Below are 144,179 nucleotides of genomic sequence, written 5' to 3' on the forward strand. Positions count from 1 at the left end.
CTCAAGCATATTTCCTAAAGCAAGTATCTGAAACAATACTTGGGCTCATGATTATGGCTGAGCGTATATTCTTGAATGCTCAGACTCAGCAGGTCCTGTTTCCCAAAAGTCAATCAGACCTGGACTGAATTATCAGCAAAGGTGGCCTCCAAGAGTTGTCACAGTATCACACAAGCAAAGCAATGAGATAAAGGAAAGAGCAGTGACCTATCAATAAGGAGCCCATAGTTCTAGTTCTGCCTCTGCCACTAGCTAGCCAGGAGTTAAACCATCTATTTAAATTGTTAGTGCTTCGATGTCCTCTTAAAAATAATGGATATAACACCCTGTTTATATCAAAGAATTTTGGAATCTAGTGAAATGTGAAAGTATTTTGGTTAAGTATGGACTATTTTTCAAGTAGAAGATGTTATAAAAATCAGTGTTTCCTGTACTGTGCTATGTAATGCCACCATTTGGTGTGGCCAATCAACAATTTAATGTTAATGAACAACTCTAGGTTGGATCCAGTTCTATCAGTGAAGTGATGGTTTGTCAGGCCCTTCTTGGTACTGTAACCCCTAGGCCTTCTTCTTTCCACTGTTGGGTTTATTTGACCCCAGAAGCTCTGCCCCATCCTGCCTCTACGATCAATCCTAAGTAAAAACAAAAGACACTAAGGGAGTTCTAGCCCCATAAGGAGGAATTCACATCATGTCACCATACTTACTTAGTCCAGCCCTGATCGGATGTCCCAGTGCTGGAAACTGGGCATCTTCTTTCTTCTCCTTCTGATAATCAGATCAAGAATTCACCTCCTCTTGGAAGCATTTTCACAGCAGATATAAATATTTGATAAAGGAATGACAAAAAGGCTTTATGCCAGTGTCCCTCTTGGTTTAGAGCTCTGCCAGGTCCTTGTCAGTACATCCTTTAATCCCTTACCTCTTCACTCCTGGCAGCCTTCCCTGATGCTGGCTGACCATTAATAGCCTATATTTGAGAGCATCAGAAGTACAAGATATCTCCCTCGATTCCTACTGCTATGTTCAACCACCTTTAGGACTTCTCCTTATTCCATTAGACTCTGTAAAGCCAACTGCTTTTCTGATCCATGCTTGGTTGCCATACCCAGTGGATACCACCTTCTATTTGCCAACCGTCCTCTCTCATGGTCTAAAACAGGTCTCTATCCTCAGGGCCTTCCTCACTTGGTTCCTGTTCCAGCTCGTGGCTTAGCCATACCACAGGACTGTCACTGGGTTAACTGGAAGGATGCTGTCGAGTCATGCCTACCCTGGCAGAACCCTGACAGCACACAAAGCAGTGCAAGTAATGCTCAGCTTCAAAAAATGTTATACTCCAAAACTATGCTTGCAAATAGATTCTCTAGCACTTGGGAATGCATATCTCTACACCAACAACTCATATACTTCAGTAGTCATTCCTTCAAAGACATTCACCAAGTATCTTCTTACTTGGCACTGTTCTTGACACAGTAGAAGAGAAAGTGAGATACAATCTCGTTCCTCCAGAAGTTCACAGAAGAACAAAGGAGATAGTGATAGAAATGATACATAGGCAAGGCAGCATGTGGAAAGATAGAGGACTATCCACAGTACAGTGAGAACAAGAAAAAAGAGGTGAGCCCTCTGCCTGGGCGGATCAGGAAGGTTCCACAAAGAGACATTCCACTGAGGCCTAAAGAATGAGGAAGTATGCACCAGGCAGATGAGTAGAGAAGGGTGTTCCTGGTATGTGGTTGTCAGGTTGCCAGACCAACACCCAAGTGTCAATTTAACCCCAACTGTAGCTCCACCAGTGCTGCAGGCTTATGTCAGAAACAGAAATGGAATAGGTTTTTGTAGGCCATCCTGGAAATACTTCTTTCTGTTGGGAGATTAGTTCTAAGACCCTCAATAAAAGAGAGTTGGCCCTGGGCTTATGCCAACACACATGTACCCACTGCCACTACCACCAATCATCACCTGGGGCAAACAAGAAAAGCAGTTAAGTGTCAGGAGGAACAATTCTTGCACTTTCACTTTCTTTCACTAGCTGATCTTGTGAATGCAAGGTCATGAGTAAGGCCTTTCGGGGACTGCACATACAAGACAGGTCCACACTCCAAGAAGCTTAACAACAGGCTATGCTAGGACAGGCGCAGTGACCCACGCTTGTAATCCCAGCACTTTGGGAGGTACAGGCAGGAGGATCACGAGGTCAGGAGTTCGAAACCAGCCTGGCCAACATGGTGAAACCCCATCTCTACTAAAAATACAAAAATTAGCCGGGTGTAGTGGTGCACGCCTGTAGTCCCAGCTACTCAGGAGGCTGAGGTGGGAGAACCGCTTGAACCCAGGAGGCAGAGGTTGCAGTGAGCTGAGACCACACCATTGCACTCCAGCCTGGGTGACAGAGTGAGACTCTGTCTCAAAAATAAATAAATAAATAAATAAAATAAAATAAAAAAACAACAACAGGCTATGCAGGCAAGACCTGTGCATATAAAATAACTGAGAGTCCAAGGCAGTAGCTGCCAAAATAATGATGCATTCTAAAAGTACTATACTCCTAGCCATCACTGCTTTATGGAGAGAATAATTCAACTTAGTTCAACAAGTATTTTACATTAAATGCCCACTAAAGATCTGTTGATTATGTAAGGCTGCATTCTGAATTTCACAAGGCAGGATCCACCAAGTTCCATAAATGCAAATAAGTTTTCCTCCCAAAAGTAACACGGTAAGTCAACTCTGGAAAGACTGTCGGGAGTTTAATTAATAGGAATTCTGGTTTACTCAATACAAGAAACACATCAAACTGAATAGGTATGAAAAAGAATTTCCCACCAGTTGAAGCTGTCTGAATTAAAATGAACCACCTTGGGAGGTAATAAGTTTCCCATGAGGCTAAATAATTACTTGGCAGTGATTTGGTAGGGGTGATGCAAGCATTCAATGACCAGTAGGCTCCCTTCCAGTCCTGTGATTGTGTGAATTTCTGCAGCTCCCCCTTAATAACACAATAAACAAACCTGGGAACCCACACTACAAGGTTGTCAATGTTGAAGATTAGCCATGGATTAGGCTTATTCAGGGTACCAGAGCTCATTCTGAATGGTGGTGAGGAAACAGAGAATGGGAAGGTCGAACTTCTACCAAGAACTTGACCAAACTCCCAGGGTGCTAGTCAGTATCTGGGAGAGCTTCAGAATGCCAAAACTCATTAGTGCTCAAAAAGGGTCATAGTTATTAGACAAGGGCCCTCCAAGATGAAGACGTAACTAAAGAACTAAAAAAACAGCTCCTTGAAGAAGAGATGTGTAGGATTCTAGAGTATTTTGAAAGGCTCTTCCGATGCTGACTCCTGAGGGGCCCTCATGAATGTTAGGACATTCAGATTCTCAGGAAGCTCCAAGCAAAGCTGTTGTCAAAGATGTGCCCAAGAAGAGTACCTCCAAAAGTAAACAAGCAGAGGGTAGACAAGACAGTTATAGAGGTCTCCTGAGTAAAGTATATAGGACTGAGATGGTGAATGCAGAAGAGGAGTAACAGCCTGGGGGCTCCCGGACAACCAAGAAACAGGTTGTTTAAAATCCTGGCATCAGGCAGTACCTCAAAGCAAATTGCAAACGATGTCATTGGCTGAGCCCTGGGTATCCTGCCTCTGAAACAATGCCACTGTGTAGGAAAAACAGCCCATGTTTGGATCCATATTCAACCAATGCTGGGCTCTGTAACTGATACAGTTTTTAAACTCCCATGGGCTTCAAAAATCAGGGGACTGAATTAAAACTTTTTCACAAAGTCCCTATAAGTCCCTTATAGATCTAACTCTAGGATCTATAATCCCTATACACAAAAGAGAACATATTATAGGAGAAGAAAACAGTTATCAGCAGGTCATTCCAAAACATGCTGGAAGAAACTAAATAAAGCAAAAAGTCTTGATTTCTGATCTTGTATCTATGACTTCTCATTTTTTTCCATTTTGGGACTAAATTGTGGTTTAAGTAGTTAAGCCAAATGAATAGAAGCGAAACCAATACACTGCACACCAGCAGCATTCTTATTTTTGTGGAGAAAGGAAACAAATATGTGCTATTTGATCGTGCAAGAAAGATAAATCTACAAAGCTTCCACAGACAAAGCCCATTAAATCAATAGAGGTTCTGCCCAGTGCCCAGGGAAACCCATCAAGAGAAGCCAAATTATTTCTTTAAAAAAAAAAAAAGCCATCAGCTTAACATTACAAATCATTTGCTGTTCTCAAGAGAATTGCCTAGTATTGCAAAACTTGATAATTACTGATTCATGACTGATTTAGGAAAAACATCGGCTTAAGTAATCAGGCCAGAGTACTGCTGCTGACCGCAAGGCTGGCAGGAAACCTAGCCTTTCTTTCATCATTTCTTTCATGAATGTTTAACATTTAACAAAATTTAGCTTTTAGCATATCACCAGTGGTTTGATTTTTTCAAAAACCTGGGAATACAGAACATACCAGTTATGTATTATCAAGCACCTAGCTTTTCTCTAACTTTTCTTCAAGTATCACTAACCAGAAATGCAGTGAATTATGAGAAAGTGATTCAGAAATCAGACTTGACATGGACTCTTTGCTATAAAATGGTAGATCTCAGGCTCTTTGAAAGAACTCTACAAACACTATAAACTGACAGTACATTCTGCATAAAATAGCAGGAAGAATTTAATTAATGTTCTGAGCCAATCCAACACGCCACAGGCTACACATGCCTACATTAGGACAATACACAAAACTCTCATGTAAGCTTTGCTAAACAGTCACTTCACGTGGCCAGCAGAAAACAAGTATATCAGAAAATGTTCATCTGTACATGCCCCTGGGAAGATATTTTCTATAAGGATACGTGAATATCGTATCTGCATAAAGAAAACTATTTCCTCTCTGTTGGAATTGTTTTTCTGCTTAAAATTAAGACATTAAGAATATTTTCTTATTCTAGAGAGGAATTACAGAGAAATGTTGTCCTACAGATTCAGAAACTGCCTCTAATACCATAACAAATTTTCTTTTCAGATCTTTTATTTTTTCTCTAAGATTCTGCTTTCAAGCAAACATGCTTTTGTTAGTAAAAGCCAGATTCTTGTCACCTTAGTTTCTACTAACAGTCTTCTCTTTCTCTCTCTCTCTCTCTCGCTACATATATATATATATATATACACACACATACACAGAATAATTTTATATATTTTGTAGTATATATCTATTTTGTAATATATAGATAGATATATATGACAAAAATATCCAAATTGTAGGTCTCTTCACTAAGAAGACCTACATCATCAATGTTCTTGCAGGAAAAAAGTCAAGTATTTAAAGAACAGAAAATTTAAGTAAGCATTTAAGGGCAGTGGTAAAACAAGTACTTATAAACTGCTGATGTGCAATTTGGTATAGAACCCTATATAAGCAAATTGACAATATATATTAAGGTGTAAAATGATTATACCCCAGATCCAAAAATTCCACTTTGAAGGAGATATTATTTTAAATACAACTACAATAGGAAAAATTTTATGCACAAAGATATTTACTGCAGCATTATTTTTAATAGAAAAACAGAGAAACAGCATTTATGTTGAACAGTAGGAAAATGATTAAGGAAAAAAATTATACAATCTCTCAAAGATTACTATGTAGCCATGAGAAATACCTATGAACACTGGTAATAACATTAAAATGCTTAAAATATTTAAAAAACAGAAAACAAGCCAATATTATAGATACACATACATATATAAAAATGTTTGCTGATAAAAATAAACAAAAGAAAACCCTTCATGTAAAAAATAGATGAAAGGAAATATTGGATGCTTTTTTTCTCCTCTTACTTTTTCCGTATTTTCTAAATTTTCTTCAATAAGCTCCTTAAGGAAACATTTTGAGTAAAACAAGAGGAATTCCAAACAGATATGGATTAGAATTGATGCTTAATATTCCTGACCAAAATTATACTAGGTCTGAGAGAGGGCAAATTTGAAGAAATTTTTGTGGCATTACTGTTTATTGAATTAATTCATAATTCATTCATTCAATGAATAGTTATATAAATTGTCTGAGGGAGAGCGGGAGGGAATCATAGAAGTCATTGTTAACCCAAGAAAATCATCTAGTCTGCATTATTCAGCAGCAGGAAGAATGAACCCTAGGGGGACTGAAATGTAATTTAAGAATTGAAATAATACAGCAGCAGAGAAGTCATACGAAAAGAAACTTCGAACAAGGCAGAGAAGATCAGAAATGTTAGTACTGCAGAGATGCACTGAGGTCAAGGAAAACAAGGAGAAACAAAAAGGGACAGGAGTTAACAAGTTAAAGACTACTTGGGAAACTAAAGCTAGAAATCAAGTCCTGGAGGGTGAGTGGTGAGGAACTGGAGGCAGTGGGTGCAGAGGGAGATGAGAAGGCAGCAGATTAGACCCAGGGTCATTTGCTTCATCCTTTGCAGAACAGGAGATATGGGCGTGAGTTTGGAATCAAGAGGGGGAAAGAGACAGAAGATTGGAGATGTGGAAACAGCCCAGAACCATCCTGTCCCCTGCACGCCCCCAACCATCAGAGGCTGCCCATGTACCATATATGGCTGTGCCTGGCACGGAAGTGCACCTCAGCTGGCTCTAAACATCTTTGAGACTTTATCTCTAAACCATGCCTCACCACAAGTCATCTCTCCTAATCAAGCCATTCTTGTGCTACTCCCCACCTGCACACACATAGCCTTCTCTAACTCTGGGAATGTTCCTCCTCTGCCCCTTTCTCACGTCCTCTTTTCCTGCTATCCTTAACTGTCAGATTCCAGGGCTCATCCGTGGTCCTTGTATTAATCTTCTAGGGCTGCCATAACAAAATACCACAACCTGGGTGGCCTAAAACAACAGACATATTCTCTCACAATTCTGGAGGCTAAAAGTCTAAAATCAAGGTATGGCAGAGCCATGCTGTCTCAGAAGGCCATAAGGAGGGTCTTTCCTTGCTTCCTCTTACCTTTTTGGAGGTCCTGGAAATCCTTTGTGTTCCTTAGTTTATACATGCATTACTTCAATCTCTGCCTCTATCTTCACATGGCTTTCTCCATTGTGTGTCTGTATCTCTGTTTTCTCTTCTCACAAGGACACTAGGCATTGGATTAGGGCCCACCCTAATGCAGTATGACCTAATTTTAACTTAACTAATTACAACCGCAGAGACCCAATTCCAAATAAGGTGACAGGATATGAGGGCGATCAGGCCGCAACATCTGTCACCCCATTGATCACCAGGGCTGATTCGGCTGATCTGCCTGGTTAGGCAGGTGTCCCCTTCCTCCCACAACTCCATGTGCATCCCTCCAGAAGCTGTGCACTCGGGGGAAGAGGACGACCATCTGGATAGAGGAGGACAGGTCTTTGGTCAAGGATATACAAGTAGCTGCATTCCCCTGCTAGAACCTCCAAACAACCCCAGATAAGGTAAGAATCTCAGGTTCTGGGTAGACATAAAATCAGGGGTTGGCGGGGGCGGAACTCTTCAACTCAGTACAGTCCTCATCCAGCCCCAGAGAATGGCCATTCCCCTGTGGTCTCATCTGCTCCCAGTCCATCTATTCTCTGCTTGTTACTATGAAATCTGAATCCCTGGCCTCGAGCTCAATGCCACTCTTTAGAGCCATGCTTCCCACTGCCCGCTGGACATAGTTGATTCAGAAATCCACAGGCCCTTTAAACAAAACAGCCACTTCCAAAAGAGAGTCCAAATCCCATCATGGCTCCTGTGTTTTCTATTTTAATTCATAACAAATCTATCTGGCCTCCCAAGTTAAGAAGCCTTGGCATTATCTTCAACTTTCTCTTCTTCCTATTCCCCTCCTACCACATCTGATCAGAAAAATAGTCCCTGTGGATTCTATCTCACGAACCTCACTCAAATTTGACCTCTTCTTTCCACTTCCATTGCTAAGGCTTTAGTTTGCTCTCAACCTTTCCTGGTTTGCTTTCCAACCTTCTAAGGAAAGGTTGCCTATATAGGCAACACAAAGGCTCAATTCAGTAAAATACAGCACACCTATGTGCTAGGTGCTGGACATACCAAGAGGAATTCAACACAATCTTGCCCTTGTGTAGCCCTCAGCCTCTTATCTGGTCTCCCTGCCACTAGGCTTAAATGTATTTTCTTGTCAGAAAACAAATCTTATAATGTCATGCTGTGGCTTCCAATTCTCTTTTCACTCTCTTTTTCCTACAAGGTGAAATGCAAATCCTTCTACAGTCATGGAAGATGTTTCACAGTCTGCTTCCCCCTGTGCCACACCCTTCTCATCCAGTACTTCATCTCTGCCATGGTGGGCTTCTTGTTCTTTCCAGATTTATTCCTGGGAGCAGTGTTTTCATTTATCCAAAGAGCCTTTTCTCCCTTCGTGCCCTGGGAAGCTCCTACCTACCTTTAAAGTGCTGCCCAAATGACCTGTCCTTTCTTACCTCTTATCAGAATCCAACAGAGTTCCTCCACACTCCGTGCCCCTATAAGACTTTGTTCAAATCCCTGTATAATCACATTTGCCAGATTGTTGAAATTTATCTTTTTCACTGTGTGTCTCCATCACTAGACCAGGAGCTCACAGAGGACCAGTACCAGGCAGCATTCATGTATCTCAGTCTGAATGAATGAAATTATGAATGCACCCTGCTCTCTGTGTCTTAATCCTACCCAAGGTTTCAGGCCTGGCTCAGTCCCAAGCCCCTTCCCTGGACTTTCTCAGTCACTCACTCCAGGTTATGAGTGTCTCCCTTCTCTGAAATGACCACAGTACTTACTCTACGTATCACCAGCTTGATGCTTACAACATGGTACTTTGTGTGACTGAATGTCCCAGTCTTCCCTTCTGATACACTTCAAAGTTTCTTTTCCAAACTTAGTCCAATAATTTGCACCATAGTAGATGCTCTGTGAATATTTGCTAATTGGTTTTTCAGTTTGGCAATAAGGGGGTAGAGTCCTAAAGAAAATGAGAAAGGGTGAGTCCCAGGACAGGTGGTAGTTTGGGCTATAGAACAGGTAGAGTATATTTTCTCCCATGAAACTAAAAGGAAGGGAAGAAAATTATAGGAAAATTATAGAGGAGAATACAAAAGTCCAAATTAGGATAGCCTTGGTCTTATTTTAAAAATAAGCATGGAAAAACAGTATGTCGATTTAAGTATGCTACATAAATCTTAAATACAGCAAAATAAAAACAAATCAACATTTACCATCTACAGCTAGAAAAAGAGAAGGCAAGAGTGTGCGTAGTTTATATAAAATGGAACACATCATGTACACACTTTATGTAAACTTGCCTCTACATGCTTATTGGAAAAGATGTGAGTAAAAGAACTGTAAAGTGTAGGCAATTCTTCCCTCCGGTCCACTGAAGGAGCATTCACTCCCCATGTGCCCCTCGTAGTCTAAGCAGCTCCTGATGCTGATAAAGCCAAGCCCACTTCTTTAGTGATCTGTGTCTATAGCAAAGGAAAAACTAACTGTACGGCACTTGCAGAGAGAGAGTGTTAGTATCTAATGTAGCACATATTTGTGATGGGATATACTAAAATTTATGAGCAGTTTAAAAAAGGATATTGACTTTGCATAATTTTCATATTGTATATTGACTTTAGTACCAAACCCCTAAGTAAGATGTGACTCCACTGTGTAAGTCAACTGGCCTCTACTGATACGTAACCCCCATTAGGAACTCTTATAGTATTTGCTATTTATACTACTCATTTTGGCATTTAGTTGTATGTTTAACTGCTGGAAGTTCAGGTGTAAATATGCTCTTGTTATCTAGACTATAAGTTCATGTTATCTAGACTGTAAGTTGGTGACTGTAACCACATCTTAAGCTTTTATATCCCACAGTGTGTATGGCACAATGCCAAAGACCAAACAAAAGTTCTTAATTACTGAAAGGCCATTTTATCAATGTCACTTTCTCTCTAATCAAACTCTGAATCTAAAAAATTACTAAACATGTCTTATATTCTCTGTTATGCTTTCTAGGGTCCATTTTTAAGGAAGAGGCCCTTGTTTAACTCAAAGTTACTCCTTAAATATTAAATAATTGGCTGTTATCATATTCAATTAGGGAGGCATGCAGAGGTTCAGTACAAAGAGTAATTTAAAAAGTTATTGTCATCAGCATTTTTCTAGAAAGATAATAAAAATCACTTGGGAAACAAGCCTGCCTTTATTGGTGGCCTGGGAAGAAACATCAAATCAAGCTAAGACCCACCCACTCCTTTAGAGAAAATATAAAACATGAGAGTAAAATCTCCATGGAATAATCAACGAAATACAGATATTTGAGAAGATGAATCAGGATTTCTTCAGGTTTAAATAAATTATCATGTATCATCTCTAATTTAAAAACAACATTTTTAAAGTAAAATGAGCCTTTCATTGCTGATTCCTAGCATACTATTTCCTTAAATCCTTTCATTTCATTAATATAACTCAGTTCACAGTGCAGTGGGGATCAGATGAAGATTGAGCAATTACTGAATGTCATGGGATTATAAAGATAAGCTATTTGGATAATTTAAGCTAAAAAAAAAAAAAAAAAAAAAACTCTCCTTTATCTCCAGGGTGGGTTTGGGAACTTTGGTTATTCACTGAATTTGGCCAGCCTACATTTTATATTACCAGAAAAAACATTCTAAATGTGCTTCCAACATTAGAAAATTATTTCTGTTTTCAACATGTTCTGTGATGAAGAGATGTAAGATTAAATATCATCCCAGTTAAAAGTAAGTTGCTGCCATTTTTACTTTATTGGTCAGCTAGCTCCTTTTAACTCTTGAGTCAAAGTTTGGGGCATTAAAACAAATAAATTCACTGTTTTTTCAAGCATAAATGATATGCAATAAGCCTCAGAGAACAGAGGTTACTCACTCTGGTTATGTTTTACTTTCTTGCAAACACATACTCATGCTCAATTGAACTGCCTCCAAGTGATTTTTAAGCATTAAAGGTGAACACAGCCCTCATTTTTCAGGGATATTTTGGGCAGCTGTTGTAAAACAAAATGCAAATCATTTTTTAAAAAAACCTGATGTTAAATTAAAAAGCACTAATCAAGAAATTACCCAAAGTTTAAGCTCACATAAAAACCACCTAAAATGAATGATGGGTAAATGCCTTGTAACATTGAACAGGAAAAACATTTAGAACTCTTGACAATGGGTTCAAATGTCCTGACCTGTTGGACAAACTCCCCTTTCCACATCTTTCCTAGATTCCATCAGATCCTGTTTTTCTCTCTATAATAAACTGTCATTTATCTAGAATGCAATCAAGCAGAAAGTTAAAATAAACAGGGTGGTGTTTTCCTATGCTCCCTTTTCCGTTAATTTGCAGGTGTTTATTGAATGCCTACTATGTTCCCAACACTGTGTTGGACACTGGGCATATGAAAAATGTTGCAACTGTTGCTTAGAATTCTAGAATTCTCAGAATTCTTAGAATTCTCTTTAATGAGGAAAGAATAACAAGCAAACAAGCTTTCAGAAATGTAGTCCATAAAGCAACTTCTAATACGTCTGTAAAAGCAATCCTGTTTCCATCCAACCTCTAACTGCCTTGTTCACCTATAATTACCAGGCTGAGCAGTAACAGTCAAAGCTCTCTGACTGTAAGTGGAAAATACTATAAAATCCAGAAGTTCCAAAGAGGGTCGAGTCTCTTCCATACAGTTTTAGTTTCAAATGTATTTCTATTTTTTGACTTTGTTAATGTGATTAATCATTCATATGTTCTATTAATAAAACTAACCTGTTCTCCCACATTATACATAAATAAGGATTGAAGTCTCTTCCTATTCAATGCAAGGCCCAGCATGGAGTTTCAAAGGATCAACAAATAATTTTTGAATGATAGAGATTATGTCCATAATGCAAAACCCACATTATTCTTACATGGATCTGTGGCAATGTAAGCTACAAGTTTCAATTAGAAGTTAAATTTTACTTCTCAGTACAGTGAATTTCTATTTTGCATGGAAATAATTCCATGGGTAAAGGGAAACTTGACAAAAAAGCACAAATTTAATCTATGAGGAAGGGCATAATAATATTCCATAGGGGTTATCCATGCACCTCTGTCTCCATCTTCATAGCCCTCATTCCTGGGAAAATAAGAAAGTCCAATTTTCCCCATCCAAATTAATACATATCTGTTTCTAATTCTCTACTAGACCACCAATAATTATGTCATATGGGTAAATTCAATATATACAAGATTCCGATTTTACGAAAACAAAAAACATGGAGTCAGCAAAAAATCTTTTGCTCTCCAGAGTCTCCTATTTTAATGTTCCATTTTATAGTATACTGGACATTTTTTAGAAAAAAAATTTTCTGTTGGAGACACTGGTGAATAAACCAAGGAATTAAAAGTCCACCCTCTTCCAAAGAATACAAAGGACATCAACACACTTTTAAAAAACACAAAATCATTCATTTTCACAATTGGTTTTCCACATTTTGCATCTAACAAGTATGCTTGTAACTTCGATTAAAACACAATCCTTTTCATTACTAGTTATACCTTTAGCCATTATCATTTTATATTTCTATTTTTTAACAAATTACCTAGATGTTGGGACAACAAGTTAACTATCTGAGAAAATAAAATAAAATTAGATTCCTACTTTTCACGTTTCATCGAGATTAACTCCAAATGAACTAAACATTTAAACACTTAAAACGTAAAACCATGCAACTACAATAGGAAAATATATGTGAACATTTGGATATTCTTGAAGTGGAGCAGGACCTCCCAAGCTTAACAATGAAAACAAAATTCATAAAAGAAAATACTGATACACCTGACTACCTCAAAATTTTAAATTTTTAGGTTTATAATTCTAACAATATGGTGTATCCCAAGGAATTTTTCTGTACAGGATACCTAAAAATTCTGAACAAAACATTTTTTAAAACCTTTTAGAAGCATAGCTTAGATGGCAAGAAAATAAAGGAATTTGCAGAAGCAAAAATGATTTAAAAGCTAGAATCCAAAAAGGTAACCAAGCACTCAACAGCACAGTTGCCTGGAGGCATTTGCAGAAATCTGTGATTTCTTACAGTTTGGAGATTTCAATTTTAATGAGGAATAGGAAACAGGACCAACCAAAAACAGAAATTAAGATCAAGACATTTCCACAAAGCTGAAATAATGAAAGGAGATATTCTCAATGGAAAAGGTAAACTAAACAAACAAAACAAAACTATCCCACTGACTCACAAAGCAAGGGCTCTGGATTCCGGTTTCTGCATAAAGGAAAAAAAGAAGAGAATTCCTAAGAGCTCACAGTCTCAGGCAAACTTTCATTTTGGTTTGGTAACAGGACTCAAATTATCTATGCAGAGGAAAATAAAAGATTACAGACTAAAGTAGCTCTTGATTTCATTTCCATTTGGCTTGCAGAAGCAAATTTAAACTCTTTCTATAGAAGGTAACTTTAACCCAGGCCTCAGATTTCCCACAGATAGAGTTCCAATGATTATGAGCTCACAAATAAAAATCACAAAACAAATAAGGAAACAAGCCACTATGAACAAGAGTTAGCAGAATAATTATGCAATTCAATCGGACTCACAAAAATTGCTGGTATTGGAATTATCAGATATTATATTTAAAAATACATGAGTTTAGTGTGTTTACAGAAAACAATACTGAAAATGATGAAGAAACAAGGGAGTATAAAAAAACAGACAGTCGTGAAAAAGACAAAACGTTCAACTGGAAACTATCGTAATATTAGAAACTTAATTGTCAAGCTAATCTTCAAGTTAGAGCTGAAGAGAGAACCCATGAGTTAGTAGATAAATCTGAGTACCCATATGCAGCAACAAGAATCAAAGATTGACATATAAAAGAGACGTCAAGAGACTTGGAGTAGAGAGTCAGAAGAGAGAGACATATTTAATAGGATAGTCAAAGATAACAAAGCAAATGAGGAGATGCAAGAGAGTAGAAAGGAATAAATCTTCAGATTCAGAATTATAACAATGCCAAAAAGGAAAAATGAAAATAAATCCACACCTAGAGACATCACGAGAAATTACAACATACCTGAGTTCAAGAGATCTTAAAAGAAGCCAGAGAGAAAAGAGAGATTATCTACAAACGAACAATTATTAATAAAATGATTGCTGACATCTTAGATCAACCATGAAAGCCAGAAGATTGTGGGGTAACACTTTCAACATGCCAAATCACAATAACTCTCAATTTGGAATCTTATATCCAACAAAAGTATCTTTCAAGATAAGCATGATGAAGACATTTTCAGACAAGCAAAAAGGGAGAGTTTACCACCCACATATCCTTTCTAAAGGAACTTCTAATGGAAACATTATAGAACAAAGAAAGATCTGAAATTCAGAAGGAAATACCAAGAGAGAATATACTAAACATGTGGATGAAGTTAATAAACATTAACTGCAAGGACAACAATGTCTAAATTGTGGGATTTTAGAAAGACAGAACAAATATAAAACAACAGTAAAGGAGATGGTTATCAAAATTAAAGTGTTCTAAGGTCCTGAAGATAGTGATGTCCTTTGAATATTTTTAAGCTAAATATGCATAATAAAAATTTTAAGATAACCACAAAATTAATAGAAACAGTAGGTACAACTAAAAACTAGAAGAGGAAAAAGTAGAATGTAAAAAACAGCATAATAACAAACCAATATGAAAGAAGGGGAAAAAAAAAGCGAAGAGAAAATGAAAATTAAGATGGTAGCAATGAATTCAAAAGCAACAGTAATCACTATAAATGAAAATGACGGAACACTCTCCTTCAAAGAATATACCAGACATGAGGGAAAAAAGACTACAAATTGGCCGGGTGCGGTGGCTGATGCCTGTAATCCCGGCACTTTGGGAGGCCAAGGCGGGCAGATCACCAGGTCAGGAGATCAAGACCATCCTGGCTAACACGGTGAAACCTCGTCTCTACTAAAAAAAATACAAAGTTAGCTGGGCATGGTGGCAGGTGCCTGTAGTCTCAGCTACTTGGGAGGCTGAGGCAGGAGAATGGCGTGAACCCAGGAGGCGGAGTTTGCAGTGAGCCGAGATCATGCCACTGCACTCCAGCATGGGCAACAGACCAAGACTCCATCTCAAAAAAGAAAAAAAAAGACTACAAATTGAGTTCAGTGTCTACTGCTCAGGTGATGGGTGCACCAAAATCTCACAAATCACCACTGAAGAACTTACTCATGTAACCACATACCACCTGTTCCCCCAAAAACCTATGGAAATAAAACATTTTTAAAAAAAAGAACATATCAGACAAATACTAACCAAAGAAAACCAAAAGAATTGAGTCATTGCTATATAATAAGAGAGACAATTGGTTTTTATACAGGAAAAAATGAAATTGGATCAATACCTGTATCAGATAACTATTGTTACAAAACAAAACCACCTCAAACTCAGTGGTTTAAAGCAGCAATGGTTTATTATCACAGAAAACTCTACAAGTGACCTGGTTTTCAGTGGAAATTGGGCTTAGCTTAGGCTGTGTGGCCGGTATAGCTCACCCCCTGGGCCTAGTGGACTAGCTCAGACATATTCTTCTCTGAGCAATGGAAGAAGCAGAAACACACAAGGCCTCTTAAGTCCTGGGCTTGGAACTCATGTCTTTCTTGTCACTCTCTTAGCCAAGAAAAGCCATGTGACTAAAGCCAAGAGCTAGGGAAGTATCATCTAACTTTACAGGAGAAATTTGAAACCATATGCCAGAGGATATGGTTACAGGGAGGGGTAACAAATCGGGATCAATAATACAACTACCACAGCATGTGAAACCATGTACAAAAATTGCAGATGTGTAACTGCAATTAAATAATACAAAATAAATAAATGTGAAAGACAAAATTTTACATCTTTCAGGAACAAACAGAAGAATATCTTTTATCCTCAGGGTGGAAAAGGCTTTAAAAAATAAATCAAAAGCACAACTCATGAAGTAAAGCTTGATAAATTAAAGAACGACATCAAAAGATATCAAAGGAAATGGAAAAAATAAGTCATAAACTGAGAGATGGCATTTTCTGTCTTTTGTGGGGTGGTGTGTGTGTGTGTGTATGAGAGAGAGAGAGAGAGAGAGAAAGAGAGAGAGAGAGAATCTTGCTCTGTTGCCCAGTCTGAAGTGCAGTGGGAGTGATCACAGCTCATTGCAGCTTCAACCTCCCAGGCTCAAGTGATTCTCTGACTTCAGCCTCTCGAGTAGCAGGGACCACACCCAGCTAATTTTTACATTTTTTGTAGAGATATTTTTATGTTGCCCAGACTGGTCTCAATCTCTTGGGCTCAAGTGATCCTCCTACTTTGGTCTCCCAAAATGCTGGGATTACAGGTATGAGCCACTACGCCTGGCCAGATGGCATTTTCACACATAAAACTGACTTAGGATTAGTGTCCAGAATTTATGAAGAATACTTTGGAATCAGAAAAGCAAAGGAAAAACAAACAACCCAATAACAAAGTGGTCCAAAGACATGAAAAGACATTTATCAGAGGACCAATAAATAGATGAAAAAGATGCTTGCCTAATCAGTAATCAGAAAAATGCAAAGTAAAACCACCATGAGCTAGCTTTACAGCCACCACTGATTTTAAAGTCCGAAAGTATCAAACATTAACAATAACGTGAAACAACAAGAACTCTTAAACACTGCTGGTGTGGGTATAAAATGATACAAGCCCTTTGGAAAACAATTTGGCTATTTTTAAAGAAGAAAATATGCATCTCTTATGAGCCAGCAATTCTAATCCAGGAATACATCTTTTGCACATATGTACAAGAAAGTTTATTGTCGCATTTTTGTAATAAAAGAAACTGGAAACAACAGAATGAAAAGTGATATGACCATAGAGCATAATAGCATGCATGCATTAAAAGGATGGATGCATCAACATGGATGATACTGAAAGGGTAATGAATTTCCAAAAGAAAAAGGAAGTCACAAAAGAATTTGTAAGATATGATTCTAATTACATATATAGTTCAAAAATGAATAAAATTAAATAAGACATTGTTTAGGAATTATCTATATGTGGTTTCTAAAACTACAAAGAAAATAAGAACAAAATCCAAAACATCCATTATCTCTGGAGAGAAGAGGAAATGCGATATAATAGGAGTTCATACAGTCTTCAAAGTTTTGAAAATGTAGTATTCCTAAACTGGAATGTGAGTATAGGGTTACTTGTGTTATTATTATTCAAAGCGTTCATGTATGTTATTTATATAGTCTTTTGTATAATTTATATATTTAATTTTAAGGTAAATGTTAAAAGTTTAAGCTGTATATAAAAATATTACAAACATTAAGACTAATGAAAAACTGAAAAATTTTTGTATGATGTCTAATAAAGAGTTGTTACTTTTTAAAATTCTACAAATAGATTCAATAGAAAAGTAGGCTAAACACTGAAAAAGATAATCCTTCACAATTACAGATATACAAATAAATATATGAAAAGGCATTCAACCTAGTAACTAATAGAAATCAGAGCAACCATGTATATGAGTATGAGTGATGAGTATGAGTGAAAATGGCTCTTGCCATTTTCAACTGTGAGAATATCTTAAAAAGAAGAGTATGGAATGAATGATCACTCATACTCAGGAGGAGGGATTATCCATGGGTGCAGTATTTCTGGGGAACAATTTGGTGAGATAGCTAACCTCCTGCCTTGGCCTCCCAAAGTGCCGAGATTACAAACGTGAGCCACCATGCCTGGCCTCCACTTTAAAAATGTATATATTTATATGGATAAATAGAAAGATATTAAAGGATGTATTTCAGAATGTTCACACTTGTTACCTCTGGATGGTGAGATTTGAGATGATTTTAACTTATATCTTTTGGCTTGTCATCATCTTTGGCATAATCATGTATAAAGAATAACTTTTATGATGTTAAATATAGTACTTAGGAAAATAACATTGTGTGTAAAAAGCACCAGAAAATACAACTTTATAAAACTTCACACTTGTCTTTATGGTGAATCTGGCACTTTTCAAAGGGAAGGCCTTCAGGCTCAAGAAGGATTGTGGAATTTCAGAATAACTACAAAATATAATGAAGGTTACCAATGAAATGATTTTTAAATGCCTTAGCATCGTATGGCCACAGATTGAATATAAAGGAGCCAAGAAGTCATAAAAATTAAAATTCACTATCAGGGAAACAATCAGAAACTCTGCAGAAATTTAGCAAATTAAGAAAAAGTTATCTAGAGTTCAATGATGGCATGTATTAAATATGAACACCCTAAATATAGAATGAGGAATAATTCTAAGTTATAAATTGGTTATGCCTTGTGCTTCCATAATGGAAGTCTGATGTATCCCTTGATAAGACACTGTTAATAGTGTAATGAGGAGAAAAACAGAAGGAACCTAAGAGGCTAGGGAGATTAGTAATAGGACCTATGGACTTTCACTACCAGTTTATTGTTTGGAATTTAGCCTAGATCAACAATGACTTAGAATTATAGCCTGCACTTCATTCCCAGCAGTTGCATGGCCCCCTGCTCAGAGAAAAAATATTCAATCCAAAGAGCTACCTACCAAGGTGGTTCTTCTACCAGTACCCCACAAACACTGTGGAAATAAAAAGGTCAATCCTGACTTTTGCCCATTCTCTAAATAACTACACATATGTGAAAAGAGGAAATGAGGACATGAAACGTTTGGTGTGGGTAGCATAAATTCCAAGCAATACAATCATCCAGTTTTAACTTTTCACACAAGTATTGGTAACTTTTCATAAAACCATTCAATGAAAATGAAACAATTTTCATTCTAAACCATGCTATAATTAGAAGACAAGCCTGGTCAGTTCAAATTCTTTTTTTAGATGTCATTTCAAATTTGATGCCCTATTATAAAAAGTCCAAGATTTATATTGCATTTAAAGCATGGCATAAACTCCCCAATCATTAACTCCCAATAAGTATTCCCACTCACATATTTTATATTTTCGTAGCAAACATTTTCCCAATTGAATTAAAAGTTTTTTTAATCAGATAATGAACAGTCATACTGCAACTTGCTAAAAAACATTCCTTAAAGTAAAAACCCAATTAGTTGAGTCCATTTGACTCATGCTGGTTTTTTATTCAGAGACTGAATTTATGTGGTTGAGACCTGTTCTTTCCTACAGATATGACTTTGAATGGTGATTGAATAATGCAAAGTACACATGGCTAGGATCCCAAAATCTGACTAATTGAGATTATTCCTTATAGAAATTTAAATTCCAGCTGAGAGCATCTCACAGTTCCCAAGGGCCATCACAAACTGTTATTTATCCATGACTAACTAAGGCAAAATTAGAAGGTAGGGCGTTAGGGGGCAGGGATGGGAGGTTATTGGAAGGATAAATCTGTCAGCTATTTAGGGTAAATAAAACATTCAGAAGCCATTATTTCAGCTATAAAATGATTTGGTAAATTTCTAACAGAAGACTTTTTTTCTGGTTATTTACCAAATACAAAGACCTAAAAAGGTATCATAGAATAAGATTATAGAGTGCCCTCAAAAATTCACTGGTTTCGGCCGGGCGCGGTGGCTCAAGCCTGTAATCCCAGCACTTTGGGAGGCCGAGACGGGCGGATCACGAGGTCAGGAGATCGAGACCATCCTGGCTAACACGGTGAAACCCCGTCTCTACTAAAAATACAAAAACTAGCTGGGCGAGGTGGCGGGCGCCTGTGGTCCCAGCTACTCGGGAGGCTGAGGCAGGAGAATGGCGTAAACCCAGGAGGCGGAGCTTGCAGTGAGCTGAGATCTGGCCACTGCACTCCAGTCCGGGCGACAGAGCGAGACTCCGCCTCAAAAAAAAAAAAAAAAAAAAAAAAAAAAAAAAAAAAATTCACTGGTTTCAAACCAATATCCTACCAAACTTCTCAAGAAAACTGTATAATCAGAAAAGAAAAGGAAAAAAGACAAAATCAACTAAACCTACTTAAAAGAAAGATGTTACTAAAACTAAGTCGATTTTGCCTGACCCCAAATGTTGACTTTTTTTTTCTCCAAAAATCAGACCTCAAATTTGAAATGTAAAAATGAACTATGCTTGGAGTATGGAGTGCTCTTTAAAAATAAAGTATTGCTGGGAGAAATTGGGAGTGGGGAGTTTAACAGTCTTGAAAAGGTCTGTAACAAACAACTAAACCCTTTCCAGTCTTCTAGAAAGCATTCTGAAGACCAGGGACCAGCCTGAAAATACAATCACCACACAAGGATTCAATTAAACATACCCTTGGTTCTATAGAATAACATGACTCCATTTGGGCAATATAAATATTTTGATGGCTAGGCAAAAAATGGGATGAGCTATTCTTCAGATACTCATGGATGGCTTTAGAATAAATGAGATTCCTACTCTGGTTATGTCTATCACAAGCCCTCCTCACACTGAGTATTTCAGTGACAAAATCAGTCTTAGGCTGTTTGTGTGACAACAGGTATCTGGGTCATATAAAAAACTACTCAAGGGGATTTTTATTGAACGTTTTGTGTTTCTTTTTCCCATTACCATAGGTAATTTGGCCCCATTTCTTTCATTTTATTTTCCCTGTACCCTTCCTTTCTTAAAAAGTTCATTTCTTGGTAATCATTCAAATCTACTAACGAGATTCTGATTATGGACAACCAGTGGATTTTGGGGTTGTCTGATGCCCTTTTGGGTAGAAAACAACAAAACCCCTCTGGTATAAAAAAGTAATCTAAAATGTGCCAATGTAATAAGTTGTCTTTCATATAAGCCAATAATGCCACAGATGGCTCACTCTTAAAGAGAAGTATGTCTGGAGTCCCTTTTCCTGTGTGGTCATGGATATGCCCTGAATCAGCCATGGCCTCTAATAGTTCCCTCTGACCAGAGGCACTTGACTTTAGGTCCATTCTCCATGAAGTTAAGTTTCTTCAGGTATCAAACAGACAACGCTGACCATTTTAACAGTGTATATTTACCATTTGAATAATATTGTACACAGCAAAGTTAAACACATTCTTAACAGGCAGGCTCAGAGTCTCAGTCTACAGGCCTCAGCTTACTTGCCTGTATAATGCAGATAGTAGAAGGCCCCACTTCATAGCATTGCTGTGATTAACTGATGCCTAGCGAACAGTGAGCCTCAAAAATTGTGGGCTCTTCCCAGATAACAAAGCTACGCAACAATAAAATAAATTAGTTGTAGGAATTTCTTCCTTTGTTGGTTTTCAAGAATATTCTCTACTGATTAGCACCTGTTGAAAACTTAAATATGTTTCTCTCTTCAGCAGTCTACGTCTGTTTTCTTAAGTTCAAAGTAGAAGCATTAAATAATTGCATAAGATTCTCTATCCAGGCATTGTCTGTTATAAAGAAATCAGGGCAGACCTAGATATTTATGGGTTTGAAGCATATGCAATTTGGAGGCCCTCTTTACAAAAAAGAATAAGAGATTATAAATACAAAATTAGGTACATACAAGTAAGGGGCCCTGAAGTTTCATTAACTTCATGGTAAATCTACCCCAAAAGCAGTTTTCACATTAGAAGCATCATCTATTAGTTGCATTTTTTTAATGCTTATAACCTGAAAAAAAGATAATTTGTATTAAAAGGTAGGCAACATAGAACCTGCAGCACAAGTAGGCTGCTTTGCATAATATTGTGAAAGTGGAATTGTTGTTAATCAAATAATTTTACATGTATAAAAGAGCCAAAGAAATTCTACAGCCAGTATCTTTTATAATGTCAAAAATTCTTGCATGAAATGAGTTGTCTACTTTCAACAATTAGATTTCTATGACTTTTTTTCTTTGTTCCTGTGTCTATAATCTACTTTTGAGTTCTCTCAATTAGTCACTATGAGACAGAACTTCACGGAAACTTATTTAATCTCATATGCATCATAATTCTTAAATAAAAGACATTAGCCTTGATCATCAAAAGATACTTGATTTTGGAAGAAACATTTTTTATCACCTAATTTTTTTAATAATGGTCTTGGAAAATAAAAGTGGCATCCACTAAGAGAGACATTTACATCTTCTTCAGAAGCGGTCCCTAAACTCTGATTCTGAGCTTATTTATTTCAGGTCAGCATCCTCCATTCTCATGCAGTTAGAAAAATGATTAAAATTAACAAATGATAATAAACTAATACAAACTATTGTGTATGATGGTAGACCTATCATTTGTTATTATAGTCAACCTGTAGTTCCATACCTAATTCTGAATATTTCATGACATACCAACCTTAAATATTTCATTAATCAAACAATTTCTGGACTTGACAACAACCACTATCTTTACTCCATCAATTTTTATTCACTTTTCAACCTGATACAGGCTTGTTTCCACTCCCAGTCCTCCATACACACAAACTGTTCTCTTCAAGGTCAATAGTGACCACTGTTTCTAAATCTAGTCTACACTTTTCAACTGAAAAAAAAATCTCCCTGAAACCCACAAGATCACCCTTTCCTGGATCTTCAACTTCATCCTCCACTATTCCCCTTACTTTGTGCCTACATTTAAACAAAACACAATACAGCACCTATACAGAACCATGCAGGCCAGCTTGCCTAGTTTAGCAAACAAGGGCCTTCATGACCAACTCCAGTTTACTTCTCTGGCCTTAATTCCCGTTTTCCCTTCCTCAATCTCTCTCCTTCTTTCATGATGAACTGCTTATGGATCTCCTGAAGGGTCTCTGCATCTTCATGAAGTCCTTTCCTCCCTTGGCCTGGTTGATGGTTAATACTGAGAGTCAACTTGATTGGATTGAAGGATGCAAAGTATTGTCTCTGGGTGTATTGGTGAGGGTGTTGCCAAAGGAGTCTGACATTTGAGTCAGTGGACTAGGAGAGGCAGACCCACCCTCAATCAGCTGCCAGCACCATCTGATCAGCTGCCATCACGGCTAGGATAAAAGCAGGCAGAGGAATGTGGAAGGACTATACTGGCTAAGTCTTCCGGTCTCCATCATTCTCCCGTGCTAGATGCTTCCTTCCCTCAAACATTGGACTCCATGTTCTTCAGGTTTTGGACTCTTGGACCTACACCAGTGGTTTGCCAGGGGCTCTTGGGCCTTCAGCCACAGACTGAAGGCTGCACTGTCAGCTTCCATACTTTTGAGGTTTTGAGACGCAAACTGGCTTGCTTGCTCCTCAGCTTGCAGAAGGCCTATTGTGGAACTTCACCTTGTGATCCTGTGAGTCAATGCTTCTTAATAAACTCCCTCTCATGTATATGTCTATCCTATTAGTCCTGTCCCTCTAGAGAACGCTGACTAATATGCCTGGATAGCTTGTCCCCTAGGACTCCTCTTAGACGTTCCTCCTTATGGGAAGCAAGCATTCCCTGGACTCCCAACGTTGAGTTGATTACCTCTTCCTTGCACTCTCTGTGTTTGCCCCATCAAATTGAGTTATAATTGCCTGCTCAGATGTTTGATAACCCCTCCAGACTGTAATATCATTAAGAACAAGGTGGTAAACCCTGTGTTTTCCAAATATCTGTAGGAAACTAAAGGCCCAATAAATTTTTAAAAAACAATTGTAAGTATAAGTAAATAACACAAATCCACACAAACAAATCATCCAGATGATTTTACACAGAAATTTGACTAAGTTTTTCTTTTTTTTTTTTTTTTTTTTGAGACGGAGTCTCACTCTGTCGCCCAGGCTGGAGTGCAGTGGCGCAATCTCAGCTCACTGCAAGCTCCGCCTCCCAGGTTCACGCCATTCTCCTGCCTCAGCCTCCCAGTAGCTGGGACTACAGGCACCTGCCACCACGCCCGGCTAATTTTTTTGTATTTTTTTATAGTAGAGATGGGATTTCACCACATTAGCCAGGATGGTCTCGATCTCCTGACCTCGTGATCCGCCTGCCTCGGCCTCCTAAAGTGCTGAGATTACAGGCGTGAGCCACCGCGCCCGGCCCTAAGTTTTAATTTCTACTCATAAAATTCAATTACAACAACCAAAATATATTTAACACTTTCAAATAAAATGCATTAGCAGTGAGCCAGCACATAATCACCTAATTAATTCCGATTATCAAATTAAAAAGTGGTATCTCTGCATAGCAGTAAAACCAATAGTTTAATCTACATGACTGCCCATAAATAGTTTGACTATTAGGTTTTCTTTTTCACAGAATTTACTGACTTAATAAGCTACTTGAAGGTCATATAGTCATTGGCTTTATAATGATTTTATAATTTAGGAACGGCCTCTTAATCAGTTTCAAATCTATAACTCAGAGCTTTCTCATGTAAACCTTATTTCCACAAATTGGAGGCTAGTCAGACTTAATGCATTACTGCTTACAAATAGTATTGGAAATACAAGTTCATTTTAGTTTGCAAAGGACTTCTGCATATGGGTGTGTCTTAAACATTCTCTGTGTTTTAAAATCTCACCATTGTCCAAATGAAATAGGGACTCAAAAGAATAAGACACATTTGGAAATATGCACTTCAAGAAATCTAACTGGAAAGACTAGGCCAGGCATGGTGGCCCACGCCTGCAATCCCAGCCTTTTGGGAGGCCAAGGTGGGCGAATCACCTGAGGTCAGGAGTTCGAGACCAGCCTGGCCAACATGGTGAAACCCCATCTCTACTAAAAATTCAAATATAAGCCAGGCATGGTGGCAGGCACCTGTAGTCCCAGCTACTTGGGAGGCTGAGGCAGGAGAATCACTTGAACCGGGGAGGCGGAGGTTGCAGTGAGCCAAGATTGTGCCACTGCACTCCAGCCTGGGCAACAAGAGTGAAACTCCATCTCAAAAAAAAAAAAAAAAAAAAAAAAAAAAAAAAAAAAATCTAATTGGAAAGACCAAAACATATACAAACTGACGCTACCACACTTCCAAGATCCATTAAGCAAGCAGTCTCTTCAGGTTTTTCAATATTTCAAAGAAAATGGTAGCAAACTGGAGTCACAAAAGGAAAATGATAAACATTTGTTAAAGTTAATTAACAAGGGAATGGGATAAAGGAAGCAGTTTGCTTGACAATATCCTCATGTTGTGCATTCTGTGAGATTCTTCAATGAAACCACAGCTTCTTAGACAAACCTAGCTAGTCACTCGATAATTCATCAAATAAATTTTTGTTGAGAACCTATTTCATGGCAATGACACAGAAGTAGACAGGACAGAAACAGCCCTTGCATTCACAGAGTTTAGATTTAGATGTAATGAATATCTGACAGCAGCTTATTACTGCAAAAATCAAACAATCTCTTGACTCTTAGTCCAATAATGTGCCTTTGTCATTTTACTCTGTTATTATAAACAATTCCTCAGGACTGGATAACTATCTTTCAAATGCATATTATGTGTCTTTTTTTTTTTTTTTTTTTTTTTTTTTGGAGACAGGGTGTCACTCTCTCACCCAGGCTGGAGTACTCACTGCAGCCTTGACATCCAAGACTCAAGTAATCCTCCTGCTTCAGCCTCCCTAGTCGCTGGGACTACAGATACACACCATCATGCTGGGCTATTTTTTTTCTTTTTATAGAGACAGAATCTCACTATGTTACCTAGGCTGATCTCAAACTCCTGAGTTCAAGTAATCCTCCCACCTCAGCCTCCCAAAGTGCTCGGATTACAGGTATGAGCCACCGCACCCAGCCTACATGTCTTAAAGCCAGTATTTTAGATCCATTTCCAGTTAGGAGAATAAACAGTCCTCAGTGCTCATGAGACTTCAATGGCTTTTCTCTCCTTCTCTTTCATTCCCAACTCTTTTTCTTCTCTGGTTCTTCCTCTAGTCTACTGGCTAATACCACCACCATCCACCTGTTCTCCTGAGAAAGAAACCCAAGAGTCATCTGAACTTTCTTCCTCTCACTATCATCATGTCCTGAACAGCCTGCTTCCTTAACATACCCCAGCTCTGATATCTTCTTTCCATCCATTATCTGAAAATTTCAGATAGGTTTCCAACTGCCTCTAACCTCACACCTCTTCTCAAGAATTCACCCACCACTCCCTCTACCAGCAATGTAATATTTATAACATTCAAGTCTGAGTTATCAATCCCCTTTCTAAACTCTTTAATGGTGCCCATCAACCACAGACAAAGTCCAAGCCATTCCTCAGGACCCACTAGTTCACCCCTTCCTGGATTTTCAACTTCATCTTCCACTATCCCCCTCTACCTTGCACCTATATTGAAACAAAACCCAAGTGTTCATGGTTCCCATAAGAATGTTCCGATGTCTTTGTGCTTTTGCACATGCTGTTTCCTCTCTCTAAAACATGCAACCCTAGAGGGTTTGTGTGGTAAAACCCTATCTTCCTGTGAAATCTGTTTCTGAATGTGTTTGAAAGAAGACTAAGTGAGAGAAACTCCGCATCGAGCATCACTTGCTCTACTAGCCTTTGACTCCTCAAACAGAATTAAGCATTGTCCATCTCCCCTTCCATATTAGGATGGGCCAGAGACTGGGCCTTCTTCGTATCCCTCACACTCAGCTGAGGGCCTGGAGCAATGCAGGTGCTCAAAAAGCCCTCAAGCATGGAGGGAGGGATGAATATTATATGAGATAAGAAGCAAGAAAATGGGATTCCTGACCCAGCTCCGCTATTACATGTGAGAGTGGGTATGTGTCTGCCTGTCTGCCTGTGTTTCAGAAATTCTATACAATGGAGGAGTGGCATTAAAGCCTTCAGATCTGAAGTCGAATCATAAAAAGAACACTAATGGCTTAGGAGGTCAAAGAATTAAAGATCTTGTGCCTGTTTAATGTCACTGGGCCTTTGATAAATATGAGAACATTGGAATAAGAGGGGTCTGAAAAATGATCCTCAGGCTGAAATATAGGAGACAGAAAACCAGCTCCTTTTACACAACTATGAAATGTTTTAGTTCACTTAAACTAATTCTTAACTTCTTCAACTCTAGTTTCAAGGTTATTTTTAGAGAAAGAAGTAAGAAAAAAGGAACAAAGATAAGCCTTATTTTCCATGACCCAGTTGTTACTTATCCCATGTAGGTGCAATGATGTCGGTTTAAGAAACCTGGCATTTAGGCCAGGTGCATTGGCTCACGCCTGTAATCCCAACACTTTGGGAGCCTGAGGCAGGTGGATCACAAGGTCAGGAGGTTGAGACCAGCCTGCCCAACATAGTGAAACCCCTACTATTTTTTAGTCTCTACCAAAAAAATATAAAAATTAGCCGGGCATGGTGGCATCTGCCTGTAATCCCAGCTACTTGGGAGGCTGAGGCAGGAGAATTGCTTGAACCCAGGAGGTGGATGTTGCAGTGAGCCAAGGTTGAGCCACTACATTCCAGCATGACAGAGCAAGACACCGTCAAATTAAAAAAAACAAAAAACAAAAACCCAGAAATCTGGCATTCCTCAACAGCTAGTAGAAAAATTAATGAGGGGATAAAAGATGTTAGGAAGGAAAGACACATAGAAGATGCTATGAAAAGAAGGAAGATATAGTGATTAGGCACGGCAAATAAGAGCCAGCATATAGCCAGAACAGCAAAACTTCTCAAAGATAATCTCAACAGAAGTCTGAAATTCACAAATATTCAAAAGATCTTCTACTCTGTGATAAAAGTTCAAAATCCTATTTTTTATCACCAACTAATAGGTCACCTTGCAGACTCAAGTATAATTTGATAGAGATAGTTAAACCATGTTTTCCATTATAATTCAGACATATATGAGTTTGAATTGAACCAGTGAGGTGGGCCTGCTACAAAGTTATTTGCATTAAGAAACTTGGAAACCTCTTAGGGAAAACCCGCGCTTGATCCAATAACAAATACAGCTGTTGGGAAGGAGGAAAAGAAGGTAGCACCATGAACTGAGTGCAGTATCATCACCCAGATTTGTTCCCCTGACCAAAGCATCACACACTGGTTCTTAAGGAAAGGTGCTTATGGACCGCTAGGTTCAAGAAGGTGTTTCTGCTATTGACTATGTAAATAGTGACATCTAGTGCAATGCCACTTTGGTGCCTATGTGACTTTGTACATAGAAATACATACATAGAATACGTATGGAGAGAGAGAGGAGAAAGCCAATGGAAACACACAGAAACTCTGCAAAGAAATACAACAATGTTAATAGTGGTTAATAGTATTAAGCCATTTTTATTATGGATTATTTTAATTTACATCTTTACACTTTTGTATGTTTTATAAAATGTCTACATTGAACATCTGTTACTTTTATAATCAGGAAAAAACAAATATTGCTAATGAGTCAATAGGAAAAAGAAAGCTACAGAATATTTAGAAACATAAGTTCATTTTTAAATGTTGGCAAACCATGGAAAATAAACTTTTAATCAAGGTGGTCATTTTTAAGTCTATTGTTACACTTGCTTAATATACTTCAGAAGAAAAAGAAGTACTATTTTGTCTAAAATATAGCTTATTCAAACATTATTTTTAATTTGGTAGTTATTAGTTATGAATTAGCTCTAACCCAGGATTTCAGGAAGTGTTTGAAAGAAGACTAAGTGATAGAAATTTACCATGTATGTATAGTACAAACTCATTTTCTTCACTGATTAGATCATCTCTTGGAGAGAAAAGAAAAGAACTCCTTAATATAGCATAAATTTATATTCAACTAAGTCTTCACAATACACAGAGGAGAAAAATACAGTTATTCATACAATTTTCCAGATATTTAAACCAGCTATCTGGAATTTTAAGACTCAGATTAAGTTTTATTTATGAATCTGAGTGTGACCAACTGAACCATAAGCTATTTTATATCACACGTGTGGTATGTAATATGGTCTCTCCCAGCTAAACATTCAATTAAAAAAAAATGAGGAGGATGAGGACAAAGATGACATCATGAACTATCTTTATGATTTATTTTAATAAACATTTGTGGAGTATCCACCAAGTGTCAGGTCATGTGCATTTGCTCAGCAATACAAAGATAAGACTATCAATTTCAGCTCCCAGACAGGTGAGGCATGGGCATTAGTATGGGCTGGGGCCAATGTCCTGGAAGTTTGCAGCAGGGGCAGACATAAGGGTCACTAGCCCAAGGTCTGCAGAGCAGAGCATTGAGCAACAATAATGTCAAAGGTCATCTCTAGGAGAGATGCCAGAATTAAAGCCAGGCTGGCCAAGTGAATTGTCTTACAGAGGGGGTATAAGCTGAGAAGAAGACTCCTAGTAGGAAGCAATGGGACAGAAATCAAACAGACAACAGGATTCATAGTAGAGGGTCAGGTGGAGAAATTTCCCAAGCAAAGCACATTCTGCATGAAGCTTTGTCGAGCATATACTGCAATATGGGCTGCTAAGGAAGTAGCAAACATAGTCCCTGCCTTCCAAAAGATCACAGCCTAGCAGAAGAGAGAGATAACATCCATTTCATTCATGTCTACTCCACCCAACAGCTCCCTAAGGGCTGGAAACATGCCTCAGTCAAATGTGAGTTGGATGGATGGATGATGATAAGGAAGATTAATTATGTCAAATAAACAAAAGAGGCTGTAAATAAAGAGATAGGGCAGGGAAGTGGGGAAGTGGAATGCTCCAAAAATGAGGAATTAAGACTTGTGCTCCTACTCTTGGTTCTGCCACTTACTAGAGTTAACTTGGATAAGTCGTCTAAGCTTTAAGTTTCATGAGGGAGTTGGAGAAAATGGCTGCTAAGATCCCCTTTTTGTTCTTTTTTCTTTTTACCATAAAATGAAATTCACCAATTTTAAAATCAGATTGAAAAGTCCTTTCTGATCCCAGCATTTTTCCAACTGAATTGAACAAATTGAAGTGTTTTATAAATCTTGGCCCTTTTAAAAATTAACTATAATTGAAGCATCTACTTGAACAGAGTTCTTTACAAAACACACACACACACACACACACTTAAATCCAAGCAATTTCCTTGCAATATCTCTCTGTGGATATGTAAACTTTTAACCTCTTACCTTGAATAGAGTTTCTACATTTGCCCTATTTAGTCAACAATAAAAGTCAAATATGCCATTTCTTATAAAATATCTGCTAGCAGCATATTATAAATTTCAAGCAGGAAAGTTTGTGGGTTATTTTTCAAGCCTTTCCACATTCTACAGTGAGACAGAAGTTAGAAGTTAATGCTAGTTTATCAAAATATTTATGCTTTAAAGTTCCTTGAAGAGCAGACAGAAAATAATAACATCCATTCCATTTTTAGGCTTTGGTCTCAGCAGTTCCACTGGTATAGGATATGACATACTAAGAGGAAAAAATCATAAATCAGTCTTACTAATGCTATACATTTTTTTAATTCTAAATGTCAGCAAACACAAAATATCTATGATTTTGTTTAAACCATTGTTCTCTAAAAATTAATTTAAATATTTTCAAAGATATTTTAAAATCTGTTTTGTTATCTGAAATCAGCATCAAGATATAAGATTAACTATTCACAAAAAGACAGATGAAGAGCATTTCTGTGCTTCTCATCCACTAACTGAAGGAAAAAATAATTCAAGTAAGGTAAAATAAAGTTGGAAAGTAGAACAAAGAAAATTCTAAAAATCAACAAAATACTATGAAAAGGTTCCAGATTGGCAAAAGTGGAGTGATGATCCAGTTCTTTAAATTACATATTGAAATAAAATTACTAATTTTCATGGATATTATTTCTAATTTCATGCTCCATAATACAATCATCCTGAAACCCCATCAGCCTTGATTAGCCAAATGAAGTTTCCGGAATATCTAAGTTTGAAAAGAGAGAGGGAGGAATTTGTAGCTGAAAACAACAATTAAATAAAAAAAAAAAAAAGTTTCACATCTGTGTTCGCATCTGAAGTTGCTCTGTAAGATCTGATAACTTGTTAGAAAGCAATCTTTTTGCAAGGCAGTGGATTTACATCATACATTTTTATCTCTCCAAGGAAAATCTAATTACTGGTTCCAATCATTTCTGATTGATTTGCTTTTTATTCTTCCAAGGTATTCTCTGCTTTATGATGAAATCAAGCCTTCAATAAAATCCCAAAAATTTTAGAACAATTTACAAGCTCCAGATGACTGAAAGTTTTCTCATGTCCGTTTGGCATTCAGAAAGAGAGTTTCACCAAATATATTCTGAAGAAGAATACATCTGGCACTCACTAAAACAAAGAACTTACCAGTGACATACTTGAGGCAAATTAATGTTGCATAAATGCAAATTTGCCAATATTCTTTGAAGCCAAAGCTGCACTCCCACCTCCATGTATTTCAATGAGTCCTCTTCTAATGCGCAGGCCACCAGTCACATGAGTGAATGTTGGGGGCATATTTTAGCAATCAATTTAATAACTACACATTATCTTCTATGTACAAATTTAAAATTGCTTATGTGTAATGTGGATTTTTTAAAGAAAAGACTTAGCATCTGTTGAAGGCTCACTTAAGTTCATCGCTTCTCTTGGCCTGATGCAAACTCCAAATCACTGACAAAAAGACAACATAGAAACACAGAATTTTAGCCCTAAAAAAAAATTAAAAACCATCTCTTTCAAAGACTTGTTTCAGTCATATACAGTATATCAGAAATCCAAATGTGTATTCATCATGAGAATATTTTCATGGATAATAATGGTAAATTCTGCTATTCAAAAATATTGAATTTTTACGCATCAATAAGAAAGCAGTCCAAGATAATAAATAATTTAATCAACATTATTCTTGCAAGAGTCCATTACAGGGCTATCAGCAGTCAATGATCCATTTTTATCAATTCAGTAAGAATACCAGTGTTTTTAAATGAATTCTTTCTGTAAGAAGGAGAGGGTTTTTTCCATCAATTCTGGTTCCAGCCTTGGCTTCTTCTTCAGCAGTTTCCTAGGAGAATATACTTTTACAAATCAAGTGGACCCAAATGTTACCTGGTTTGGATACATGGCCAGAAACTGCAGGCTAATTCTGTGATTCATATCTTGGTCTCTAGCATGCCAGGGATACCCAATGTGGGTCCCTGTTGGACACAGTTATTCTACACCTTGATTAAGTGCTCTTAAGACTCAGCCACACTGATAGTACGTTTGATTCAGACACACACTCCAAAAGATACAGAGACACAGAGCATAGTGCTCAGTGTGTGATCATCAACATCTGTGAATCTCTTCTAAAATTATGAATTTTTGTCACCAAATACATCTTCAAATCTTTCTCTTTCTCTCTCTTTATTATTATTGTTATTATTATTATTATTATTGATACAGAGTCTTGCTCCATCACCCAGGAATGCAGTAGCGCGATCTCGGCTCACTACAATCTCCTGAGTGGCTGGAATTACAGGCGCACACCACCATGCCCAGCTAATTTTTGTATTTTTAGTAGAGACGGGGTTTCGCCATGTTGACCAGGCTGGTTTTGAACTCCTGGCCTTAAGTGAACCACCTGCCTCAGCCTCCCAAAATGCTGGGATTACAGGCATGAGCCACCGTGCCCAGCCCAAATCTTTAAAATCTCAGATTCCTCTGAGCTCAGAACAATTTAGGAAGGTGAATTTGCTGCAATCTCCACTTGCATTCTGCTCAATCCATGCATCCAGTTTGAATCCATAAAGTTGGACTCCATTAAATAAATCATCCAGCAGGGTGCGGTGGCTCACTCTTATAATCCCAGCACTTTGGGATGCTGAGGCAGATGGATCACAAGGTCAGGAGATCGAGACCATCCTGACCAATATGGTGAAACCCTGTCTCTACTAAAAATACAAACATTAGCCGGGCGTGGTGGTGTGCACCTGTATTCCCAGCTACTCAGGAGGCTGAGGCAGGAGAATTGCTTGAGCCCGGGAGACGGAGGTTGCAGTGAGCCAAGACCACGCCACTGCACTCTAGCCTGAGTGACAGAGTGAGACTCCAACTCAAAAAAAAAAAAAAAAAAAACATCAAAATTTAAAATGTTTGCTCTCAAGAGACAGCATTAACAAATTGGAAAGGCAAGACAAACACCAGAAAGAATGTTCAAAAAATGTAAATCTAAAGAGGACTTGCAGGAAGACTATTTTTAAAAACTCTTACAACTAACAAGGCCAAAAAATAAAGAAATGAACAAAAATTTGAAAGAAAATATATTGATGGACAATAAGCACACGAAAAGCAAAATTCAACATCAGAGACATCTGGACATCAGAGAAATATAAAATAAAACCACAATGAAATACCATTTACACACCCACCACATTGGCTAACATTGTAAATTACTGACAATAACAGTTGGCAATATGTGAATCTCACATATTGCTGGTAAGAACATAAAATAACACACTCACTTTATAAAACAGTTTGACACTTTCTTATAATGTTAAACTTACTCCTACCATATGACAGCAATTTCACTCCTAAGTGTTTATCTAAAAGAAAACATATCCCAACAAAGACTTATATGTGAATGTCCATAGCAGATTTATTCATAAACAATCCAAGTATCTATTAAGATATAAACAAACAAATCAGGGTACATACACACAATGGAATACTACTCAGCAATAAAAAGGAATGTGCTTCTTATACACCTGATAACAAGGATGCATCTCAAACATGCTGAGTGAAGGAAGTCAGACCCAAAAGAGTATGTACTCTATGATTCCATTCATATGAACTCCCACTGCAAAAAGGCTGCAGGAGAACAAGGTTGTAAACAAGGAGACCAATTAGGAGGATGTTGCAATAATACAGGTGGAAAATGGTGGTGGTTTAGACTAGAGTGGTTGCAAAAGAGGTGATGAGAAGTGGTTCCATTCTGGATATATTTTGAAGGTGAAGCCAACAGAATTTTCTGAAGGATAGAATGCAGGATATCTCAGAAAAAGAGAAATCAAAGATGACTCCATGGTCCTGAATCTGAGCAAAAGCAATGATGAAATTGCTTTAACTGAGACGGTGAAGGTGGGTGGAGTAGGTTTGGGGATGATAATAGCAGTTGCATTCAGTTTGAAACATCCATTAGATGCCCAAATGAAGATAGCAAGTTGGCAGTTGGATATATAGGAACAGTTCCAGGCTGGAGATATAAATTTGAGAGTTTTCACCCCATTTTTCTGGAAAAGTGGCTGAGAACAGGTAGAAAGAGTTTAAGAGAAACAGGAAAAACCATGTGCACAGATCTTCTTACTGTACAAAAAGCAAAGATTCATTTAAAAAAATCTGGAGGTCATTAATGACTTGGGGAAAACACTTACTAGAATTTTTGTAGTAAAAATATTCGATACCATTACCAAAACCCTGTATACTCAAGTAATGTTTATGGAGGGTTGTACACCTCCCTTCTGATCTCGTCCAATACTGTGTGGCTTGCTACCAAACTAGCAACGTCTAGGTAACCCACACTGGATACCCTAGAGATAAAGAGAGCAGCTTCCACTTGATAACCTCCCTCTCCTGCAGTCTCTACCACCCTCCCACCTTTGGTCAGCAGGAAAGGAAAGGAGCTGTTCCTCTCCTCCTAAGCTCTGCCTCCTGCTCAAGGACAGAGTCAAAGAAGTCTTTAACTCCTTCAGTTTGTAAGTTGTCTCATTCATGAAATTCTATTTGGCCATTTGTTTCCTAGAAGACAGATGCCTTAGAAGCAAGCTATTACTGTGACTTTAGAGTTGGAGCCTTCAGAGGTAACTGCAATTTGTGTGGTATGATTTGGTAAAGACAGAAAAAAAGATTTTTCTCTCCAGATTCCTGAAATTCCACTGAGTATGAAAGGTGAAAGTGAAATGCCCAACTTTGAAAAAGCAGTATCGGAGATTTCACTAAGTCAACAAGTGAAGAAAAGAGAAGCTATAGATGAAAAAAGAAAGCCATAAAAAGGGAGACTTTTTATTATATATTGACAAATTATAGTTGTATATATTAATAGGGTACAAGGTATTATGATTTTTTAATACAATGTGGAATAATTAAACCAAGCTAATTAACATATCCATCACCTCAAATATTTGACATTTTTTGTGATGAGAACATTTGAAATTTACTCTCTTAGTGATAATGAAATATACAGTACTCAATTATCGGCTTTATTCACAACACCGTGCAATTGATCTAAAAAAAAAATCAAACTTATCTTGTCTTTTTTTTTTTGAGATGGAGTCTCACTCTGTCACCCAGAGGGGCGATCTCAGCTCACTGCAACCTCTGCCTCGCAGGGTTCAAGCGATCATCCTGCCTCATCCTTCTGAGTAGCTGGAATTACAGGCACGTGCCTAATTTTTGTATTTTTAGTAGAGATGGGGTTTCGCCATGTTGGCCAGGTTGGTCTTAAACTCCTGACCTCAGGTGATCTGCCCACCTTGGCCACCCAAAGTGCTGGGATTACAGGCGTGAGCCACCGCACCCAGCCCTTACTCTTCCTATTTAATTGAGGCTTACATTCTGTTATCTCTCCATTCCCTGCAACCCTAGCCTCTGGTAATCACCATTCTACTCTCTGCTTCTATGAGTTCAATTGTTTTAAGTTAAATTCAGATACTTGAGAACATGTGGTATTTGTGTTCCTGTATTTGGCTTATTTCACTGGGCATAATGTTCTCCACTTCCATTCATGTTATCACAAATGACAGAATTTCTTTTTTAAGGCTAAATAGTATTCCATTATGTGTGTGTATACACACGTACACACACACACACACACAATGGAATACTATTCTCTTTTAAATTTTGTATGCCTAATAATTCGTGGTTAAAGGACAAGATAATAACTATTTTTGAGTACCCCGCTGTGGAGGCACGATCTCCTTTGATCCTTGTGGCAAAGTGTAAGGTAAGTGGCATCATGGTAGAACTGAAGATCAAAGAGACTGTCTAACTTTCTTAGGGCTACATAGCCAAGTGGTGAAGCTAAACTCAGTCTAGGCATACTTAATAGTACACTGACATTAAATGTCTAGAAGTAAATACTAAAAACAAACTGCAAGTCTTCTCTATTTACCATACAGATTATTCCAGTGAACTGCCATTTTTGCCTGGCTTGAAAGATACTTTTCAAAAGAATGGGCTCATATACACACGCGCACACTCACACACACACAATGGAATACTATTTAGCCTTAAAAAGGCATATATATGTGTGTGTGTGTATAGATAATATATATAGATAATACACACACACACACACACACGTATATGCCACATTTTCTTTATCCATTTATCCCTTAATGGACACTTAAGTTGATTCCATATCTTGGCAATTGTGAATAGTGCTGCAATAAACATGAAAGTACAGACATCTCCTCAACATACTGATTTCAAATCTTCCCAGTAAATACCCAGAAATGAGATTGCTGGATCATATGATAATTCTACTTTCAGATTTTTGAGAAACCGCCATACAATTTTCCGTACTAATTTACGTTCCACCAACAGCGTACAAGCGTTCCCTTTTCTCCATTCTCGCCAACACTTGTTACCATAAAGAGAGGTTTGAGAGACCGTAAAACAAACCCCACCTCACAGTTTTGTTAGTGCAAGTTCTATTTGGCCTATTCCCAACACTTAGCACACAGTAGGTGGCAAACATTTGTTGAATGGATGAATTCTCATTTTTCTCCATTTGTGGAAGCAGACACCTCAAAAAAAAAATCTGAAAGAAAAGGTAAGGAAACAGTTCTATGAAGGGGTTAATTTACTCTCCTAGCATTCACTTATTGGGGAAAAAAAAAATTAACAGCAATTTCTAGAGACCCTCTGGTCTCCTCTTGTTCCTTGGAGAACAAGAAAACGCACTAGAGAGTGGGAGTATCCCCAAGCAGAAGCACACCAAGGACATCACATGTCAACGTGTCCTCTCTGGCCTGGGGTCCCCGCGAGTCTGGGAAACGAGGGGCTGGCAAGGGAGAGCAGGCTGGAGCGGCAGAGAAGGCCCCTGGCGCAGGGGGCGCAGACCTCGCTGCGCTGCGCGCTCTACCGCCGGGCTCCTAGCGCTTGGCTCAGCGCTTGCGCCTCCCTCAGCTCTCTCCTCCGCCCCCCTTCGCCCTCCCCCTTCCCTCCCTTTCTCCTCCTCCTCCTGCCGCCGCGGCCGCTGCCAGACTTCGCCAGATCAGACCCACGGGGCTGCCCTCCCCTGCGCACTCCCCTCGCTGCCCGGGCCCGGAGCGCAGCGCGGCCGCGCAGGTAGGAGCCCCTGACGGGGTGTCGCCCCGAGCGAGCCCAGTGCTCACGGGGCCGCGCGCGGGAGAGTGAGTGAGGTGGGGTGACCTGAGGGGTGCTGAGTACTCGAGAACTGCCCTGGACTGTGCAGGGTGTCTCGGGCAGAGAGGGAGGTGGAGGTGTGCAGCCTCGGAATGCGATCTGTCAGCGAGTGCGAGTACTGGGGTGACATCTGTTGGGATGGGCATGTGTGTGCGCGCCCACAACCAGCCGGCAGGGCTTTGCCCATAAACGTAGTTTTGAAAGTTTAGGGGACCAGTGTGCGAGATTTAAGCCGCACCTGGATTCCACAGGAGCTGGTCAGAAGCTGGGACGGTGAGCAGCTCCACGGGACCGCCGCGTTAGCTTGCTGTTAAGAAAGGGGACCTCATCTCCCTGCTGGACCAGGCCGCCCGCCAGAAACTGGTACCTCGGGTGGCGGTGCGATCCCTGGTTCCGGTTCTAGGCAGCCTGATACCGAAGGTAGCTTGTCGGGGACCCAGAGACTGATATGACAAAAGAGAACCACTCGCTTTGGGCTGCCCCTCCACACAACCTGGGACTTTTTAAACAAAGCTGTGCGCAGATCAAGGCGTGGAAATGCCACTTTGAGAGGTTGTGCGGGGGGATGTGAGAAGCTCTGAGAGATGTGAGAAGGTCTAGTGTTCTACTGGAACTGGGAGATCGCTCTCTGAATTTTGTATTGTTATTTTGTTTAAAAAATGAAAAGCCTGAGGCCAAGGCAATTCATATTGGCTCGCAGGTATTTTTGCTGATCTGTGCAAGGAACTTTGCTAGCTCAAGGTGAGCATACTGGGAAAGCCTTAACGTTCTAGAGAATAGAGCTTTGCAGCCCCACCTCCATCCCCGGGGGTGTGGGGTTGAGGGGCAGGAACTGCACCGTCCCCTTTGAAATGTACTGTTTTTTCCTTTCGACCCCCTCTTTCTGCACCCTGGTTTGTAGGTGCAGTATAAAATGCACGCTGAATGTCTTTTGTATGTAAACAGTGTAGCAGGATGGAGTAACGTGAAATGCAATTCTGCAGCAGTTTTTACGTCTTTGCTGCCTTGTTCGTTGGCCACCGAGAAGGTTCAGGAGGGGGAGGGGAGATGAGAAAGCAGATTGGAAGTTGAGTACGGTGGAGCCTCAGCCTCTCCCACCCTCCCTTCCTCGCTTGTGTTCACTGCTAAAGTTTTGTTACTTTCCCCGCAGCAGATACTAAACATCAGTTTGTCCTGTATTTTCTTTGAGATTCACAATGTTGAAAGCCCTTTTCCTAACTATGCTGACTCTGGCGCTCGTCAAGTCACAGGACACCGAAGAAACCATCACGTACACGGTAAGGGGTGATGGAATTTGAAATAAGTACGGTTCAGCGGGATTCTGTGACCAAAAAAAAAAAGATTTTACACACCCCTGCCAGTGTATTTGGGCTATACTGTGCGGAGGGTGATAAATTAAACAACACTTTATTCATGCTTCATATCTAAGATTCGTTGTAAATTGCCCCCTTGATCCTTTCAAAAGTTCACTGGGCTCACCACCTAAGATAGGAACCAACATGTAATCATTTGTGCAAGGCTAAAAATGGGATCCGTTTAAAAACTAAAACCAAAGAAAGTTACATGTTTCCAAAACATTCAACAAATTAGTGGGTGTAAGGAACTGGAAAACCTGGATTCCTACCTCATGCAGATAAAACCAATACGTGCAGAATAAGACTTAAGTCAAGTAAGAACATTAAACACCATAAAGACACATGGCCTCCTTTGTGTACATGACATACATTCTCATGTAAGTGGCCTTTATTGAATTTATAAAGGCTGTATATTCATTCTTTTTTGTATAACTGATAATTCTAATAAATAAAGGCAGACACACTTTATGTGTTACTAGGATGCATATTGGCTAAAGTGGTTTTCAAACATAATGTGTGCAACTCTGTTTTGCATTTTCTAATTAGCATCTCTGATATCTCCAAGTAATATTTGATTAGTTAATTGCATAGGTGTAACCAATGTTTAATAAAATATTAAAAAGATCATCTGACCCCTCCCACTGCTACAAATAGCTGTGGTGAGAACAGAGAAGGACAGTACTGACTTCACTTCTGGTGAGTTTGTTTGCACCTCTGTTTTGTGTTTTCTTGTCTTTAATCAGTGTGAGGCAAATGACATTTGTCCTGGATTGGAATATGAAAAACACATTTTTCTACTGCTCCCAGTTTAAAATTAAGTAATCCTACTGGAAAGAATGTGAAAAATTTCTGAAAAGAAAACTCTTAAAAATGAACTAATGTCAATTACTGATAATAAACATTATCTCACTTTTTGGTACCACATTATCCCTAGAATGTTAGTATTCATCTGGCAAATGTTCCTTTCTGTTGTTCAGATCCACTATAAATAAAATAGCTTAATACAAATATTTTGTTAACTTCATGTTAAATGCAGTTGCTTCCTCCGCTGAAGATAAATAAAGCAAGAAAAATGAAGGCATGTGCTGTTTATCTTAAAATGAAAATGTTTTGTTATTCAGACTAAACTTACTGCCTTCTCAGGGAGCTAAAATTAAATTCACTACCCACTTTTATAATAATCTCATAGAAGATTTTACTTCTTTTCCAATTGCTTATCTTCTATGCCCTTCCCTTTGCTAATCACCTAAATCTTACTCATTTTTACCAGAGAAGGTTCCCTGTGGCTTAAACACGATAGTTTTAAGACCACTAAGGTTCATTATTATTGTAACAAATTTTCCAGATATGTTACCTTTTGTGCTAAGATTGGGCCTATTCTCCTTTAAATTTTATATGCCTAATAAGTCATGGTTAAAGGACAAGATAATAACTATTTTTGAGTACCCTGCTGTGGAGACACGATCTCCTTTGATCCTTGCGACAATGTGTAAGGTAAGTGGCATCGTCTTCCTTCTACTAGTGGTAGAACTGAAGATCTGAGAGAGTGTCTAACTTGCTTAGGGCTACATAGCCAAGTGGTGAAGCTAAACTCAGTCTAGGCATACTTAATAGTACACTGACATTAAATGTCTAGAAGTAAATACTAAACAAACTGCAAGTCTTCTCTATTTACCATACAAATTATTCAAGTGAACTGCCATTTTTGCCTGGCTTGAAAGATACTCTTCAGAAGAAAGGGCTCCACAAAATAGCCTCAAGTCCTCTTCCATATTAAATATGGTGTCCATTCAGCTATTTACTCAACAAGTATCTGCATAAGCAAGTCTCAACACTATTAAAAGAATTTATTTGTTTACTAAGAAAATTCAGCCCCCTCTTGGAGAATTTACCCTGGGAAGACAGTGTTGAAAACTACAAAGTTCCTAAGCAAGTACAAATGATACTATATACAAATTGCCAAGGAAAGGCTGGGCGTGGTGGCTCAAGCCTGTAATCCCAGCACTTTGGGAGGCCGAGGTGGGTGGATCACGAGGTCAGGAGATCGAGACCATCCTAGCTAACATGGTGAAACCCCGTCTCTACTAAAAAATACAAAAAAACTAGCCGGGCAAGGTGGCAGGCATCTGTAGTCCCAGCTACTCAGGAGGCTGAGGCAGGAGAATGGCGTAAACCCGGGAGACGGAGCTTGCAGTGAGCCGAGATCCAGCCACTGCAGTCCAGCCTGGTCGACAGAGCGAGACTCTGTCTCAAAAAAAAAAAAAAAAAAAAAAATTGCCAAGGAAATAGAAAAGCAAGGAGGTGATTAATGTTGGTGCCGGCATATTAGAGGAGACAGAACTCTGTGCTGGTTCTTGAAGGAAGTGATGACCTCGGTTGGATTGATCTAGAAAGCCTGAAGAGGCACCTGAGTCAGAGTGGCATAATCAAAAGCTAGAGCTGAAAGCACCTGAGACCAATCCAGGTGGTGATAAGGTCAGATCAGCTGGAAGTGGGTAGTGGAAAGAACCCAGAGATGGTGATGATGAGAGACCTGGAGGTCACTGTGAGGTCTCAGAGAGAGGAGCAACATAACCAAGAGCACAAGAAAGACCATCATGGGGTCTGTATGCAGCATGTAGAGATACGGGGCCTTGCCTACTCACGGGCCAGCAAAAGACTTACATCTACATGGTAGATGTAGAAATGGACACAAAGTCAGCAGAGATGGAAGGAAAATAAGTGGAGATTCAGCGCTGATGTTAAAGTTGGAATCCTGGGTTTCAAGAAAGGTGGTGGTACCTTGAACACTGTTTGGAAAACAAGAAAAAAATTAGTCTGAGAGACAAAGTGAATTTAGTTCTCACTCCAGTAAGTTTCAGACATCAGTAAAATATCTAAATGGATCTCTGGGCTTCCATTCAGCTATTTCCTTGTCAAGCATCCATTGTGTACATAAGCAGCTCTCAGTTATATTAAAAGAATTTAAGTTTATTTGTTTGTTTACTCCACTTTTGCTCAGTCCTTCCTTAGGCTTCTTCCTCACAGTGACTTTCTCAAGTGAGCGTCTGATCAGATCGCTTTCTGAGCTTAAAAGTTCTTCAGAGGCCTCTTATTGCCTATACCTACATTTCTCAAGTAGTTCCTAGACAACTTGTATGGGAATCACCTGGGATACTTGCTAAGCATTTAGATTCCAGGCCCCCTACCCAGACCTACAGAATCAAATCCTTTGGGTGGGCCCAGGAATCTTCATTTTAACAAGCACCCTGAGTGATCCTTAGACACAATAAAGCTTGAGATTCATTGACCTTCAGGGTAGAATTCAGGCTTCCATTCCTAAAGAAAGGCTTTCTTGATTTGGCTCTGCCTATCTCTGTAACCTCGTCCTCCACCTACCCAGAACTCCTTGCAGCTCCTTCCCTTTTCAACAATTTTATGCCTTTGTCACAGTAGCCTGTCTTCCTAGAATTCCCACATTCATCTGGAAAAATCCTGCTCATCCTGTAAAGCCTGATTCACTGTCACCTCCTCTGTCAAGCCTTCCCTTCTGCTCTGCCATGCTCACCCATGCCCCGGAGCAGAGTCCATCACTCCTTCCCGTGTACACTTGTAGAAGGCACCTGCCATCTTACTGCAACTTGTCTACCTATCTGTCTCCTCTTCTGGTCTTTGAGCTGCTTGAAGACAGGGACAAAGTCTGCATCATCTTTGCATTCCCAGGCCCTAAAACTGCCTGGTTTCAGAAGGTGCTCCATAGGCTGTTTGTTCAGTGGGTGAACTAGAGAGGAGACTGAAGCTGGGAACTGCTAGGAGGAACACATTTGTTCCCTAGGAACTGAAGCTAGGGAACAGGCCAGGGTGTGAGATGGAGGTAAGAATGGTAAAGAAAGCTAGGTGCTTGCATGCTGTAAGAGGATTTAGAGAGAGAGAGAAGAGCCCAGCGCTGGTTGGGGGCGGGGGAGAGGGCAAGGAAAGAGAGAATTTGGTCTTTTTTTTTTTCACATTTACAATGTGGGAAAAAGGCAAATTAATAAAGAGCAGTCAGAGAAGTTGGCGAAGATTAGTCTCAAAACAAAAGAAGATGGTACTGGGCAACTGTACCAAAAACAACAGAAGAGTTTAGGCAGCTGATGATTGAGAATGGACCCCTGAAGTTGTCCAATGCACAGAGTTGTCTTTTAAAAAAAAGCGTTAGAATGTTAAACCACCCATCTCATCATATATCTAAGACTTTAGCGCAAGGATTGTTGCGATAAGAATGAAGCTTTTAGAGTGATTTCTTAGGGAATGGACACACCAATTAACAGTCTCCTGGCCCCACCTTTGATGTTTTCTTTGCAGCAATGCACTGATGGATATGAGTGGGATCCTGTGAGACAGCAATGCAAAGGTGAGCCAGCTTCAAAGACTTCCCATGTGATCATTGCCTTCTGTCTCCATCTCTTGTGTCACTCTTCCTATCCTGTCTGTGTTATACCAAAAAGGCATAAGCATTATATTTACATGTTCGATTTTTCCTTCTTAGAAGATTCCTGACTTATTTTATTACTGACCACAGATATTGATGAATGTGACATTGTCCCAGACGCTTGTAAAGGTGGAATGAAATGCGTCAACCACTATGGAGGATACCTCTGCCTTCCGAAAACAGCCCAGATTATTGTCAATAATGAACAGCCTCAGCAGGAAACACCACCAGCAGAAGGAACCTCAGGGGCAACCACCGGGGTTGTAGCTGCCAGCAGCATGGCAACCAGTGGAGTGTTGCCTGGGGGTGGTTTTGTGGCCAGTGCTGCTGCAGTCGCAGGCCCTGAAGTGCAGACTGGCCGAAATAACTTTGTCATCCGGCGGAACCCAGCTGACCCTCAGCGCATTCCCTCCAACCCTTCCCACCGTATCCAATGTGCAGCAGGCTACGAGCAAAGCGAACACAACGTGTGCCAAGGTAGGAATAACTTATTTTCCTAACCATTGAAAGCTTTTGCCCAAGTGCACCTCGTGGTGAGGATGATAATAATTCACATTTATTAAGGACTTCCCGCATGCCAGACATCATGCTAAGTGCTTTGTCTGCATTATCATATTTAATCATCACAATATTCCTAAAGGGTAGTTGCTGTAGGTGTCATCATTGTTTTAGAAATGGGAAACTGTGGCTTAGAAAGTTCATCAGTGGTTCCCAACCCTAGCTGCCCATATTTAGAGTTACTTGGGAATCTTTAAAACTTCTCAATGGCCAACCTACACCCCAGCCCAGTTAAATCACAGTCTCTGAGGGTGGGTTCCAGGCATCGGCTTTTTTTTCAGTTCCTCATGTGCGGCCAAGTTTGAGAACCAGACGTCACACAGGTGCTAAGTGCAGAGCTGACCTTCCAACCCAGGAAGGCAGGTGCCAAAGTCACAGCTGGCAAAAGTTGCTGTCAGGTTATTCATTGGGAATTTGAAATTATGCTGTCAAGCTACTCCACAGATGTACCCCTTTGGTTTCTCAGGTTTCTTTTCATTGAACTTGCCACAGACTTATTTTCCTCATTCAGGAATAAATAAATGGGGCTCCTGCTTCTCATTACCTTGGAGGGACTCTCCCCCACTCACATTTATATCTCGTTTAAAGCTCTCATTTGACCACATTTCACTTATATCACTTGCACCATGGCATCATCTGCCTAGGTTTTTCTGTTTTTTTTCACAGAGCATACACATCACTGTGTATTCTAGAAACAGCTATAAGCTCATACCAGCAAAGTGATAAGAATCTGGGGCTTTGAAGACATGTAGGATATTAGCTAACTGAACTGTGCTAAGAGATTGTTTCCCTTTCCTTCTTAGCAAACCGTTTCCGAGCAGCCTGGTGTGGAGATTGTGTTACTGAAATGGGGCCATAGGAGCCTCCAGACTCCTTTCTCCCTGCCAGAGGCTGACTAGGTAGACCCCATAGTGCAGAACTCCATGTCACCACCACATACATGTATGGCACACGTGAGTCAATGGAAAGGGTCCAAGAGTTCTCACTTTCTAACTGGTCATGTGTGAGGAAGAGAGCACCTTCCTCCCTTAACACTAAGGGTTTCAATAGAGACCACTGAGCTGCTACTTTAAATGAAAGATGCATTTTCTTGTGCCCCTTATTCACCCGTGTTTAGTTTTATCTTCTGTATAAAAGATACTCGCATTTAAATGGCTTAAAAATGAAGCAAGGGGCTGGGCATGGTGGCTCACACCTATAATCCCAGCATTTTGGGAGGTTGAAGCGGGCTGTTCACCTGAGGTCAGGAGTTCGAGACCAGCCTGGCCAACATGGCAAAACCCCATCTCTACTAAAAATACAAAAATTCTCTATGAATGGTGGCACGTGCCTGTAGTCTCAGCTACTGGAGAGACTGAAGCAGGAGAATCACTTGAACCTGGGAGGTGGAGGTTGCAGTGAGCTGAGATCATGCCACTGCACTCCCGCCTGGACAACAGAGTGAGACTCTGTCTCAAAAAAAAAAAAAAAAAAAAAAAAGAAGTAAGGAAACTTGTCATATGCTCTAACTTATTTATTTCATATTTTGTTTGTAAGTTTTAAGTACCCCACCATCAAGACCTAACCCATGTTGTGATGGTGTCACTTTTCAGAGGGTGCATGGTATTAGCATCTGTTTTGTGTTACTGTCATGAGTCAGAATTCCAGTATTGATGATGAATGCTTCAGCATCTGCTTGATACTCTGATATTGAATTTAGGGATTATGTCAAGGAGATAAAACGATGAGGTTATTCTTATACATGTATTTGGGTTAATACTGATTAAAAAAATCTTGAGTTTATTTAAGATATACCAGCTTTTAATTGTGTTATTTAGTTATATAACTAGACTGGAAACTTTGGTGGTATTTTTCCCAAAATCAAAAAATTTTGCTGAAAAATTCTTAAGTATCAACTTTTATATACTGAATTATTTTGAATACTTTAGATGTATATTTTAATGGTACTTGGGAGAAAAAAAAAAAAACAGATAAATGAATGAGTCATTTCCCAAAGTAGTTTGCAGTCATTGACATTTATGGTTGAATTCAAGAACAATGCCCAGAACTAAATGAAGAGGTCCTAGAATAAAATATATTCAAGACTTACAACATGCATTGGTTATGGCAGAAACTGTACTGTGATTCATAAGAATAAAATCCTATTTAACTTTTCTCGAAAATATTTAGACTACCTAACTAAGTTACGTTTCACATAGTAAAACATTTATAGTTCTTACTTCTTTGGGCATTTTTTTTTTAGTTATAAGCAGACTATTAAGTGCCTTGCTTATGGAATATGCTAAATACATACCTGTTGACTATGCGCACATAGGTTATTTCCAACCCAAATTGTTCTGTGTAATTCAGCCAGTTTCTAAAATTTGGGATTGGTGTCTATACCATTGAAAGCAGGGTTAAAAGTTTTTTGGAAGGCCTAAGGCTTAAGTTGGATTTCTTCCCACGTCACAATTTTGCAAAGTGCCCATAAATGTGGATTTACTTAATTGTTGATAAAAGGGGGTTATTTCATATGATAACAACAGGATAATCTGTGTAGGGAATTTGACTAACATAAGTCGAGTCACACTTGTGCCCGTTTCTTATTGAGCTAATCAAACATGCAGTCCAGCTTCTTCTAATTGCCTGCAGATGTATGACATTCTCATTCCAGGCCAGCAGCACAAAATAATGTTTTAGCACCAATGTGGAAGTATGGGGACCTCTGTTTAGAACAATAATGTGCTCCAAGGACCTATATTATTGACATCATCATGGAGTTTGAGGAGTCTTCTGTTTTAATAAAGATCTCCACTCCCTTTTAAATGTTGCATATTTATGCCCAGTAATCCAGACACATTTCCTATGGTCTACTGGATAGAATAAATGAATCTTACAGATGAGTCTTATTTGCATAAAAATTATTTCTGTTTTCTGTGTATATTTTTCAGCAGGTATAGTTTATCATTATATAACCTAAAACTGAGGACATTTTAAATGTAAGAACTGAAATCTGTACTGTGTTTCAGTCTTCAAATCAATTGTGCCTTTGAATGCACTATACCAGTCACAGATGGCTTCTAAATAATTTAAATAATACCACTAGATATTTTAAATGTACACTATTTTATAAATATATATTTTAAATAGCTGTCCATTTAACTGTTGAATGAAAACATGATATTTTTACTCCTTGTCATGTATTTTTTGGGGGGTTTTCAGTTCTGTACAAAAACAAGGAGTTCGAAATGCAACATAACATTCAAAGATCAGGTCATAGTGAGCAGGTGTTTTTCAGAGTTTTTGCTAAATGAGGATCATGCTGTGGGAGCCAGTAACACTGAGAGTTTCCCATGACTGACATTCTTGGCATCTATAAAATGAAGATCATTTCAGTGTTACATACCTGGAGCCACGTATAGATAGAGTTTTCAAAATTAATTGTTTCCATGAGATACCATCTGCCTCAAAGACAACAGATACTCATCTACACCAAAAAGAAGTTGAGTGAATGGGGAATATATTATAACCTGTTGATGGCTCACCTTTAGTTTTCTACACCTTTATTGCATAGTCTCTATATAATCTTTCTCTTTTTTTTGAGACAGAGTCTCACGCTGTTACCCAGGCTGGAGTGCAGTGGTGCTATCTTGGCTCGCTGCAACTTCCGCCTTCTGGGTTTAAGCAATTCTTGTGCCTCAGTCTCCCGAGTAGCTGTGACTACAGGCGTGCACCATCACACCCTGTTAATTTTTGTATTTTTAATAGAGACAGGGTTTCACCATGTTGGCCAGGCTGGTCTCCAGCTCCTGACCTCAGGTGATCTACCCACCTCAGCCTCCCAAAGTGCTGGGGTTACAGGCCTAAGCCACTGTGTCTGGCAATAGTCTCTATATAATCTTTCTAAAGGAGATGGAGTTAGAAATTACCAGATAAAGTTGAGAAAGGATTTTTTTAAATCATATATAACTTTCTAAGACTTCCATTCCTGTATTTAAAAAAAAAAAAAAAAAAAAAAGTCATTTGGGAACTGACAAGAAAGAGAAAGTATTGATTGCCCTAATTGAAGAAACTTGTTTGTTTCATTGAACTTTAAAAAAATTAAAACACCGGGCATTTTGCATAGCTGGTAATTAAGCCGCTACTAAACTCTGTTAGTATTTACAGGCATGACTACTAACTTGGTAAAGAAACTGTGCCATCAAGAAGTGAACTCAGTACTAATATACATTCTGCCTCTAGGGTAACTTAGTATTTCAATAAAGTTGATTGTAAAACCAAATCGAGTACAGTACCTGGCTTATATTGTATAAGGTATCATTGAGAAATATGAAAAAAACATACCCTAGGGTTTCCACCATCTCTGTCTACCAGGACTTTCCGGTTTCAAAACCAAAAGCTCCATGTTCCTGGAAATGCCTTCATCCCAGGCAAATAGGATGGTTGAGCCCCTAGCATACCCACATAGCCATATCGCCTGCACCTCACAGACAAGAGTGAAGAAGTCCTAACATTAGAGCCATTTTTTCAGGTTGGGGCATTGCTTGTCCAGTGAGACTATTTTTACAATTTATTTTGTACTTTCAAAAAACAAACTGCATTGATTTTTAAGTAGCTGGACAGAATTTGTCTTTGCAGTTGTTGGGATCCCATTTGCCAGTTTGCCAATGAGCAGGTTTCTACATTGTTTTAGATGTTTTAAGTGTAGGATAACTGGACATTAGAACCTGCACACTTAGTTATGTGTCAATTGTGTCATACCATGGGAAAGTTAGCAATCTTTTCACATTCCCACATGGAAAAAATTTCACCACACAGCCAAATTAAATACTATGTTTCACCTATAAATTTTTCAGTTTGCCAAATGTTTTTTTTCCCAACTTTCAGCTATATTTTCAATCATTTTATTTTATCATTATTACACGTGATACAGGAGGGATTAGAACACTAAAAAATACATATTTGCCTCCTGTAAAGTCTAAAGGAACAAATTACAGTGTACATAGGGTTAAAATTTAAAAACCTCTATAGTCTTAGGGATCATCCATTATATTCTACACATTTCTTTATAAACATAAGGGTAACTAAACTACTCTTTTGAAAAGGAAAGAAGTTATTATCTGTACATCTATATTTGCAAAGAGGAACTTGAAGTAACATATACAGCTTCTCAGATGCTAGGGATATCTTTCTTTGACTTCTTTCATTTTAAACTTAAATGATCTCATATCCAGAAGAGAATTAGAAAATCATAGTGTAACCAATTAGATACCTGGCACTGTCATTACCAAACAGCTTTCAAACACTGCCCCTTTTGTTGATTCTCATTAATGTCATTAGGGTTGCTGGCTGCATGGGTTAGTTTTGTAAGGAAATGCCTAATTATTCTTCCATATAATTATACAGCCCAGTGAAGAACTGTGATCTCAGAAAATAGACATTTTGCAAAAGGAAGACTATAATTGAGTAAATCATGATGTTAACCTTAAAAAAAAAAAAAAGTCAAGCAGTAAGAAAAATGGGCATTTAGCCTGCTTACAGTTCTTCATTGTTTTTAGTTGTTAATTACCTCAAGTACTTGAAAATTCTCTAAAGTTATGTAAATGGATAAGAGTTGAGTTTACAGGGGAGACTTAATTATTTTTTAAATAAGCCGATGCAGTGTATAGAAGTGATTGATTTATTCCTAAAAAAAAAAAAAAATCTAGCATTGTTTCATAATTTACTTTTCAATATACTGCAGCCATTGAATTTCTAGTCAATTTATGTCATTTTACTATGCATTTGTGAACAGTATTTATATGTATCTGATTCACACACAGTCAGAAAGTGTTCTTAAAATTCCTTCATAAAAATTGAATGACAACCGTTTGAGGTGGAAGGATAGAAGAGGTCAGTATGATCACTCTCCTGCAGCAAGACTGTGCTACGCACCTCCCTAATTCAATGATTATCAAAGTGTAGTCCCTAGACCAGATGCATCAAGCATCATCGGATAACTTATTAGAAATGCAAATTTCCCAGGTCCCACCCCAGATCGACTGAATCAGAAACTCTGGGGCCAGGACCAGCAATCTGGTTCTGGGATTATATATATTATATAACATATGTTGTTATAATAAGACAATTAAATATATTGTTATAACAATATAACTACATACAGTTATATAACTATATATTGTTTTAACAATCCCATAATATTGATGCCTCCTCAAGTCTGAGAACCAATGCCTTAACTTAATCTTAACTTCTGCTATATAAATCAGAGGGAAGGGTCAGAATACTTCACATGGGATATGGGAAGCAGTGGAAAAAAACATCAAAAATATACATTCTGCCTCTAGGGTAACTTAGTATTTCTATTTTACTTTTCTCACTCTTCTTACTGTCATCGTCAGTACTCTGATTCCTAAACATGGGTGGCCATGAGTCCTGATTAAGACTGTATCCCTGAACCAAGGATATGATGTATGCAATCTAAAGGAAAAGGGTACATATTAACAAGAAAACAGGATACACATCTCTATAAAACCTACAAATATGCAATCATATAACTATTCTTAAATTGTCAGTAGGTGAGACTCTAATTTTTGTTCTGGCTATGGCAATGACTGGTGCTAAGTGATACCTATATCTTTTATAAGGCTCCTCCTTAAGTACACGGCACAAACTTGTGAGATGAGGCAATGCTGTTTGGCAGTTCAGTTGGTGTAGAACCACAAAAGAGAAGGAGGTTGACTCTGACTTTGACTGTAAAAGCATCCTTCAGTCACCAAAGTGATATGAGATCCTTTCAATATCAGATGCACAGCTAACCATCTCTTTCCATTTAGACTCTGTGAATATCAGATATTTGAAGAATATTCACATAAGCATCTTCTTTCAATTTAAACTTTATCAGAAATTTACTTCCTATCAAAGATGAGGAGATTCTTTTTAAGACTAATTAACACTTAATCTGTGGAATGAATTTCCTCCTCCCTATTGAAGCAAGAAGAAGTAGATTAGAGTAGAATTGCAAGCCCGGGTAACTTCAGGAAAGTGCACTGGTAGTGGCTCATTATTTATTTCTCCAGCAGGAAGTCTCAAGCTATATTCCCTGAAATCAACAAGTTGCCCCATTTTGTAAGGATTGCTTTTTCACGTGTTGAATTGCTGGCACAATTTTATTCTTTGAAACCGAAGAATAAACAAAAATTTTCCCAATGTGTTAGATTTTGCACGAATGTACAAATAAGTAATTCACACCGCATCTGAAATTCATTAGCATGTTGCTTTTTCCAGGAGGTAATTGCAAATTGCACACTCAAAATAAAACTAATCAAGAAAAAAACTGCATTTCAAATATTGGCAAAAGAAAATGCTGTCATTGCAGAAATTTAAAAAGAATTGCAGGTTTGTAGTTTAAACTGAAATGATTTGTAAACATTTAATAAAAATGAAGTGAATAAATGACATGAAAGGAAGGCCGAATGCCGAGCTATTAGCATAACTACAGTTTAAAAGAAGAAACAGTTAATCAATGTATATAAATGTATACTAAATAGACTAAAAAGCTTGAGATTTGCACTAAGTCAAATTTTAAAACTTCAACTACCTTTCAAATGATTGCACATCTATCCCAGTCCAAGGTAACTAGGCAGTATTGCAAGTGAAATTGATCAAATGGAACACAAAACCATTCCATTCCATTCGAGTTCAGTGAATTCAGTCAAGTTTGAGAACCACTTTCTGTTGTAGCTTAATAGAGTCAAAGTAGAAGGAAGGAATGCTCATAGTCCTTAGGGAAGTTGTCATAATTGTCCCATGAGTTATCAAATAACAATAAAAGAAAAAACAACAGTTCGATAAAGTAAAATGGGACATCACTAGAAGTACATGATGAATTGCCAAAATTAGATGTGACACAGGTAGCGCCACAAGTTACTAAAATACATATTTGGACAGAAGAAGAAAACGTGTTCTCAGAAATGTGGTTAAGGACAAAAGTCTGTTTCCTCCCTGGAATGGGGCATTTGGGAGAGAATGCTGAGGAGACACTGGGAAATCTGACAAGGAAATTAATATCCAAACATCAGAGGAAGTAATCATACGGTAGCTGCACAGAACAAAAGAGAAGCATTGTATCGTGTCCACGTTCCATCTGTCCTAGAATGATTTCCCAGGAGAGGTCCCCAGAAACAGTGTGCTTCTGACTGGAATGCTAGCAAGATAAGGTGGGGAAGAAAACCAAGTCAGTGAACCACTCTGCAGAGAAAACATCTATGACTGGTTCCATCCTCAGTAACTCCACCAAAATGCTAATGAGTTCATCTTGCTCTGTCTAAACATATTCCAGAACTGCATTCTGTTTTACTTATTATTGAATACGCAATCAGTAGATGTTGTTCATATAAATGAATAGATTTTAATCATAAGAGAACTCAGACTTAAACCATCCTTGAAAATAAGTTATCGAGTACCATGTGTGTATAAGGTATATTTCCCAACTATAAATGTTATACAATATTAGTGTGGTCCATGAGTAATTTTTGAAAGAGACTGTTCTGTCCCTTTAACACGGAGGTCTCAGATACTTTGTCCCCATTTTAAGCTTATGCTACTTGAAGGAAGGATTCATAAAACCTATTCTTTATATCCTGGATTACTAGGTTTTCCATAAATATTAGTGACTAAACAAGTTGGTGTTATTCCTAGAGCAAGACTAGTAATTGGGAACACTAGAATTATTTTTTATTTCCCAATAAGCCATTTAACCAGGGAATGCATTTCTGTATCAAATATATCCTTCCTCAGAAATCTCATGGTGAATAAAATGAAAATACACTTTGTTTGGGAAAATGTTAATATTTATGATACTTGAGGTCAGATAATCATAAGGCTGAAAAATTGTTTTGTTTTTATAATTTTATTTTTAATTGAAAAATATACATATATATGGGATGCAATGTGATGTTTTGATACATGTATACACCATGGGATGATTAAATCAAGCTAATTAACATAACCATTACTTGTTTTTTGCAGTGTGAATATTTAAAATCTACTTGCTTAGCAGTTTTGAAATATACACATTATTATTAACTATAGTCACCATGCTGTGCAACAGATTTCAAAATCTTCCTGTTTAACTGAAACTTTGTACCCTTTGACTAACATCTCCCCATCTCCCTCCATTCCCACCCTCAGCCTCTGGTAACCACATTTTTCCCTCTACTTCTATGAGTTTGACTTTTTCAGATTTCACATTTAAGTGAGATCATGCTGTATTTGTCTTTCTGTAAGGCTAGAAAATATTGATGTGAGCTCTCTGATACTGTGAAGAAACTCAAGGCTGTTGATGAACTTCTGTAAAATAAGATGAAGGAAGAAGGACTGAGCAATCCATCTTATCTTGGACATTTCCTTGGCTAGAAATTATCCTTCTCAAATCTGTTTTTAGAATCCAAGAAAGTCACTTAGTTGGGTACAGGTGATTTAAAAGAAGAGTTTTCTGATCTTGTCGCAAAGTAGAGAAGCTCAAGGGAGCTAGATAAGTGAGAAGGAAAAGTCATAGTTCTCAGGAACCCAGGAAGAAAGAACCGAGTTTACTGAGAGCCCATTGAGAACTGATAACTAGCTAAGACTTGAACTGTTGGTGAAGTAAGAGTGAAGTAGGGAAGGGAATCCAAGACAGCCATAAAAACTGCATGTGCTTTTACGTGTGCCTAGTTAAAATGAGAATCATGACAGGAGCTGGAACTGCATATAGTTAAATCATTGTGGGGAAAGTGGTGAAATAAATTTTCACTCTGAACAGCTTTGTGTGTTGTGAGGAATCTAATCCTACTCGAGTGAAGCCACAGAACACAATCCAAAGTGGGAAACAACTCTTGGGGTCCAACTCACTGCCCACCTTGCAGACCAAGTCTGTCACAACCCGGGTTACGGAAGAATTTTTACTCAATGATGACGTTAGATTTCCCTTGTGAAACATTTTGCAGCAAAGCCCTCCTCTTGTACATACATTCACACCAGCATGCCATTAAATGAACATTTATACTATTTTCTGAAAACTTATGTATCCCAGTATTTTCTAATATACCAAAATTACAAAGGGCAGTATAAGTCTGTTTTTCAGAGTTTGCTGTTGAATCCTCAGAACTGTATTTTTACAATTTGTAAATGTGTGATATCAAAAGATCCCACTTCTAAAAAAGAAAAGAATATCCCAAGAGAAATAACTAAAAGACACTTTAGAAACCTGCCTACGCAGGCTAAATACCCCTTTTCTTGCCTGGTTTATTCTAGCTATTTATGCAACACATGTGCACACATACAGATACCTATTCAAGTACATGCCTATACACATGCATCTGTACAAACATGTGCATATACCATTATTTTCAGTAGGAAGGTACCATGTACCAAAATGAAACTGATCAAAGTTGATGATGCTTCTGAAATAACTGAATGCAGAGAGAGGTTTCCTCTCATTATTCCGGTAACATTAACACTGGAAACTGCTTTCTGAATACATGTGTCTACCTATCACAAGAGAACAGGACACCTTGGACACTTCCTACACTTTTTGCTGAACAAAGAATTGTGTTAGATGGATTAAATAGAAAGGGTTGACAAAAAAGAAGTGAAGGTGCTGAGGTATAACCTCTGAGGCTTTGCCATCACATACTTCTGCAGCATGATGATCACTTCATTACTAATCTTTCTCAGAGATGTGCCTGGATTTCATCCTGACCCATTATTTTATATTGAACAACTTAATTTTTGGCAAAATTGACATTTTTAATGAACTGTTGTTTAAGATGGATTCAAAAATGACTTATCTGGGACTGACACTGAATCTCCAAGCTTTTTCATTCTTCAGACTTTGGTAAACTGTATAGTCAGGAAGTAGTCTGGAATACAACTCCACTCAACAAGCAAGGCAGAAAATTCCAGTCATTCATAATGAATTAAACTTTGCAGTAAAAGCTGTGGGAACCTTTTGTTAAAACAGTTCATGACCTGGAATGTCAGAAGAATCTTAATCCAGGGAGGAAGCCAGAGAAAAAGTCCTCCCATACAAGCTGGTGAAGATGACGGGTTTTGGCCAGGCATGGTGGCTCACGCTTGTAATCCCAGCACTTTGGGAGGCTGAGGCAGGCAGATCACTTGAGGTCAGGAGTTCAAGACTAGTCTGGCCAACATGGTGAAACCCCGTCCCTACTAAAAATAAAAAAATTAGCTGGGGTGATGGCACATGCCTGTAATCCCACCTACTCAGGAGGCTGAGGCAGGAGAATTGTTTGAACTTGGGAAGCAGAGGTTGCAGTGAGCCAAGATCGCACACTGCACTCTAGCCTGGGTGACAGAATGAGACTCCATCTCAAAAAAGAAAAAAAAAAAAAAAAAAAAAAACAAAGGTGCAGGGCTTTGTTCTGAACTTCAATCACATGACCTCCCTTCTTCAGTGATTGTCGTGGGTCGGGGGGTAAGCTAATGGTCAAAAGAAACTAAATGGAAGAAGGAAATGTAATTGTGGTGCAATTTAAGCAGCTAAAATATAACAGTTCTGTAAAACAGGAAAGATTAGTTAGTGAATAGCTCATTCAAAAAAATGTTAAATAGCAAAACTATTGTAAATTAGAGCTCAACTCCAAAGAAACTGAAAAATATTTTCATTGATTTTTCAATTTGAGCAGAAAAATGGATTGTGTAAGCATGCCAGAGCAATAGTTTCCAATAAACCAACCTATCACAGAAGGTTAATACGCCAAATAGACCACTAGAATATCACTCTGTTAGAAAAAAGCTTATACTATCTAATTGCCATCGTAAAAACTTGGCCACAAACAGTATTAGGATTCTAATAGAGCTTTAAAGAATTACTGGGAAATCAGGCTGGGCGCAGCGGCTCACACCTGTAATCCCAGCACTTTGGAAGGCTGAGGCAGACAGATCACCTGAAGTCGGGAGTTCAAGACCAGCCTGACCAATATGATGAAACCCTGTCTCTACTAAAAATACAAAAATTAGCCAGGTGTGGTGGCGTGCGCCTGTAATCCCCAGCTACTTGGGAGGCTGAGACAAGAGAATCGCTTGAACCCGGGAGGTGGAAGTTCCCGTGAGCCAAGATTGCACCATTGCACTCCAGCCTGGGCAACAAGAGCAAAACTCTGTCACACGCACACGAAAAAGAATTATTGGAAAACCTGTTTATAGTTTTGAAGTCAGAAACAGGCAGACTTTACACATTACCAAAAGTATTATGAACTTATTATAAAATTTTCTTAGTAAAATACATGGTTTCTGGTTTCAGATTAAAAGTTTATAGTGACAAGAGAAAAGCAGGAAGACCTTAATAAAGAAGATTACAATAATTATTTAATTACAATGTGAATGGTATTTTGCATTTTCTCCATAGCTTAAAAAAATTGAGTAAAAGTCCTGAGAAGTAGATAAAACTAACTGCAAGCAACAGACCTGTTTATTTTTCAGTGTAAATCTTGATAGGCTAAGAAGATAGGAAAAGAAGAATCAGTGCAGATTCAAATTCATACTAAGCCTTTGCAATTGGAGATCCTAAATTTTGTAATTATTCTAATAGGTAACATATTATTGTTATGCCAAAGCTGTTGCTCAGCAGAAAAAAAATGCCACTATCCCTTAGAAGAGAAGACATAATTTCTCTGTCACAGTTAGGTGAACCTCTGTATTTAGTCAAGGTACTCCAGGAAAAAGACCCAATAGTATACATGGAGAGAAAAAGAGGAAGAGAGATTTACTGTGAGAATTTCTTATGTGATTATGGAAGCCAAAAGTCTCATCATCTGCTGTCTACAAGCTGGAAAACAAGGAAAGCCAGTGGTGTAATTTGCTTTAAGTCTAAAGGGCTAAAAAGGGGGTGGGAGATGGTACCTGCTAGTGTAAGTCCCAGAGTCCAAAAATCTGAGAACCAGGAGTAGCTCAAATGCTCCTTTCTTAAGGGCAGGAGAAGATGGATGTCCCCTCTCAAGAAGAGAAAAAGAAAATTAATCCTTCCTCTGACTCTGTTCTATTTGGGCTTTCAATGGACTGGATTACATCTACCCACTTTGGTGAGGGCCATCTGCTTTACTCAGTCTGTCAATTCAAATGCTATATATTCTGGAAACACCATCACAGACACACCCAGAAATAATATTTGAACAGCTATCTGGGCATCCCTTAGCCCAGTCAGGTTGACACATAAAATTAACCATCACAAACTCTTAACCACAAAGATCACAACTGGGTAACAGCAATTGCTGAAAATTCATGACTTGGTGTTGCTTGCCCAGTGGCCAATTTAAAAAACATATACTGCATGTTATGATGATGAAAAACTCACGCTATTGATGATACTTCCTGGATCTTCTGCAAATCTCACGTAACAGTGATACTCACCCTCTAGCACCACCTACCACCACCACACAGCACTCAGGTATGAAAATCAGTCTTCTAAGGAAAAAGCAAAAATTCAGGGAGTACCTGCTAGCGTAGGGGCCAGGACTATATTCAAACATACATTTGTGGAGAAAAAGCAAAAACGGAGCAAACAACTGAGCCATACCTTTATCTTCCAGGAGCCTCCTCTTACCCTGAAAGACAGGACCACCTGTAAGAGGAATGACAGGTGGAAAAAAAGATGTGGAATGGAACTGGGAGGGAGATTAAAAGAGAGCAAGACAAGGGAGTAGAGGACAATGAGCAGTCACAAGACTATACCAATGAAAAGTAGATTCTCCTAAAGTATCTCATGAGATATTGTAATTACCAGCTGTCCACTCATATATGTGTGTATGTATACATATATATGTATAAATGCATATATGTTTGTATAAATGCATATGTTCCTCAAAAGACTGATGAAGGAAAGTAGAAAAGGTGACACCTAATAAATCAATTTTGCTGTTTTTATAAAATTGGCTAAAGAAGTCTTTAAATTTGGGATTCAATTGTTTAATTTTTTTTAGAATCTCCTATATGCTATGCATTATAGATCAGTGCTTCTCAAATGTTAATGAACATATCAGTTCCCTGGGGATCCTGTTAAAATGAAAATTCTGATTCTGGGTAGGTCTGGGTTAAGGCATGACATTATACATTTCTAACAAGCTCCCTGGTTTTGTTAATGTATGTAGAACCTGTCTTCCAGTAGCTGACAGTATCCTTCCCACCAAGAAACTGATATGTCTAATGATTCTTCATCCTCTACTTTCTGCAGCACCAAAATGGGGTATAAATTGGATAGAGTCAAATTTGCATGTGGTTACTTTTCAAAAATACATTTTTCTCCTTTGGTTAGATACTCAGTTTCTCCAATACAAATTACATTGTAACAGCTATAGCTATAATTCACAGATCTTTCCCTCTCTTACTAATTAATAGAATTTTCTCCAGTAGTGGAATGTTTTTATGCTTGAATGCTCAAGAGAATTCCAGAAAGTAGTCTTTGGCAGCAAAGGTTGGTGGAACCCCCATGAAACTAAGCAAGAGACAAAAGTTCCCATTTGGGTCTTCCCCTAAATGTCTTGCTGACTTTATTAAATGAGTTCATCTTGCTGGATCTCAGTTTTCTCAGCTATTAAAATTAAGAGTTGTCCTTTCAGCTCTTACTTGAAATTATTTACAAAGAACAAGAGAAAGAGACAGAGAGAAAATGAATGCACTTTGTCAAGGCAGTAAGTCTTGTGAATGTATGGTAAAGATATGGTTCTTGATTGACATATGCCTGCCATTTAAGCTGTTTCCATTGATAGGAGTTCATCTTTGCCTTTTGGATGGCATTTTTATCAGGAAGACATACTGAGGCAAGTTAAAATCCACCTTGGGAAGAATGCAGGTGCATTCTGTGATTATAATAGCATTAATGACTCAGAAGCAAAAAGACAGCCGGTTCTAATCACCTGAAGCTTTACTGATAAAACAGTTCACACCTACTATTAGTTGTTTGCTAAAAGTCTGGACCAAATCACTGAAGCTTTAAAAGCTAGATCACTGCAGTGTTTTCCCCAGGCACTGACATGGGTAATTACGGTATTGTGGTTCATGCCACAGCCCCAGACTTCTTTTTTTTTTTTTTTTTTTTTTTTGAGATGGAGTCTCACTCTGTCACCCAGGCTGGGGTGCAGTGGCCGGATCTCAGCTCACTGCAAGCTCTGCCTCCCGGGTTTACGCCATTCTCCTGCCTCAGCCTCCCAAGTAGCTGGGACTACAGGTGCCCACCACCTCGCCCGGCTAGTTTTTTGTATTTTTTAGTAGAGACGGGGTTTCACCGTGTTAGCCAGGATGGTCTCGATCCCCTGACCTCACGATCCACCCGTCTCAGCCTCCCAAAGTGCTGGGATTACAGGCTTGAGCCACCGCGCCCGGCCAGACTTCATTTTAATCCTAGCTTGGAAAGGAGTTATTTTTATTTTGGTGCACAGTAAATAAACTTTTTGCATAAATTAATATAAACCCATTTAAAATGCAAAGGTGCCAGCAAATGTGACCAGCCCTTTATTATGTTCTTGATTCTTGAATTAAGGTTTCCCATCTTCATTGGAGACAAGAGTGCTTTTCAGCAAAGAACTATCTGTTTAAAGTCTATGAATTAGTTCTTTTCACCTTTTGGAATTTCTTTCAGCCTCCAACTCAAACCATGCTTACAACCAAAGCAATGACTCTTGCCTGAGTTTATGTATTATTTTCCATCACATATGAACCATAAGGAAGTCTATGTGCTAGTTAATCTGTTGCTGCATAACAAATTACTCCAATGCTTGGTGACTTGAAACAACAAACATTTATTACCTCACCTTTTCTCTGGGTCAGGAATCAAGTTGTGGCTTAGCTGGGTCCTCTGACGTTGGGTCTCTGACAAGGCTGCAGCTCATTCAAAGCTTGACTGGAAAGGATCCACTCCCTTGCTCAAATACTAGTGGTTGCTGGCAGGATTGACTTCCTGCCTCCATTTCTCATAAATTCTTCCACCTTCAATTCCTTGCCACGTACACTTCTCCATAGAGCATCTCACAACATGGAAGCTTTCTTAGCAAGTGAGGGGGCAAGAGAAGGTTCCAGCAAGACAGAGGATGCTAATAAGACCAAAGTCAGAGTCTTTAGTAACCTAATCATAGAAGTGACAACCCATCAATTTTGCAGTATACTGTTCGTTGGAAACAAGCCCCTGGTGTGAATGCCAAGATGCTGGCATCATTGAGAGCCATGTCAGAAGCTGCCTACCACAATCTAGAATTAAAATTCTCCCTGAGTTGACTCCAACCATTTAGAGTTAAACCTAGAATTTTAAATGATTTGAAAACGCAAAATAGGAATTCAGAGCAAAATATACCCCGTCCCCAGCAGTGCAAGAGGCTGTGTGACTCAGGCAGATAGGCAGCCTAATGGGTGTGGTCAGTAGCACAGGCAAAGAAGAACCTGGCTGTTTCTAGAAGCTACTTTTGAGTAAATGTAGCCTTTTCTTCACTGACCTGAGTCTTACAAAATGCTATCAATCCTCCCCAAAAACACTCATAAATGATTCCATCTCCTTTGATTTTAAAACTCGTTTAAAGTCTTTTACTCCACTCTACAAGTAATATTGATGGAACAAAAACTTTAAGGGCAAGCATAAAAACTCTCTTTATGGCTGATTAACATGTACTCACATGCTTGTTACATAAAAGACATTTAATAAACACTGCTCTTGCTTTATGTTACCTTTTGTCCTAGACATTCTGATATTTGTGTTTGTTAGGAAATCATGGATATCATGTTCTTCATCTCTCTCCTAGAAATCCCTGTTCTGCTCACATTTTTCTTCCCACAGTCTATTCAAAAACCTGCTCCTAGAATCATCACCTTTATGTTTAAATATGTTTACATCGTTTCTTTTGCCTCAGAAGTCTACTAAGGAGACATGCACTGAAGATATCCTAAGATTACAACAAATAGGTTGTGTAAGAGTTTAAAACTTCAGAAGCAACAAAATCCAAAATGAATTTTCTTGGGGTCCCAAGGAATAGGTATCTCAATAAGAGGCAGGATAGTGGCTTATTTTTCAACAAAGGGGCATTAATGAAGTAGGATAGCACTCTGAGGAAAAGAAGAAAGATATATGACTAAAAATCAGTGAAGGTAGAAACCAGTTTAACAATAATAGCAGGACCTATAATATGAGATGGTGACATGAAGGGACAGCTGCCAGCCACATCCACTCTCCCCATGAAGAATACTCTAGTAGCCAGATTGTCAATTAACCAGAGAGAAAAAATGGAGAAAAGGCTAATGCAGCTATTAGAAAGTATAACTAAAATCCAAAGGAAAGTTTTTGGTTTTTCTGGTAAAGAAGATAGAAATAGACCAAACATTATTAAATTGCTTTTTAAAGTGCATAATACAGCTCTGTATGGAGCACAGTACATTTTCTCCTTAGTTTACTGTCCCCCAGATTATTTTCCAGACTTCTCCAGGTGTTTCTCATGCCAATAATTAAAAACCCCTGTGAGCCAGCTGTGGTGCCTCGCAGCCAGGTAAAGGCCAACCCGGAGCATCCCGGGAAGGCTGGTCTAGTCCACGAAGAAGGCAGTGGGGTTGCTCGTGGGTTCAGTCAGATCTGATTCCCTTTACAGTGAAGCCCAGAGGGAAAAAAAGCATTCTGCTCATAAGATTTCCTCATATTCAGCCATCCATTTGCTAATATATTCTCTTGACATAAGTAGCACCACTAAATTCCTCTATCCTCATCACTAACTCTAAAATGACAGTTTAAGGATTATCCTTTCTGCCACTTACCATGAAACTCAGCTCCAAGCCAGTTTGTTGTAGGTTTCTGAACTTAACCACATAGCTCACAACTGAGTGGCTAATCAATCATTCTATGACTGAATCCATCTGGAACAAATTTCAAGAAGTGGCCGTGTAGGTTTCTTTAGGGGGAAAAAAAAAACTAAACTGAAACCAGAGTTGATTTTTTCAAAAGTTCAGAAGAAAAAAAAATTACAAAACTTAGCAATGACTTTCCCCCCAGAAATTGTTCATGCTCTCTGAATAAGACTTACTCTGTCCTGCCCCATTCTGCATCCACTTAATCCTTCAGAGAGGTGACCTGTGAATGTGTTGCAGCAGAGTCCACTTTTCTGAGAATGAGCTCATGGTCATTCCTTGCGTAGAAGGGAAGAGGGATATGGTGTGGCCAGGTGGTCACCATAACCCCACGTTGCTCTTAAATTCCCAAACACACAGTGCTCAACTGAGAGATTATGGAACCAAAAGAGCCTGTTTCTGGTCGATTCTTGGTAGACCACTGGTTTTTGCCCCATAGGCATTAAAGGATAATTTAAATAATGCAGCCAGGAAGATTTAAGTACTAGATGGTTTTTAGAACTCCATCTTTCCTTTCCTTGCTAGACCCAAATTGTTAATGCAAGTTTAGGATATATTTCTCCATATATACCCTTAAGTCTGCACCATTCATGCATTTGTTTAATTTTTAGTGATTTATTCATCAGTTCATGCATCAATGCATTCAATTAACATGTGTTCAAACTGTACGAGAAGCCTAGGCACACCACCTTTCTTGCAAGGACTTTCCAGTCTGTCTGAAGATGTAACATAAGGTCAGACTTTTAAAAATTAAATGATACAAATAATTCAGCTCAATGATTCAAGTCAACAGAACCTAGTTAAGAGCCTCAGTCCCCACATCATCAATGGTAAGTGGTGATTACTGAAAAATTCTGGAGAAGTCAGAGGAGGGATTGGTGCTGCCACCAGGTAGCCAGTTAGGACTTTTCTGAGAGAATGGATGTGATCTAGTTCATGAAGGATGAACCAGAGGTGAACAAACCTGAGAAGAACAGGACAGGCTTCGTGGGGTGGACACCCTAGATGCAGCATAATGTTGACAGTATTGTCCTTGTGTATCAAACTCTCCTTTTATGCCTCTTACTAGCATAGTTACCGTATGTACAGTACTTGAAAGTAATGCAGTTGTTTTTTGAGAAACTCACTCCCTTTTCCATAAATCAGACTGATGTAAGCTCTCACACCACTGTTCCCCACCCCAGTCCCAGTGTCACTGTTTGGGTTGAGGCAAGGTGGGTACTGTGGGTGCAGCAGGAAACAAGATTGGAAAATTCCATTGGAAGACAGTTTAGGTAGGACCCAGAATTCTTGGTTAAGCCATTTAAATTTATTACTGTCACAATTAGTGACAGATTTTGAGCAAAGAGTGACATAATGAAAACCCTATCTCCAGACAGGTGTCGGATGAGAAGGAAAAAAATACATATACACATATGATTAAATGTGTTAAGTCATCCTAATGGGACTGAGGTGGGGAGCATTGGTGGTGAGGGTCTATGTCAGTCTGATTTATGGAAAAGCGAGTGAGTTTTTAAAGAAAGAATTGCATTACTTTCAAGTACTATACATAAAGTACGCTAGTAAGAGGCAAAAAAAAAAGAGAGTGTGATACATAAGGACTATTTTCTGGACCATAATAATTAGTTTAAAATTATTTCTAATAGATAATTCATCATTTTGCCACAGAGCAGCTTCTCCTGTGTGAAACAGTGATTCTAAACAAGTTTCACTCTAAGTAGAGTGAACAGTTTGTTTCTAATATTCTTGAGCAATATATTTATTCATAGGTATTACAAAGATAAGCATCAATTACAAGTTAACAAGTTGGTGTAATTTCACCCCCCACACTTCATGAAATAACCAATTGGGAGTTAAATAGGCCCTTCAATGATCTACTGAACAATCAGCCTTTCTGCCTCATGCCCACATTCATTAAACTGTAGAATGTTCATTAATCATAATGTATGACTGAAGGAATAGGAATATGGAGCAAGTCTCCAACTATAAACTATGTCTAAACAGGCTGTTAACAGCAGTTACTCTTATTTTAGCATGTATAAGGCAGTCACCCTGCAAAATACAATGAATTCAACGTAAGCAGAGTCATTGTAACAAGGTTTTTGCAATATTGGAAATTATGGCAGGAGGCAATTATCCATAGGTCTATTCTACCCCACAACCCCCCTACCATCCATTCTGCAAATAAGCATGAACTAAAAAGTAATCTGATTGTAGACAGAGGAAAGCAACAAGTTTTCCTGATATATCTAGGGGAAATATTTTCCAGTTAAAAGTTATTTTTATTTAAAAGTAAGAATTTAAAAGGGGTACGGAAAGAGGTTTGGGAGTAGGAGTGAGGCTGGACTGCCGAGCTAATAAAGCAAGAATTTAAGAACATAAGAATAGATAGTTTAGTTTATGGATTGATCCAAAAGAATTCTAACTGGATTTAGATCTCACTTCACTAAGTCTCAACTTTTTTTCTTGGGAGACCCCACAGCTAGTTTGCAAAGGTAAAACACCTGGTTTATCCGTTTATTGACCTATTTAAGTTTCCATTCTGAAACACTTCATTAACAATAGTCATACCTGTACTTTTCCTTCTCAATGGTGGGGGTCTGCTGGAGATGATGTGTTCGTTATCTGGAATTTACTTTTTTTTATTTTCTAACAGATTTAGGAATAATAAGACTGGGGAAAAGTTAATATTGCTTTGTTAGTTACAGTTTGGGAGATAGCACAAAACCCAGTCTAGGTATCCTGTAGCTGAATCCCTAAACATCATTTCAAAGTGTGAGACTATTCAATAAGCCTGAATTAAGTAACTAGTATGTGCAACGCATAGGGGGTGCTGAGAATACAAAGATAAAAACTTATGGGGCCTACCCTCAAAGAGCTCTCAGTCTTTGAGGAAGCAGACAGTAATTACAATGTGACATTTTAAGTCCCATTTTAGTGACTTCCTAGAGTAGGTGACACCAGGCTTCAGTCTTGGGAAGTTGTGGCAATTAGACTTTAGAGAAGTGGGGAAAGGAGAAAGAATGTTCCAGGCAGAGGGAGCAGCATTTGCTAAGGTCATGAGAAGATGGGAAAAGGGAAGAGCAAGTTGTTCTACATAACTTCAGTGTGCAGTACATGACGATCAACAAGAGTCAAATCATGAAAGGCCTTGCCAGTCATGTTTTAAAGTTTGGGTTTGATCCTCAAGATGGCAGGGAGTGATGTAATCAGCTGCCCTTTATACAAAATGAAAGATGCCCTATATCAGTCTGAAACTTGTGTATGCAAATCCACATGAAATCTGCCCTTTTTGCTCACAAAGGAATTAAATGCATCATTTACTTTTAAAATTTATTTCTGAGTTCTCATTTGTTAACCTGTCTGGATAATTTTATTGTAACTAATTAAAACTGGTTTTATTCTCTTTTTATAATAGTTCTGCAGTGGCAAAATAAATATGCATTTCATTCAAGAAATGGCACAGGTCTGTCTGTATGCTTAAATTTTTATCAAACATAAGGAGTAGGGAAAACATTTTAGCTCAAGGAAAAGCTACAGAAGTCAAACCAGCCTTAAAAATTGAGTCAACGTTTAGTGCATCGTTTCGGGCCATTTCTGGTTTTTCTGCATAAAGAATATGACTGCAACGCTTAAAGGATTTTTACTGTTTGAGGTTTGCTCCATTTTAGAGCTTGTGATACCACTTATTGGAAGACTGGTTTGAAAACAAAATTGTAATTCAACCTTTGCCAAAGTTGCAAGAAAGTTTTACACATTCACGTGTTTTGTCAGAACATCTCCTAATCTTGTAAGACAAAATGTTGTAATGATGATATAATTGTGTAAATACTATGGAAGCGTCAAGTGTTATTTATCTTAACTGTTTGCCAGTTTATAACATAAACATGCTAGAATTTATACATCCAGCCTAATGGATAGCTCAATTGCCACCTTCAACAAGTTGAGGCTATAAAAATTATATAGGCCACAGATATGTGCCTGGGGTTATCCAGCTGTTAGTTTCCCAGCAGAGAATGCCAGACTTTGGTGGTCAGAGCAAAACTCATATAGGACCCTGAGCCAGCCAGACAAGGTGCTTCATCCTTAAAGGGGCTCTAACTGAGGATGAGGTGGGGAGCAGCCATTGCCCCAAGTCAGTAGAGATTCCAGAGATAGTGAGTTTGCTGCAATTCTCTTTCTTAGAAAAGATAATTTGTGGACACAGCTGTCCCAAAGGTCACCTGAACAAGCTACTTTCTGTGGTGACCTGGAGTTGAGCTGGACCCCCGAGGGGAGTCTTTACTGGTAAAATAGAGAATATAGAGGGAGGCTTACGGACAAAGGCAGACAAGTGGCAAGAATCTGTTGCACGTGGCAGTAGGTGGCCTGGCAGATGTAGAGGGCCATGTAAGATGGCACTGATGAGATGGAGCCCAAGGAAAAGACAGTTTTATGTATGGAACCTCCTGTTATGTGGCAGTGAAGGTTCAGACCAATTATACAGGACCATCTGCATTTTGTTAACACCTGTGTGCACAGTCACAGGCAGGTCTTGGAGCCCTGGGAGCCTGGCAGCAGCCCAGCATCACTAGAAAGGTGAAGATGGCAGGGACAGCCCTGCCAATCCTGCAAGGAGTACACTGGAGAGCCTCAGCACTGGGCCAGGGAAGCAGCCCAAGAAGCAGTGTCCAGGGCCTACAGACCAGTAGGAGGCAGTCCTCACACCACTTTAGAGGTAGCAGCAGTCGGAGTTCTCAAGTTGGAAGAATGGTCTCCGGGGCAAATGCAAAATTCGGTATTTAGTAGGAAGGGGTCAGAAATGTAGGATGATGATTGATAGGCTAGGATGACAAAAGAGAAGGAGTCAGCCTAGCTACGTGATTCATCACCCTATTATCATAAGCATGGTGCTTTTCCTTGGGCCTTAATTTTTTTCATTTTTCCTGTTTGTTAATACTCTCTCTTACAAGAGTAACAAGAAACAGTCATGTATGCACATATAATTTACCTTCAGCTATAATGAAGGCATTTGAAGAAGGTCATTTTGTGTTCAAAGAAACTAAAATTAACTTTCCAAAAGAATACTTTTCTAATATGCCATGGTTTTGCTATATTACTAGTACAGCATTTAAAAAACAAACATTGGCCCAAAATTAAACTCTCCTATCTGATATGACTGAATGAATGTTTCATTAAATACAAGTGGTGTAGATCACCATTCTGCCTAGTGAAGACTCTGCCAACCTGCTCATTTGAAAAGTCAGGCATACAACATTTTCATCTTAAAGTCTAACTCTAAGCTTTGTCCTTAAGAACAAATGACCAGAAATCCTTGTCCTGGCTTTATATGCATTTAACTCTATGACATTTGAAAATATTCCCTGTTTTTTCATAGTTCTGATTGATAATTTTATTATTGTCCTGAAAGAGGGTGACCACAATGTCCTTAACATTCTCAAAAATAAATAAATAAATAAAAGTTGCTGCTAAAATTTACATTTTTCATATCTTTCTCATAGCTAGAACTTGTTCACACAATAGTTCTCTCTGAGTTACATGTAGGTTCTAATTAGAGCTCTAGTTAATGTTACGCGTGCTAGGTAGTCTTTATAAATATTAATGCTTCATTGCCATGAAGCTGTCCTGTAGCCACCAACAGTCCTTTCCTCTGACAGGACTGATTTTATGAATCAAATATTATGAAATGCAGAAGATGCTAGATTTGTTTTATTTTGACAGATTTTTTTTTGTTTCAATGTTTGCAGTTTTCCTAGTGAGAAATAACTTTTAGCAAAAAAGGGCTGTGTTTGCCTGTTCCTTGTATCCATTCATCTGGAATATGCCAAAGGAAGGGAAGGTCATACTATGATGCTCCTGCTGATTGGGTGTTAGGCATAAAGACCATATTGAAAACATGACACTAAGCCACAAAACAAAGGTAGGATATTTAATAATGTGAAAGTATATAGAAAATTACATTAAAAGCCCCAACTTCCTGCAGTTTTCTTGCTTCCTTCCATCTGTATATATCAGAAGTACCACCCTGATTCCACTACCAGTTTGTCTTCACACTGTTAAGTATAATTTATTGAACACTTACTGTGGACCAGGTACATCCATTTTGAGTGTGTATTGTTTCAATTAGTCCTCACAGTATCATTATGAACTGAACATTCCCCTACTTGATGGATGTGGAGTGAGATGTGGAAGAGTAGAAAAGTTAAATAACTTTCCCAGGACACATAACTAAAACGTGAAGTTGCTTGGATTTGAACTGAGACCTATTTGACTCTAAAACCTGTGATCTTACCCACTCTTCTGTCTCAAGCATATTTCTATCAGTGAGTTGTATAAGAGAAAGGGTTATTCTGTGATTCTCAGACTTTCTAAAAAGATAACAAGTCCTCCCTTGAACTCTAATTCTTGGTATAATAAATTATATATAAACATTAATTCTTGGTATAAGGCGGCTAGTAAAAAACTAGCATAAGCAACTACAGAAAGACACAATCTCAAATAAAATAACTTAGAACTTAAAAATACTAGCTGTTAGAGAATAATATGTTTCCTCTAATTCTGAAAATCATGAAAAGAGATTTGTAATTGAAGGTCACTGACAGGGTACCTCCTTACACCTATCTGGCAGCCTCACAGTCATCCACAATAACCGCATATGTGCCTGAAGTCAAAGGTTTTCACTTAAAATTTTCTCTAAACAAATTATTACATTTCTAGGGGAAAAATAATCCTAGGCTAATTTTAAAATTAATAATCTGAATTGCTCAATTTTTCCATTTTCTTTCAAAATGAAAACTTGGAATATGATAGACTCCATGGATGTGCTCCATACAGTAACCATTTTAAGTATATATAACAGATCTAAGAACGTAGAGTTTGGTTTTTTTCATCTGTTTATTCATGCCAAGAAATTCTCTCTAAGATTGACTTAGTTTGGCATCAACCTTTAACACACCGACTGCATAACTGGCTTGGGTCCACCTGCCTTTGTACTCTGCAGACACACGAACCATGTATAAGGCATGTTTCTCCACCAGATTTTTTTTCAGAATTTGCACTGCCAAACAGACATTAAGCTACTCTAAATTCTTGACAAGTATGTAACTTTATAGGTACACAGTAGTGTATTTAAACATTGAAGAGAACTTTCTATTCATCCCACTCTGCTCATAGAGCCATTTAATCCTATCCAGAAAGATGAGTCCATTTTCAGACTCTCCTTTGATCCTACAGATTAGAGGGAGAGAAAAGTTACCGCTGAAAATGAAAAAGGAGGGCAAAAGAAATGGAGATCCATGACCATGGCCCCAAGAAAGCAACAGCATATTACTCAAGCTTCCCAGGATCCAAGTTAGAGAGAGGAGAACAGATTAGAGCTAGAAAACAAATACTTTTAAAAACAGCATTTTGGAATTTATCAAAGTAGGCTTTAATTTCAGATTCATAAAACTGAAACAGATCTCAGAGAATGTATTTTCTGAGAAACTTATTTCTGTGCCCAATGGAAATGTAAAGTAAAATGCCCCAGACTCATTTTAAAGTCCAAAGTCTATTTTATATGCTAGCTTTGAGAAGCCTTTAGAATTGCAACACTGACAGGGTCTGAAGTTTTTTTGAACAGATTTTCTTTGGTCCCTTATGGCCTTTAGGCACTCCTTGAGCTAATATTCAGGAGTTATTTGAATGCTGTTGCTTCACAACACTGAAAGTGTTCTAACATAGAGGGAGGAAAATCCCACAGCCTATGTCAACATAATTTATCAACAAATTAAGTCCAAGAATGCATGATAATTTATGGATAACTTGGAGGAAATGGTAACTGTGGTATCAATTTGGAACAAAACCAAGAAGTCAAATATCACTTGGTTTAATGTTATCTGATGGATTTGGGCACAAGTTTAACATTTTGATCACCGAATAATCTAACGCCTTAACATGATGAAGACTGAGTCTTCCTTCCTGAAAAATCCTTAATACAGGACAAGGAATAATGAGTCTAAAATTCTGTAACTGTTTTCCTGCTCAAGGAAGAGGGAAGGAATAAATAACCACTTACAATGAAATCTTTTCTTGCTACACTTTATCATGAGGCAAGTTTTTCAGATGTTTGGAGATAGATTGTAAAGGTGTAAAAGTTAACTTCACAGCTATACAAAGCTGTATGTATGTGCACCATGTGTCAAATGAGAGAAAGTACAGATATTCAATGTTGTTGAATCCTCACAATTTTCTTTATTAGAGTGGATGCAGCATCTGTTTTTCAATTTTCAATCATCAACATTATCAAGCTTAGAGAAAAGTTAACCGTACAGTACAATTTACATGGAACACCCACCATTCAGATTCAAAAATTATTAAAACTCTGTCATATTTGCATGTAGCATGTTAACACTGTTTTTAAACACAGATGACTAGCCAAATCCCCCACCTCCTGCTGGGATCCACATTGAATCGTTTGTGTATTTCCAGTGATAGGAAGCTCATTATCTCCTATCAAAACATACATCAAAACAAATAATAACCACATTTTCTCTTACACTGAGCAAAAATCTGCCTTTCATGCATTTCTAGCCATTTATTCTATTTCTGCTTTTTGGAAATACTTGGTCTAGATCTTTTCCTCTTCCCAGGGAGAAGAGCAGAAAAAATAACTATTGAGTACTAGGCTTAGTACCTGAGTGACAAAATAATCTGTACAACAACCCCCCATGACACAAATTTACCTATGTAACAAATTTGCACATGTACCCCTGAACCTAAAATAAAAGTTAAGATAAAAACATCTTTTCCTCCTTCCCTAGGCTCCCTTTCATAACCCTGAAGACTATCTCAGATATAGATCTCATCTGCATTTTCTTCTCTTGTAAATTGAGTACAAAGAAAAACATAAGGATGATGTGAGGAGGTAGGGTGGGGCTATGGGCCTTCTTATGGGCTGGCATATTTTTCCACAAATTTTGATCTGTAGTATTTTCATTTTCGTTCAGTTTGAGATTTCTCAAATTTCAATTTTGCTATCTTTAAACCATGGGTTGTTGTGAAATATGTCTAATTTTCCAAAAGAAGGGCTTTTTCTGGTTTTGTTGCTGTTGTTGTTTCTATCTTATTTGCATTGTAATTGGAGAACATAATCTATATATTGCAAATCTTTGAAATTTATTCAGACTTACTTTAATGCCAGCATATAGCCATTTTCTTTTAATGTTCCCTCAATACTTAAAAAGGCTATGTATTCTGTACTGTGCTCTATATGTGTCAATTAGTTCAAAGGTTTTAATCACATTTTCTATTCATTTCTGAAAACTTGTGCTTATTCTTTCAACTACTAGAAGTGTTTTAAAATCTTACTGTAACTGTGCTTGTCAATTTTTCCTTTTAGTTTCATTCATTTTTTTATTTGCCTCTACTGAGGCTATATTATTAAGTGCATTTAAATTTAGAATTTCTACATATTCCTAGTAAACTGAAACTTTTATCATTAAGTAGTATTTTTTTATTCTCTAATAATCTTTTTTTTCCTTAAAGTCAACCTCTTCTAATACTAATATTGCAAAGCCAACTTTCTTTTGGTTAGTGTTTGCATAAATATTTTCCATCTTTTTCCTTTTAATCTCTGTGTCCTTGTATTTAAATTATGCCTCTTGAAACAGTATATTTGGGTTTTTTTTTAATCAATTTGACAATTTTTGGTTTTTAGTGAGGGCATTTAGTCCATTTACATTTACTGTAACCACTGATATGTTTAGGTTTGAAATTACCTACCATTCTATTTGCTTTACATTTGTCCTGCACATTTTAGTTTCCTTTTCTTTTCTTTCTTGCCTTCTTTCTAAATTGATGGAGTATTTGGTATTATTCCATTTTCCCCTCTGTTAGCTTTGTAGTTTTATTTTATTTTATTTTTTTTACCATTCCTTTATTGCTTTTCCTAGGGATCATTTGAACATGCATCCATGACTTATCAAAATTTAAGATAAATTAGTACTTTTAACTCTTCCTGCGTGATTCAAGGACCTTAAAATATTTAAACTCTATTCCTCTTCCAGCCAAACTATATATGCTATTATTCTCATGTATTTTAATTCTAAATATTTTGTAAATCCCAAAGTACTTCACTATTATTGCTTTAGGCAGTCAGTATTTATTTAGATTTATCCACATCTTTATTCTTTTCATTGCTTTTCATTGTGCTGGAATTTTGAATCAAAAAGAGAACAGAAAAAAGAATTCAGTGCAAATAAGGGCCCTGAGGCATATGGAGAAACACTGCGCAGAAAGATCATAAGTAAGATATAATGAAATGGGCAGGAAAATACACACAAGAAAGTAACATTCTCTGAAGGCAAGAAGCACAAAGATATTCTTTATTGAAAAAGCTTTAGGCAGTTAATGAGTTGGAGAAGTATTGCCAAGTTACACTCACCAAATTTAGTAGTATGCCTCAATTTAGTGGGCACAAAAGCTGCTTATTGTTGAATGAACAACAAGCATAATGTAATTGGTTTCATACAATTAGGAGGTCAGCAAGCCATGCTTGTTATAATTGGCACTGCCATAGCCAGGGGCTTATGCGACCTCAAGTGATGATTTGCCTGAAGGAATAAGCCAGGAATGTGTGTGCTTTGGGCTCCAGAGACTTGACTAATCTGGCTGCAAGGCCTCAGGGAGGGAGGCCAAGAATCAAATCACAGTGCTCAGGCAGGGCTTGGTAGACTCAGTTGAATGTAGTCAGTCTCCATTCAGTTCATCACTCACCAGTGTTTGATCCGGAGCCGGGGAAGTGGGAGATAGAGGAGAGGAGAGATGAAGTGCCGGGAACCAGGAAAACACAATTGAAATGTCAGTGCAGAGGCATCCCATAATAGGGTGGGATCTTAATTCCTCCCAAGGCCATCCACTTTGAAACAGGTCTCCAGCCTGTATGGAATGGGCTTAAACCTTCACACAAAGGGTCTTTAATTCCTAGTACTGAGCCACTCTGGAGCAAAGACTGATAGTGCTGTTTGTTTCAAAATACACGTTTACCTCCACAAGCTAGCAGATTGATGATTGGTTGTCAATATCCCAAATATCAGGGTTATCTTTTCCCAAACATTTTCTAAATTAATAATTAAGTTTAAGAAGGCCTGTAATCCCAGAACTTTGGGAGGCCAAAACAGGTGGATCACAAGGTCAGGTGTTTGAGACCAGCCTGGCCAACAGAGTGAAACCCAGTCACTACTAAAAATACAAAAAATTAGCCAGGCATGGTGGTGGGTGCCTGTAATCCCAGCTACTCAGGAGGCTGAGGCAGGAGAATTGCTGGAACCTGGGAGGCAGAGGTTTCAGTGAGCCGAGATCGCGCCACTAAATGCCAGCCCGGGCGACAGTGTGAGACTCCATCTCAAAACAAAAAAAAAAAAAAGAAAAAAGTTTAAGGAGGAAAAAAAAGAGAGTTTAACTGGGTATGACATATTCACAAAAACGCCAGAAAATACTCCTAACAATTAACAATCATTTATCAGTAGACAATGTAGTTTCCTTGAGATTCTGAAAGCATAAGGTTGACGTTGCCAGTGGGCAAAAACCGCTGAAGAATGAGAAGTAAAGCCTTTATTTCTTTGCTCTTCTTCTGTTTCAGCCTATGACCCATTGGTTCATCTGGTTTGAGTGTAGTACAGATGAGTCACAGATTGGTCGTTCACACGTATTAGTTAGTTTTCTTCCCCATGTTCATGAACTATATGCCTAACCTCATCCAATCATCTGACAAATAAACACTATTGTCCACAGAGGAAGCTACGTGGGGAGGGGGTGGGGGGGTCCGTTTGCAATGCAAATCCATCATCATTGCTAGAAAAGCCATTCGAAGTAGCATGATTTTTTTTCCTATGAGAACAGCATATTGTAAAGTTCTGATAGAACATAATGCAATGCCAAGGGCTTCTAGGACACTTGATTCGCCACACTCTAAAACAAAGAAATGAACTATCAGGGAGGCTGATAATTTGTTGATTTTGGTGATATTTTTGTTTATCATTTAAAGCACACCAAATTATTAACAATCTGTTTTGCCAGAACTGATAAGAATCTAGAACTATAAATCTACTGCTGGCCATCGATTAAGACAGTTCTCTCTTGTTACTTAATATTAGTATTTATTTTCTTCACTAGAACTGCTTAGCTTGAGTGAATTCTAGCTGATAATTTCAGAAGGGTGAAAAGCTAACTAGAACTGGGCATTTGGCCCAGATAAATCTGATTCCAGTACTATGAAAGAAACAGCAAGGGAACTAGAAAGTCTTTGACAAAAAATTGTTGATAACTGGCTAAAAACTGGGGAGGGAAACAGAAAACTTGGAGAGCTATGAATGTTATTCTAAGCAGAAGAAAGACACAAGGGAGGAATCAAGGTGCTGTGACATTAACAACCCTACCTTTAAGGCTAAAAAAAAATTAAAAACACCTATACTTTCACTTAAAACTAGTCTCCAGAACTCTTAGGAAACAAGTCTTCCTCAAGACCTAAATTGCAGAAACAAAATGGAAATCTTGGGTTTGAATCTCTGCTCTGTGTGACCCTGGGCAAGTTCCCTCAACAGAGTCTACATTTCAGTGACATCCTTCTTCCTCATCTGTAAATTGTGGATGAAGTAACCACCTCTTCCACAAGGCTATTATTAGGATTAAATCAGAAGCTTTGTAATTCTGCCTTCCCAATCAAATAACAGATCTTTTTATATTGCTAAGAATTTACCTATTTTTATACCAATTAATTTTAGAATGTTACCAAGTTTGTATATGAAGCTGTATAAAATATTATACACTTTCTTCTAAATCAGATTTCACTCTACATAATTTATTATATTAATTACTCAGGTTATTATTATCAATAGCAATTACTGGATGAGTAAAATGGTAGTAAACTGTAGTGCCCTCAGCTCTTGCTGAAGTAGTTCTTACCTTCCAGGATTATATTGAAAAACAAAATACTCCAAATACCTCTAAGACCTTCACTCAATGAGTCCCTTTTATTTAAAAAGTTTCACAGAGTAAAAAAAAAAGAGTACTTTGGTAGGAACTAGTTTATCACCCTGTCCCTAGAAAGGATTGGGAGCAATCATTTTGAGCAGGTGGGTATCTAAATCATTAAGAATGTTGGGAGGAAGGAGGTCAACGGTAAAGAAGCTCCTCCTAACAAACATGAATCCTTGACCGTGACCTTTTTTCTACTTTACTCCATTTATAAGATTAAATCAGTTTGATTGAGGAAGCTAGGTATAATAAAGTTTTAAATCCACACAGATCAAGAAGTATCACCAACTTGAATTTAACCACTATCTTTTCTTTAACCACAAGAGTTCACAGGATAGCACTATTAAATAATATTTGCAAAGCATGCACCATGTCCCACACAGAACTAGTAAAGACACAGTTATTTTACTACAGGAATTTACAGTCTGGAAACAAAAAAAAAGGTATGTTATGAAGAATCTGAATACTTTTAAAAATCTGTGTGTTACTGTTAAGGATAGACTGTCTCTTTTAGAGATGGAGAAATACAGAGAAAAAAATGGATACAATGACCCTAGATCACATAGGGAGTGACAGATTCAAAATAATTTCAGTCTTCTTTGTCCTATTACTAGTGCATTCTCATCTCTTGTCTACAGTGGCTTATTCAAAAGTAGTTCTAAATTATTTCTTAAACCAGAAGCAGCACAAATTATAAAAGTCTAAATGGTCCTCAACACCATTCAAGGTGCAGATAATTTTTGCCCATGAAAACATGCTGAAGGGACTCCATGTCGTGGTAAGTTATCAAATTATGGAAAGAACATTGCAGAGATTAAAATGTTGCATAAGAGAGAGAAAGCAGCATGAGTCAGGGGTTTGGGAAATATGAGTCAGACTGAAGGGAAGGAGCCAAAAACATAGAGAATGAGGGCCTAAGCAGGGACTTAATGGACACCACAGAGATGTGGACATAGTTGCCTCCATTAACTTTGAGAGAAAATCAAATGTGCCGTTCCCTAGACTTGGGGGTCACTGTGGAAAAGAGGCTAGAAGTGAGAGCTGAGCAAAGATTAGCCTGCGTTATTTAAAGCAACTAATGGTGCCAAAGTCAGCAAGAGAGGGACCTACAATAGTATAAATCACTAGGAGGGAGTGCGTGGGCACATTTTTGAAAAATGAGGGCATCACCAAATATTGCCATTAGCTATTCTTAATGTATTAGAATGATGAAATGTGTTGTGATATTTTAGGAAGCACATTCTATTATTTTGTTCTTTGGTAATGTTAACATTAGGCTCTGTCTACGTAGTTCAGAGAGACTCCTTATGTTGTTCAATCCAGACTCTCTAATCTTCCCTTTAAGGCCTTGAATTTTGCTCATGACAGAGCTAGCATTTAATGATACTCTTCAACCAGGCACTGTACCAGGCTCCTCACGCAGAGCCCCTGCAGCTGTGCTGGCTCCATCTGTCTGCCATTCTTCTCATGGAAACCAGTTTTGTCTTATCAGCATTTTCTAATGTGAGCCGCTTTCTGCCTAGAAACAGCTTCCTTTTCCTGGCAACCCATGTATCTCGTCTTCTTCAAAATGCAGTGGAGAACCCACCTCTTCTGGCAAATCTGCTTTATACCTCATAGCCTCTGCACTCCTGGACTCATTATTTTTCTTTTACTAACATCTTACTGATTTTGCTGTGTTTCTCAGATATTACCTGTTACTCTCCTTTATACATTTTTAGCTCCATTAGGTGAAACACTGATCCTACTTTTCCTGAAACTTTAGGTACCAATTCTCAGCAAACGGTAATAACTCATTTATCCATTTATTGAACAAATATTTATTGAAAATCCACCATGTTTCATGCATGATCCTAGGCACTGGGAATACGAGGGGGGAAATAAGACAGATCCTCTACCCCCACCCAAAGAGCTTGGTCCAGGTCCCAGGAAATTTATTAACTGACTGCCTGTAAAACCAAGTGAGCTTAACTGTCAAGGATAAATTATAATCATGCAAAAACAACAAAAAATTTCTCCCCACAACAATTTGTCTTAGATTATCAGGAAAATCATGGCTGACCTGAGTAGTTTCCCTTATAAATAAAGCATTGCTTTTGCTAATGCAGACATTCTCCCATACAAATGTAGGAAACTGATTTTTCTTACACACCATGGAGATACCTACAAAAGGCTGTGTTTGCACTATGGAAAGTCAGGAGCAAGTAGAGGGCAGTGGACTGTCATCAACACTCCTGGGACAGCCAGCTTTTCCAGAGCATCTGCACAGGGATGGGTATTCTGCTTTGAGTTTCTGACATCATTGTCCATTTTAGTAATTTTTGTATCATAGTGAGCTTTCTGGTATTTACGACAAATGGAAATGCACAGAAGTAGAAAAGCCAAGCATAGTAGAATTTAACAATGTATAATAATTTTATATGACTTTGTATAGATGTGTAAATAAGTAATTCCAGGATCTCAAAGTACAATTTTCAAAATAAAATTGTGTTATTTAAATACACTAATAAATTGACATTAATATCATTGAAAATAGGTCAAAGAAATTCAGTCTGTTTATAGCCTTTAGCATTAGATAAACCGCCAACAGCAAGGGAGAGGATAAATATTCTAAACCACAGTCAGAGAAGCCATAAATGGAAATGCAGTTAGTAGCTGCTTCCTGGTCACAGAGGTCACTCTTTTGACGATTTTATGAGTCCCGGTAAGTAAAATGTGTAATCACCAGTCAGTCCTAGGTGAGGCAAGTCTTGTTGCAGCTTTGTTTGGGTTTTGGTGGAGAAAGGGAAGGAAAGTAGTGGCATTGAGCACAGTGGTATTTTATTTGTTTTTGTTGTTGTTTTTATTGAATTAATTTAACTCACCTAATATTTTTATTAAATAACCCACTCAGAAGGTAAACAGACCTCATTCTTAAGAAGGAGTAGCACAGGTTTTTGTGTTTAAAATCTATTTAATGATATATTAATTCCACTGGAAATGTTACCCTATTTATGAGACACTAAGAAATGAGCGACAAAAAAGTAGGAAGGAAGTCATAGGGCATCAGTTGTAGGAATGCAGCGGGGTGGAGGCAGTTTGCAGAGAGATGTCAAAAAGAAAAACCTCAGTCACTGCTGAGGCCTCCCTTAGAAAATGCAGCAGCGAGCCCAGGGCCTTGATCTTCTGCCAGAGGAAACTTGCCACATCTGAATCTAACATTGCCATATCTCTCAGGACTGTTATCACTGCAAATGCTGGCAAATGTTCTTGACATAAAACAATAGAAATTCTGCTGTCATTTCTGCATTAACGAGTCATAAAGCTCTGAAGAAACCCCAGTAGAAAGGTTTTCATCAAGTGCATCTGAGAAAATAATAAAAGACACAAAGAACAGCAGATAATTTCAAAGCAAGATTGTTGCACCATCGCATAGTACCTAAAAAGGACAGTTTGTAATCACTGACTTGAAAATAATACTAGTAGTAATTATAATAAATTTCAAAACAAAACAAAGTGACAAAAACCTTAGCCAAAACTTTAAAACCAAGTTCAAAGAATTACGTAAGTGGATGCTTTATAGATTATTATCCAATAAATAGCCATACATCACTCAAGTATTTTTCATCTCCCCTCCCTCTTTCTTATGGAAAGAATCTCTCTTATCATTTCCACACCCAGCTAAGTGAAGCCGATCTCCGAGGACAACCCTTTTACAATCTCAACTTCATGTATTATTATACTGCATAGTGTAAATGCGGCAATCCTCCTTGAAAAGACAGAAAAGTGAAAGGCAAACCAACATCAGGGGCTACTCTCTGAGGTTCTTAGAGGGAAGACAGAAATTGGGTAAATTTTTTATTATTGATTCTTTCCCTACTTTTTCTTCCAAAATACTGCCCTGAGTCTGCCACAGTGATTATCTAAGACCCCTGAAAACTGCCTCAGGGGTCTTAGATCATCACTGTGGTAGACCCAGGGTAGTATTTTGGTTTTTATGCAAAAATTGTCATCTAGGAATCACAAGTTTTATGACATTTTTTAATGAAGCTTACAGTGGTTGTTGAAGAATGATGAAATTATATGATCCTTTCTTGTGTGCTACTTAACTTCATGATATAGGAGAGCTGAATGAATATAAAGGTGATACAGATAAGGCAAAATTAGATTGTACTTATAAATTACTGTAAATATGAATGTACACACACAAATTTATATCACCTTTTGATCCCAAAGAAATTTCTTATAACTGGTTTGTTATGCTATCACTGAGCATTTTTTACTTTTCTAGAACTGTAACCTGCATACTCCTTAAGGCATATTTAGCAAATTATTCCCAGAAGTACACTGCTTTGAGAAAATATGGATTTTTAAACTACACAGGCTAGAGAAACATGATCAAATTGAATCCTTTGCATTCTGAAATTTGCAAATAAAACTTTATACGTACATGTTACCCTGCTGTTTGTAAAAACAAACGGCTACAGGGAACGTATAATATTAAAGGTTGATTACACTGTTATTGCTCAGATTTTTAGAAATTTGTCAATGGAAATTATCTCAAATACAATATATTGGATGGAAAAAGCAAGTATCATACAATCTATTTAATTTTTTTTTTTTTTTTTTTTTTGAGACAGAGTCTCGCTCTGTCGCCCAAGCTGGAGTGCAGTGGCCGGATTTCAGCTCACTGCAAGCTCCGCCTCCCGGGTTCACACCATTCTCCTGCCTCAGCCTCCCGAGTAGCTGGGACTACAGGCGCCCGCCACCTCACCCGGCTAGTTTTTTGTACTTTTCAGTAGAGATGGGTTTTCACCGTGTTAGCCAGGATGGTCTCGATCTCCTGACCTTGTGATCCACCCGCCTCGGCCTCCCAAAGTGCTGGGATTACAGGCTTGAGCCACTGCACCCGGCCTAAATTTTTTAACATACAAAACAATATAATATGTTCTAATGGATGCATCCCTGTCTAATGAAAATACAAAAACATCTCAGGGAAGGATTCCTTCCTACCGAGACAGTGGTAGGTGATGGGTCAAGGGATGAGGATGGTGTGAGGCTTTGTATCTGAAATGTTTCTTAACAAAACAAAGTGAGCCAAGACCAACATGGCAAAATGTTAGCATTTGTTAAGTCTGAGCAGTACTCACTGGTATTTGCAATACTATTTTCTGAACACTTGAAATAATTTATAATTTTAAACACTTCCAATGTAAGAACATTATAAACTTTTAAGAATAAAGTAAAAATTTAGCTTAAGAAGTGGCAAAATGGAGGAAATATCAACATCTTCACAACTGACGATTCTTTCTGTGTTGCGTGTCTCTGACAGACATAGACGAGTGCACTGCAGGGACGCATAACTGTAGAGTAGACCAAGTGTGCATCAATTTACGGGGATCCTTTGCATGTCAGTGCCCTCCTGGATATCAGAAGCGAGGGGAGCAGTGCGTAGGTAAGTACCACAGTGCAGTGAGCACGGTCCTGCCTTGAGTACCTTAACTGTTTCAACCTCAAGCATTCCAATCAAAGCATTCACATTTCTTTGGAGAGTGGTAGCCAATAACTCCTTATTCTTTTACAGACTACCAATCCATTTTCCACAATAACAAGAAACAACCTTAAAGGTTGAGACTATTCTGGATAACAAAGTGTTGGCTAAATGTTAGACGAAGCAAGAGCAGAAATTCAGGGTATGAATGGGACCATAAAAACAACCAAAAAAAAATTTAAATTTGCTGTTTTGGGGGCCATTGTGCTAGCACACTGGTACTGTGGGCTTCACTCACCATCCACTGCTGCAGAGCATAGCATAGCACAGCACATAGAGCAAATGGTGGAGTTGCATTCCAAGCACCAACCCCAGTTCACTTTGAGACCTTGAGTAAGTTACTTAAATCCTGTGTCTCACTATGTTCACTTGTACTGTGGACACAATACTGGTCCCTATCTCCAGAGCTCATGTAGGGAATGCTTAGAACAGTCCCTGTCCCTGTGCAGTAAAGCTGTTTGCTATCATTGTGTTCTAAGTCAACAGATGGGTATTAAAGGCTCTTTATGCTGCAAGCCTTTGTAGGATACCAGGAGTACAAAGCCAACTTCACCATCTGCCTGTGTTGGAGGGCCTAAGAGCATGAGCTCCCTGACAGCAAGACCAGGTCAGCTTGTGTCACTGTGGTCTCCCCAGTCCCTAAAGCATGCCCACCATGTGATGGAGGCTCTATGAGTGTGTTTTGAGTGAATGGAAGAACAAAGTATGAGGAAGCCAACTGGCAGATAGTGAAGTAAAATACAGTACTCTGGGCTCAATCATGAGGCCCAGCACTAGGCATGAAACTCTAACTGACTGTCCATTTATTTACATACCCCCTCTTATCACAGACCAGTGAAGAAGCCTTATTTCCTCTTAGGAACAGAGAGTGAGGATGTGGGGACAGACAACCAGCATCAGTTTTCGCCTGAGAATGTGAGCTGTTGATGTTCACATGTCAACACTGAGTTCCATGTAGGCCCCCACCCAGTTCTGCCTGCCATAGGGCTATGCCTAGATGCTGGGGTTAGTGCCCAGCCTCTGAGGAAGGCCCAGGGTTTGCTGTAAATGAAGCTGTGATTTAAAAGAAGAGTGCGTAGAAAACTCCAGAGATACCAAAATTTTGCCATTGTATTAGACAGGAAAATAAACATTTGAGGGCATAAAAAGTACAGAAAAAAAGAACTAATCCAACGTAGTGTGGGGTGAATCAAAGATAATGGAACATATGCTCACAGCCCTTTTAATGTGGTAGGAGGAAATATTCCTAAACTCAGATCTAATCATGTGTCTTCCCTCCTGCTTCCCTCACCGAGAGAATCAAGTCTACATTCCTCGACGGAGCATGAAAGGTCTTGCTCAATCTGATCATTGTCCAGTTCTGTTGCATAAACACCTCTCCCCCACCACAAAATAATATTACACCCCAGCTTTATTCCACCAGTTCCCCACACATATCACACAGTGTTACTTACACTTTGGTGCCTCTACACAAGCTCTTTACAGCACCAAGAACATTCCCTCATGGCAAACTCTTATTTCACTACCAAATCCTAGCTTAGGATCACTTCCTCTGGGAAGCCCGCTATGATCTACCCAAATATAATTAGTTGCTCCCTCCCCTGTGCCAGTACTTCTCAAATTAGGATGAAGGATACTTTTTTGTAAATTTCCAATCTGTGGCAGACCAATACTTCTGTAAAGTACAACAAAAATAATGTTGCAGTAATGTCAAATTGCTATTTATAAACATGTACTCTCAGTTTCTGTTTTATTCATTGCAGACTGGTCCAAATAGCCCATGAACCAGCAGCAGTCAGCAGGCCACACTTCAAGCAGCCTGGTGCTCCCTGGGTTCCTTACACTCCTTTCTATTGTTGATCTTCTCATTCCATGGAATAATTTGTTCTATGCCTGTCTTTCATACTAGACAGGGCAGAACATATGTATAGTGATTATCATTATAAACTTGCGGTACCAAACACAATGCTAGCAAATAACAATGGTTCAATGAATGTTTATTAGTTAAGAAGACATGCATCATTTATTCACCAAATAGTTATTGAGGGCTTAATGTGTAACAAGCATTGTTCTAGGCACTGGGATAGTAGTAAACAAATTTTACAAATTCATAGTCCTCGTGGGGCTATTAGAAAGTATAATACCACTCATACAAGTTAGCTATCAATACTAGCACCTGATGATAGTACTGAGGACTAGGAAGCACTATGCTAAAATTGGTCTTAATTAGTGTGAAGTTTCGATTCATTCAAATAGTATTTATTGAGCACCTACTATGCCAGGCCCTATTCCAGATCTAACAATGAACAAAAAACCCTCTATCTCCACCTCAAGGGGAGAAGACAGTTCTTATTTGCCATGCACTATAGTGAAGGAACACACAAGAAGCAAATAAACACATAACACAATGTTGAGTACTGTTAAGGACTACAAAGAAGTCTAAAGCAAGGTAAGGAAATAGATAGGGCAGAAGAACCTATTTTATATTGGTGGGAAGGGTGGCCACCCTGAGGAGGTGACATTTGAACAGACACCTGAACAAAGTAAGAGGAAAGCCATGTGAATATCTTCTTATTATTTATTTCAATATTCAAGTTAAATCAAATATATCTTGCAGCTTATTAGCTCCCATTTATGTTTACTTGCTTTGTGCCAGGAACTTTGCCTACATTATGTCACATAACTTTCCCAATAATTCTACTTACAGAAGAGGAAATGGAAGCTCGAGAGGTTAAGACGAAGCTAGTAATTGCCAGAACAAAGATTCAAACTCAGGTTATCCTGAGGCTGTTTGAGCATACTACTTCCCATAATTTTAGTTATTAAAGTACCAAAAGAGCCCAGCATAAAGGTTTATTTTGTTTTGGTTTACCACAAGGCAGTGTCACTATATAGCGTTACATTGTATATGCATAATGGTTGTTTTAAATTACACATGCCATGTTAAAGTTGTCACAAAGTGTAGAATCATGAATTAACGAAATTTTATTACACTTCTAAGATGTTAATCCTACTTTGCAAGTTCTCAGTTGAGCATTTTATAGTTGAAAATATTTATATGAGAAGGACACAGGCTGGAACACTTCATCAAAGTGTCAGAAGAGCACTCTCAAGAGGCAACTTATTTAGCATCCTATTCTTCCACAGTGTTCTTTTATTTGATACACAAAAACGTCCTAAGATACACATGGCAAGCTGTGCTATCCACATCTTGCAGAAGAAAAAACCAAGATACTGAAGGCATAAGTGACTTAGCCAAGGTCACCAGCTGAGCACAGCCCACAACTCTTTCTTTGTTTTGTGCTGCACAATGTGCTTCAGTAGTTCTTTTTCACTTCTGTAATTATATATAAGCTTTTAGCTCCCCAAACTGACACCTTACATATATGTGCAATAGTCTCAATTATTTTGTTTTCTTTAAATCTCAACCCACCCACCAAGTTTATTTACCACTGAATGGCATGAACATTGAGTCTTTGTTCTTAACATCTTAACTGCAGAATACAAAGTATATTTAAAATATATATATACCCTAATTTTAACAAAATAGAGAGGAAAGTATTACTTTTAAAAAGAGATTTTCTCTAGATAGGTTTTCTAGATGATGCTTTACAGAGAATTTGAAAGCAAACAGCAATGCTAATTCAATAATTTTGTTCTCTTTGTGTATGTGCCTGACAACCTAGACATAGATGAATGTACCATCCCTCCATATTGCCACCAAAGATGTGTGAATACACCAGGCTCATTTTATTGCCAGTGCAGTCCTGGGTTTCAGTTGGCAGCAAACAACTATACCTGCGTAGGTAAGCCTTTTGAGAACTTGCTGATTTCTGTCTTCACAAAAGGAAACCCCATGCCATGTTACAGTATTTCCAGTTTTCTATGTTCTTGAGCAAATAGTTTCCATCGACTTCCCTTCAGCAATCATAAAGCTTAAAAGATAATAACCAATCTGTGTCTTAAAACACATCAAGATGTGAATGGAAAACTTTTTAACTTTGGTTTTAGTTCTCCTTTGTGGCGATATCGACAAATTTAAAACTACAAATCAATTGATACACATACACCAATTAGTCAAAAGTGTGTGATATAATACTGAAAGTGCCAAAGAGGTTACTACAAGTTCAAGTATATAAACTTTCCACTGCAAGTGCATCTGATTTTTACATGCTTCTTCTCCCCTTTCAGAGTGCAATGTCACGGCACACAATTAAAAGACTGGCATGACTTGGAAAAAATCTAGTGTAGGAAAAATGCCTTTTCACAATATTTTCAGTGCTTTAGAGCATTGCAAAACTCCGTATGGGTCTCAAAGGCTTATGTTATAATTGTAATGGAATTTAACAGAACCCATTTAAAAAGTAATAAATAGCACAGATAAATCTTCAGTACAGCATGCTGAGAGACCGTATCAGTGTGAGTGTCTTATACCAATTATTTATAGAATTGGCATTTTGTATCTGAACAACAAAAGACAATAGATACCGAAATGTGTATTTATTAGAAGCATTAAATTCCTTTGGAAAGATTCATCAAACATCAAACTAACTGTCATTCCTAGAAAAAATATTTTGGTATTTCCAAAAGAAGTATATGACAGACGTTTGAAGTTGTTCCAACAAATATGAAACCTAAATGGATGTTCTCCAGTGAGCTTCTGCAGGGCAAATAATTCAGCTAGGGAATTATTTATCAGCAGATGACATTGGTACAAAAGAGCAAGGATGTGTTTAAAGTCTCTCTCTCTCTCTCTCTCCATATATATATATATAAATATATCCATATATATATATATAAAACTTTTTTTCAGATATAAATGAATGTGATGCCAGCAATCAATGTGCTCAGCAGTGCTACAACATTCTTGGTTCATTCATCTGTCAGTGCAATCAAGGATATGAACTAAGCAGTGACAGGCTCAACTGTGAAGGTAAAAACTCTTCCCAGATAGTATGGAATAAAGTCCAATCCCTGTGATTGCTGTTGTTTTATCTGATATGTACCCGTTTATGAAAACAAATGTTTACCCATGGGAATTCTGTTTTGAAATCCAGTTAATGTAGTTCAGTTGTTACATTGCCTTTTTAGTGTGTTACCAAGAAAAAGGAAAGGAAGTAAAATAACTGAAACATTAGGTGCAAGCTGGCTCTAATAATTAGAAAGGGTGCTCTAGCATGTTGCTTCTCAGTGTGTTATCCAGTGAACAGGTGTGTCAGCACCTCCTGGGAGCTTATGAGAAATGCAGAATCTCAGGCTCCAACCCAGACCTTCTAAGTCTGAATCTACATTCAACAAAAACTCCAGGTGACTGGTGTGCACATTTAAGTTTCAGAATAGCCAAGTGCATGTCAAAATATTAAAATAAAAATCAAGAGATCTGGCTTCTGGTTCTATGCCTGCTACTGTGTGACTTGGGCACCTTTCTTAAGTTGCCTGGGTTTCACTTTCCACATGAACAAGAGGAGGGTCATTTAACTAGACTGATGAGCTTCAGAGTCCATTGCATGTGCACATTTTGTTGTATAATTCAAAAGGTATTAGACATCCTGAGAGGGATGCCACAGACACTTGATGTCCCTGACCTCCTCACAGTTCACTCAGCTTTACACAAAGCTCAAACCCCAAAGAGAGAAGCCTCACATCATGCCATTACGCTCAAAACTGAAAGAGGCTACCTCCGGACAGCTGCGTCTGCCCTTCTGAGTAAACTGTAGGGACATCACTATTCAGAAATGCAAAGCATTCTTCCCCAGAAGGCCAGCTCCTGCCAAGTTGTCATTCTGGAAGCTTGCACAGGTTAGGGGACTTGGAGTTCAAAGCTCAGATGAACTTGGCGTCAAAGTCACCCAATTTCTGAGAAGACAAACATGCACTCTGCATCCTGGATGGGTCTGCAGAGTCCAAAATGAAGACCATCAACCACAAGCCAATTCATTCAGTAGTGTAGTTAGGTCCAGGATTAGCCAAATTGTCAGTAACGATTCAGTAAAAGTCATGATAAGAAAAACTCTTTGTGCTGTGAAGTCATAGAGGGAAATAAGCTGATATTGTTAGAATTTACCTTTCAGCTGCTTATAAAGTTTTGTATTTCTATTTCAGAATTTGCGATATTTTTACTCTCTTTAGCTCACGTCAAAAGTATATTACTTCCCCAGGACTGTTCAGCAGGAAAAAAAAAATATATATATATATGTGTGTGTGTGTGTGTGTGTGTGTGTGTGTGTGTGTGTGTGTATGAAACCCAGGCAACTTAAGAAATGTGCCCAAGTCACACAGTAGCAGGAATAGGATCAGTAGCCAGATCTCTTTATATATATAGATATAATTTTTCTCCTTAAAATATAATTTTAATTATATATAATTATTTTAATATAAATATTTTTAATCTTTATATATATGTGTGTGTGTGTGTGTGTGTGTATATATATATATCCAAAGTAGTGGTGAATAAGCTTTTCATCTCTGTGTCCTTGCTCTTGTCTGATTCAACAGACATTGATGAATGCAGAACCTCAAGCTACCTGTGTCAATATCAGTGTGTCAATGAACCTGGGAAATTCTCATGTATGTGCCCCCAGGGATACCAAGTGGTGAGAAGTAGAACATGTCAAGGTAAGTTTTTTTTTTTTTTCATATGTTAGGTATTTAGTTTTAACCAGGAAGAGATGAGAAGTTGTTACAGGATTCTCCCATAGACTTTCATTTTTCCCACTTTGAATATACAATTTAAGCTCTTTTTTCCCCTGTTCATGATAAAATATATACATCTCATAAAGAGGCAATTCTATGCTAATGCCGACTTTTCTTAAAATTCAGAGTAATCATTTTTCATCCTCAAAAGATAAATAATTTTAATAAAATATTGATATTTCTTCTATGTAACCTACATAATCTCTTTGAGATACATCTTCAAATCATCCACTGGAAAAGATTCAGTTATTAAAATGTTTCACCTGTGAGTTTGAGTATAGAGCATAAGCTCAATATGTGAGTTAAACATACCTCCATCCAGTCTCAGTTCTCTAAAACACAAGGATTATGCATTGGGTAAGAATGTAGGTGCTGAGAAAAGTCAGCCTAATATGTCGTAAAATATACTTGAATATTTTAGAGAAAAACTACTAACCCCAAAATAGCTAATGACCTTGGATCCAGTTTCAAAACAAACATTCAGATGATCTTCACACCTATACATAAGTGGAAGAGGCCGCTCCCTATAATGGTATGATTTCAGAGTCTCAGGAAAATCTAAAAAAAAAAAGGACCCTACCTCCAATGTTGCATGTAGTTGAAAATTTTCTTTACAGGGAAAGGACTGTCAGATAAAACCAAAAATGTAGAAAATCCTGGAAAGTTAGTACAAACACTTAAATTTACACAAAGCAACAAAAGAATGAAAAAAAATGACCGAACTTGAGGACAAAAAATCTGTTTGAATCCCAGCTCCACTGTATTCGGTCTGCACAATCTTGAACAAATTATCAAACTGCTTTGAGCCTCAGCTTCCTCATTTGGAAAAGGGAGTTGTGGGAATTTAGTGGAATGACATACATAAAAATAATTTGCAAACTATAAAGGCTGTACAAGTCAAGGTGTTTTTATGAAATTTACTTACCAATGTAAGTGGCCAGTAGTAAATCTTCTGTAGAGAGTCCTTTTTAATCAGAGTTGGAGTGAAGGCACACAAGGACAATAAAGATCCTATTAAGAAAAGAAAAGATCAAGGAAAGGAGACACTGGGGATTCTCAGTCTATATCATGATTTTACAGGAAAGTATTAACTCAGAGGAAATCCATGACCTGGGATTTTATAATAGGCACACAATTATTCAACTGGACTCCTACCAATGAGTATGAGCATAATCAGAATGTAGTTCATTGCGCAATGAACATCTTTATAACCCTTTCCAGGTTACTAGAGACTTTATAAATGTTAATTGTGGGAAAACATTGCATTCCAATGGTTTTACTTACTGAACCCTAATTGCGACTTTCAACATGCATATTACATGCAAGAAAATGTTAGCTAGTGGAATGTCTTAACAAATTTCTCTGGAGTCCTTCAAACAAGTATCTATGTGTTTCTAATCAAAAATTGATTTGATGCTCAGCAAAAGACAGAAGCAGATGAATGCACAGTGGGCTCCTACCTGCTTAGCCTATCTATCTGGAAACATTTATATCTATTGTAATTAAAGGTGGAAAATGCACTAAAGTTGCAAGTGGGGGATTCATAAATGTTGTATGTTGAAGATATGCAGCTTCAGAATGTTTGGTTAAGCCAAAACATTTTTTGTGAAAAAGATTTAGCATTCTTCTAAAGTATAAAGCAATTGCTTTCCCCTACTGAAATCATTCCTTTTGAGCCTTGTCCACAGGAATAAAATGAAATTAAAAAGGTTTGGATTCTTAACTTTCTCCAAAGACTTATTTTGGGGATGAAATAACTGTTCTCATTTCACAGGCCTATACAAATGAAAACTGTGTGTGTGTGTGCGTGTGTGTGTGTGTGTGTGTGTGTGTGTGTGTGGAGAGAGAGACAGAGAGACAAAGAATACACATACACATAGACACACACTCATCAAATATTTTGAGAGTATTAATTTCTGAAAAATCTTCCAGAATTATTAAGGTGATGATTATGCTAGGCTCTACATTACTGGAATAAATGAGATTATAAAGTTGTCTTTTGCTTCTGTTGGACTCCATATAACAAATCAGTATTAGTTTTCCCTGTACCTAAACAGTATCTTTATTTTTCAAAAAAGTGGAAAATACTGAAAGGATAAGTCAATTGTGATTTCATCCGAAGAATCTAAGTTTTCTTTCTTTAGCCATAGCCAGCCCAAGAAGACACTTTTTGTAACTGTCTCCTGGAGACTACCTAGCTTTTCCAGTCTCCTCTTGAGTTCCAGATAACTTTAGCCAGTTTAGAAGCTAAAATACTTTTTTTTTTCTCCAAAGTCAAGGCATGAATTATTTAGAGTATGTGAACTTGAATGAGCCACTAAACCCTTATTTGTTTTTCATCCATATCAAGTGGAAATATCTTTCTCACCTACCTCCACAGTTTGTGTGAAGAGCAACTTAGTTCAATTAATTATTTCTTAAAAGCCAGGTGCTCTATTGCATTAATGCTAGGTGATTAAAGGATTAAAAGATGGGTACAATAACCCTTGCCCTCAAGGAGTTTACAAGCTAATAGAACGGTTAAGCTAGACATGCAGATTTCAATAATGCAAAGCAGAAAGCAATAAAGGCCCTTAAAAAAGAACACCAGATACGAGAATTCAAAAGAGACCATATCCCAGCACCTAGCCCATGCTTGGCTTAAAGTAAGGATTCAGTAAATTACTTACGGAATGAGTAAATTCATGAATGAAAATATCTCATTGTGGAGAAGGAATGATTCAGAAAAAGTTTACATTGAATAAAATATAAATCACTATTCAAATGTAAAGGGAGACAGACATAGAGATGTAGATATTAATTTTATTTGTATTGTTGTTATAAATGTAATGGCTTTCTAGTAAAACTGTTCTCTCAGATGTCATCTGGAGGCTTCTGATTCACAAATCTAAAGTCAGTCTTTGTCCAGCCTGAGGTAAACACAGCCCTTCTTCCCAGGACTCTCTCTCCCTCTGACTTCTTTGGCACTGCCTTTTCCTGGGTTGTCTCCCTCCACTGACAGCCTCTTCCTTAACTTCCTCTTTTTCCCTACAGTCCTAAAATCGCTATGCTCTACGAGGTGGAACACTTCATAGTTTCACTTCTTGTGCTGTGCTTCCTTCCTCTGGACAGTATAATCCACTCCCAGCATGCTTCAGCTTACTGAAACCACATTTCTAGCGTTCTCCTTTCTCCCGAGTTCCTGAAAGAGATGATAAGCTGCCCTCCATAGTTTATGCTTGCTGATTTCTCAGCTTGGAAAGGCTTCCCTGCCCCAGCCATGAAAACTCCATCTAACCATCACCCTTTAAGACCACGTTGAGATGCCTCTTCCTTCAGCCTTCCCTAATCCCCCTGGCAAAATGACCCAACTCTGCTCCACATCCCTCAGTATACTTATCTGTCTCTTACTTAATTCCACTTTACTTTCAAAGTAACCATATGCATATTCCCTTAATTATAATGTCCCTGAGGACAGGAACTGGTGTTTATTTAACTTTTATAAAGGCAGAGTCAATGGTTAACATTGGGCTTTGAATTCAACAGATGAACAATAGGTGCTGGATAAAATACCATGAAATGACACTTATTAATCTGCCTAGAATGTCTCAGCTCTATCTGTCCTGAATTCAATGCAATGAACACCCAGTCTTGTGTCTAAAAGCAGGTTGAACACAGTCCAGATGCCCTCACACCTCCTTCCTTGCAAACAGAATCTGCCAGTAATATGATTTAATTAGATCAGTTCATTAGTTTAGTTAGTAAACTCTTTGACCCTACATCTCTACAGATATAAATGAGTGTGAGACCACAAATGAATGCCGGGAGGATGAAATGTGTTGGAATTATCATGGCGGCTTCCGTTGTTATCCACGAAATCCTTGTCAAGATCCCTACATTCTAACACCAGAGAAGTAAGAAAAATCAGAACTTTTGACAGTGAGGATTTTCTGGTCTTACCAAGCCAAACTGCTGACTACTTTTGTCTGTCTCTGCAGCCGATGTGTTTGCCCAGTCTCAAATGCCATGTGCCGAGAACTGCCCCAGTCAATAGTCTACAAATACATGAGCATCCGATCTGATAGGTCTGTGCCATCGGACATCTTCCAGATACAGGCCACAACTATTTATGCCAACACTATCAATACTTTTCGGATTAAATCTGGAAATGAAAATGGAGAGTTCTACCTACGAGTAAGTATCCTGAAGGCAGCCTTAACTATTGAGAAAGATGGGAGTTTGTTGTTGTTGTTGTGTGGTATCCACATGTGGAAGGAAAGCAAACATTTGAAGAGTCTTATGTGTAGGCATTGTGTAAGCCCTTTTAGGTACATTATTTCATTTATTCCTCTTGGTAACACTGCTAGATAGATATTAATATTCATCTCCATTTTTTACGGAAGAGAAAAGTGAGATGCAGAAAGTTTAAGTAGCATCCCTGAAGTCACTCAAATATTAAGTTTGGCAGACTCTGATACAGAGTTGTGTGTGACTACCAAAATACAAGCCTCCCATCCCCCCGCCTCTACTCCCTGCCCCAAACACCCCCCAAGTAGGTATCACTAATCATTGATGGTTAATTAATTATATATAGACATACATATAATTCAAATCCAAAATAATTCCTGGAGCTCCTAAAGAGTTTTCCAGAAATCATGAATTCATCATTGTTACATTCACAAGACAGTTTACATTCACACCGAAACTGAAACCCTTAAGTATGTGAGAAGTGACCACACCTCCCCGCACAGTATGTGTCAGTAGTTGTACCACTCTTGCAAACTTCTGGGCTGACAGTATGGAGTCACCTTCCTATCTTTTATTGCCTGTGTGAGGTCTACTTTCTGAATTCTGCCATTTCCCTCTTCACACTGTCTCCTGGGTTATCTTTGCTTCCTCACATCCCTATCTCTCTTCCTATAAACTGGCTCCTGTCATTTCCATGATCCCTTCAGTGGCTTCTGAGCTGGTCTCCCTGACCCCAAAGCCTCAGCCTTCCAGTCTCCCTACAAAATCTCAGCAAGTTCATTTTAGGTTAAAATTTGGACATATTTTAAATACGGCTCACCACTTCATGTGAAAATGATGGCACCCTACCAAGCAGTTTGCAGAGTTACGGTAACTGTTTCATGCTAATGATGTTATTCATCCAGTTACAATTTTCTCAAAACTCCTTTGGGCACTCTTTATTTTTAATCAAATTTTAAAGCCAATATTTCATTTTGAGAATATGAATTAAATTGGGAAATTCATCCTTGTGGCACACTTTACAGATTTTTAATGTTTACTCATTTATCCTGTTTTTTGATATATTAATTTCCCATATAGCTCCAGAGTTATGTGATACTATTTCTTTGCCAGTATATTAGAAAATGATTAATTTCTCATGACCAGCTTCTGAAAAGACCCAATGCAAAATGCAATCTATTACAATTATTTTTTCTAACAAAAAAGAATATAGTTCTTTAACATTTGATATTTTAAATTTGACATATTCTTGCTATTTATAAGAAATTTCCACTAAGTGAATTTTACACAGTTCAGATACTACCAATTAACTAATTCTAGCCTAAACAAATAACATTATTTTTAAATAACAAAATCTTTAAAAATAATTTTCTATTTTGAACTTTTAGCCATAATGTAAGAAAATAAAATTTTCTAGCAGAATAACCAAAGAGTGAAACAAAGTTCCAACATGTTTTTTCTTTGCAATTAAACATGGCACTTTTATAGTTATTTACTATTCATATCAGTGCATTTACTGACTTGATATTTTCAAATAAAAATACAGTGTTTTTCTCCAGTGAAATCCTTATTCTCATGACTGATAGAAAACATTGCCAATTTTGATAGTTCCAGAGTTAAATAATGTTAAATTATTTGAAAGAAAATTATTTAAAATAATAAAAATAGACATTTCAAGACTATTTCTTGTCACATAATTCAAAAAGTACTTGGATCAAACCCTACAGAGTTTCTCCACTAAAATTCTACTTGTGCAGAGGGCATTGAAATGCATCAACAGCAGGTTAAATAAGTTAATTAGGTTAATTAATTAGCTTAATTAAGCACCTACTACATGCTAAGCTCTATGCTAGGTGTCATGAGGAATTAAAAGGACATGTAATGCACATTTTCTGATTTCAAGGAACTTTAAATATTATTGTGTAGAAAAAATTAACATCTATGAAAACAGAAAGGGGGCAATTTTGTGCTCAATTCTAGGGTCCAAATAAAACGTGGGCTGGCAAAGAAGGTTTCTTGATAGTCATGAGTAATTCTTGAAAGGATATGTGGAATATAAAATTTGATTTATATTCCTTTTGAGAAAACGCTGAGAAAACCATCTTCCCTGGAAAAGAGAACATATTGTAAAGAAAGTACATGAAACTGAAGGTTGAATATCCAACATACTCCCCAATACTCCAGTGTCTCTGCTCCCTTACTGAGCCTTACTATTATTATTCATAGCCCTATCATTGCCTAGTCTAGTGTTCACTGAACTATGTCATCCACTAGAATATGAGCCTAATGAGAGCAGAGACTACACCTGTCTGTTCACTCTTCTATCCTCAGCACATAGAATGGTAGCTGGCACATAGCAGATGCTAAAAAAATATTTTAAATGAATAAATTAATTCAATCAACACCTTCAAGGTGTTATTATTACCTACAACTATTGTTTACAAGAGGTATGCACCATGGAAGATCCTGGAGACATAAAAATGAATAAACCCAAGCCAGTTCCTGCCCCCATGGAGCTTGTAGTCAAGACATTGAACAAGTGATCAGAAAGATGCTGACTGCTGCAGCAGAGGGTCGCAAGCTGCTCATGAGTATATAGCAAGTAGACCTAACCAAAGCATTCTCTCCCTTGGTTTAATGTCCACCCATTGAGGTAACTGCTAAATCCTAATCCATGACTCCATCCCTTGGCATTCAAACTCACACATACACTTACCTGCCTCTCCAACCTCATCTCCCTCCACTCACAAGAACCCATCACATTCTTCATCAAAATGAAACTGCACCCAGTTCTTCTGAACATGTTACTTTACAAAAACTTTCAGTTGTCCCTGGTGACTCTCCTCAGGCATTCAAAAGCTTTCCGTCAGTGCTTCAGGGCTCTTCATTTTCTTCCCTGTATACATACACGTTTATGTATCTTCATACGTGCCCTGGGTAACCCCATATATCTTAGCATTTACCACATTCTGTTGAAAAACTGTTTCCATTTCTCTTTACTTACTAGAATGTAAACAGATGCACAATGTTGAGAAAATGAAAAGTGACAACTTTGTTTACAAGTTCAGAAATTATCAGATTCTCACTTAAGCTCTAGTCTCTGTAAAGTCCACAACTTCTCAATAAAAGTGAAGAAAAATGTTGACAGAGAGGGAGGAATCAAAAACAAAGAACTTTTTTTTTTTTTTTTTAAAGCAAGTCCTTGAAAGTTGGAACTAATGACTGTATTAGACAAGGGATAAGAGCCAAGAAGAGTTGAAACCAAGAAGGGACCAAGTAGTGGCTCTTGTATACCACCCTCAAAATTCTCCCCCTAATTCTTATAGGAGGTATACTAACAAAGCATAGAAACTCCAATGCAAGGAAAATTATTCTTTCCTTTCTCTTTTTTCTTTTATTTTAGCAAACAAGTCCTGTAAGTGCAATGCTTGTGCTCGTGAAGTCATTATCAGGACCAAGAGAACATATCGTGGACCTGGAGATGCTGACAGTCAGCAGTATAGGGACCTTCCGCACAAGCTCTGTGTTAAGATTGACAATAATAGTGGGGCCATTTTCATTTTAGTCTTTTATAAGAGTCAACCACAGGCATTTAAGTCAGCCAAAGAATATTGTTACCTTAAAGCACTATTTTATTTATAGATATATCTAGTGCATCTACATCTCTATACTGTACACTCACCCATAATTCAAACAATTACACCATGGTATAAAGTGGGCATTTAATCTGTAAAGATTCAAAGTTTGTCTTTATTACTGTATGTAAATTAGACATTAATCCACTAAACTGGTCTTCTTCAAGAGAGCTAAGTATACACTGTCTGGTGAAACTTGGATTCTTTCCTGTAAAAGTGGGACCAAGCAATGATGATCTTCTGTGGTGCTTAAGGAAACTTACTAGAGCTCCACTAACAGTCTCATAAGGAGGCAGCCATCATAACCATTAAAGAGCATGTAAGGGTAAGAATGAGTTTTTAACTGCTTTGTAAGAAAATGGAAAAGGTCAATAAAGATATATTTCTTTAGAAAATGGGGATCTGCCATATTTGTGTTGGTTTTTATTTTCATGACCAGCCTAAAGGTGGTTGTCCATTACATAGTAATAAATCATTGTTGTACAATATGCTGGTTTCTGTAGGGTATTTTTAATTCTGTCAGAAATTTTAGATTGTGAATATTTTGTAAAAAACAGTAAGCAAAATTTTCCAGAATTCTCAAAATGAACCAGATATCCCCTAGAAAATTATACTATTGAGAAATCTATGGGGAGGATATGAGAAAATAAATTCCTTCTAAACCACATTGGAACTGACCTGAAGAAGCAAACTTGGAAAATATAATAACATCCCTGAATTCAGTACTTCCACTAGATGCAGAACCAAATGAATAAAAGGTATTTCACTGGAGAAGTCTCAATTTCTAAATAAAATTTAAATCCTAACACTTCACTAATTTATAACTAAAATATCTCATCTTCGTGCTTGATGCTCACAGAGGAAGAAAGTGATGATAGTTTTTATTCCTGGCATCTAGAGTGACAGTGAACTTCAGCAAATTACCCTTCTACCCAGTTCTCTGGAATGTTTGCTACATCTCCTTGTTTAAAATGTCACTGCTTCACTTTGATGTATCATATTTTTAAATAAAAATAAATATTCTTTTAGAAGATCACCCAATCTTTGGAGGTTTTCAATGTAGTCAATAGCCCCCAGTATAATTTTTATATCTGGGAAAAACATCAGTCGTAGGTGCCAGCGCAAGAACTACCATTAGATTTTTTTAAATAAGTAAACTGGGAGATGAGGAAGCAAAAAGACAGTTAAAATCATGCCACAAAACAGGCAACTTTTTCTTATATCTAGTTTCACAGCATATATGAATAACCTCTGTCACCAGGTAATCTTGCCACTAAAACAAATATCTCTCAAAGACTTGACTAGTGTGCAGAAATTGCCAAAAAGAAAGTTCACCAAGAGCCCAAGGAACAAAACACAAACTCCTTGTGTGAGAGTAGGGGATGGGCTCTTAAAGGTTAAAAGGGTACAGAAACAGGAGAGAGAACAGATCTGACCAAGGGACAGGACAGAAGCAGAATCAACAGCCACAACACAGCAAGACTGTTGAGTTCATTCCTCTTACCCTGTCTACATGATTGCTTACAGTCAAGATAAATTACAGCTTGATCTAAATGTTTCCATTTTTAATCAGTCTAGTGATTTTCCTACATACAAAAACAGTTCTCAAGTGAGAGCTGGGAATAGCAACAGTTAAAGAAAAAAAGCCCAAGACCTTCTTCCAACACGTTTTTCCCTCTTAAACAAGAAGACCGGTCTTGTCTATAGCTCCCGAGGGAATTGTAGAAGAAACAGGAATCTCTGAAATGTTTATGCTAAGCTCTGGCCCTCAATTTCTACCTGCAAATATATATACGTATATTCTGGGTCTACGGAAGCCATTAACTGCAGACAAGATGTTTGCCCTTTTATCCCAAAGCCTAGTCCTACCCACAAATCACAGACACATGGAAAGGGTTGATACTGAAGTTTCACTGAGGCAATTTCTTTGTTTTGTTGTGGTAAAATTTACCATTTTAGTCATTTTAAAGTGTACAGTTCAGTGGCATGGAGTACACTCAGAGTTTTGTACAAATATCATCACTATCTGGTTCAGGGGTCCCCAACCACTCCCCCAACAACCGGACTGCAGACTGGTACCTGTCCATGGCCTGTTAGTAACCGGGCCGCACAGCAGGAGGTGAGCAGTGGGCGAGCATTACCACCTGAGCTCTGCCTCCTGGCAGATCATCCCAGCATTAGATTCTCACAGGAGCATGAACCCTATCGTGCATGCAAGATCTAGGTTGTGTGCTTCTTATGAGAATCTAATACCTGGTAATCTGAGGTCTGAGGTGGTACAGTTTCATCCCAAAACCATCCCCCACCCCTCCCCACCCTCACCTCCCACTATCCCCACCCATGGAGAAATTGTCTTCCACCAAACCTGGTGCCAAAAGCTGGGGACCACTGATCTAGTTCCATAACATTTCATCACTCAAAAATAAAACCCCATACCCATTAACAGTCACTCCCATTTCCCCTTCCCATAAGCCCCTCTGGGAATTAACATTAATCTACTTTCTATGGATTTGCCTATTCTGGATGTTTTATGTAAATAAGTTCATACAATAATATGTGGCCTTTTGTGTCTGGCTTCTTTCACTCAGCATGTTTTCAAGGTTTAGCCATGTTATAGCATGTGTCAGTACTTCATTTCTGTTTCCAACTGAATTATATTCCATTGCATAGATCTGTCACATTTTGTTTATTCATCAGTTGAGGAACATCAGCTGATAAGCTGTTTATACCTGTGATTATTCCTTTTCAATTTTGGGTGTTGAAAAGAAACTGTTTCCTAGACTATTCACCCACTAGTTTCACAGCCTAAATTCACCCATTTTTAGTTTGGCTTTTGCCTAAAAAGAATAGCAAGTTAAAAAAAAAAAAAAAACTTTTTTTAATTCATGGAAGCAAAAACCTAGAAAAAGCTTTGGGAAGCTAACACATGAGTTCCTTTACAGGTGCAGTCATCCTCAGTAAATGTAAATATCTCATGCTCTCTTACTTTGAAATCGAAAATAAATATCATGTCTAAAAACAAATCAAAGCAGTAAGACAAAATTCTGCTGTTTTCAAACTACACATGATTCTTTCCTTCCCTCCATGAAAATCACTGGTTTAAGCCTGCTCCCATAGATGAAAATTATGGAAATAATTTATTGTCAGTCATTTATTATTGTAATTTTTCTCAGCATTTATTGAGAAAATCCTAAAGTGATTCCTTCCAATATCTACTAGTGTGATGGTATAGAAGAACCAAGAGTCTATCTAGTCTTGGGGAAGTCACTTAGCTTCTCAGTACCTTGGTTTCATCTATAAAAGTGGGATATTGAAACAACATGTTCTTCCAGCTTTGAAAACCAGGTGTGGTGGCTTCCACCTGTAATCCTATCACTTTGGGAGACCGATGCAGGTGGATCACTGGAGCCAGGAGTTCGAGACCAGCATGGACAACATAGCAAAACCCCATCTCTACAAAAACATACAAATATTACCGAGGTTTAGTGGCATGTTCCTGTGGTCCTAGCTACTTGGGAGGCTGAGGTGGGTGGATCGCTTAAGCCCAGGAGGTAGAGGTTGCAGTGAGCTGTGAGTGCACCACTGCACTCCAGCCTGGGCAACAGAACAACACCCTGTCTCAGGAAAAATAATTATATATATATATATATATCCCAGGAATGCACCATTGAAAGAAGAAGCTGTATTTGCCAAATCTTTGAAAGCATCTGAGTCTTCTTTGTATGCAATGACTATTGGAAGGCATTAGTCATTGGTGGAATAAAAAAATGAATAGTGCCCACCCAAAAAAAACATATCTTCACTTTATGGGCTCATTATTAATGCTGAGGACATAATAAATAATCCAATTTAACTATGTTTTTTAAATTGCAATTCAAACAACAATTACTGTTAGTATTCATTCTTATGCATGTTTTTGCTCCTTTCCACTGAAGCTAATTGCAATCTGATTACTCATGTTAAATTGGAAGTCATTTTACCTTATTTCACCAGTGGAAAAAATGGCTAGTCATGAGTTCCCACACTTCCAAACATGCTTTCAGGGAAATGCCTATGTTTTTACTCAGTGAGCCTCAGTAATGAGGACTGACATAGATGTTTCCAACACTTCACTGTTCTAATACCTGTGGCCTGGGCTCTGAGACTTCCGTGCTCTCTGACTGGACACAGTTGTTTTTTGACAGTGGTTAGGAAAGACCTCTTCGTTGTTAAGCTCTCAAAAAGAAAATAATTTCCCTTCAGCTGCCAAATTTCCCTCTTAACTAGTTTATTTAACAACTGGCAATCTCCATCTCCTCCAAACATAAAATATCTCCTATTTCATATCCTTATTTTTAATAATAATAGGATTCTAGAACTTAGATACCATCCTGTAAAAATCTCTTATTTTTAAGACTTTCACAACATCGCAGTTTGTTGAGCAAGTGTGCTATGCCTAGAATGCAGTTCTTATGACTTAGATTAGGGCTCTTTTCATTGGTCATACTCCAAATTTCAACACCAACGAGCAATGTCTTTCCTTTTAAACCCCTTCTTGAACAGTGTTCACTCCACATCACGGGCCAGCCTTGCTGGTTGCATGATTTTTTTTCATCGCTGCTTTCACATGCAATCGGATGGAAATAACATAGATACCACCAACCTGATTCTTATTTACTTTCTTAAACTGTAGCTTATTGTTCTCTTTAACTCCAGAGAGGCAGAAGTAATCATGTTACCCAAAATACTCCTGAATTCTGGAAACTGAAATGCACAAACACCAGTCATGTAGACCTCACTATACTTGAGAGGACAGCAGTTTCCAGAAGAAAAAAGGCTATTAGTAGAAATCGATTTGGATCTCTACTAATAACGGGGAGCTCTGAGAGCAATAGTGATTGATATGGTTTGGATGTTTCTCCCCTCCAAATCTCATGTTGCAATGTGACCTCCAATGTTGGAGGTGGGGGCCTGGTGGGAAGTGTTTGGGTCATGGGGTAGATCCCTCATGATTGGCTTGGTGCCCTCCCTGCAGTAACATGTTCACATGAGAGAGGATTATTTAAAGGAGTCTGGCTTCTCCTCCTGTCCTTTGCTCCTGCTCTGGCCATGTGATATACCTGCTTCACTTTCCACCATGATTGTAAGCTTTAGGAGGCCCTCACCAGATGGTGATGGTGGTATCACGTTACCTGTACAGCCTGCAGAATCATGAACCAATTAAAGCTCTTTTCTTTATAAATTACCCAGTTTGGGTATTTATTTATAGTACTGCAAGGACAGCCTAACACAGTGGTGAAGATAGAATGAGTGTAACACTCCCCTGGTCCAGGAGCTGGACAAAAAAGCATACAGTGTCCTTCCTGCTGTAAGGATTATTATAAGGTCAAGGGTTAATATAAAAAACATTGCCATTCCTTGACACTGGTTAACATGCATTAGGTGATTTTCGAAGGTGCAAATATCTACAAGGAACATCATCACCTAACGGCTTCTGTTTTAGAGGCCTAGAGTAAGACAAGGTACCACACTATTAACAACTCAGTCCTCAATGGGGCTTTAGGTTCTTTCACACGTGAAAACGGCAAAAACACATAGGTATTTTTTAATTAAAATTTAAAAATATAAGTATTGAAGAATAGAAATCAGCTAGAAACCAATCCCCATATCTAATACATGTAGTAATTTCTACCACTCTTCATTTACAAGGGAGATGCTTTAGTGAATTCAAATGATGGAAATGGAAAGATTGTTCAATACCCCAAGGCCACCTGAACACAGCCCAGTGGGATTATTATTTTTGGGGAAGCTTCACAAATAAAAGTTTATTGTTGAATCTTGTTTCCATGACTTCAAGCAGTTGCTTGTGTTTTGAATAGCTATGTATGCTTCTAACTTTCTCTCCTTTTAAAATCTAGAACAGCTGCTGGTCTGCTCATATGTTATGCATAAGAAGCCCACAAGGGACAAAGCCCTCTGTTAATATGTCGAATTATTTTTAACACAGTTATATTTCTATCCCAAATCATCATCTCTGAAAGATGGCAAGCTTCCATCTTCCCAGCTGGGGGGAGCACCTGCAAAATTCAAACCCAAATTGTGATACATCTGGTACCAAAAAACCAGTCTTGTTTCATCTGGCCAGCAGACTAAAATATCAAGATCGTTGAACAGAAACAAGGCAAAAAGTTAACTGCCTCTTATATGCAGTCAACGCAGATGTCTAGTTAAGCTGTTTATATAGTAAGCGCATGTGTATGTTAACGGAGCACAGACCCCTTTAATAAGCCAGAGTTGGAATATAAATGCAAGAGAATTTTAAAGACCTGAATGCAATAATTCAGTTCTTTTTTATCTTCCCATAGAAACTAGTTTCTGCAAAATCTCAGCATGATATTTAAACAGACGCATATAACACAAACAAATGATTTTGTTGAGTTATTTGAGTATCTCCAAACTGTTTATTTCCTTTAAAAACTCCATTTTATGTTTTTGCATTTTAATATTTAGATTATGTTTCTTTAAGTGGTAAATTACTTGCATATGACTTAAACAAGGTGTCTTGGTTTGTGTTGCCCCAAATGCAGATTCTGACATAAAAACTGAGTTCTGGTAGGTTGAGAGGTTCTCTTGGGAAGCAAACTTGAGGGAGTAGGGAAAGTGACCCAGGGAAGGGAAAGATGCCAGTGAATTAGTGAGTAAATGAGTGGATCATCTCTATAAGCAATTGTAGCTCAATTCCTCTGACAAACCATATGGAACTCACCTGAGAAACATTCCACTAGAGGCCACATGGGCTGGAGCATTTATCCACCAACTCCCATCCCTGTGGTAAGTGTTGCCCATACACACTGTATGCAGGAGGGTGTGCTTCCTCATACTGGAGAAAGCCCTCAGGCAGAGGGTAAAAAAGACAGGGGTTTGACAGGGGATGCTGTTGGCAAACTAGAAACTTCTACTGCACCATGCAGTAAACTCATGTGGCTAGGGAGATCTGGGGCAGACATTAACATTCGCTAATTGAGGCCAGTGCAATGCTTGATGATTCTGACAAATGGAGCTTCTGTTACTTACTGGCTTGATGGCTTCATATCACATAAATCTCTTCCTTGACCTTCTTCTGTTCATTCTCCGATCTTTTCTTCCTTTTCCTCTCTCATTCTCTTCTTCTACTCAGGCACCAACCATGTCCAAGGCACATGATACCGAATTAGATTCAAGGACACATATAATACTATGCAAAGTGGTATTGTTGAGCGTATCTGATTCTAGAGCTCATCACAAGTCCAACTGCAGAGTACTAAATAGACTGAGTAGCCCTTCAAAAGTGAATCTTCAGGGAAGCTAATGAAGCTAAAGCTTCAAGGCTCCTCCCTTGCACCAGCCCCTTCCAAGGTCCTGAAAGGGACTCTATGTTCACATAGTCATATATTTTTATAAAATTTGTATAATACATTTTAGCCAAATTGGTTAAAATTGCTCTTCCGTCTTGGGCTCCCCCCCATCACACTTCACATGTTGCGTGGCTCTGAAGTAGGTCAAAAGTATGCTTGGGATCCAGCCTGGGCAAGTTGAGTTAGGAGAGTACATTTAGTTTGGATTTAGTAGGCTATATTTATATAGTTAACATTCATTTCTATGTATGGTTAATTTGAGCTCCTGTCTGGGGTAAGAATATTCTAGAAATATTCCCACCACCCTTTGTGTTGACCATAGCTGACAGCATGCCCAAAAGTTCAGGGCCAGGAGTCCCATCACACTATAACATTCTATAGCATCCAACAATGGATGTAAATAGCAGAGGAAAAACAAGTTTTGAAATATGCAGAGCTATAAATTAATCTAAGGAAAATTTTTCCATTCACCAGACATGTAAAATAATAAGCAGAGGATGTGGTTTTTAATCAATGCCTAGTCATGAATATACCTAATTATGCAGCATATAAAATTATAAATGCACCATACCATGAAGATATTTTCATATATTTCTCTAGGAACTCACCAGAAATTATTCTGAGAATAAAAAGTGACTTGTAACCAAAAAGATGTTCAGATAATACCAAAAGTGATCATTTTTGAGAAGAAGAAATAAATTTCAAATGGAATTAATAAATAGACTCTTGAGTTGATTGATAAGTTAATGGAGAGGACTGTGAATCATATGAACACACTGGGGAAGAACATAAATGTCCTGCTACTTCGATCTAGAACACTAATATCAGTGAAGGTAACAGAAAACTGGTAATTATACACCACAACAGGACATCAACAACTCACTGGCTAATGAGTGTGACCATTTCAAAGGATATTTAAGATTAGTCCCTGAACAAGAACACTTGGAGTGATCTGAACTCGTATAGATCTGATATGACAGAAACCCGATAGAGGTTTCCCAAATCTAAGAGCAATATTAAAAATTTGCATGATATTGTAATAATGACTTGTGAAGTCAAAGAAACTTTTATAAACTACCAATTAAAAAAAAATCTTAACCATGCTAGAGGAAAACCTGGATTATTTTACTATTCTTTCTGTAGAAAATAATACAAAATTGCATTTATTGGCAACCAGAATATGCATCAAAAAATGTAGGAAAAAAATATTACAAAGGAGTGTTAGGCAGCTAATTAACAAAAAAAGTTATTTTCCCAGACTTTGAGATTTTTGCTGTATTTGTCAGCTTTTAAAATTTATAATTTATTATAATTTCTTACATCATTCTAAATAAAAATTTACTTTCATGTCTAATTTTGTACTTACAATTTTGTATTTTTTTCCTTTAAAGTGAGCCTTCAAATACATATAAGCTTAATTCAAAACCTGGATACATCCCTGGAATAAGAGCACAAAGCAGTTCTGCCACTAGCTTAAATGGTGCTTTTGTGCAAATTAAAAAGGACACATATTCTGGGTCTTACAATATTTGACTAGGCAGAAAAAAAGGTACATATTGCAGGTACGTGAAGTGGCCCTTTATTTCAAACTTTCCCCACTGCCTATAGCATCATTTACTCTTGTTCATAGCAATTGTAGATTTAAGAGTTACTGATGTCTGACTCAAGTTCAAGAGCTGAAAAATATATTTCAACCCTTGGTCTCCACAGATGAGTTTTTCTCATAGTGCTTCAACATTCTGTTACCCCCGCTTGTCTCAGCAGTGATTATCTGCCTTGATTTCCCTTTAAGATCTATTGACCAGCCATTAAAAAAAGGCAAAGACCTCAAAGAGGTCAATCTGTGACTGTCTAAACCCCTGATCATACCCCAGCTCCTGGATCTTGCCTTATAATTCTAGTATCATTCACTTCAATAAAGATTTCACTGGGCATCTGCCATGTGCCAGGCACTGTGTTAAGTACTAAGGAAGCAAAGATAAAAATGGCATGGTCTCTGACCTCAAAAAACTTACAATGTGGTGGGGAAAATAAACAATTTTGGGGGTTCAATTTTTTTTAAGTCACTATTTCTCGAGCATCTATTATTCATAAGCTGCTTTCAACCCATTATCTGACTCCTCACATTCACCCTATGAAGAAGGGATTATTAGTTTCATTTTACTGGTGAAGAAACGGATTCAGTGATTTGTTTAGGCCCAAATATCAAGCAGGGGCAGAACCAAGACTGGAAACAAGATCCATCTTTCTCCAAAGACTGAATATGTTCTTAGGGGAGCATAGCTGAGGGCAGTTAACTCTGATCAGAGCAGCTCAGTGAAAGGACGACTGTGCTGATCTTAAAGGTAGAACAGAGTTTCTTCAAGTAAGAAAAGGGTGTTTCAGCAGAAAGGAATTTATGCACAAAGGCAAGGAAGCAAAACACAACAAGCAACATGTCAAGAAGCCTCGTAAACCTTGTTGTTCCAAGCACTCAACCAAGATCCTGATTCCTAATAATGAATCATGTGGTGAAAAATCTCACTCCGGAGATCCATCAGTTTATTTCCCTAATCTTTTTTCTCTCTTTCCTTACTCCTCTTCATAGTTCATTCTTTCCACAAACATGGATACAATGGCTGTTTAAACACCATATCTACTTTTAAGGAATATACAGTGTATTGGAGAAACAAATTAATCAATCAAACAATCCCACAGACAAATGTAATTTTTGAAATTACATGTAAATATACTTTGCACATTGCAACTGTGACAGGTGCTACAAAAAAAGGAATGAGGTGCTACAGGAGACTATAAAGAGAAACTCAAATGACCTACTTATGCTTCCCTGGAAAAGTGTCTCTTGAACTGATATCTTAAAGATGAATAGGTGTTAACTACATAAAATAGGTAGGGAAAAATATTCAGAAAGGGATCTGCTCATGCAAACACCCTTTGGAGGGAGGGAACATTTTCTGGGACCCAGTCCAATCAACCAAAATACCAGTGTAGCTGGAGCCACAGATAAGGCTGGAGAGATAAGTAGACACCATTGACAAAGTTGTCTTCACTCTTATATCAATGGGAATGTATTTAAATATTTTAAGCAGGTAAGTAACAATCAGATTCGCACTGCGGAAAAATTCCCTTTAGCCTGGAGATAGGTTGGAAGCAGGCTCAGATGGATGCAGGCCAGAAAGCTATTTCAGCAGCCAGGGGAAAGATGACATGTTAACTTAGGCAGGAGTGTTGCTAGAGAGCATGAGAAGTGAACAGATTATACTGTATACAGGAGATGAAAACTAGTACTTAACAATAGATTGGATGCGGAAAGTGAGGCAGAGGAACATGTTGAGAATGAGTATAGGTTTCTGGCTCCCATAATCTGATAGGCAGGCAATTGTTTCCAAGTAGAGATTCATGGATCCATCTGAGCTTCTCCCATGTTGGGGCTATATCGCCTTCAACAGCTGACTTCCAAGGTCACTGTGCTCATCCCACATCAGGAGGTGGGTGGGAAAAAGCATGAAGGATAGAATCTGAGAACTTGTTAGGGGGAAGGTGTGGAAGCTGCTTACATCACTCTGCTCTTCCTCCTCTGGCTGCCAGGAAGGCTGGGAAACAGAGTCTGGCTATCTGTCCAGGAAGAAGAGCAAACAGGTTTGGTCACTCGTTAGCAGTCTCTGCCTCAATGGGCAAGCTAGAAAATGAGCATATTCTTTTTATTCCAGTCATGGAAGTGTTCCATGGGGACAGAGAACAGTTTTCTACCTTTCAGATTTATGTTTACTTTCACTTATTTCTCCTTATCCCTATAGCTCTTTTCTTTACAAAAGTAAATAGAGTTCCACACTTGGATATATTCATTTTTAATGGGGGCAAATCACCTTTCCAATACTATTTATTCATTTAGTAGATATTTAGTTGTCTGCTATCTTAGCCTAGTTGTTTACTTCATGTCTAAGAACGGCAGGAACAAAGACAACTAATCTTTTATCCTTAAAAAAGGGGGAGGGGAGGGGTAATTAGAACTGGGTTTTTAATTTATAAAAAAAAAGTATGCACTAATATCATTTCCTTAGTGTTATTTCTAATGACCAAATAAACAAAAACAGTTTAAATGTACAATAATGAGAAATGGCCAAGTTAAAATTATGGTACACCTCTATGTAGAATATTACACAGTGATTAAAATCATATTTATAAAGAGAATTTTTAGAGTGGGGAACATTTACAATACAGTGCTAAGTGGAAAATAGCAGGAAGTGCTATTTCAATTACATAAATATATATGTAAAGAAGATAGCTAAAAGAAAAGATTTTGAATGTTCCCAACACAAAGAAATGATAAATGTTTGAGGTGTTTTATATGCTAATTAGCTTGATTTAATCATTACACATTGTACACATATATGAAAATATCACTCTGTACCCCATAAATATGTACAAGTATTATGTGTTAATTAAAAATAATAATTTAATTTTTCAAAAAAGAAGAGCGCACAACCAAATGTTAACTGTAGTTATTAGGTTGGTGCAAAGTAACTGCAGTTTTTGCCATTAAAGGTAATGAGGTAGGATTATATTTCTGAGGTAGGATTAAAGGAACAGTATATTCCCGTCTGTACTTTCCTATGTCAGAAAGCTTTTGCAGTAAATTTCAGAGCAGATTTAAAAGTTCTTTTTAAAAAAAAATCAAAGAAATTCAAGGAAGCCACAGCCTTGTCATATGTATGCTTCCCAGGCAAAATGGACATTAAACTAAATTGGAGGTTCAGTCCCAAATCTTCCACACGAGAATCTTCCATATGAGTGCTTGTTCAATACTGTTGTAGTATAGATTCCACCAGTCCCATTAACCGAGGACTTTAACATCATAGTATCATACATGGAGTCCATGGACAGATCCATCAATTCTGACCTGGCAGAGAGGGCAAAGTGAAAAACAGAACTCAGGCCAGAGGGTCAGGCTTGGTGATACGTTTTGAATCTGTGTCCCCACCTAAATCTCATGTTAAATTGTAATTCCCAATGTTGGAGGTGGGCCTGGTGGGAGCTGATTGGATCATGGGGGTAGTTTCTCTCGGTTTAACACCATCCCCCTTGGTGTTGTCATAAGAGTGAGTTATTTCAAGATTTAGTTGTTTAAAAGTGTGTGGCGGAGAGGGGTGGAGCAAGATGGCTGAATAGGAACAGCTCCAGTCTCCAGCTCCCAGTGCCAGCGACACAGAAGACGGGTGATTTCTGCATTTTCAACTGAGGTACCGGGTTCATCTCACTAGGGAGTGCCGGACAATCCATGCTGGTCAGCTGCTGCAGCCCGACCAGCCAGAGCTGAAGCAAAGTGAGGCATCGCCTCACCAGGGAAACGCAAGGGGGAAGGGAATCCCTTTTCCTAGCCAGGGGAACTGAGACACACAACACCTGGAAAATCGGGTAACTCCCACCCCAATACTGCACTTTACCAAGGATCTTAGCAAACAGCACACCAGGAGATTATATCCCACACCTGGCCGGGAGGGTCCCACACCCACAAAGCCTCCCTCATTGCTAGCACAGCAGTCTGCGATCTAACGACAAGGCAGCAGCGAGGCTGGGGGAGGGGCGCCCACTATTGCTGAGGCTTAAGTAGGTAAACAAAGCCGCTGGGAAGCTCGAACTGGGTGGAGCCCACGGCAGCTCAAGGAGGCCTGCCTGTCTCTGTAGACTCCACCTCTGGGGACAGGGCACAGCTAAACAAAAAGAAAAGGCAGCAGAAACCTCTGCAGATGCAAACGACCCTGTCTGACAGCTTTGAAGAGAGCAGTGGATCTCCCAACATGGAGGCTGAGATCTGAGAACGGACAGACTGCCTGCTCAAGTGGGTCCCTGACCCCTGAGTAGCCTAACTGGGAGACATTCCCCACTAGGGGCAGACAGACACCCCACACCTCACACGGTGGGGTACACCCCTGAGACGAAGCTTCCAAAGCAAGAATCAGACAGGCACACTCGCCGTTCAGCAATATTCTATCTTCTGCAGCCTCTGCTGCTGATACCCAGGCAAACAGGGTCTGGAGTGGACCTCAAACAAACTCCAACAGACCTGCAGCTGAGGGTCCTGACTGTTAGAAGGAAAACTAACAAACAGGAAGGACACCCACACCAAAACCCCAACAGTACGTCACCATCAGCAAAGACCAGAGGCAGATAAAACCACAAAGATGGGGAAAAAGCAGAGCAGAAAAGCTGGAAATTCAAAAAATAAAAGCGCATCTCCCCCTCAAAAAGAATGCAGCTCATCGCCAGCAACAGATCAAAGCTGGACGGAGAATGACTTTGATGAGATGAGAGAAGAAGGCTTCAGTCCATCAAACTTCTCAGAGCTAAAGGAGGAATTACGTACCCAGCGCAAAGAAACTAAAAATCTTGAAAGAAGAATGGAAAAATGGATAACTAGAATAATCAATGCAGAGAAGGCTATAAACAAACTGACAGAGATAAAAACCATGACACGAGAAATACGTGACAAATGCACAAGCTTCACTAACCAACTCGATCAACTGGAAGAAAGAGTATCAGCGATTGAGGATCAAATGAATGAAATGAAGCAAGAAGAGAAGTCTAAAGATACAAGAGGAAAAAGAAATGAACAAAGCCTTCAAGAAGTATGGGATTATGTGAAAAGACCAAATCCACAACTGATTGGGGTGCCTGAAAGTGAGGGGGATAAACACTCTGCAGGATATCATCCAGGAGAACTTTCCCAACCTAGTAAGGCAGGCCAACATTCAAATTCAGGAAATACAGAGAACGCCACAAAGATACTCCTCGAGAAGAGCAACTCCAAGACACATAATTGTCAGATTCACCAAAGTTGAAATGAAGGAAAAACTGTTAAGGGCAACCAGAGAGAAAGGTCGGGTTACCCACAAAGGGAAGCCCATCAGACTAACAGCAGATCTCTCGGCAGAAACTCTACAAGTCAGAAGAGAGTGGGGGCCAATATTCAACATTCTTAAAGAAAAGAATTTTAAACCCAGAATTTCATATCCAGCCAAACTAAGTTTCATAAGTGAAGGAGAAATAAAATCCTTTACAGATAAGCAAATGCTTAGAGATTTTGTCACCACCAGGCCTGCCTCACAAGAGACCCTGAAGGAAGCACTAAACATAGAAAGGAACAACCGGTACCAGCCATTGCAAAAACATGCCAAAATGTAAAGACCATCGAGGCTAGGAAGAAACTGCATCAACTAAGGAGCAAAATAACCAGTTAATATCATAATGACAGGATCCAGTTCACACACAACAATATTAACCTTAAATGTAAATGGACTAAATGGTCCAATTAAAAGACACAGACTGGCAAATTAGATAAAGAGTCAAGACCCATCAGTGTGCTGTATTCAGGAGACCAATTTCATGTGCAGAGACACACACAGGCTCAAAATAAAGGGATGGAGGAAGATCTATCAAGCAAATAGAGAACAAAAAAAGCAGGGGTTGCAATCCTAGTCTCTGATAAAACAGACTTTAAACCATCAAAGATCAAAAGAGACAAAGAAGGCTATTACATAATTGTAAAGGGATCAATTCAACAGGAAGAGCTAACTATCCTAAATATATATTCACCCAATACAGGAGCACCCAGATTCATAAAGCAAGTCCTTAGAGACTTACAAAGAGACTTAGACTCCCATACAATAATAATGGGAGACTTCAACACCCCACTGTCAACATTAGACAGATCAACGAGACAAAGTTAACAAGGATATCCAGGAATTGAACTCATCTCTGCACCAAGCAGACCTAATAGACATCTACAGAACTCTCCACCCCAAATCAACTGAATATACATTCCTCTCATCACCACATCACACTTATTCCAAAATTGACCACCTAATTGGAAGTAAAGCACTCCTCAGCAAATGTACAGGAACAGAAATTATAACAAACTGTCTCTCAGAACACAGTGCAATCAAACTAGAACTCAGGACTAAGAAACTCAATCAAAACCACTCAACTACATGGAAACTGAACAACCTGCTCCTGAATGACTACTGGGTAAATAACGAAATGAAGGCAGAAATAAAGATGTTCTTTGAAACCAATGAGAACAAAGATACAACATACCAGAATCTCTGGGACACATTTAAAGCAGTGTGTAGAGGGAAATTTATAGCACTAAATGCCCACAAGAGAAAGCTGGAAAGATCTAAAATTGACACTCTAACATCACAATTAAAAGAACTAGAGAAGCAAGAGCAAATACATTCAAAAGCTAGCAGAAGGCAAGAAATAACTAAGATCAGAGCAGAACTGAAGGAGATAGAGACATAAAAAACCCTCCAAAAAATCAATGAATCCAGGAGTTGGTTTTTTGAAAAGATCAACAAAATTGACAGACCGCTAGCAAGACTAATAAAGAAGAAAAGAGAGAAGAATCAAATAGATGCAATAAAAAATGATAAAGGGGATATCACCACTGACCCCACAGAAATATAAACTACCATCAGAGAATACTATAAACACCTCTATGCAAACAAACTAGAACATCTAGAAGAAATGGATAATTTCCTGGTCACTTACATGTTCCCAAGACTAAACCAGGAAGAAGTTGAATCCCTGAATAGACCAATAGCAGGCTCTGAAATTGAGGCAATAATAGCCTACCAACCAAAAAAAGTCCAGGACCAGATGGATTCACAGCTGAATTCTACCAGAGGTACAAGAAGGAGCTGGTACCATTCCTTCTGAAACTACTCCAATCAATAGAAAAACAGGGAATACTCCCTAACTCATTTTATGAGGCCAACATCATCCTGATACCAAAGCCTGGCAGAGACACAATTAAAAAAGAGAATTTTAGACCAATATCCCTGATGAACATCAATGTGACAATATTCAATAAAATACTGGCAAACCGAATCCAGCAGCACATCTAAAAGCTTATCCACCATGATCAAGTGGGCTTCATCCCTGGGATGCAAGGCTGGTTCAACATTCACAAATCAATAAACGTAATCCAGCATATAAACAGAACCAAAGACAAGAACCACATGATTATCTCAATAGATGCAGAAAAGGCTTTTGACAAAATTCAACAGCCCTTCATGCTAAAAACGCTCAATAAATTCGGTATTGATGGAACGTACCTCAAAATAATAAGAGCTATTTATGACAAACCCACAGGCAATATCATACTGAATGGGCAAAAACTGGAAAAATTCCCTTTGAAATCTGGCACAAGACAGGGATGCCCTCTCTCACCACTCCTATTCAACATAGTGTTGGAAGTTCTGGCTAGGGCAATCAGGCAAGAGAAAGAAATCAAGGGTATTCAGTTAGGAAAAGAAGAAGTCAAATTGTCCCTGTTTGCAGATGACATGATTGTATATTTAGAAAACCCCGTTGTCTCAGCCCAAAATCTCCTTAAGCTGATAAGCAACTTCAGCAAAGTCTCAGGATACACAATTAATGTGCAAAAATCACAAGCATTCTTATACACCAGTAACAGACAGAGAGCCAAATCAGGAATGAACTTCATTCACAATTGCTTCAAAGAGAATAAAATACCTAGGAATCCAACTTACAAGGGATGTAAAGGACCTCTTCAAGGAGAACTACAAACCACTGCTCAGTGAAATCAAAGAGGACACAAACAAATGGAAGAACATACCATGCTCATGGATAGGAAGAATCAATATCATGAAAATGGCCATACTGCCCAAGGTTATTTATAGATTCAATGCCATCCCCATCAAGCTACCAATGACTTTCTTCACAGAATTGGAAAAAACTGCTTTAAAGTTCATATGGAAACAAAAAAGAGCCCGCATTGCCAAGACAATCCTAAGTCAAAAGAACAAAGCTGGAGGCACCACGCTACCTGACTTCAAACTATACTACAAGGCTACAGTAACCAAAACCGCATGGTACTGGTACCAAAACAGAGATATAGACCAACGGAACAGAACAGAGTCCTCAGAAATAATACCACACATCTACAGCCATCTGATCTTTGACAAACCTGAGAGAAACAAGAAATGGGGAAAGGATTCCCTATTTAATAAATGGTGCTGGGAAAACTGGCTAGCCATAAGTAGAAAGCTGAAACTGGATCCTTTCCTTACTCCTTATATGAAAATTAATTCAAGATGGATTAGAGACTTAAATGTTAGACCTAAAACCATAAAAACCCTAGAAGAAAACCTAGGTAGTACCATTCAGGACATAGGCATGGGCAAGGACTTCATGTCTAAAACACCAAAAGCAACGGCAGCAAAAGCCGAAATAGACAAATGGGATCTAATTAAACTAAAGAGCTTCTGCACAGCAAAAGAAACTATCATCAGAGTGAACAGACAACCTACAGAATGGGAGAAAATTTTTGCAATCTACTAATCTGACAAAGGGCTAATATCCAGAACCTACAAAGAACTCAAACAAATTTACAAGAAAAAAACAAACAACCCCATCAAAAAGTGGGCAAAGGATATGAACAGACATTTCTCAAAAGAAGACATGCATACAGCCAACAGACACATGAAAAAATGCTCATCATCACTGGCTATCAAAGAAATGCAAATCAAAACCACAATGAGATACCATCTCACACCAGTTAGAATGGCAATCATTAAAATGTCAGGAAACAACAGGTGCTGGAGAGGATGTGGAGAAATAGGAATGCTTTTACACTGTTGGTGGGAGTGTAAATTAGTTCAGTCATTGTGGAAGACAGTGTGGCGATTTCTCAAGGATCTAGAACTAGAAATACCATTTGACCCAGCCATCCCATTACTGGGTCTATACCCACAGGATTATAAATCATGTTGCTATAAAGACACATGCACACGTATGTTTACTGCAGCACAGTTCACAATAGCAAAGACTTGGAATCAACCCAAATGTCCATCAGTGACAGACTGGATTAAGAAAATGTGGCATATATACACCATGGAATACTATGCAGCCATAAAAAGGGATGAGTTCACATCCTTTGCAGGGACATGGATGAAGCTGGAAACCATCATTCTCAGCAAACTATTGCAAGGACAAAAAACCAAACACCGCATGTTCTCACTCATAGGTGGGAATTGAACAACGAGAACACTTGGACACAGGATGGGGAACATCACACACAGGGTCCTGTCATGGGGTGGCGGGAGGGGGGAGGGATAGCATTAAGAGATACACCTAATGTAAATGAAGAGTTAATGGGTGCAACCCACCAACATGGCACACGTATACATATATAACAAACCTGCACATTGTGCACATGTACCCTAGAACTTAAAGTATAAAAAAAAAAAAAAAAAACTTCACTGTTTATGGCATTTCAGCAAAGATCGAGAGGGAAACAAGTCTTAAATGGCTTTCAAACTAGTTACAAACTATTACAGCTCCATAGTAATCAACAATCCAGACCTAAGAGTCACCACGCCCCCCTTTTTTTTTTTTTGAGACAGGGTATGTCTCTGTCACCCAGGCTAGAGTGCAGTGGCCAGATCATAGCTCACTGCAACCTCTAATTCCTGGACTAAAGGGATCCTCCTATCTGAGTCTCCTGAGTTGTTGGGACTACAAGTCCATGCCACTAATACTGGCTAACTTTTTTTATTATTTTTTGTAGAGACAAGGTTTCACTTTTTTGCCCAGGCTGGTCTTGAACTTCTGGGCTCAAGCAATCCTCCCACCTCAGTCGGCCAAAGTGCTGGGATTACAGAAACGAGCCACTGCACCTGATCCTTCCCTTTTAATGTAAATTTAGGTTTGCCTAGCTAACAATTTTTTAGGTGGATGGAAGAGTTAATTGAAGAATTGACCGTCTAAAAAAGAACTAGATAAATGTTTATACAAATTAAGCTCTTAGATAAAGCAGGTCAAAATCTTGAGCTCACAGCAATAATATAAGGTATCTCTGTCTACCATAAAAATTGCTTTCGTCCACCATGCAGGGATCAAAAAGAAAATGGCAGAAAAAAAAAAAACTGCTTTTAAAGTACTTCTTTACCTGCATTGACTAGTCAAGAAAAACAGAGTAGCAAACAAAAAAATAGATTCAAGGCTACTTGAGAATTTTGGTTTTTTATACAATTCAGCCAGTCTCAGCTAAAATGTAAACATTGAAAATTTAACCCTAAACTCATCTGAAATTAAAAAACAGTGTGGTAACTGCTTTAGTCAAGATTTTAGTCCATAGCTTTCATTACATTACCTATTTGGACAAATAAAGTTTAGCCATGTGAACAAATCTTCTTTTTTCAGAAACATAATTTAGATCCAACTATCTTTTATAAACCAGTGAATTTGTACATATTACTAATATTCTAAAATGAAACCGATAAGATCTTTATGTGTGTATATATATATATATATGTTTATGTGTGTTTATACATATGTACATGAATTATATGTTGTGTCTACATGGTGAAATAGGGCATTGTTGGCCAAAAATTCCCTAAGGAATTCTATTCAGATTGGCTTAGATAAATGAGCACTCACATAAAATACATACTGATTAATGTAAATGCATTTTAGTTAATGTGACTTAAGCAAATCTTTAATAAATAAGCTGGTTTTAAAATTATTGGCAAAATCAAAATAGAAATGTCTTCAGAATTGTCAGCACACATTTTTTTCCTGGGTTTACTGATCAAACGATTTTATACATTTGCCCTTACTAGATGTTTTAAGGTATCAAAATTTGACACCAAGTTTATAAAATTATAAGCCCAACCTAAAACAGAATGATCTCCGCTCGTGCAATTTTTTGAGAAGACTAACTTAATATTCCTGGCTTAATAAAAATGACTGTAGCTTCTGAGTTGTCAACAAAATACCAATGTATTTAACTTTAAGGTTCTTACTTGGGTGAATATCTGATATTAACAGGCTATAAAAATGTTTAACAGGGATAATTTTAAATGACTAGCTTTGTCTAATACTTCAATTTGCACACATAATTTAGGGAAATTGTTGAAAAACAAATAAATTAGATAATGTAAAAGAGATAAATGTTTATCAATAAACTTTTCATGTAATCTGAGATTTTAAAGTTACATTGAATTAAGCAATAGATATCCACTAAATGTCTTGGATGAAATTTCCAAATAAAACCAAAGCTAAAACATAAATATCTCCAGCCTGGACAACATAGTGAGACTTCATCTCTACAAAAAAAGAAAAAAATTTAAGTACCTGAGCATGGTGGTACATGCCTATAGTCCCAGCTGCTTGGGAGACTGAGGCAAGAGAGGATTGTTTGAACCCGAGACTTTAAGAGGCTGCAGTGAGCTATGATCATGTCACTACTCTTCAGCCTCAGCAACAGAGTGAGATTGTCTAAAAAATTTTTTTTTAAACCCTTAAATTGCTGAATATAAATATAAGGGTTTTTATAGAAAGACTAAATATAATTGCATTTATATGCAACAGAGTGAGATTGTCTAAAAAAATTTTTTTAAACCCTTAAATTGCTGAATATAAATATAAGGGTTTTTATAGAAAGACTAAATATATTTGCATTTATTAATATACATAAAAATGATGTTGTCATTATAAAATGGTTCTCATCTATAAAATATTGATATGTCACAAAGAGTTCAAAATTACTCAGGACCTTATTCAAGATTACTAAGAGCTAAAATTCTAATTAATATATATAATTCTGTATACAAAGTGTACCAAAAAATATGGGATGAGAAAAGTTTTAAGAAAGTCATTAAAAAATGTGTTCTTACTAGAAAGAAATAATTTTGTCTAATTCAGAGGTTATTTAAAGGTGGTTTTAAAATATGGATTTAGGAAGAAATAGAAATAAGATATAAAGAAAACAGTAAGTAAGAGTGAGAGCTATGAAGCAAGTTATGGATATTAAGATGTATTTTTAGCAAGGAAGTTTTTTAAAAAGAGAACAATTTTGTGTGAGGAAGAATCTTGTGTGATAACTTTTTGTCCTAAAGTAAAATGACTAACTAGTCATTTATGAAAGAGAAAATACAGGACAAAGCAGAAAGTCTAAACATGTCACATAAGGTCTCAGTAGGACATAATAAAGTTTATGAAGGATGAATTATGAATTTATGAAAGAATTTTGAATATGATCTAATTGGCTATAATCAGAAAGGAATTATTTATGTCTTTCCAAAAATTGCATTTGATATTAAAAATACACTAATACGAAACTAAAACTGTGGTCCTCTGTGTTAGAATAACTTTTTTTTTTTTTTTGCACAGAGTCTTACTCTGTCACCCAGGCTGTAGTGCAGTGGTGTGATCTCAGCTCACTGCAACCTATGCCTCCTGGGTTCAAGGGATTCTCCTGCCTCAGCCTCCCGAGAACAAAAACTTTTTTTAAAGTACTGATTTGCTCATAGTAAAATTGCAAGAGGTTTTGATTTTAAAATCTAAAATCTGTTTCTTTTATGGCCGTCTTCTAAACTGCAGACAGTTTCCATGTCTGCCACATTTCTTTCCTGAGCTCAATGTTTTATTTCCCTAGTTTCAGGCTGGGAGTGCTATTCTCTTCATTTAGAGTGGTACTTTCATTTATTCAGGTACAATTTTCCTCATAAGCTTCTCCAACTCATATCTCAGAAGTTCAACCTTTGCTGTGTCTCGAGTCACGTGATTTACAGGTTATGCATCATTGCCTTCAGCTCTTTCTCCCCTTGAGAAGGTCCAGAATGATAACTTTCTCCTCCAACCTTTCATTAGCTGGTGGAACATCTTTCTTCCCACTTCTAACTCTACTGTTATTGCCTGACACTAAAATGCTTATCTTGAGGCCCAGAAAAGCAATGTTTTGCTCCAGTATAACTTGATTCTGGACTCTTGGCATTTGTTGATGTGGCTGAATTTTCCATGTAACCAGTAAACTTCCTGTGCTGTTACTAAGAACCATATATTCCCCTGCTCAAAGTACTAGTTTTCTTGTTTACATTCCTCTGTAGTAAAGTGTACACTTATGACCTTGGACATACTTCTTCCTGTGTCTGATTAAATTCAGATACTCTTTTTTTAAAATCAAGTTCATCTTCCAGTTTATCCAAATGAGCTTCCTACAAGAAAAAGCAATCGCCTTCCTACAAGAAAAAGCAATCACATTGCAGGGGATTTTTCTTTCCCCTTTTTTGTAACTGGACCAAAAAAAGAAAGAATTTATATTTCATTAGGATAATTTCCTGTGTCCTCTTTGTTAGGTTTTTTATTACTTAGAAAAACTGAGCTTTGAAATAGTTAAGGTTTTGCATACACCTAATTTTCTGTGCTGTTTTCAAAGACTTTTGATTATCACTTTAAATAAATGACTTATTTCAGCATGACCTGTGATCCTCTTTTGAGTGGGTATTTTTGACCTTTTAATATTTTTGTCAGGCTTACCCAGGATCGCAATTACAAACAAGGTCTTTTTGATCTAGAATTCACTTTGAGATTTTCCAGTTGAGCCCCTGGAAAGCCTCAAAGAATATACCTCTTATTTTGTAGAGATATTAAGTGATTGGTATTATTTGGTAAATTATACAGGAAACATTGTCAAATAACAGGTGACTCTATATCTTTTTTCAGTTACATTTATGGGTATATTATTGAAAAAAGTATTTGGGAAATTATATAAATTCATAGAAATATAATACATTAGTGATAATTTTGGTTATGTTAAATTTTCTTAAAAGTTGTATTTGTGTTGATGTTATTGATGTGAATATTCTAAAGATTATATGGAATTTATAAAAGTCTTGATGTAACTCAGTCATGATTCTGGTTGTTAATCTTAAAATATGCAATAGAAATAACTAAGTTTCCTTGCCAACTGTGAACTCTCACCAGTTTTAACCATGACTATTCTGTTTGTCATCCACAGGTATTGTTTTGATTTTTCTCTAAAAGCATCTGAGATCAGCTATAGTTGCTTTTTTTTTTTTTTTTTTTTTTTTTTTTTTTTGAGACAGAGTCTCACTCTGTCACCCAAGCTGCAGTGATCTGCAGAGCCACAATTTTGGCTCACTGCAACCTCCACCTCCCAGGTGGAGTGATTCTCCTGACTCAGCCTCCCAAGTAGCTGGGATTACAGACACCCACCACCATCCCCAGCTAATTTTTGTACTGTTCATAGGGACAGGGTTTCACCATGTTGGCCAGGCTGGTCTAGAACTCCTTACCTCAGGTGACCCACCCACTGATACCTCTCAAAGTGCTGGGATTACAGGCATGAGCCACCACACCTGGCCTATAATTGCTTTTCATGAAAAAGATTCTAACAGTATGTTTAAGATAACATAGGTTTCCAATAGCTTTAAGATCAATAGACTAAATAAAATTTTCAGAACTATAATAAAGAAACTGCAGAATCGTGAAACTGCTGATCGAGATCAAACAGAACAAAAATTAATTACACAAGATTAAGTAACTAATGAAAATAATGTTTTTATTACTGTTACTAGAAACATTACTGGTTCTATACATAAATGTGTTGTTTTCCAGATTTAAGGAAATTTTCTCTCTTGAGCTATCTATAGTTTACAGCAATTTGGTAAAATATACTTTTGCAAACAAGAATGAAAGCATTTGCTTTTGCTCCTTACTTGATTCCTCCAAAATTCAGAAACTATTTGTAAGTATTCTGATGGCAATATGGTTACTTGCGTAAGTCTAATAAAAAGCTGCTCTCTCTTTATAGCAGGATGCAACTGGAAACATTGGTTATATTGCCAAGACTTTAGTGTCATATTTGAGAATGTGCATAGAATACCTGACTTCCCAGCCTTACAGTGAGTACATTTAAAATGTCACTCTCTGACAGGCCCAGAAACCTGAAGACTGTAGATAAAAATCTAAAGTCTGCCTTGGCTTGGCTGCCTAGCCTCAGGAGGCTCATAAATCTGAAGTTTCTGTGTGATTAACATAGAGAGAAAAAGTTACGTTTCTAAAGAAAAGCTACAATACACTTGTTATTAGATTGTAGCCCTGTGCATTGTTTTTGAGTTCTTGCTATCTGCCTATAGACTAGACTATTTTCTCTTTTTAAACTCTGTGTCTGGTACTTGTTAAATTTTTGCAGAAATATAACTCCTAAATGCTGTCCCAGTACTTTGAGATGATGGAAAAAGACTACAGAACAAATTTAAACTTAATAATGAACTCCAAGTAGGCTTAGCCTGAGAGCCTCTCCCTTCAAATCTCCTTTGTTGCTCAAATGTGGCTAAAAGAGTTTTAACACTGACTGCTAGCTGAAATTCACTCTCTCCAATATGGGACCAGACCAGACACCCAGGACAGGCCCATCCTGGCACAAAGGGCCATCAAACTCTAACTACAGGATGATTGATCAACAATGTGTTCAGAGAGAGACATTGATCAAAAGGGGGAAATGGGCCAGGTGCAGTGCTCACGCTTAAAATCCCAACACTTTGGAAGGCCAAGGCAGGAGGAGTGCTTGAGCCCAGGAGTTCAAGACCGGCCTGGGCCACATAGAAAGATCCCATCTCTATAAAAAGTAGAAAAATTAGCCAGGTGTGTTGACACACACCTATAGTCCTAGTGACTCAGGAGGCAGAGCTGGGAGAACCATTTGAGCCCAAGAGTTCAAGGCTACAGTGAGCTATGACTTTCCAGCCCAGATGACAGAGCAAGACTTTGTCTCAAAAAAAAAAGGCAGTAGTGGGTGAAAATCTGAAAGTTGTTAGAATCAAAATATAGTCACCCATGAAAAAAAAAAAAAAAAAAAGCCCTAACAAATAAGGCCAGGAATAAATATGAAGAGGGCAGTTCTTACTCATAAATGAATGATAAAAACTATCACAAAAGATTTTGCAAAAACTGCAAACTTGCACACACAAAAATACTTCTTCAAGGACATTTCCCCAGCAAGTGCCTGTCTAACTTTGGGCTGCTGTCATCATTATTGTTGATCCTTGTAACCAAGGATAATTATCTCAAAACAATTATGTAATTCTCATTTTTCCTTTAAAAACTTTTGTCTTCCTTTACCTGCCTGAGTATGCACATCGTTTACTATGGCACATGTAGAGCAAAGATTGCCTCATGAAAGTTAAGCAAAGACTGTGCAATTCCCACTGCAATGCTATATTCCCAAATAAATATCATTTTCTTTTAGAGGGCCTCTCTCTGTGATTTAGACTAACAGCAATAAACCAAAAGTAGGGCTGGTAGACATCATGAGTAAGTAAAATGCATTAAGGTCTTTGGTCTCTGTCAAAGTAATTGTACTAATAGAAAACTATTTCTGAAAGTTAATTTAGGAAATACAGAAGTCTTTTCAGCACCCCTAACATCACATGATGGGGACTGGAAATGACTGTTCTTCCCCATCTCTAGACAAGGCAAATAGGGAAAAAACTAACTTTACACTAGGAAGTGCATGCCTCTAGTCCCAGCTACTTGAAAGGCTGAGGCAGGAGGATTGCTTGATCCCATGGTTCAAGGCTGTAGTGAGCTATGATTGTACCAGTGCACTCCAGCCTGGGCAACAGAGTAAGACCCTATTGAGGAAGAAGGAGAAGGAGAGGGAGGGGGAGGAGGAGGAGGAGGAGGAGGAGGAGGTGGTGGTGGTGGAGGAGAGGAAGAAAGAGGAGGAGGAGAGGAAGGAGGAGGAGGAGAGGAAGGAGGAGGAGGAGAGGAAGGAGGAGGAGGAGGAGGGACAGAAAGAAAGAAAAAGAAAAGGAAGGAAGGAAGGAAAGAAGGAAGGAAGGAAAGAAGGAAGGAAGGAAGGAAGGAAAGAAGGAGAAGGAAGAGAAAGGAAAGAAAAGGAAAAAGGAAGGAAGGAAGGAAATATCTAGGCAGCTATGAAAATTAGTCTGTTTTCAGGAAGGATCTAAATGGAATAGGTAAGGCATTAAGCACTTACAATGTCTAATTTAAATTGAAAACACAATACACATACCTTTGAGATTCTTTTTTAGATTACTGAAATGCACTTCCTTTAGACCAAACATCTAAAGGACACTGTTAAATATAAAGTTTAAACATAAAAAGCCCTTATAATGCAGTAAACATTTATGTGGGCTGAAGAATATATTCAATTGTGTAAGACTGAAGAATTGATAAAACAGTAAGTGCTCCTTTGTATGCTACTTAGAGATTAATATAGAGCTGTTGAATATCAGTTGCAACTTAATAACATGCTCAGATTTTTGCGTTTTTTTTAGTGGCTCAAGATTTGGCACATTTTTTTCTGTTGCGTGAAAGCCCATGCATGCAATTACCTGTGAGGAAAGCTACAGACAAGGTAGGGCCACTTTGCCTTAACAGAAGTAGCTGTACATTATCAACTGCATATTCTCCATCTCTGGTCCTAAATCTAGCAGGCCATCCCAAAAGCTTCCATGGGGGCTTCAGCATGTATCATTTACTTCCTGTTCAAAAAAATTGTTCCTTAAACAGCAATTCTCTTCCTGTTGCCAAAAACTGTTTCAAACACTCTATGATGAAATTATGCAAAAGAAACAAAACAAGTGATCCTGTGGATGTCACAAAATGGCAATCAGGAAGTCTAATAGCAGCCTAAGACCACTTGGAAGGAGGATAAAATTAAACATCTGCTCAAAGACACAAAAGAAATTTTGTTGACAATGTTTTTTTAACGGTCCAAGTGTCGATCTGAAGATTCCATTTTGAAGTCACTGAAGTTATACCAAGATACATTTTTTATTCAATGAGAGTGCTCAGAGGTGGGTGGGGCAAGTTTCCATGTCAAACAAATAAAAGTAGATGATAAATAAAAAGAAGAAATGAAAAATGATGTAATACAAAGCAATTTAGCTCTGCCAGATGCTTCTGTAGCAAACAAGCAATCCCAGCAAGTCAAATGCATGTCCTGTTATCTTCCCAATAGCTTCAATAACGAATTATTTGGTGTGAAAGCAAGCTTGGGCCCCAGCTCTTGACAGTTTTATAGTCCTTGGTCAAAGTTTTCAACAGCATTTGGGGCAGGCGTCACTAGGCAGCTAGATTACACATACTGAATTTCCACTTACAGATACACAATATTTACTTTTCAGGGTGAGCCAGTAAACCAGATCACCAATTAGGCCACACATTCTTTGTGCCTCATGAAAGCTAAGCAAAGACTGTGGATGTAAAAGCCTCAAAAACACATGCAGCTGGAATTCCCTCCAATGTGCCTTCATACAATCTCCATGAAAAAGACTCTCAGTGACCAGTAGTCTTCTATATCAAAAGCACTTAAGTGTGAAAACACTGAGAGTGTCTCTCAAGTGGAGAGTTCTAGTTCTGTGGGTTCTGAAGACCCACATCCAGGCAGCTGAAAGGATCAAACTTCAGAAACAGAGGCAAAGTTTTACCAAAAAAATCACCTAAACTCTTTATGCTCCCTATCACTCAGCCTGTCATTCAAGTTTCTCCGCAATCAATTCAACTTTTTAAACCAAAATTTCCTTAAATGAATCCTATGTTCCAATCAAACTGATCTTCTCATGGTCTTCTAAATATGTAGTATGTATTTCTACCTCTCTGCCTCTGCTCAAATCATTGGCTCCACTCAGAATGTCATCATCCTGCCCTCCCTATCTCTTCTTCCTCATCATAAATCTAACACTTGCATCTAGACCCCATTCAAATGCAACCTCTGCCATGAACACTTCTTGACTACAGTGATTTCTGTCTTCTCTGGCCTCTTGTAGTATTAACTGCTTTTATACAAATTTGATGCTAATACTGCTACATGAACATCTTCATATCATTATAGAACTTTTTATGTATGTGTATTTTGCCCTCCCAAAAAACTGCCCAGGCACCTGTAAGTCAATTCTACTTGGGTGGCTGTCATACTGCAAATTCAACAAATCTACACCAAACCTATATCCTTCTTAAATATCTACTGCCAGAACCATTATTCATACATTTCAGCTAGGCTCAAAACTATGAAATCACCTTGGATTTTTCCATATTTCCCATATTCAATTAGTCACCAGGGCCTGGGAATTGTAGCATTGTCATATCTCTTGCAACCACTGCTTTTTCGATTTCTGCTGCCAATACCCCTGTTCAGGCCTTTATTTCCTCATCTGGACTATTTCAATAGTCTCCCAATGGCCTCTCTCTCTGTAGTTTATCTACCACCTCCAATCCAATCTGAGCATACAACTAGACATCTTCTCAAATATAGCTCTGACTCACATGATTTCTCTGTGTAAACATCTCCAACGGCATCCCAAGGCCTACCAAATAAAGCAAAAATTCCTCAATTTGGCCTGAACTAGGCCCAGTGTAGTGGATGTGGTCATGCCACCCAGATCCTCTACCAGGATAATCATTCCCCTAGATACCAGCAATGTTGGCTTCTGCCAGGTCATAATTGAATCCCTTGCCAGAAATCGCCCTTAGCAAAAGGAGCAGTTTGTCCTAAGTTTGCTCCCTCCCCAGAGGTAGCCCACATTCAATGACTGATTGCTGTGAAGATACACAGCCCCAACCCCCTTGCCTCAATTCAGAACTTTATAAGGTTATGCCAGCTTCTAATTACCACATGGGATCAGCTGAGAGCCCTGTTGCAATTTCATTTCAGTTCAACTTCACCCTCTGCCATATCCTGCCCCCATCATTCCCTCAGTCTCTCACAGGAGTTAATCCCAAGAGCATTCCCCAATAAACTGCCTGCACTGGAATCTTCATCTCACAGTTTGTGCTCAGGAAACCCAGTCTCAGACACCCAACCACCTTTCTTTCATATCTTCCACTCTTGTCTTTTGTATGTCCTCCCTTCCAGTCTGGGTGATCTGCCATTCCTTTAAGCCATCTCATGCATTACCACTCATTCATCCAAAAAGTGTCTACTGATTATTTAGAATGTTCCAGACTCTATAAGGAGTACTGGCCTAAATGAATATAGACAAACAGGTCAGTAGGCTACAGTAGAAGCAGTGATTTCCCAATTGGGACCAGAGAAAGAGCAAAGGAAAAGAGTGTGCTAGATAGGGAAGAGTGTGCATGGAGTCTGAGAGACAGGAAAACCTGCCTGGTATGTGAGTAAACTGCAGGTTCACTTCAAAATGTCTGAAGCTCAGGGAGCTTGAGGAGTGGTGGCAAGAGATGAGGCCAGAGAGGTCAGCAGGTCCAGAATGAGAAAGACAAAGAAGCCTTATTGGGGACTTGGACACTATCCTTAGAGCAAAGGGGAGATACTAGAGGGCTGTAAGGAAAGAAAACACAATGATCATATTTGTGCCCTAGAAAGATTCCTTTGGCTACAATGTAGAGAAAGAATTACCTGGAGGAAAAGTTGAAGGGAAATGGCTACTGCAGTCATCCAAGCAAAAGATGATGGTGACCTGACCCAAAAAGGTAGCAACAGAGATGGAAAGACCTGGACAGATACAGAGATATAAAATACAATAAAATATAAAAGATCTAGTGGTTTCTTATATGGAAGGTGTTGGGGAGGGAGGAGTCAAGGTTATACCATGGTTCTGAATTGAATAACTGGGTGTACATTATTCACTAAGATAGGAAACTGAGGAAGATGCAGATTTGAGGAGAAAGATAATGAGTTTGGTCTTGGACATGCAGAACTTAAGGCATTTAAGTAAGAGTTGTATATATGAATGTGCACAGCAGAAAGTTGTCTATATAGGTCTGAGCTTCAAGAGGGCAGCCTGGCTAGAGACATAGGCAAGGCATCATCAGTATATATATACAATCATAGAAACCTGGAGATGAGATTGAAAAAAGCCATCAGAAAAGCAGAAGTAAACACAGCAGAATGTGGTATCCAAAGCCAAGAGAATACTTCAAGATGAAGCAAGTGGTCAACAGCATCAAATATTGCTCAGGCCAAATAGAATAAGGACTAAAAAGAGTGTCCACTGATTAGAAAAACCTCTGTGCCTTTGCTCAAACTATTCCCCTGGTTTGCAATGTCCTTTCCCACAACCAGAGACCAAAGAAACATTTTCCATCTTTCAAGGATCTCCTCAAGTTACCTCACATTTGCATATGGCAGTTTAGTGAACATCATTACATGTTACCTCATTTACTGACAGTAAGATCTTGAGGGTTAAGACCATCTCTTAGATATCTTGGCATCCCCTTCAGCTCATTAAAATGTAGATGCTGTAGGTTCAGAAAAGGAGTCAAATGTGCAGGAAAAGGTTCATGAAAGAATAGAATCTAAGAGTTGGAAGAGCTTATCCACAGGGCAAAACCATTGCCTGTCCCTGTCAGCAAGAGTGCACACATAGGACAAGCCCCTGCCCATGTGGGAAGAGTGATGAAGAAATTCTCTTTACTGTTTAGAAAGGAACTCTATATAGTCTTTATCCTTATATGCAAACTAAGTAAATGAAATGGTAAACAAGACTTTCCTGGCTTTTCGTTGTGACATTAATGTTGTGGACCAGTTTAGTGTTAGATCTGGAACAAAATACCCACATCTTCCAAAGCCTGGCTGACATCTCTTACCCAAAAGGGAGGCCATGAATAACCACTGATAGCAGGCATTCATCTTCTGAGAGTTTTTTGTTTTCTTTTTTTTTTTCTGGAGCGTAAACATCTAAAAAGGAAAGCCTTTTTGAACTAGGTGCAACTGCCAACTTCATTTACCCCCTCATATTTAATGAGCCTATTTTGTTTTATGGGTACTTCAAAAGAGCTGACAGAGAGGAGGCGGCTATGAATAGAAAACATGAAGCAACTTGCTGAGCCCTCATTGTGAGATCGACAGCTTGCTTTGTCACACCCTCACAGACCTATGTTTTCATGATTCCTTTTTCAAACACTTATTGAAATCCGAACCAGAAGAGAATTCTTGATCTCCTCCAACGTGTCAACATGAAAGAGAATATTTTAAGGCAGCCTGAGGGAGATGCAGTCACCAACACACTAACAACAATCAAGGCAGTAGTAATGCGGTACATTTTTTTGGAGGCATTCAGCCCAGTCCTCCAAAATTTGCTGCACAGCTGCAGGGATAGGAATTATTCTGTCCTTCCCCCATTCCTGCCTAAGCAACATTCCTGTTGAGCTGTCAAGAGGCCCTGGCATTTAGAACATTGGCAAATATTTACTCAACACCAGTAGAGTACTTTAAATACGGTGAGTCCTCAATGGTGGAGACACTCAGCACCGCTAACAAATAGCCCTTTGAGCAGCAGCTTTTTATAAATGTAGGGAGGATAAAGTAGAGGAGATAAAAATTAATAAGGGTAGAAATTCCCAGCAGCTTCAATCTGGAATATGATGCCTAAAGGAATTTCAAGTTAATAAGTTTGCAAATATCTATTAACACTAAGTACTGGAGGATTCTGGGTGGCCGCCTCTTTTCCTCATCTCATTTTGCCATTTTGGCACTGCTTTCATATTAATATTGTGTATAATATTGCACACTTCAATTCTGGGTGTCTTTACCCCCTATAGTGTGGTTTCCACTGACAACCTGAGGAGGTTAAAAACAAATGATCCACTTTACACTGATCTATCCTACAAGTGCTCAAGGATGAATAGCATCATAAAAGTGGAACAAGCTGTATAAGGAGAGCATTTCAGGTAGGAGAAAAAGTCCACTAAATCTGACACCCAGGAAGGAAATTAGGATTTAGTCCAATGCCAGTATTTTACATGATGTGTTTTTAACTTAACAAGCTGAGACATGAGTTTTACCAAGATCATATAATTATAAGCATCTTCTCAGAATTAGTTTTACTCTCTGTGTTTCCTCTGTTTTTAATACCTATAATATTAGAACTCAATCACAATATAATTGCATGCTACACTTCACAATCTTGTTTAAAAAAAACATTTATTTTAGATTCAGGGGTAAATATGCAGGTTTGCTATATAGGTAAATTGTGTGTCACCGGGGTTTGGTGTACAGATTATTTCATTATCCAGGTAATAAGCATAGTGCCCCATAGGTAGTTTTTGTATCCTCTCCTTCCTTCCACCCTCCCTCCTCAAGTAGGCCCCAGTTTCTGTAACATGTAGTATTTGACATTCTGCTTCTGCATTAGTTTGCTTAGGATAATAGCCCCCAGCTCCATCCATGTTGCTGCAAAGACATGATCTCATTCTTTTTTATGGCTGCACAGTATTCTACGGTGTACCACATTTTCTTTATCCAGTCTACCATTTGATGGACATTTAGGCTGATTTCATGTCTTTGCTATTGTAAATAGTGCTGCCATGAACATACCTGTGCATGTGTCTTTATAGTAGAATAATTTACATTCCTTTGGGTATACACCCACTAATGGGATTGCTGGGATGAACGGTAATTCTGTTTTAAGTTCTTTGAAAAATCACCACATTGCTTTCCACAATGGCTGAACTAATTTACATTTCCACCAGCAGTGCATAAGCATCCTTTCTCTGCAATCTCATTACCATATTATTGTTTTACTTTTTAATAGTAGCCATTCTAGGCCGAGCATGGTAGCTCACACCTGTAATCCGAACATTTTGGAAGGCTGACGTAGTTGGATCGCTTGAGCCCAGGAGTTCAAGAGCAGTCTAGGCAACATGGCAAAACCCTGTTTCTACAAGAAATACTAAAATTAGCCAGGCATGCGTAGGCCCAGCTACTTGGGAGACTTAGGTGAGAGGATTACTCGAGTCCAGGAGGAGGAGGTTACAGTGAGCCAAGGTTGTACTGCCGGAGTACAGTGGTAAAATAAAAAAACAATAATAATAATGGCCGGGTCCATTCCAAGATGGCCAAATAGGAACAGCTCTGGTCTTCAGCTCCCAGCGTGATTGACACAGAAGATGGGTGATTTCTGCATTTCTAACTGATGTACCTGGTTCATCACATTGGGGCTGGTTGGACAGTGGGTACAGCCCATAGAGGGCTAGCCAAAGCAGGGCAGGGCATCCGGAAGTGCAAGGGATTGGGGATGTCTCTTTCCTAGCCAAGGGAGACCGTGACAGACTGTACCCGGAAAAATGGGACACTCCCACCCAAATACTGTGTTTTTCTCATGGTCTTAGCAACTGGCACACCAGGAGATTCTCTCCTGTGCCTGGCTTGGTGGGTCCCATGCCCAAAGAGCCTTGCTCACTGCTAGTGCAGCAGTCTGAGATCAACCTGCAAGGCTGCAGCCTGGCGGGGGGAGGTGCATCTGCCATTGCTAAGGCTTGAGTAGGTAAACAAAGCGGCCAGGAAGCTCAAACTGGGAGGAGCCCACCACAGCTCAGCAAGGCCTACTCTGCTATAGAGTCCACCTCTATGGGCAGGGCATAACTGAACAAAAGGCAGCAGAAACTTCTGTAGACATAAACGTCCCTGTTTGACAGCTCTGAAGAGAGCAGTGGTCTCCCAGCATGGCATTTGAGCTCTGAAAATGGACAGACTGCCTCCTCAAGTTGGTCCCTGACCCCCATGTAGCCTAACTGGGAGACACCTCCCAGTAGGGGCCAACAAACACCTCATACAGCTGGGTGCCCCTCTGGGACGAAGCTTCCAGGGGAAGGATCAGGCAGCAATATTTGCTGTTCTGTAATACTTGCCGTTCTGCAGCCTCCGCTGGTGATACCCAGGAAAACAGAGTCTGGAGTGGACCTCCAGCAAACTCCAACAGACCTGCAGCTGAGGGACCTAACTGTTAGTAGGAAAATGAACAAACAGAAAGGAAAGCAACAACATCAACCAAAAGGACATGCACCCCAAAAACCCCATCTGTAGGTCACCAACATCAAAGACCAAAGGTAGATAAAACCACAAAGATGAGGAGAAGCCAGAGCAGAAAAGCTGAAAATTCTACAAACCAGAGTGCTGCTTCTCCTCCAAAGGATCACAACTCCTCACCAACAATGGAACAAAGCTGGACAGAGAATGACTTTGAGGAGTTGACAGAAGTAAGGTCAGTAATAACAAACTTCTCCAAACTAAAGGAGCATGTTCTAACGCATCGCAAGGAAGCTAAAAACCTTGAAAAAAAGGTTACACAAATGGCTAACTAGAATAAACAGGTAGAGAATACCTTAAATGGCCTGATGGAGCTGAAAACCATGGCACAAGAGCTTCGTGATGCATGCACAAGCTTCAATAGCCAATTTGAACAAGTGAAAGAAAGGATATCAGTGATTGAAGATAAATTTAATGAAATAAAGCAGGAAGACAAGATTAGAGAATAAAGAGTAAAAAAAAAAAAATGAACAATGCCTCCAAGAAATATGGGACTGTGTGAAAAGACCAAATCTACATTTGATTGGTATACCTGAAAGTGATAGGGAGAATGGAAACAAGCTGGAAAACATTCTTCAGGATATTATCCAGGAGAACTTCCCCAACTTAGCAAGGCAGGCCAACATTCAAATTTGGGAAATACAGAGAACACCACAAAGATATTCCTTGAGAAGAGCCACCTTAAGACACATAACTGCAAGATTCACCAATGTTGAAATGAAGTAAAACATGTTAAGGGCAGCCAGAGAGAAAGGTCGGGTTACCCACAAATGGAAGACCATCAGACTAAAAAGAAATCTCTCGGCAGAAACTCTACAAGCCAGAAGAGGGTGGGGGCCAATATTCAACATTCTTAAAGAAAAGAATTTTCAACCCAGAAGTGAAGGAGAAATAAAATCCTTTACAGACAAGCAAACGCTGAGAGATTTTTGTCACCACCAGGCCTGCCTCACAAGAGCTCCCGAAGGAAGACTAAACATGGAAAGGAACAACCGGTACCAGCCACTGCAAAAATATGCCAAAATGTAAAGACCATCAATGCTATGAAGAAACTGCATCAATTAATGGGCAAAACAACCAGCTAACATCATAATGACAGAATCAAATTCACACATAACAATATTAACTTTAAATGTAAATGGGCTAACCACCCCAAATAAAAGACACAGACTGGAAAATTGGATAAAGAGTCAAGACCCATCAGTGTGCTGTATTCAGGAGACCAATTTCATGTGCAGAGACACACACAGGCTCAAAATAAAGGGATGGAGGAAGATCTACCAAGCAAATGGAGAACAAAAAAAGCAGGGGTTGCAATTCTAGTCTCTGATAAAACAGACTTTAAACCATCAAAGATCAAAAAAGACAAAGAAGGCTATTACATAAGGTAAAGGGATCAATTCAATAAGAAGAGCTAACTATCCTAAATACACATGCACCCAATACAGGAGTACCCAGATTCATAAAGCAAGTCCTTAGAGACCTACAAAGAGACTTGACTCCCACACAATAATAATGGGAGACTTTAACACCTTACTGTCAATATTAGACAGATCAATGAGACAGAAGGTTAACAAGGATATCAGGACTTCAACTCAGCTCTGCACGAAGTGGATCTAATAGACATCTACAGAACTCTCCACCTAATATCAACAGAATATACATTCTTCTCAGCACCACATCGCACTTGTTCTAAAATTGACCACATAATTGGAAGTAAAGCACTCCTCAGCAAATGTAAAAGAACAGAAATCACAACACACTGTCTCTCAGACCACAGGGCAATCAAATTAGAACTCAGGATTAAGAAACTCATTCAAAACCACACAACTACATGGAAACTGATAAACTGCTCCTGAATGACTACCGGGTAAATAACGAAATGAAGGCAGAAATAAACATGTTTGAAACAAATGAGAACAAAGACAGAACATACCAGAATCTCTGGGACACATTTAAAGCAATGTGTAGAGGGAAATTCATAGCACTGAATGCCCATAAGAGAAAGCAGGAAAGATCCAAAATCGACACCCTAACATCACAATTGAAATAATTAGAGAAGCAAGAGCAAACAAATTCAAAAGCTAGCAAAAGGCAAGAAATAACTAAGATCAGAGCAGAACTGAAGGAGATAGAGTCAAAAAAAAAAAAAAACCTTCATAAAATCACTGAATCCAGGAGCCGGTTTTTTGAAATAATCAACAAAATTGATAGCCCACTAGCAAGACTAATAAAGAAGAAAATAGAGAAGAACCAAACAAACACAATAAAAAATGATAAAAGGGATATCACCACCAATCTGACAGAAATACAAACTACCATCAGAGAATACTTTAAATATCTCTATGCAAATAAACTAGAAAATCTAGAAGAAATGGATAAATTCTAGTACACACACATCGTGCCAAGACTAAACCAGGAAGAAGTTGAATCTCTGAATAGACCAATAACAGGCTCTGAAATTGAGGCAATAATTAACAGGCTACCAACCAAAAAAAGTCCAGGAGCAGATGGATTCACAGCCAAATTCTACCAGAGGTACAAAGAGGAGCTGGTACCATTCCTTCTGAAAATATTGCAATCACTAGAAAAAGAGGGAATCCTCCCTAACTCATTTTATGAGGCCAGCATCATCCTGATTACAAAGCCTGGCAGAGACACAATAAAAAAAGAGAATTTTAGACCAATATCCCTGATGAACATCAATGTGACAATCCTCAATAAAATACTAGCAAACCAAATCCAGCAGCACATCAGAAAGCTTATCCACCATGATCAAATTGGCTTCATCCCTGGGATGCAAAGCCAGTTCAATATATGCAAATCAATAAATGTAATCCACCACATAAACAGAACCAATGACAAAAACCACATGATTATCTCAGTAGATGCAGAAAAGGCCTTTGACAAAATTCAACAGCACTTCATGTTAAAAACTCTCAATAAATTAGGTATTGATGGAACATATCTCAAAATAATAAGAGCTATTTATGACACACCCACAGCCAATATCATACGGAATGGGCAAAAACTGGAATCATTCCCTTTGAAAACCGGCACAAGACAAGGATACCCTCTCTCACCACTCCTATTCAACATAGTATTGGAAGTTCTGGCCAGGGCAAGACAAAGAAATAAAGGGCATTCAATTAGGAAATGTGGAAGTCAAATTGTCCCTGTTTGCAGATGACATGATTTTATATTTAGAAAACCCCATCGTCTCAGCCCAAAATCTCTTTAAGCTGATAAGCAACTTCAGCAAAGTCTCAGGATACAAAATCAATCTGCAAAAATCACTAGCATTCCTATACACCAATAACAGATAAACAGCCAAATCATGAGTGAACTCCCATTCACAATTGCTTCAAAGAGAATAAAATACCTAGGAATCCAACTTACAAGGGATGTGAAGGACCTCTTCAAGGAGAACTACAAACCACTGCTCAACAAAATAAAAGAGAACACAAACAAATGTAAGAACATTCCATGCTTATGGATAAGAAGAATCAATATTGTGAAAATGGCCATACTGCTCAAGGTAATTTATAGATTCAATGCCATCCCCATCAAGCTACCAATGACTTTCTTCACAGAATTGGAAAAATCTACTTTAAAGTTAATATGGAACCAAAAAAGAGCCCACATAGCCAAGACAATCCCAAGCAAAAAGAACAAAGCTGGAGGCAATCACGCTACCTGGCTTCAAACTATACTACAAGGCTACAGTAACCAAAACAGCATGGCACTGGTACTAAAACAGATAATATAGACCATTGGAATAGAACAGAGCCCTCAGAAATAATACCACATATCTACAACCATATGATCTTTGACAAACCTGACAAAAACAAGAAATGAAGAAAGAATCCCCTATTTAATAAATGGTGCTGGGAAAACTGGCTAGCCATATGTAGAAAGCTGAAACTGGATCCCTTTATTACACTTTATAGAAAAATTAATTCAAGATAGATTAAAGACCTAAATGTTAGAGCTAAAACCATAAAAACCCTAGAAAAAAACCTAGGCAATACCATTCAGGACACAGGCATGGGCAAAGACTTCATGACTAAAACACCAAAAGCAATGGCAACAAAAGCCAAAATAGACAAATGGGATCTAATTAAACTAAGGAGTCTCTGAACAGCAAAAGAAACCACCATCAGAGTAAACAGGCAACCTACAGAATGGGAGAAAATTTTTGCAACCTACTCATCTGACAATGGCTAATATCCAGAATCTACAAAGAACTTAAAGAAATCTACAATAAAAAAGAGCAACTCCATCAAAAAATGGGCAAAGGATATGAACAGATACTTTCAGAAGAAGACATTTATGCAGCCAACAGACATATGAAAAAATGCTCATCATCTCTGGTCATCAGAGAAATGCAAATCAAAACCACAATGATACCATCTCACACCAGTTAGAATGCCAATCATTAAAAAGTCAGGAAACAACAGATGCTGGAGAGGATGTGGAGAAATGGGAACGCTTTTACACTGTTAGTGGGAGTATAAATTAGTTTAACCATTGTGGAAGAAAGTGTGGCAATGCTTCAAGGATCTAGAACTAGAAATACCATTTGACCCAGCTATCCCATTACTGGGTCCACACCCAAAGGATTGTAAATCATGCTACTATAAAGACACATGCACATGTATGTTTATTGCAGCACAGTCCACAATAGCAAAGACTTGGAACCAACCCAAATGTCCATCAATGACAGACTGGATTAAGAAAATGTGGCACATATACACCATGGAATACTATGCAGTCATAAAAAAGGATGAGTTCATGTCCTTTGCAGGGACATGGATGAAGCTGGAAACCATCATTTTCAGCAAACTATCACAAGGACAGAAAACCAAACACCACACGTTCTCACTCATAGGTGGGAATTGAACAATGAGAACACTTGGACAGGGGGTGGGGAACATCACACCGGGGCCTGTCGGGGGATGGGAGTTGGGGGAGGGATAGCATTAGGAGAGATACCTAATGTAAATGATGAGTTAATGGGTGCAGCAAACCAATATGGCACATACCTATGTAATAAACCTGCACGTTGTGCACATGTACCCTAGAACTTAAAGTATAATAATAAAAAAAATAATAATAACCATTCGACTGGTATGAGATGGTATCTCATCATGGTTTTGATTTGCAATTCTCTAGTGATTAATAATGTTGAGTATGTTTCCATGAACTTGTTGGCTGCATGCATGTCTTCTTTTGAAAAGTATCTGTTCACATCCTTTGCCCACTTTTTAATGAGGTTGTTTGTTTTTGCTTGTTGATTTGTTGTTAAGTTTCTTATAAATGCTGGTTACTAGATCATTGTCAGATGCAGAGTTTGCAAATACATTCTCCCATTCTGTAGGCTGTCTGTTTACTCTGTTGATAGTTTCTTTAGCTATGCAGAAGCTCTTTGATTTAATTAGGTCTCATCTGTCAATTTTTGTTTTGTTGCTATTGCTTTTGCCATCTTCATCATGAAATCTTTGCCAGGGCCTATGTCCAGAATAGTATTTCCGACATTATCATCCAGAGTTTTTATACTTTCATTTAAGCCTTTAATCCATCTTGAATTGATTTTTGTATATGGTTTAAGGACAGCATCTAGTTTCAATTTTCTGCCTATGATTAGCCAGTAATCCCAGCACCATTTATTGAGCAGGAAGTCCTGTCCCCATTGCTTGTTTTTGTCAACTTTGTCACAGATCAGATGGTTGTAGGACTGCGGCGTTATTTCTGGACTTTCTATGTTGTTCCATTGGTCTATGTGTCTGTTTTTGTACCAGTATCATGCAGCTTTGGTTACTGTAGCCTTTATTGTTTGGAGTCAGGTAACAAGGTAACAAAATGCCTCCAGCTTTGTTCTGTTTTTTTTAGGACTGCTCTGGCTATTCCGGCTCTTTTGTGGTTTTCAATGAATTTTAAAATAGATTTTGTAATTCTGTGAGGAATATCATTGATAGTCTGATAGTCTGAATCTGTAAATTGTTTTGGGCAGTATGGCCATTTTAACAACATGGATTCTTCCTATCCATGAGCATAGAATGTTTCCCCATTTGTTTGTGTTATCTCTGATTTCTTTGAACAGTGTTTTGTAATTCTCATTGTAGACATTTTGTACCTCCCTGCTTAGCTATATTCCTAGGTATTTTATTCTTCTTGTGGTTATTGTGAATGGGACTGCATTCTTGATTTGGCTTTCAGCTTAGATGTTGTTGGTGTATAGAAATGCTACTGACTTTTGCACATTAATTTTGTATACTGAAACTTTGCTGAAGTTGTTTATGGGATCTAGTTTTGGGGCAGAGATTTTGGGGGTTTCTAGGTAAGAATAATGTCATCTGCAAGGAAATTGGCCTGAAGTTTTATTGTTTGTTGTTGTGTCTCTGCCAGGTTCTGGTGTAAGGGTGATGCTGGACTCATAGAATGAGCTGGGGAGGAGTCTCTCCTCCTCAATTTTTTGAAATAGTTTCAGTAGGAACAGTACCAGCTCTTCTTTATACATATGGTAGAATTCAGCTGTGAATCCATCTGGCCCTGGGCTTTTTCTGGTTGGTAGGCTTTTTATTACTGATTCAATTTCAGAACTCATTATTGGTCTGTTCAGGGATTCCATTTCTTCCTTGTTCAATCTTGGAAGGTTATATGTTTCCAGGAATTTATCCATTTCTTTTAGTTTGTGTTCACAGAGGTGTTCCCAGTAGTCTCTGAGAGTTCTTTGTATTTCTGTGGGGTCAGTGGTGAAGTCCCCTTTGTCATTTCTGATTATGTTTACTTAGATCTCCTCAATTTTTTCCTTTATTCATCTAGCCAGCAGCCTATCAATCTTATTTATTCCTTCAATGAACAAACGACTACATTTGCTGATCTTTTGTATGGTTTTTCATTTCTCAGTTTCCTTCAGTTCAGCTCTAATTTTGATTATTTCTTGTCTTCTGCTAGTTTTGGGGTTAGTTTACTCTTGTTTCTCTAGTTTCTCTAGATGTGATGTTAGGTTGTTAGTTTGAGATCTTTCTAACTTTTTAAAGTGAGCCTTTAGCACTATAAACTTGCCTCCTAGTACTCCCTTAGCTGTGTCCCAGAGATTCTGGTATCTAATATCTTTGTTCTCACTAGTTTCAGATAATTTCTTGATTTCTGCCTTAACTTCTTTTTTTACCCAAAAGTCATTCAGGAGCAGGTTAATTTTAATGTACTTGTATAGTTTTGAGTGATTTCTTAGTATTGATTTATATTTTAATTTTTCAATGTTCTGAGAATATATTTCATATTTCAGTTTTTTTGAATTTGCTGAGGACTGTTTTATGGCCAATTGTATGGTTAATTTTAGAGTATGTGCCATGTGCACATAAGAAGAAAAATGTATAGTCTGTTGTTTTTGGGTGAAGACTTCTGTAGATAACTGTTAGGCCCATTTGATCAAGTGTCGAGGTCAGGTCCCAAATATCTTCATTAGTTTTCTGCCTCAATTATCTGTCTAATACTGTCAGTGGGGTATTGAAGTCTCCCACTATTATTGTGTGGTTATCTAAGTCTCTTTGTAGGTCTCTAAAAACTTGCTTCATGAATCTGGATGCTCCTGTATAGGGGGAAATATATTTAGGATAGTTACATCTTCTTGTTCAATTGAACATTTTACCACCACATAATACTCTTGTCTTTTTAAATCATTATTGGCTTAAAGTCTGATTTGTCCAAAATTAGAATAAGCAACCCCCGATTTTTTGTTTTCCATTTGCTTGACAGATTTTTCTCCATCCCTTTACTTTGAGCCTATGGGTATCACTGCATGTGAAATGGGTCTCTTGAAGACATCATATAGCCAGGATTTGCTTCTTTATCTAACTTGCAACTCTGTGCCTTTTAATTGGAGTACTTAGCCTGTTTACACTAAAAGTTAATATTGATACATGCAGATTCGATCCTGTCATCACATTGTTAGCTGGTTACTATGCAGACTTGATTGTGTGGTTGCTTTATAGTATTAATGGTCTATATACTTAAGTATGTTTTTGTGGTGGCCAGTAATAGTCTCGTTTCCATATTTAGCATTCCCTTAAGTACCTTTTGTAAGGCAGGTAGGTCTGGTGGTAACGAATTCCCTTAGCATTTGACTTTCTGAAAAGGATCTTATTTTTTATTCACTTATGAAGCTTAGTTTCGCTGGATGTGAAATTCTTGGTTGAAGTTTCTTAAGAATGTTGAATACAAGTCCACAATCTCTTCTGGCTTATAGAGCTTCTAGTGAAAATTCTGCTGCTATCTTAATGGGTTTCCCTTTGTATTAATAGGAGACCTGCCCCTTCTCTCTAGCTGCCTTTAATATTTTTTCGTTCATGTCAACCTTAGAGAACCTGATTATATATGTCTTGGGAATGATCATCTTGTATAATATCTCACAGGCTTTCTCTGAATTTCCTAAATTTAAATGTTGGTCTTTCTAGCAAGGTTGAAAAAAAATTTGTAAACAACATCCTCAAATATGTTTTCAGAGTTGCATATTTTTTCTTCCTCTCTTTCAGAGACACCAATAAGTCATAAGTTTGAAACTGTCATTGCAAAATTATAACTGAGACAGTGAAAGAGATCTGACCTAACCGAATCCATCTAGGCTCTAATCTTCAAGCTGTCTTTGTTCATTCCTAGGCAAAGGCCAAACTAACTTCGGGAGGAACTTAGTTTACAGTTCAGCTTTGAAACAAAGATGATAATGCCCTTTCCCCAACCCCCTTCCTACCTGGGGAATAGACTGTCTTTGCAGGACTAGCAAATTAGCCATGAGATTAGAAATTATGGTTTAGGAGTCATGCAGCTGGAGGCTGCAAGATTCTAAACCTCCCCAAATTGCTCCTCCCCAAATAACACCACTATTACAAAACCTAAGATCAGTGCTTGAGATATTTTGCAGACCCTGTACTCGATAGATCAGCTGGCTCCACCTAGATCAATAAACTGGCCCATCTGGTCTGACTCAGGAACTGACTCAGCACAAGAGGGACAGCTTCACCTCCCTATGAATTTCATCTCCAACCTGATCAATCAGAACTCCCGATTCACTGCCCCCCACCCACCCACCCAATTATCCTTAAAAATGCCAACTCCCAAATTCTCAGGGATACAGATTCGAGTAATAAAAAAACTCTGGTCTCCCCCATAGCCGGCTCTGCATGAATTACTCTTTATTGCAATTCCCTTGTCTTGATAAATCAGCTCTGTTTAGGCAGCAGGCAAGGTGTAACTGTTGGGTGGTTACAGGTTTGGTCTCTTCACATAATTTCATATTTCTTGGAGGTTTTGTTCATTCTTTTTTCTTTATTTCTGAGTTAATCTGAAGACCCAGTCTTTGAACACCGAGATTCTTTCCTCAGCTTGGTCTATTCTGCTGTGAATACCTGTGATTGCATTATGAAATTCTTGTAGTGTGTTTCTCACCTCTATCAGATCAGTTCTTTCTTATAATGGCCATTTTGTCTTTCAGCTCCTGTATCATTTTATTGTAATCCTTAGATTCCTTGGATTGAGTTTTGACTTTCTCCTGAATTTCAATGATCTTCATTCCTATCCATATTCTGAATTCTATGTCCATCATTCTAGCCATTTCAACCTGGTTAAGAACCCTTGCTTGGCCGGGCGCGGTGGCTCAAGCCTGTAATCCCAGCACTTTGGGAGGCCAAGATGGGCGGATCACGAGGTCAGGAGATCAAGAACATCCTGGCTAACACAGTGAAACCCCGTCTCTACTAAAAAATACAAAAAAAACTAGCCGGGCGAGGTGGCGGGCGCCTGTAGTCCCAGCTACTTGGGAGGCTGAGGCAGGAGAATGGCATAAAGCCGGGAGGTGGAGCTTGCAGTGAGCTGAGATCCGGCCACTGCACTCCAGCCCCAGCGACAGAGCAAGACTCTGTCTCAAAAAAAAAAGAACCCTTGCTAGGGAACCAGTGCAGTCATTTGAAGGAAAAATTTTGAGTTTCCAGAGTTCTTGCACTGATTCTTTCTCATCTGTGTGGGCTGATGTTCCTTAACTGTAGTGTAATTTGAAAATATAATCAGTTGACTTCATTTCTGAATGGTTTCAGCATTCCAAAGCTTTGTGCAGGATTTTTATTTTAAGCTGAATTCTTGTCCTTGGTTTCATGAGGGGTTGTATTAGCAAAGTATTTATGAGGTTGAACTTTGGACTGCGATCTGGTAGATGGCAGTAAACGTAATGGCCAGTAGGTAGGCGCTTGCTCAGTCACATGGCTCCTCTGCATCTCCTCATGTTTGCAGCTGTGCTCTCTCTGTTTTCTTAAGAGTGTGGGCTCCTCTTCCACTCAAGTGCTGACTGCAGATCTTGGCTTGGCACTCCTGGGCTGCACACTGCAGCCCTCGAGCCAGCTCAGGTTTTACTTTCCCTCCCCAGCTTGGAGGCAACAGGGGAAGTGACCTTGGCAGTGATGTGGCATTTGTCTCCTGGGACTCCATCCCAAAGAAACGCAGAGCCACTACCAACTGGTGCGATCAGTCCATGGTGGGGCAGCTATGTTGTGGGCCCGAGCCAGGAGGCCCTACCTGGTGATAAGCAGGAGGGTGCAGGGGGCTCACAAGGGAGATGGACTGGCTTCTCCTTAGGGCAGCTGTGGCTTGCTGGAAGTGTAGGTAAAGCACTTAAGGTCTTTGTTCCTTCCTCAGTCCAAGGTCAGCAGGAGCAGTACCAGTGCAATGGCAGTGGCAGAGGGGCTTTCAATTGCCCCTGGGAGCTCCACTTCAGAGAAATGCAGAGCCGCTGCCAGTGGGAATGTTCAGTCGGCGGGGTGGGGCGCCTGTGCGGCTGGCCCAAGGTGGGGGACAACTGGTGAGGAGCAGGCAGTTGGGGGCTCACAGGGAGCACAGACTGGGCTCCCCTCCATATGGCAACTTTGGCATGCTGGTGCCACAAGTAAATCCCTCAGGCTCTTTGTTCCTTCCCCAGTGCTAGGACAGCGAGGGCAGAACCGCTGCAGTGGCAATGGGGCTGTCGGTTGCCTCGGGGAGCTCCACCCCAGGGAAACACAGAGCCACTACCAGTGGGAAAGCTGAGCTGGGAGTGGGGTGGCTGCTCTGTGGTCCCGAACTGGGGGGTCCTGCCTGGTGAAGGGTGGGAGGTAGGGGCTCACAGAGAAGAGAGACTGGGCTCCTCTCTGTATGGTGGCTGCAGCATGCTGGAGGTTCCAGCAAAGCAACCAGGTCCTTTGTTTCTTCCCCAGCCTGAGGGCAGTAAGAGCAGTGCCACAGCAGCTGCAGGACCCAGGGACTGTGGATCATCTCTGGGATTTCCTCCCCAGAGAAACACAGAGCTGCTACCAACGGAAGTGTTCAGCAAGGGCAAGGTGGCTGTACTGGGGACCCAAGTCAAGAGATCCTGCCCAGTGAGGAGTAGCAGAGACAGGCACCCGCATGGAAAACAGTCTGTCTGCTTTTCCGCAAGGCAGCTCCACTGTGCTGGAGCCCTGTGTGAGTCCCTAATCACTGCACTCCTCAGCCTGAGGGCAACAGGAGTAAGGGCTGTGCAGCAGCGAAAATGGCGACCCACCTGCTACCCCTGTGAGCTCCATTCCAGGTTAAGTGCAGAACTGCTACCAGCCCAATGGTCCAAGCAAGGGGTGGCTGGGACCCCAGGTCAAAAGTCCCTGCCCAGTGAGAAGGAGCAGGGCTGGGGAACCCATGTGTAAAACAATCTGGCCGCTTTACTGTAAGGCAGCTGTGCTGCACTGGGGGTCCCTATGAGTCCCTAATCACTGTGCTCCCTCCGGGGCCTGAGGGCAACAAGAGGGGCTGCTGTGGAGCAGGGAAAATGGCGACCTGCCTGCTAAGGTCCATCCCAGAGAAGCGCAGAGCAGCTAGTGGCCTGAGAGATCAGCAGGCGCTGGGTGGCCACGCTAAGGTCCCAGGCCAGTGGACCGTGTCTGAGGAGGTGCAGTGCAGGGGAGGCCTGCAGTTTGTCCACTGCACAGCCCCATGGGTTTGGTCTCTATCCTGGTGATGTGGGAAGGAGCCTGGCCTTCCCCGTTGCCGGAACTGCAGCCACTGCTGTCGGGGTGCCCTGGGATCCAAGGCCACCAGGACTCTGCATGTGCCTGAGTGGCGGCTCCACCCAGACTCCACCTAGCTCTCGGCGTCAGTCTGCAGGCCCCAGCTGGGAGAGGTCATGGGTGTTCTCCTGAGCCCAGTGTTGCAAAAGCCCCCTAGTAGAAGTGTAGGTCCCCAGGCACTCTCACTCACTAACCGTTTCCCCATGTTGGGAGCCTCCCCTGGCTCTGTACCACTCCCAATGGGCGGTTGTCCTGTCTCACTCATCTCGGCTCTCCATAGGTGGCGTTGCTTCCTTGCTGAATCCCAAAGTGTCCACCTGGATGATCTAGTTAAAGGGCTAGTGTCTACTTACCGGTTTCTTCTGTCTGTGAGTGGCGCACACTAGCTGTTTCTAGTCAGCCACCTTTTTTTTTTTTTTTTTTTTTTTTTTGACACGGTCTTGCTCTGTCGCGGAAGCTGGAGTGCAGTGGCGAGATCTCGAGTCACTGCAATCTCAGCCTCCCGGGCTCAAGTGATCCTCCCGCCTCAGCCTCCACAGTAGCTAGGATGACAGGCACGCAACACCAGGCCTGGGTTTTTTTTGTTGTTGTTGTTGTTTTGTTTTTTTAATTTCTTGTAGAGATGAGGTTTCCTTATGTTGCCCAGGCTACTCTCGAACTCCTGGGATCAAGCACTTGTCCCGCCGGGCCTCCTAAAAGTGCTGCTGGGATTGGCATGAGCCACCGCCCCTGGCCTAGTCAGCCATCTTAAGTAGAGAGATCCACAATGTATTTTCAGTTTTCTAATCTTAATCACGCCAAACACACACAGCCCACAGCTGACTCAGAGGCCTTCAGAAAGAACATGGACATAAAGAATAAATAATTTAGGCAGGAGAGAACATTCTCAAGACACCAACTATATATTAAAATGAAGAGAAAGTTATTTGAATTAAGCCAGAACATTGTCTCCTATAGCTAGCAATAATAATAAGTAGAAATTTTTAGATGCATTATGACATCTAATCCTGACTAAAATCCTGTGAAGTAGGACTGTTATCCCCATTTTAGAAATGAGGAAACCAAAGCTTGAAGAGGTTAAGTAATTTCCCAAGGTCTTGGAGGTCCTGTAGCTAATAAATGAGAATACAAGGATTTGAATCTAATCAGTCAGGCTCCAGTGGCTTCCTCTTCACTACTAGGCTGCACTGCCTAGGTTTAGGCTTAACATACACAAGTAAACAACATGCACGAAAGTGATTTGCAAATCAGTTTCCCAGAACCTAAAAAAAGTTTCATTCTACATACAGAATTTGGAAATTTCCTTATTTTATAGTATGCCATAAAATTGCTGACCTGAAACAGTAGAATAATTTCGACTCACAATTCTCAAGCTGCCTTTTCTATTGATGTGCATTTTATTTCAATTGCTAATTTTTATAACTAATTAATATGATTGCTCCCAGCTTAAGAACTATACCTATGCGCTTATTTTAACATTTTTCAAGAACTTGGATTTTTTTCTTTACAAGATTGCTTTTGTTTAACTAAACATTTAGCATCTGTATCTTTTGGTCATCATTCATAACTTGTTCTGTTTCTCATAATTTATTAGTGGAAACTGCTTAGTTTTAGAACAACTCATGCAGATTGGAAATGGATTTACTTTCTATTAGGGGTAAATGAAAGATTTTGATAGTGACCACTTATTTTACCAATAGGAAATTAACTATCACTCTAGGTGAGCCCTTTGAAATGGAATCTGAATTTTTTTAATGGACAAAATTGGAGATGACTTCTTTGTCAAATACTTACCTTGTACTTTTAAGTTGATGTTGATCAGAATCCTCCAAATTATGAATCACTGTTAAAAATCATAAGTTCACTTTCAAATTATAAAATAATTTACTTCAATAGAATTTATTAGATGACTATAATGTGACTAACTAGTAAATAGCAGTCCCAAGTAAGTATCTACATTATTTACAAGCAGAAATAAGAGAGTTACTTATTGATTAAATGTTAAAGATCAGCCTCTTTTTAGATCTTCCTTTCCAGGTCGGCTATGGATCCTGACTAGTTAATTTTTTACTAGTTTTCCAAATAAGATAAAATAAATACTTGACTTAAAGAAAAAGAAATAAACTAGGCATGCCAATTAGCAAAGTACTTATGATGAACATGACCTCATATTAGATGCTGGTAAATATACCTAAAAATTCAAAAATAGGTCCCAAACAATTTTACCAGGTGTGGTCAATTTTACTCTGCATTTTTTATTGCCTTAAAATTTTATACAGCTGAAGTATACAACTTGATATTTTTATATACATTATGAAATAATCACCATAATCAAGCTAATTAACATAGCCATTCCCTCATATAGTTACCTTTGTGTGTGTGTTGGGGGTGAGGGGCTGAAAAACATCTACTGTCTTGGAAGTTCAGGTGTATAATACCGTATTTTTAACTATAGTCACATTGCTGTGCATTATATCTCCAGCACTTATTCATCTTGCAAAACTAAAGCTTTATACCCTTCAATCAACATCTCTCCATTTCTCCCTCCCCCAATCCCCTGGCAACCACCATTCTACTCTGCTTCTGTGAGTTTGACTATTTTCGATATCAGATATAAATGAAATCATGCAGTATTTGTCTTTCTGTGTCTGGATTATTTCACTTAGCATAATGTCCTCCAGGTTAATTCATATTATTGCAAATGGCAGATTTTCTTCTTTTCTAAGGCTCAATAATACTCCATTGTGTATAATATATACTACATTTTATTTATCCATTCATCTCTTAGTGACATTTAAGTTGTTTTCATTTCTTGGCTATTGTAAATAATGCTGTAAAGAATATGGGAGTGCAAATATCTCTTCAAGATGCTGATTTCAGTTCCTTTAGATATATACCCAGAAGTGAAATGGCTGGATCATATGGTAATTCTATGTTTAATTTTTTTAAGGACCCTCCATACTATTTTTCATAATGGCTGTGCCAATTTACATTCTCACCAACAGTGTACAAGGGCTCCCTTTTCTCCACATCCTTGCCAACACTTGTTATAGTTTGTCTTTTTGATAGTAGCCACTCCAACAGGTGTGGGGTGTTACCATATGGTTTTGATTTACATTTCCCTGATGACTATGATACTGAGCATCTTTTTATATAGCCATTGGCCATTTCATTATCTTCTCTTTGAGAAACATCTGTTCAAGTCCTTCCCATTGTTTAAATCAGGATATTTGTTTTCTTGCTATTAATTTCTAAGAGTTCTTCTTTATATATTTGGGAAATTAACCAGTTATCAGATATATAGTTTGCAAATATTTTCTCCTATTCTCTAGATTATCTTTTCACTCTATTGGTTTTTTTCTTTGCTGTGAAGAAATTTTTAGTTTGATGCAATCCTACTTGTCTATTTTTGCTTTTGTTGCTTGTGCTTTTGGTGTAATATCCAAAAAATCATTGCCCAGACCAATGTCAAGAAGCTTTTTCACTACGTTTCCTTGCAGTAGTTTTGTGGTTTCAGGTCTTAAATTTAAGTCATTAATCCATTTTGAGTTCATTTTGTATATGATATGAGATAAGGGTCCAAT

General features: G+C 38.5%; 1 protein-coding gene across 1 annotated transcript; it reads left to right on the forward strand.

Moving 5' to 3' along the window:
* The first annotated feature begins 36,720 nt into the window (after positions 1–36,720).
* Positions 36,721–95,025, forward strand: EFEMP1 (EGF containing fibulin extracellular matrix protein 1). Its single transcript, XM_010376223.2, has 11 exons — positions 36,721–37,147; positions 38,415–38,502; positions 42,904–42,952; positions 43,121–43,507; positions 79,764–79,886; positions 83,669–83,788; positions 84,796–84,915; positions 86,478–86,597; positions 90,445–90,568; positions 90,653–90,848; positions 94,306–95,025. The coding sequence occupies exons 1-11, from the start codon at positions 36,807–36,809 to the stop codon at positions 94,465–94,467; spliced, it is 1,830 nt and encodes a 609-aa protein (XP_010374525.1). The 5' UTR covers positions 36,721–36,806; the 3' UTR covers positions 94,468–95,025.
* Positions 95,026–144,179: the final 49,154 nt, after the last annotated feature.

The sequence above is a fragment of the Rhinopithecus roxellana genome, chromosome 17 (assembly GCF_007565055.1).
Source record: "Rhinopithecus roxellana isolate Shanxi Qingling chromosome 17, ASM756505v1, whole genome shotgun sequence".
Lineage (NCBI taxonomy): Eukaryota > Metazoa > Chordata > Mammalia > Primates > Cercopithecidae > Rhinopithecus > Rhinopithecus roxellana.

Coding starts and splice junctions, on each gene's coding strand:
- EFEMP1 (XM_010376223.2), top strand. CDS start 36,807: ATGTCAACGTGTCCTCTCTGGCCTGGGGTCCCCGCGAGTCTGGGAAAC. Junction 37,148..38,414: donor AGCGCAGCGCGGCCGCGCAG/GTAGGAGCCCCT, acceptor ATTTTCTTTGAG/ATTCACAATGTTGAAAGCCC. Junction 79,887..83,668: donor GCGAGGGGAGCAGTGCGTAG/GTAAGTACCACA, acceptor CTGACAACCTAG/ACATAGATGAATGTACCATC.